The sequence below is a fragment of the Protopterus annectens genome, chromosome 2.part2, assembly GCF_019279795.1.
Source record: "Protopterus annectens isolate FY-2018-M chromosome 2.part2, PAN1.0, whole genome shotgun sequence".
Classification (NCBI taxonomy): domain Eukaryota; kingdom Metazoa; phylum Chordata; order Ceratodontiformes; family Protopteridae; genus Protopterus; species Protopterus annectens.
Genome location: NC_056730.1, coordinates 898,184,632 through 898,328,810, shown reverse-complemented (window position 1 = coordinate 898,328,810; position 144,179 = coordinate 898,184,632).

The following is a 144,179-nucleotide window of genomic DNA, read 5'->3' as shown; positions in this document are numbered from 1 at the left end:
CATGCTAAATTATTATATGCTGAGCCACCAAAAAAGTCTTTGCTGAAGCTGCAAAGGATTAGTAGGCACAACACCCAGTATGAATTAAGGACTGCAACACCAGTTAGTGACAACACTGCCAGGGAATCACCAGGAGACAGCACATCCTAGTTCCATTACACCAAAGCAATCATCAAACACAAATAGAAATGTACTAGTGATTGGTGGCTCCATAATTAGGCACACAGATGCTACACTCAGGAGGCTAGACAAAAGCAGGGTAACAGTGAGCTGTTTCTCAGGGGTCAAGATTGCCAACATTACAAAGTCTGTTAGGGTCCTTAAATCAGACAAATACATTGCAGAATGGTGGTGGCCATGTTGCAGTAAATGACCTTGTGCTGGCAGACCCCTAAGATATATGCACAGAAACATGAATGAGCTCTCCATGCAAGTCATAAATGCAGGAAAGAGACTAGTACTGAGTAGAAACCTTCCATCACCAAAAATGATGCTGAGGTTTAAAGAGAAAATTACTTGCTGTAGCAACTGGCTAAACATCTGCTATCATTCTAGGGATATCTGGTATGTGTCAGCATTGGAATGAAATACATGGTAACCATACTTGCCTCACCAAAGATAGTTTGCACCTCTCACTCCAAGGCTTTCCAATACTGGTGAAAGTTTTGCTGCCCCCATTGTGCCTTTTTTTAGACGTGGCCCTGCTGATGGAGCTCTTACCTTAACTTCCAAAACAAATCAACCAATGGACCATATGATGTTGGCTCTACTTAATACTAGAAGTCTAAACAGGAAACTGGCAGGTCTTGAGGCCCTCTTGTATTTGGAGCACTTCCATGTATGTACTGTTATAGGCACCTGGTTTAAGTGCCCAGAGAGTTCTCCTCAGTACCTGCATTTTGTGCTTACCAATCATTTAAACCTGATGGAAACTGTGGTGGTATATCCATATTTGTTAGAGACCACATAACTTTGAGAAAGATACCTAGAAAACCTCAAGTGGAGCTTATAGAGATTCAAATCATGCTCATTAAGATTAGCTACCAGATCAAAGAGTGCTACGGTACCCTCATCCATCTCAGCAGAAAATCACACATTTTTAAATATTCTTTATGAACTCTCCATAAGTAGGCAAACTGTTACCCTTGGTGATTTTAACTACCCAGTGAGTAACTGGGGGACCTACACCACCAATGTAGGAAATGTACAACAATTCTTAGATTTTATAATCAATAACTCCCTGGATGAGATTGTTAATGAACCTAGTAGAAAACAAAGTATACTTGATCTGGTCATAACAAACTTAATATCTGTATGTACCGTTCCCAAGGTATCTCCGTAACTGGCCAAGCCAGACCACAAGCCAGTGACCTTCTCTATCAAAGCCCCCAAACTGACAGAAACAAATATTGCAGAATTCAAGGAGTTTAAATGTACAGACCCCCTACAGTTTTATAATGAAGTCTCTAAATCCAGGTGTAACTATATTATCCATAGTGTTGATACTGCAAAGAGTTATGCAGAAAATATTACTTGTAACTGGACAAATGTAATACATTGGCAATCCTAACGAAATTCAGACAAATGGGGAGGTTTAAAAGCAAACCAGCATGTTGGTCTTCAAGCACTAATAAACTATGTAATAAAAATAATATCCTACAACTATGTAGCAGAATAAATGACCACCAAATAAAAAAAAAATGTAGACAGCTAGATAAGACACTAGAAAAGGACAAAAGAAAAACAAAAGCTTCCCATTAACTCAGACTAGCCACAAAAGCCAAAAGCAACCACAGATTCTTCTTTAGTTAGGTCCTAAAAATAAGTAGCACTCACTATTGCTCCAATATTATTAATAATGGTACCAACTACTCTGATCCAGTGGATATTGCTAACTTGCTGACAAATACATTTAGTGTCAACCTCATCCCACAAGCATCTTTTCTAAATCCACTTATTCCTGATGGAACCAAGTGACCAATCATCACAAAAGAGCATATATTGAAGGTACTCTCCAAAACAAAGAAAACCTCAACATACCAGGTTGCCTAATTAATAGCACTAAGCAAGCATTGTCAGACCTGTTCCTCAAACTCTTCAGCCTGAGCCTAACAACTGGCTTTGCCTATGGAAGTAGAACACAGCTATTGTAATGCCACTCTGCAAGAGTGACCCCACCTTGGATGCTAGGAATTACGGACCCATCAGCTTAATCAGTCTTATATGCAAAGCCATGGAATGTATCATAACTGACCTTATAAACTATGGTATAAAAAAAATATCAGACGCAACCTGTCTAATGAATCTTGTGAACTTCTTCAAGAGGGTTAGTCAGGCTGTAGACTGTAAACAAACTGTTCACATGGTGTACTTTGACCTCCACAAGGCACTCAATAGCATATCACATGCAAATATAAGAAACAAGATGAAGGAACTCCAAAATGACCTATATGTAGTTAAGATGGCTAGTCATCTGTTTAGTGACAGGGCTCACACTGTATAAGTAGGGTGAGCATCCTCTGAGAGCATGAAGGTGACCAGTGGAGTTCCACAGCAATCTGTGTTGGGACCTCTGCTGTTCAGTATCTACTCTTCTGATCTCCACTTATCTAATGAGGATCTCTGGTTAACAAAACTTGTGAATGGTTGTAAACTAAGAGTTGTCATCATGTCCCCCATCTGATATACCAGCACTCCAACAGGAGCTTGAACTTGCTAATAGCTGGTGTACTAAAAATTGTCTCAAGCTCACTGCCAGCACATGTACCATTGTAGCATTTGGTAAGCACCCGTTAGTTTTAGTTTATACCATTGATAACATACCACTTCAAAATGAAAATGTAGTGAGAGACTTGACTACTTATGATGGTCAAAAATAAGGGAGCTGTCCACGTGCTGCAAACGTGGTTACAAAATCTTTTTACCATGCACAGCTCTTAGCAAAAGATATTTCTTCTAAATCAAAAGATGCCTTTAACTCCTTCTACTCAGCACAGATTAGACCCATTATTAAGTACAATGCTCACTCTGGGATGTACCATACTAACCATATTAAGCAATTGGAAAGACCCCAGAGGTTTGAAACTAAAATGATCAGGGTCTTAAAAGACCTGAACTAATAAGAAAGACTGGAGACTATGACTATATACTTAGTTTAATTTAGAGGCCTTAGGGATGATTTATGACTTGCTTATAAGGCTATAAGTGATCCAGTTCTCCAAGAATTCGTATACCTCAGTAAATGAAACAACCCAACTAATACTAGGGCCAGTGATCTAAATATATTTCAACAAATAAATAAGACAAGGAGGAGGGATAGATTTGTTCCACAGGACCTATTCTTTCTCTGGAACAAACTCCCTCTTCAAGTTAAGCAGCATCACGCACTGTCTTTAAAAAAGAGCTGGACAACTGGATGAGCACTCATAAATTCGCTCTTGGTATGATTGTCTTGGATGTCCTTGAGAAGGGTGGCAAGGCCTTAGGGCGGGTACTGGCAAGGTGGAAATAACCTAGTGGCTCATTTGCCTTGTAACTCCTGTGATCATTTAGGTGGTGGTGGTCTACTATGGCATGTTCATAGGTTCACAGGTTCATAGGTAGGTACTAGACTATCGGCCCTGGGGCCTATATAAGCCTAGCCAAATAGGTTCCCTGGCTTTCGCCACGCAAGAAAATAATTTTCCTGTGCCCCTATCAAGCAGTGCCGCAGAAGTGATCCCCGGGGTGTTGAAAATTTGAGCTCACAGTGTTAGGTTTTGTAGACTTAAGAGAACTTGCTTAAAATGACATTTAAGAAAAATATACACATTTTCATAGTTTACAGGCTTTTTAGCAGAGCCTGCTTGTTTACAGTTTCCCTGGTAACAGTCTATTTTCTGGATTATGTATTTTGTAATTTCTTATGTGTATGTGTGTGTGTGTGTGTGTGTGTGTGTGTGTGTGTGTGTGTGTGTGTGTGTGTGTGTGTGTGTGTGTGTGTGTGTGTGTGTGTGTGCATGTGTGTGTGTGTGTGTTAAAAGTATATGGATGTTGACTGGCATCTTCTTCCACTACAAGTCAGAGTTAGTGGTGAGAGACAAAAGAAATTACTGCATTCAGATCTGGAAGGTTGTGAGAGAGAAAGTATCTGTGACTGAATGGGGGACTTGGTGGGCTGGACTAGCTTTTCCCCTGTGTGGAGCACATTTGATATTCATTAGTACTTTACCTTTATTATTTATTCACTTGTAATTTTTAACATGGAAAGTCAAACAGGCATAACCCATTTCAGTAAAGGTTAATGGAAAAAAAGCTCAAAGAACTAAAAGCCATAAATATTTTGAGCCGGGATTCATAGAGCAGCACATCAATATAATAAAGATCTAGTAACATAAGGCAGAATACATAGTAGTGCTAAAGATGACATGCATAATGAAGTAGGGCTATGTAGTGTGAGTAGGCAGATAGTCGTACTTCAGGGAATTAGACAAAGCAGAGGGGACACTTCAGAAATGAAGAATATAAATGTAACCCAGAGTCTACAGAAAAGGGTAATGTGGCCCAATGTGTGAAACTCATGAGAATATGAATGAGGAAAACAAGAGATAGTGAAAGCTGCCACCTGTATGGGCAGGCTGCTGCTGCATGTATAGATAGGTTGCTGCCGCATGTATAGACAGGCTGCTGCTGCATGTATAGACAGGCTGCTGCCGCATGTATAGACAGGCTGCTGCTGCATGTATAGACAGGCTGCTGCTGCATGCTCCTAAGGATGAACAGCATAATAGGTATTAAAGAATTATGGATGAGTATCCTGTAAGCATGATACCTTATTTGTTCATTACAAGGGATAGAAATGGTAGTACAGCAAAGCAAGGGAAGGGGTATAGCAAAGAGAGGAACATGCAACAGAAATGCTCTAAGGTAAAGCAGAGGGGAAGGCAATACATTTTATGTGAGGAAAGGACCTCATTTTATATATAATGGTAGAGAAGGGAAGACAAGAGGGGGAAATGACTAATGGGGAGGAATGCCAGGTAAGGACAGGCAGTGGGAATACGCAGACACACATGAAAGATCCCAGCCAAATAGGATTAGATGTGGGTACACAAGGAGGGAGGAGACATCAGAGACATAAGCATAGACAAAGAGAAGACACATGGCTGGCAAAAGGATGGGGCATTTGCAGCCAGCCAACTGCAGAACAAAACAGGGACACTTGGACCCAATAGGTGGTGTTCTAGGAACTAGGCGGCTGGTGGCATGGACCACACCTATCTCTGGTGGCTTGATGTCATTCAGTGAGTCTGATACTCTCCACATGAAGTATCACTATATGATGACCCAACAGGTTCATTAGTAGTTGCCTTGTCTACAAGCTCCAGTACCAGCACAGTCAGGGCTGGTAATTGGTGAGGGCTAAATGCCTGGGACAGGCCAAAGCTATCCCCAGATGAGGCATTCTCTCCATGCTCATCAGCCTCATCTATAACCTCAATTAGGGTGTCCACTGGCCTTAAGTAATGTGTCTGCAGCACAGGTGGGCCATGGTTTCAAGATAGGAAGTTTAATATTATTATGGGGACTCAGATGTGGTACTACAGATATAATTCTGGAGAAGACATAGGATGGCACTAATCTCACTGTGCCTGTAATCTCTGCTGCTTCCTGTGGCAGCTGGCAGCATTGTTATTCCACTTTGCCTGTGCTGAAAGACAAAGGGGATACTCGAGCATTCACATATCACAAACAGATGTGGCTAAGATGCAGATGACAGTGCAAAATTATATATCCATAAATCCTGATATGGGTCTCATAACCAATATGCAAAGAAGCAACAAGCAGTCAGGTTTATATGGTGTAGGAGTTCTGTAAGCATTAACACAGGTATGTACAAAGGAGCAGAGGCATCTAGACTAATGCTGCAACATGCACTAAAGCTGAAGCATCTGCACTAATGCACACAGGTACAATGCTGCAGAAGCATGAAATAGTGCCCACAATGCCAGGCCCATAGCCCAATGCCATGCCCCATAAAACAACAGTGCTACAACACAACAGCTGCCACCTACACTACATGTGACATACAGACTATCACCTACAGCAGACAACAAGAATATCTTGAGATCTGTAAGAGTAAATAAAAGCAAGACATAAAGAAGACACAACTTACAAACATTAAAAAACATTTATTAAATGCAGTACTATGCACAGCACACATGAAAATACTTACTTTGCCATTCAGCATATTCTTGCTTGACCACTGCTTCCAACACCCAAAGATCTTCAGGATGCTAGTGATGCAGGTCACCATACCAATGGCTGCACTGCTCACTGGTACACTGGATGCTAGTTTCCCTGGACATCAGGTTTGCCAGGTCATGCCAGGCTTCCACATTGCTAAAAGTTCCTGCCTAGGGTCCCATCAGCTGCTGTATGAACTGGCTGTGGAGAAAATTGAGCATAATTTTGCTCTCGTTCTCACACCAGGCAGGTGCTCTTCTTTAGGCAGTAACAATGACATACATCTCCATGAATACCTAGCAAATCAAGATAAAAGGCTGAGACCGATGCCCTGCATAAGGCTCTGAATCACATGAAGCACTTCCTAGGTGCTCATGGTTGTGAAAAATGTAACAATGACAGCTCTAGTATGCAGAAGCACACATGCATTGCATGCTGCTGACATACAGCATAATATATCTATGCTTTATATCACTGTTATGTTCCTGTAAAACATAGTGACTCATAGGCAAAGGCATAATCTAATCTCATTAGTGTGCAAACAGTGCAAACTAGTACTTATTAGTGATTATTACAACCAATATGCCATTTAAATGCCAAAATATATAGCAAAGAAAAGTGAGAGACTCATGAGCAGATTGAATCAGTGGTCTAGTAGTACAGAATTAGTAGTTCATGGAAGAGATTTCACAGGAGGTACACACTGTTCTACATTACTGCAGTAAGGGATATATTAAGTGTCACCCACGTGAATATCTTCCTATTGAATGCCATCTGTAATACTAAAGTAATGTAGTCTTCATTATTGATCCCTATGGTATTCACTTACAGCTGTACTCTATTTCAAGGATGCACCTGTTCACCTACAACCCTAGCAGGGATGACAACCCACTAACACAGGGCAGCCACTACCTTCCCATCCAGACTGCCCTGAGCTGGGTTACACCACTATGGTATTATGTGTGCCAGTGCTGGACAGCAGACAGTGTTAAACTGAATAGATGGCTGACATCCATACAATTCCTGAATGTGGTGTCTCCACATTCTACAAATTGCAGCCCCTGCCATAAGTAATACTGCAGGGAACATCCACACATTTTACTGAGACCATTGCATCCTGTGCTACTTATGTGCTTAGGTGCAAGGAGCGGCCTTAGGTCAACTGGTGCCCTAGGCAAAAGGGCTGCATGGCGCCCCCCACACCACTTGGTGCCCCCTTCCTGGTCTACCTATATCAAATAAATACTGGAAAAGCACCCCTGCTAGAGTGGTGCCCTAGGCGGCCACCTAGTTGGCCTATGCCTAAGGCCAGCTACACACACACACACAGACACACACACACACACACACTCACACACACACACACACACACAGACACACACACACACACACACTCACACACCATCAAGGGCACCCATATATAAGACAGCATGCACTGGAAAATTGTGCAGTACATTTCAAAGTCATTTCCCTGAACAGGCCCACATTTAACTCTACATACCATAGTACACACAGGGAGAATGTGTCTAGAACATATGTAGCCCCCACCATGTAACCTTTCCTAACTAACCTGGCAATGTCCTATTGTGTAGCCTGCTGTCACTGTAGCATTGCTACCATGGAACTCCCATACATAACAAATACTACGTTGTCCTGTTTCCATATGTAATATGCAGATAAAAACAAAACCAGAGCCCCAGACAAAGGATATGGCTCACAGCTATAAAACAAAATATCCAGGTAGAAAAGCTGAGCCAATCCACCGCGGCTGTAGCAAACACACCTTTATTACAAAAAGTACTGGAAATAAGTAAGTCTGATGACGCGGTCAGTGTGATCATGAAAGCGCTTATTTCCAGTACTTTTTCTAATAAAGGTGTGTTTGCTACAGCCGCGGTGGTTTGGCTCAGCTTTTCTACCTGGACTGTTCCCATATGTGTATGCATATCCTCTAAAGGCAGAGGATGGCAGAGAAGGAACAAATACAGCTCTGAAAAGAATGAAGTACTCTAACAGGCACAGTGACACATGAGCAGATGAAAGGGGTTCACACTAGTTTCTACGAGACTGTGTGTGGGGAAAGTGGTACACAATGTCAGTGTTATAGGTAGGAGGAACTGCACCACACATCAGTGTTGGAGACATGTAAATGACTTGATATAATGTGGCTCAAAGAATGTACTCATAATGGAAAGGACAGAGACAAGGGGTGGCCTTCCTTCAAGTTCAACAATTCATACTTGACATCCATGCATGGTTATTATGAGAGGACATGTGTTACAGTAGGAGGTATGGGAGGTGTGGACACAGCTTCTGGGAGTGGACATATATCATATCTCTCTCATGGTGACCAGCCAGGTTAGTACACATATGGCAGTAAGCATATGGCAACTGATCACACTAATGCCAGGGACATTACACTGTGCCCTGACTAAGTGTTTATAGGTACATTGGGCCAACAGACTTAGGGGACTGCCAGCACAAGTTGATGTTTCAAGTTTACCTTTCGATAGTCAGACATTATTACTATGCCCACCACGGGGCATGTGGGCTTGTCGGGCAAACATTATCACACAGTATTCTTATGTGGCCTGTATTCACATTGCATATCATTGCTGCAGTGACAGCTGTACAGGATGGGCAGGAAAAACAGGCCAAGTTCAATCCCCTGCCAGAGTCTGACAATGAAGCCAACATGCAAATTGACTCAAAATCTTATTACACATTCTTGGCTTCTTACTGAGTGGGCCTAGATACACTTCCTCAGGGACTCTGTAGCCTCCCCATGCTCACCCTATGAATGGTACAGGATGAAGTACTGACAACGCAGTAAGAGATGGCCTTCATTGTAACTTATGATGGACAAGCAGTGGACCAGCGCACCGCTTTTGATATACACATGTCCACTGTATAGCTGGGTAGCACTGCATCACATTGTTGTTCACTGCTACAGATGGCCCTTAATTTTTGGCAACAGCATATGTGTAGGGCTGTAATATGGATTCAATTTGCAGATATTCATGCATAAATAGAGATGGCTGGTATTGTGCATAGCCTCTGGGAGACTATGTAGTCTGAGGCAATTCTATAATTGGCTGTGTGCACTCAGTAATGGGATTATTAGCCAGTATTGCCATTTGTGACCAGTATTTCAGTGTGGCCCATGTTTCTGGGCATTTTGTACCCCTGGTTACTGAATTAGATATGAGTAATGAGGCCTGCATTCTGCAACATATCCACATCACTGGCACAATGGCTGACTCTGGTGTAAGGTGGCTTGGAGTGGGATGAGCCCTGTGAGACCCACACATACATGTTCAGTTCCATCACATACCTATCCTGGGAGGCAGCTGGGGCTGCCAGGGTTATACTGCAGAGTTCTGTAGCTCCTCTTTCACAGGCTCCCCATCACAGTTACATTGCTGCATGGTTCCATAGTGGCACCCTCCCTACTCAATTGGGGAAGTCATATTTGATATAAATACCTCCCCTCCCTGCAACCCCCACCAAATATGAAAAGACTGTTACATACTTTACATATGTAGAGATAACTTGGACATTCAGCTTTCCTGATATTATCAACCTTTCAATTATGTGAAGGGGGCTATATGTTTTAATTTAATTGATACATTTTCCACTCTTCTAACTTCTTATTTTCAATTTTTTTGTGCTGGATTAAGGGACACATTTAGCAGTCACATTTGAATTGTTCATTGTTTGTTACAGGAAGTTTTGATTGTATCAACAACCAAGTTTGCGATATATAGGGGATTAACAAGATGGATTTTTCTAAACTATTGGAGGGCCTCCCTGCAGACAGGGATGATTTGGAAATTTTTGGGTTGAGACAACTGGGTTTAGATAATGCTACTATGGGTGTTACAGACCCTGACAGCATTTGTGACACACACTTTTCAGAAACTCACCCTGAGATCCAATATTTGGCACCTGAAACTTTTTAAGACCTACAAATTCAAAGACATTACCCCACATGGACTAAGGGTTCGCATTCAACCTTTATTGAGCCAGGTGGATAAGTTATCACAAGATTGGGTTCAGGCCCAGCACAAGGTATCTATGGCTTTTGTAGATGCTTTTATTTCGTATTATGAGAGAACTATTGATCAATGTATTGGGGAAGTCAGACATAATTGTGATGAGGTCAAATGTTATGAAGGGGAACCTTTTTTATCAAACATCTTAATTCATTGGCCAAAGATTTATTGGTTTTAGAACAGCAATTAAAAAAGAAAAAGATGCAGAAGTTTAATCATGATGTCTCAGATTATGATAGAGGGAAACCTTTTGTTATACAAAAGAATGCCAGATTCCAGGATCAAAGATACAATAAACAAGTCAGTAAAAGGAAAAGACCCAGGTCAATATTGAGGAATAAGGGGAATGGTCATAGCGGTACCTCAGGAGACGAATCTTCGTCTGCTACTGATGTAGAATTGACTTCCACCCAGGAGTCACCTATTGCTAAGAGAAGGCCCAGTACTGACCCTTTAGGAGGAAGAGGCACAGAGGGGGTAGAAAACATAGAACAAGTAGACAGTATTCAACAACTTCTGGACATGATTCTACCCCACTAAATGTTATCAATAATGTGCACAATATATCTACTCAGGCTTTGTCTGATATTGAAATAAACCTACTCAACAAGGGTCTAAATTTTGTCCCAGGTTTTTTTGTCAATGGAGATGTATTTGTTAATGATGTTAGCAAATTTTGTAGAGTATTGAATGTGAAATTATTTTTTTCAGGTAATGACCAGGCTCAAAGATCTACTGGTTTCCACGTTTGTAAATCCAATTTCATGCCACCCATAGATAAACATGTTTTGATATTTAAAGATTGTGTTCTCAAAGATTTACATTTTAATAAAAATGTATACAGTAACATCAAACACAATCTTACCAAACAGGAACAACAGGCTCTGACCAAACTTAGAAACCACCATGACTTGGTAATTTTACCAGCAGATAAAGGGGGGTGGTTGTTGTCATGGATTGGTCCATGTATCTAGCTGAGGCAGAAAGACACCTTTCCAATGGCCAATTTTATATGCACATGCCACTGGATCCAACTTTCAGATTTTAAAAAAGAGATTGATCAATTTTTAAAACTGGCCCAGGAGGAAGGTATCATTAGTCAAAAAGTGGGGTTTCAACTTACTGTACCTGACCCATAATCCCAATACTTATATTTACTGTCCAAGATTCATAAACATCCAACCCAACCACCAGGGAGACCAATTGTGTCGGGCAGGGGGTCTCTTACAGAACCTCTATCGGCCTTTTGACTAAATATTTACAACCACTACTACCTATGGTGAGAGCAAGGATTAAAGATACTACACAGTTTCTTCAGATCATCAGTGATACTCAGTTGGATCCTGGTTGGTTGATGTGTACATTGGACGTCACTGCTTTATATATCAACATTCCCCATTGGGCTGGTCTAGTAGCCATTCATTTTTGGTTGGAGAGAGCTGATATATACACTCCCGTGTTTAACACCTTATTTATTTGTCTTACTGAACATGTTTTAACAAAGAATGTTTTCTATTTTTATAGGAAATGCTATTGGCAAGTTAGAGGGACTGCTATGGGGGCCTCTTTTTTCCCCCATTTATGCTGATTTGTTTATGCGGTACATTGAAGAACAACCTATTGATGATGCCAGCCACAACATATTTTTGGATGAATTGGATATTTGGCGGCGGTACTTGGATGATTGTTGGATGGTGTGGAGAGGTGATGTGATATATGTACAAGAATTCATACAATATTTAAATGACAACAAGTGGGGTATTCACTTTACATTGAATTGGGATTACAATAGAATTACCTATCCGGATGTGAGTGTCATCCGGGAGAGTGATCACATGCTTAGAATAGAGGTATTCCGTAAATTTCCACAAATTAATACCCTGCTTCATGCAACAAGTCATCATCCTCGACACATCATCTGCAACATCCCCAAGTCCCAGTTTTTTGCGGATTAAATGCATCTGCTCCACTAAGCATGCATTTTCATTACAACAACAGGATCTAGTTAATAGGTTTCTCAGTAGGGGCTATAATGCTTATAGCATAAATAAGGCTTGTTCATTTGCCTCAGAACAATCTAGATTGAATCTTTTGGAGTATCAACATACCCCTAATAATTTGGATAGACATCTAGCTCAACCCATACGCCTGGTCACCTCTTTTGGACACAACATCAACACTTTTAGACAGATTATTGACAGCCATTGGGGACATATTGTTGGCCAATGAACAATTATCTGAACTATTATCCTCTCAATGTTTATTTTCATATCTCAGAGGTCCCACACTCAACTCTCATTTTACCCTTTATAAACATTTGTCCCCCTCCAGTACACAGCAGCTCACATTATTTGGTGACAAATTGGTGGGTAGTGTTTCCTGTGGTCACTGTTCTGCATGTGCATATGTTTCAAAGACTAAAGAATTCACCAGCAGCAATACCTTTAAGATATATCAGATCCGGTCTTTTGGAAATTGTAGCAGTGACTGGGTCATATATTTAGCAACCTGTTTTTGTTCCACCTTTTATGTGGAACAAACATCTCGGCCACTGAGGTTTCATATAAGTGAACAGCTCAGTGACATTAGAAACAAAAGAATGTCCAATTCATTATTTAAGCATACAATGACCCATACCACTGCCCGATTTAATTTCACTATTATAGATAAAATTCAGGGCAATAAGATGTGTAAAGCAGGATGGCACACCATTTTGAATAAAAAAGAATCAAGTTGGATTGTTAGGCTGGGTGCTTTGTTTAGGCCTGGCCTTAATGAGCTTAGTTAAATTTGGTATGACCCAATAGGAAGATGACTCTTATTATGTGTTTTACTATTTAAATGAATAATTACTTTTGTGTGTTACAGCACTGAAGAAGGCATTACTATTGGTGAAACCGGTTTGCTCTTATTTTTGGAGTTGCCACAATAAAGGATTGAATATTCTTCTAAACTCCTTGGTGCTGAACAATTTTTGTGTTTATGTTTCAGTTGGTTTAGTCCGTGCACCTTGTCGTACTTGAGTGTCTTTTGTGTTTCTTTGTAAGACTGTTACAAAGGCATACTACAGTGTTCCCAGAAATGTGGGAAGACTGTTACAAAGGCATACTACATTGCTCCCCAAATGTGGAAGACTGTTACAAAGGCATACTGCAGTGTTCCCAGAAATGTGGGAAGACTTTTACAAAGGCATACTGCAGTGCTCCCCCAGATATGGTCAGATAACAGAACCGAGATTTCAGCAGACCAAACATACTCTCGGCTATATTTTTGGCTTATGGGAGGATGTTATTCAGCTGATTGATCATATTTTGTAAGTTCCATATTGACATCATCAGACACGTCTCCAGGGGTTGTACTGTATCAGTCATGCGCATAGTTTGTATGTAGCTTTGGATATATGGCTGCACCAGTGTTCTTACACTTATCTACATGGTGGTCTTGTGGGATGTCTATATGCAGCTTTCTGTATTGTCCCTGGAGTGAACTAATTGGTACTTTTGAAGTATGAGGGAATGCAATTGTTTTATGACTTCCAGCATCTGCCAAAGATTTGAGCAAAAGCCCTAGCCTGTATATTTTTACAGGTAGATGCTGCACTTATCTACTAGGTGGCCCTGTGGGATGTCTCCATGCAGCTTTCCGTATTGTCCCTGGAGTGAACTAATTGCCACTTTTGAAGCATGAGAGAATACAATTGTTTTATGATGTCCAGCATCTGCCAAAGATCTGAGCAAAAGCCCTTGTCTGTATATTTTTACAGGTAGATGCTAAATACTGTCAGCTTCAGCAATGGGGGTTTTACCTGTGAACTAGAAGTCAGATGACAAGAAATTATTTCATTCTACAAGATATCCCAGCAGTAATATTTTAGATATTAATTTGAGAAGTCTCTTAGTGAGACAGAGCATTGTGCATTCTGTCTTGGACCTGACAACAAGAAGAAGGGTACCAGGGCCACTCCTCACTCTGCTGCTCTGATGCTCTCCATCTCTCACTCCTGCTCCTCTCTCTCCATTTGCCCTGGCAGAGGCTGGTGGGACTGAGCCTGCGACTCCTGGGGGGGAGGGCAAGGGGGGGGTGAGAGGAGGAAGGTGGCATCCATAACCCCTCACCTCCCAGCAGTGGAGGGAGGGGGTCCAGTCAGCACGGCGGGAGGTGCGGGCACTCCTCCGCCACTCCTGAAGGGATGGTCATGGAGGGGGCGCCTGGCCCAGTGGTGCGGTCTACTACGAGCCCCGGAGGTGACTGACTCCCTGTGTAGGAAGGGGAGGGAGAGGGTGTTGTCCCAGCGGGGGGAAGCAGGCCCTCCCCTCTGGCCGCACAGGGCCATCCCCAGGGGGTCACACACTGGGGGTGTATTAGTATTAATATTGCACAATATTTTGCATTAGTATTAATATTACACAGTAAGACTGGACACCCATTGTTAAGGCCCTTAAAGTATCTGATAAGAGTGACTGGTGGCACTGGAAACTACCTTATAGTCTGGGTAGAAGGGGACATAGCTAGTAAACTTGTGCCAGCCTTTCCCAGGTGTGTGTGTGTGTGTGTGTGTGTGTGTGTGTGTGTGTGTGTGTGTGTGTGTGTATTAAACCTCAAAGAGTGTATGTGTCAGCTGCTTGGGCAGGGACATGAAGCACTGGTTGGACAGAGAGGGTGCTGGAGGTCTTGGCTTGGTCACTCAACTGAGATCTCAACTCTATAGCTGTGCCAGTGGGGAGTCTTATTAGGGATCTGGAGAAAGAGGGAGAAACCAGCCCTGGACTGACTGTGGTTTCTGTGTGCTCTTAAGGAAAATTACACTTGATACAGACAGCTGCATCTGGAAATACTGTGCGTGTACTTGTCATCCTCTCAGTGAACGTTCCCCCCACTGTTGCCAGTGGTGATGATAGAGGCTCCTTGATTACTGGTCCAGTGGAGGTTGTCACAACATTAATACATATAAAATATACATCTAATTCCCTATTAAAGTCTGACAAAATGCCTGCTGTAATGATCTGCAAAACTGAACAAACCCTCCTCCTAGAAAGAAATGACCATCCCATTAAAAATCAGTACAAATCCAAAGAATGGAAGAGAATACCATCCAGAAAGGCCTGACCAGATGAAACCAATCTGCAAAAATCTGTACAGTTGAGAGATATGCCATGATGAAATTTTATATGTCACACAAACAAGACCCATGTGTATTGCATTATTTTTTCTTTTAATTTCTGTTTTGTGCAGTAACTGCCTAAGCTGTCTACTGAATGGGGCTTTATATAGTTTCTGTAGAATTTTATGAGTGGTCCATCATCTTGGTCGTTTTCTTCTGTTTTCTTGATGTAATGTTTAGCTGTTTTTAATAGTGCTAGGTAATTTTGTAGTATTATTTTAGTTGTATCGGGTTATAATTAAGTATATTTATTTTGTAGTTCTGTTTTTAGTTAGTTGAGTTATTTAGTTTAGCTGTTGACACAGTTGTCAAGTTTGCTAATAATGCTGCTTTCTGATTGGCTGGTTGTAGTTGCAATAGTCTTTTATTTTTTATCATTTTAAAAATATTATTTTAATAAATAGCACTGCACTAGTATCTTTTTTGACTGCAGTCTTAGCACTTTCTGATTTAATGTATAAATATCTGTTTCATGCTGTAGTCACAAAGGGACTTTTCAGTTTTTATTTTGCTGTCTCTTTCATCTAATACCCACTACTTAATTATATATATGCAATAGTTTTCATTTTACTTCATAGCTGGGATTAATGTAAAAATATCACCAACAGTTCTATTTGGGCAAAGCAGCAGTGCCTAATAGTGTTACAGTGATGTTATGTGATTCAAAGACCTGATAAAGCTGCAATATGCAGCATTATTACCAGTTCGTATCATGTCTCTGAATCAAACTCCCACAGTTACAGGTAACAGTGCTAGTGTTTCTCCTACAAGCCCCATGCAATGCAGCTGCACAGGCACATACAAACATTACAAACATCCACAACCAGAGACACATGCATGCAGACATACCTATAGACAATCATACACACACACACACACACACACACACACACACACACACACACACACACACACACACACACACACACACACACACACACACACACACACACACACACACACACACACACACACACACACACACACACACACACACACACACACAGACACACACACACACACTGGTGCTTTACCCTGCTCATATCACAGGAATGAACATAAGTATGGTGTCAAAAGTGTACACATTCATCACTTTACTCTTCAAATAGTGCTATTCTTTGAATCATTCTACTATATTATTCAAATTTCAGCAATAAATTCCAAGAAAGTGCATGTGGTTAATTAGCAACAAAGGAAGTTGATGCCAATACCAATGCTATTGGCGAGAGACCGTAATAGTGCAAAAGAATGGAGCCGTCTTACTACTGTAGAGATGCAGTGGTTTATGAATCAATCTGGCATAATATTGTAAGGAATCCAACTACAAACTGTGTTATGTGTGTATGAATCTCAGCCCAAATTTCTTATTATCCTTGTCCCTCTGCTGTCACTCATCCTTTAGACAATTCATTTTTGTATATGTGTATACAGTTGTTACTGCTCATTAGCCATTAATACACTCATTTTTTTTTTCTTTTTTTAACCTTTTTGCACACATGAAGCCCTGTTCTGTTAATCTGATGTAACACTGTTTTTGTATTACATCTTTATTACCTTGTCTTGTAATCTTGTACTTTGCATCCCAGGTTGTGCCTCCAGCTGGACATACTTGATGCTAAACTCTGTAAACTCTGAGAAACAAACAAAAAACAAATAAACGCTGCAGTGGTTGCCAGAAAAATCCTCCCAGTGTCAGTATTCTTTATTCAGCTATAGTACCATGCTTGGAGTAACAAATAAAACTGCAGTGGTGATCCCTATGATAGACAGAATTAATTTATGTGTGCAACTTTTTTTCTATTTATTTGATAAGCACATAAATTCACTGTACACAAGTTTCCATTTTCAAGGGTGACCTAGAAACGCTGTAGCTCTCAACTGTTCAGACTTTTGCAGAATGTCCAGATTTATGCTTCATATTTTTATTTTGTTCCTCATAAAATTTTGGTTTTCTGGCAAATCACTAAGGACTGAAATCAGTAAATAATTAGACATTAGAGTTGCAGACTTCATATTCTTCAGAAAATGCACAGAGATGTAAAACTGGCTGTCCTTTCAACTTTTTAAGTGTATAAAAGCAGTATTTATAGTCTGTCCATATTTTTGGGCCTTTGCCTCCCCCCCCCCCACACTCATTATTTTTGGCTTTGTCCAGATTCTGTGAGCTAAGAGATTGAGGTGCAGTGTGTGGTTAAGTCATTTGCTCATAGTCACACAGTAGGCAAATGGAGGTTGAGGCAATCAAAATTTGGGCTACAGAAAGTAACTCATTAACAGATTATTGTCTTAATCCTTTGTGCTAATTACCACAGTAACTTTTCATAATAGTGGGTTTGAGAGCAGAGAAATCACTGCTGAGGTATGGGCTCCTAGTGGTGACAACTCATGCCATCCCTCAGAACATTGTTTCTCTTCTGGTGGTTAGCACAGAGGACTGAGGCTATGAGTTGCTAAAGAGCTGCTTCCTATAGTCCAGGGTTTGATTCTCACTGTGGGAGTCTAAACAAGTAATTTAACCAAACAGTGCTCTGGACTGAATGTGGAAACTGTGCTATGTTCCTCCATGGTCTCCTGCATGGCATGCTTGGTATCTACCCATTATCATAAGTATTTCACTGACATTCCCCTTAACTATTCAGCGTCTAACAGTGCAAACCCTTACAGACTTAGACAAAGGGCACAGGGGACTAAGTGCCCCAAGAAAGGGTTGGGGTGCACATCTTTTCTACCAAAAGAAATCAAAGGTATGGCGTAAGCATCTCCTTATACTACATATCACTCGGGGAGGAGTAGCATTCTTAGAGACATCTGAGGAAGGCCTTATATGTCAGTCTGGAAGTCAGATGACCTGCCTTCTGGCAAATCTGTGGAGGAATATAAATGCAACAGTGATCTACACAAACATCTACTGTTATGGCAAGCTGCACACACACACACACACACACACACACACACACACACACACACACACACACACACACACACCTATACACCTATACATTTACTTATACTACCATGCTGTCAGGAGTTTATTACCTTTTTTCCTGTTTGCTCTCATGTTTTTATACATGAAGCAGTAAACATATATTGTACTAACAGCTCTCTTATATCCCTGTCAAATATGCATGCAATACATTTATTTGTTTGCCCAAAGCCAAAGAAGGGTTACCTTTGTGGATAATTTTCAGCAAAACCTGTGTCACCTGACTTAAATTATACAGTTCCATCTTGAAAGTATAATTATAATTAATGGGAATACTTGATGTGATACATAAACTGATGTTTGTGCCTTGCAACTGAAGAATACCACTAAAAAATAGGAGAACTGTTGTATGAGCTCCACCAAAGCATGCAGTGAGTAGGAAGAGGAGAATTACACAAACCAGATGTTTTATTTATTTATTTAAAAATTGTTAACTGACTACAGTAGAGCACTGCTCACTGGTGACCAATTTCAGTGTCAGCCTGTTAAAATCCATATTAATTGTTACTCAGCTAGGTATTATCAAACATTTTAATATATTTAATATATACGCTTCTACATTTAATATACTAGGCTTGTTTTAAAAAAAATACATAAATCTAAATATATTTACACATACACATTACTAAATAAAGCAGACCACTATTTGATGTAAAGCTTTGAAACTGTTCCAGCCTTGCAGTTCACAGTATTAAAAGATCAGAAATAAAATGGGGGAATCTGCATATTGCAGCTGAGAATGGCATGGTCAGTGGTTCAGTGGATAAATAGAGAACACACTGTGTTACAGACAGGGCTGCCAAACTATATCTAATGTATGCTGATGAGAAAGAAGTTTTCACAGCCATAGCAAGTTCTTTGACTGTTTACTCATACTGTCTGACTTAAACTGGTTCCTTCCTTGCTCAGGCACTCACTCTAAAGCTAATGATCCATCCTGTGGGCAGATTGTGTAAACATCTGACTCTCACATCTCTGCCGCATTCTTGACCAGTGCTGGGGCCCAACTGTATAAACTAAGCAGCTTGCAGAGGACAATCTCAGTTACTTGTCAGTTCATGCATGCAAGCAAAATTGTTTCTCAGATCTTAGTTGTTCAAATAAATCATCTTTTGTAAAGTTGCAACAGTTACGTAAACATTATTAACAGGGACATCTGTTGCTGTGAGTAATATGATAGGCAAGTCTATCTACTGTATCATGAGTTACAGTCATCTGCAACACATATGATGTGGCAATACAGTTAAAGCCATTCAACACCTCATTAAGTACTGTTGGTGCCATTACACACTAGTATGACAAAAGTGGGTTGTCTGATTTCTTCTCCCCTTCTTCTATGAAAGTAATTCCCAATGTCCTGTTTCATGCTGCAAAGCAAGTGCAATGCTAGCATGTAACAGCTGCCTGCCCACACGTCAAGATGAATAATGATGCATTTATGAGGGCAAAATCTAATTCCTGGACATTACATCTATGACTCATACATCAGGCTTACAGGATACTCTGTTTAGTAACAGCTTAAGGTGTATGTACTTGCTTCAGAACTTACTCAGGAATTTAAACATAATTGTTAATTTACCAAACTGTAAATGTCATTATTGCTTAAATGCCTACAATTACTAATCCTTGTGTCATGTGAACATTGGCTTTGCACATTTCTTGCTACATTAAATGTTCTAGCAGTTTGTAAATATCACCCTTGTGCACTTTTTCACCTTAAATGTAACATTTTGCATTTGTTTCAAATGTACCCTTTATATTGGTTTCATAAATAGAAGTGGATTGTGGCTAAAATGTGTCCTTTTATGATTAGCTCACTACCTAATTATCAAACAAACACATATATACATACATGCATACATGCATATATAAATAAATAGCTGAAATGTGTCCTTTTATGATTAGCCCATGACAAAATCATCAAACAATTTTTTTTATTTATTATTTATTTTACATTTGTTGGCCGGGCTAGTCCAAATGGATACATGTCCATTTTCAGTGGAGGCCCGGGGAGAAAAGCTCCACATTCCAGAAAAAAGATCATAATAAGATAAGTATGTTGCTAAGATTTAACAAATTTAACTAGTAAATACATTTTAGCTAAGAGAATACTAGTATATACATTTTAGCGTAAGAGTAAGGAAAAAGTCTTCTAAGCTAACATATCATGTATGGATATACATACAACCAAAAATAGTAGGTAAGTAAAATTGAGCACTATTTGAACTTTCAGATGGTTTTACATACAATGGTGTTAGTAGAAAAGGAATAGCTAGATTGTGTGAGTGAGAAGAAAAGGGTCAGGAGACAGTGGAGGACGTTAGTCTGGGTTTGCACAGGGGCATAGTCATTGTGATTTAAGGTATGGTTAAATATTTAATAAAATAATAAAAATAATAAATTATAATAAATATTTAATCAAATAAACATACATACGTACATATATACATGAATGCATAAATAAATTAAATAAAATAATTAAATGTTGTCCTTATTTTACCAAGGCAACTCCCCCTCACCAAACAAACCTTCTACAAGACTGCTTTCATTGAAGGGAGATCACAAGCACATAGCAGCTATATTGTTTGGCAGACAATATGTTAGAAGCCTACATAGTTTTTAGTGACAGCATTCCCAAGCAAAAGCCAGATAAGGCTGTGTTCTTTCATATCCAGCCACTGGACACATGGGGGCATGTTACTCTGCCTGCATTTTGTCAAGCCTGTTGACTAGTTGGAAGATATGAGCTGGAGGAAGAAATTTTCCAGAACCCTTCCCCCACCTTATACCATTCAGTAACATGAGACTTTCACACAGCTTATTAGGAGATGGTACAACTGACAGTGAGCACAGATGTCAGTGAAGGAGGGGATAAGGCAATGCCTCCTAGAAAACTGCTAGGCAGTTAGATGAGCTGGGCTATTGCATATCCCTGGAGATATTATTGGCCTGAGTCCTTACATCAGATTAGATGTTTTAGTTGTTTGTACTTCTGGGTATCAAAGAACACATAGTATGATGGAGCCTAAGACCTGCAGACTCTCATTCAAACACAGTATATATGTGCACAGGTGTACAGGAGCTCTTGTCACAGAAGTAGCCTACCTCCATCATTCATTGGTGTAAATCCTAGTAGAAAAACTAGGTATAATTAGTTTTTATTTTTATTTTTGGAACCACTTCCCACTGTCCATATAGCTATGCCCTACCAATTGCTCTACAGCCCCTTTTACTCCCTGATGGAAGAGAGCTGTAGCACATTCTTTCCTCTGGGTTGAAATTTGACTGTGCCAAGAGTGACAGCCATCAATCAATTTCTAGGGACCGGACTTTCATAGTTAAGTATAATATCCCCTACACATGCCATATGCATTTTAGTGCAATGGTCTGGTATAGTGTATGTACACAAGTCATGTCATCCTCAGTCTTAACAAGGAATTCTACCAAGTAGTGTGTGCCCAGGGACATGTCCCCATCCCCTCCCCCTGAAGAGAGGCATGATGTTTTAGACACACCATTCCTCTCCTTTACTGTGCCATCTCAAACAGATGCCCAAGACAGCAGCTGAACTAATGCTGCCTGGGATGTAGTCAGGGCTTTGTCCCACTGTGCCAACAGGGAGGCTTGTTGCAGCTATTTAGTGAGGAAAATATTATTTTGCTTCAGTCATGTCCTTCAAATCCTTAATTGTTGGAACACACTCAAGTAATTGCAATAGCAAGTACTGCTATTGTTACTGTAGTTTGTGCAGAATTTTTAGGTTTGCATTGCATGGTTACTGTTGTTACAGAATGAGAGGGTGGGAGAGGGTGTGAGGAAGAGGAGAGTGAAGGGGACCTTTATTTTTGTTGGCTGCTTCGAATAGCTTCTGTAACAGAATCTGGAGAGGGAACAATGTTTCTGTTCAATGGTGTTTGCTCTTTTTCTGTGGTTGTGCAATCATGGAGTTATTGTATTTAAATAAGGGAGGAGTGGGGTGAAGACCCAACATTGGGTGACATGAGGGGGACCATCTCCCTAAAAAAATGTTTTTATTTGTTTTGTCTGCTTTTTGGTAGTAGCAGATTTCTCTGTTTACATAGTTATTCCCTATCTAGGGTCTCTAAGAATGAGTGAGATTGTTTTGTTCAGTCTTTGTAGTGAGGCAAACACCATGATTTCTTAGGATTGTATTATTTTGTATCCAATGTCATAAGCTGGTAAAGCTGTATTTTATTTTGTAAGATAAATATAGAATTGTCTGTGTTAAGGAAGAGAATGTCATCTGAGTATATTGAAATGTTCAGATCATGTTTTAGGTCATTAACAAAAATGTAAACCAGAAAGTGTCCCTTCACTGTACCTTGGGGTATCCCATAGTCTATTGTGCCAGTTTATGACATAATTTCATCAATACAAACTTGGAAATTTCTTTTTTGTAAAGTAGTTTTTTTTATCCACTGGATAGTGTCAAGGCTAAAAGCAACATTTTAGTGTTTAGACAAAAGAATAGAGTGATTAACCATTTCAAAGGTCCAGGTCATATTCACAGACACCAGCTGTAAACTTAGCATTATTCATGTTATTATAAATTGTGTTAGTTATCAAACAAAGTGCTGTAATGTACTGTAATGGTACTAAGTTTTTCATGAAGTCCATGTTGTGACAGAGTGAAGACCATATTTATTTATTTATTTATAAAATCAAAAATGTCTTTATATATTAGCATCTTAAAGAGTTTTGTTATGAGTCAAAGGCAGAAAATCAGTCTGAAGTACTCCTGGGAGGAAGGTGAGGAAATATTGCCTAACAGTACAATAGCTGAGTACCTGAAGGTGCCTGTGTTAACTCCTTCAATTAGAGATAAATTGACTATGTTGACTAGTGGACTGTCTGCAAAAGATGCTGACAGTTTTGGCTGTGTTGGGTATATTTTGGAGAATATGGTACCTGATGATGTCTTATCAAGCCTTTCTAGTAATTTGCAAACATTTATGACTACTTGTGCAGTGACGAACTAAGGTGGTACATTATTCCACTGGAGTTTGATGGAGTTGAAGAGGTTATTATTCATTGAAATTTGACAGAGGTTGTACTGTGAAAAAGTTAATGTTGGATCATGGGTAGTAAAAGTTATCTGGCTATAAATTTTAGCAATACTTATGGGAATTTTTTATATTTATTGAATTATATAATAATCTGTGCTGTGAAACTTTCAATTACCATTTGTAACAAATCTTCCAAGCTCTGCATTGTAAATAATTGCTTGAATATCGTATATCCAAACTTTGCTACTGATAGGTTTCTGTTGATTATAGTACTGTGGTTAACATCTATAGCTGTATTACTGTTGTCATGTTGATAACTGCTTTTAACTTCTTTGATATTCCTGTATGTAAATTCTGCTGCAAAGGTTTTGTAAAATTTATACCACATATATGGTACTAATATTTATTGCCTTCTGTTTAGAGTCTTGATCATGGCAGCAAAAGGTGTTTTAACCTGCCCACCCACTTAGTTCCAAAAAAAATAAAAGTAAATAAATAAAAATAAAGTAAAATAAGTGAATGAATTAATGAAAGAACAAATGTAAGTCCATGGCTCCTGGACTTGATTGGCTTGGATTCATTATGTTATCATGGATCCTGTCTGACTAGTAAAAATGCAGGTATTCGCTGTATGTTAACAAATGCAGGTAGCCCCTGTATGATAACTTTGACTTGTCTGTAGCTGTAAGGTGCATGTTCAGCCTCATTAGGATCTCTCTGACCATTAGGTGTATTCAAAGAGTTTGACTATTTGCCACTTTCTCAGCAGAGCAACATGCATCTTCAGCATCAGTTCCCTCATCAGTCATACAACTAAAATTCTGACCACTATGTGGTAGGTGATGAGTCCCCACATAATTTCATTTATGAAACGAGAGAGTATTCTGGCAATGAGAAAATTATAGATGTGATATCCCACCAAATTGTAAATGGTATATATGAAACACCCTTCCAACCCTAGAATGCATGAGCTGAGTGTGCAGGTTGAACAGCTGTGCTAAGGTCAGGTGGCACGATGCCAGGGTAATCCTATGGGATAGGCTTGTAAAGGCTCCAGGGCCATTAGCCTAGTACACAGATATGAACCTATGAACCTATGATTAACACCTTAGTGTGCACCATCAGTTTGTGATCCCAGTTCTATATAGAGCACAGTATATACCAGAGAAGCAGGAAAAATATCAGTCAGGGAGCCATTGTGGGGCCTATCGTCAACTCTCAAACCTAACATGTCAGCAAGTAATGATGCTTTTGTGTAAAGGCATGCATATCACTAGCTTTGCAGCTCTCTGAATAGTACATGCTCAAGTCGTAAGTAACCAACCCATCGTAACTGCAATAATGGTATAACAGGGCTTACAGTATTATAGGTTCATTATGACAAATTTCTGTAGCTATTTTAGGAAACTTGGCATGATTCTCTTCTCCTTTTGCCATGTAATGTCACTTGTTACTTATGTTATTTGAAATTTGTTGCAAAAAAGGCAGATTAACTAGATAAGAGAGGAAATGGAAGGCAATGTAGCCGGCAGAAAATGTCCATCTACTCCCCCCCCCCCCCGCACACATTCCTGCACAGTAGAGTAATATGAGCATTACTTTCAAAACCACTTAGTCCTTTAGAAGGGTAACAATGCTGATGTCATAAAAAAGATGACAGAAGTGGAATGAATTTAAATGTAATATGGTAACTGTTTAATTGTGGTATAACAGTATATATCTGCGCGTGTTTACAAGAGAATAATGCAATGAGTTTATAAGTAGCATCTCAAGCAGGGCACAGGGAAACGACATGCACAGTGTACTGAGATAATGAGTTCCTACCATTTCACCACTGGCATGGTGATGCTGCCTCACTTAACTTAACACTAACTGTTTTACCCTCCTCTACTTGAGTAAACCCCTAACAACTTTTCTTCCTGGAGTTGAAATAATACATTCCTTTACACATACACCCTTAAACAACACTTCTCATCTTGTTCTTTTTCTAAATGGCCCCATCCCCTGCTCCACCCCTCTAATGCATCTCCTGTGTACCTACGTTATAAATCTTCTGTATACACCAGTTTGGAACAGACACCCTAAATAGAACCAACCAATCCTACACCATGCTCTCTCAGTCACATGGTATTGCCACTTTTTCTTCTTCTTTTGGCTTTTCCCAGTTAGGGGGTCGCCACAGCGGATCACCTGTCCACTCATGACTGGCAGTGGAGTTTTACAGTGTCAAGTTGCCAGCCCGGTGCCCAACCTTCCAGTGAAGATACACACATGCACACACTCACACCTAGGGCCAATTTAGAGTATCCAATCCACCTACAGCATGTCTTTGGGAGGAAACCGGAGCACCCGGAGAAAACCCATGCGACCACAGGAAGGACATACAGACTCCACACAGAAGGCACCCCAGCCGAGAATCGAACCAGAGAACCTCTTGCTGTGAGGCGGCAACGCTAACCGCTGCACCACCATGGCTGACATCACATGGTATTGCCACTAGTCTCCTACAATTACTGATATCTTCCTTCTATATAATTTTATAACTTACTTCATTATATCTCTTGAGCTTTTTACAAACCTAAACAATACTAAAATCTCCCTTTGTACATAATTTTATAGCTTACTTCATTACGTATCTTGAACTCTTTACAAACCTTTCTTCACTGAAATGTAAGAACACTAAACTACTTTACAGCAATGTTTTCCCTTCTGCAGTATCAATCCATTTACTTCCTGCAAGATTTTACAGCTGGAACAACTGTATGATTTATAATTGTTGATGTAAATACTTTAAAGTATATATCTGTCTTGTAATTATGTTTGATGTTTCATGAGAAATGTAACTGTTGTTTTTCTGAGAACTGCTGGAAATTCACTTGTTGATATAAATGTACTGTGGTGGAGCATTTCTCCCTGGGCCTCCAATGAAAATGGGCTCTGGCTAGTCGGACTTTCCTGGTCAACTGAGACAAATTAAATAAATAAATAAATAAATAAATAAACAAATAAATGTTAAAACAACTTATATCCCAGAGAAAACTGAAGATGTTTTTGGAAAGCAATAATTCTGTTTGCAGTTAGGTTTACCAGTGGTTGTGAGAGGACATGAAGGAAGATTCACGTGGTCATCATTAAGTTTGAGAGGAAGATTCACATGGTTGTCATTAAGTTTGAGAGGAAGATTCACATGGTCGTCATTAAGTTTGAGAGGAAGATTCACATGGTTGTCATTACTTTTGAGAGGAAGATTCACATGGTCGTCATTAAGTCTGAGAGGAAGATTCACGTGGGTGTCAAGTCTGAGAGGAATATTCATGTGGCTGTCATTAAGTTTGAGAGGAAGATTCACATGGTAGTCATTAAGTCTGAGAGGAAGATTCACATAGTAGTCATTAAGTTTGAGAGGAAGATTCACGTGGTTGTCATTAAGTTTGAGAGGGAGATTCACATGGTCGTCATTACGTTTGAGAGGAAGATTCACATGGTCGTCATTAGGTTTGAGAGGAAGATTCACATGGTTGTCATTAAGTTTGAGAGGAAGATTCACGTGGTTGTCATTAAGTTTGAGAGGAAGATTCACGTGGTTGTCATTAAGTTTGAGAGGGAGATTCACATGGTCATCATAACATTTGAGAGGAAGATTCACATGGTCGTCATTAGGTTTGAGAGGAAGATTCACATAGTCGTCATTAAGTTTGAGGGGAAGATTCACATGGTAGTCATTAAGTTTCAGAGGAGGATTCACATGGTCACCATTAAGTATGAGAGGAAGAGTCACATGGTAGTTATTAAGTTTGAGAGGAAAATTCACATGGTCATCATTACATTTGAGAGGAAGATTCACATGGTTGTCATTAAATTTGAGAGGAGGATTCACATGGTCATCATTAAGTTTGAGAGGAAAATTCACATGGTTGTCATTAAGTCAAAGAGGAAGATTCACATGGTTGTCAAGTTTGAGAGGAAGATTCACATCGTTATCATTAAGTGTGACAGGAAGATTCATGTGGTTGTCATTAAGTCTGAGAGGACGATTCACATGATTGTCATTATGTTTAAGAGGAAGATTCACATGGTTATCATTAAGTTTGAGAGGAAGATTCACATGGTCGTCATTGTGTTTGAGTTGCTGCTCACCTCATCTTCTACTGATGCTGTTCCAGCTCCATTATTTAGAGGTGACCATGTTTGTTTTTCAGATTTGTGGTTGCTTGTGCACCCCCTTTGTCTTGTAATCATTATTACAGATTTCTAACATCTAACTAGATGACTTTGCACACCCATTGACATTGCTATTATTGTGTTTTGCACCATCTGTGATGCAGGTGAAATGACACTATGATATCAATGTCCCAAACAGGAAAATCATAATGCAGAATTGCTTTGGTACATACCTCTCAACCTGTTAGAGCAAGAAATCCAGACAAAGCCTAAAATAATGGGAGAACAAAGGTCCAAAAATAGGAACAAATTTTAAATATTGCTCTCATAAACTTAGAAAGTTGCTGGAATAACAGGTTTTGTGTTATCATGCTTTTTATGAAGGATATAAAATCTGAAACTCAAGTGTGTGTCATTATTTAGTGACTTCAATTCTCAATGATTTACCAGAAAACGACAAATTTTATGAGGAGCAGACCAAAACGATTAGGCAATAGTCTGGACATTCTGCGAAAATCTGGACAGTTGTGAGGTATGCTTCGGTATGGTTCTATGAAGTGATGCTGTATGCATCAGTGATGCTCTAACGTTTAATGCTGGTATTAAACATGCTTTATACATTTCTCCTGTAATTTTGGAGAGAAGATTCCCCAACAAATTTTACAAACTGACCTTACACTTGTGTTATAGTAATAATCGCCACAAAGAAGGGAAGCATGCATCTGAGAATGAGTTGTTAATAAACAGCTATTATTACTCTTGTGGTGTTTTATATTATCTTTCAATTTAATTTCTCCAAATCTTTTGGGTTTCTAATGCCATGCTGGTAATGGGCCCCATTCCTAAGTCAAAATATGATTAAAATTCCTGAAATTAGTATTGTTTCAGTCTTTGATGTCAACTAGAAGTGCTCTTTGCAGCACCTGCAATGTGCCCAGTAATGACTCCTTCTGCAATTCATGCCTATATTGGTAACATATCTAAATATGATTGTAGATACTTTTTTGTAAGACCCATTGCCCCTACTACTATTGGGACTGTCTGGGTATCTTTCTACCACATTGTTCTCATTTCTGCCTACAAATCCTGATATTTTATGACTTTGTGTCTCTCTGTACACAAGACCTTGTAGTCACTGGGTGTGGCAATTTCAATGATCAGTGCTACTTTTGTCTTCTTTTCATGGACCACTATATCCAGTTTCCTAGCATCTATCTTGTGAACTGTTGGCAGTGGATAACCCCATGTGATGTAAACTTCATTTTCTATATTCATGGCTCATGTTTCCAGTATTTTTCAGCTACTTCAGTATTATGTTCGAACAATCCCTAGTGCAAGCCTTGCTACATTATTATGCCTTTCAGTATATAATCCTTTTATGTCATGACCAGCAACAAGGTGTGCAACCGTTTCCCATTCTGTTTTACAAAACCTACATATTTCTGTTAACACATGTTCAATGGACTTTGTAAACCAATGTGTATGTAGTCCACTATCTTGGGCTGCCGTATTAATCTTTCATCTTTTAGTTTGAATTCACCTCTCCTTAATCGTTCCTGTGTTCGATCCTGATCAACATGAGGTTGTTCCTGGAGTTTTCTATACTTGCAACTATATTTATGCATTTTCCACATTTCTTGCCTTCTCATTTGATCCTTCACCTTATATTCTTTCTTTTGTTTCTTGGGGCATTCAGTTCCTGCCTGATTTTTATCTCCTTCTCGCTTGATTTCCATTCCCACTTGATGTAGATATGCTTCTACTAGACTAAGCAGGGAAGTCATCTAAGATTTAATCTCCTCATGTTTTAAAACTTTCACTATGTTTGGATGTTGTGAGGTCAGCAGATATGTATGCAGTCCCAATATTGCAGATCTATGCATGTAATCAATTTCAAGGAGGCCCATACCTCCCTCGGAACGGGAATATATAATCTTGATATGCACTGATTTGTATAAATCATTTGATGAGCATGAAGCATCCTTCTTGTTTTCCTGTCTAATATATACAGTACCTTTTTGGGCCAGTTAGTCACTCCAAAACTGTAAGTTAGGACAGGAAGATCAAAATGGTTTATAGCTTGAACTTTGTTCCTAGATGCCAGTGCTGTTTTTTAGGATAAATGTCAATCTAAAATATTCCTTACTGAGTTTTATTTGCATGTGTCCATGTTTTATTGTTGATCCTTCATCAAGTCCCAAATATTTATGCACTCCCTCTTGCTCAAGTTCTTTTATTTATTTATTTAACTTTTGTTTACTGGGAAAGTCTAACTTGGAATGAGCCAATTTTCAGCAGAGGCCCAGGGAGAAATGCTCCAAATGCATGTCTTTGTAACATAGGAGGAAATCAGAGCACATGGAGGAAACCCACACAAACACAGGGAGGACATGCAGACTCCACACAGAAGGCACCCCAGATGACAATTGAACCAGAGAACCTCTTGCTGTGAGGTGACAACTCAAACTGCTGCACAACTGCGCCATCTCAAACTGATGTTTTCTTAATGCTGCAGCTTTCATGCTTTAAACGTTGCTTTTGCACATTTATCAAAACCAAATGATATTCTTATATCATTTGAAAATGTTTTGACTACTTGCAGTTGTGCTTTCAGTATCTCATCTGATGAGCTATACAGTTTTAAATCATCTACAAAGAGAAGATGAGAAATCTTTTCACTTTTTGTTTTCTGGGAGCCAGATTAGAGCCATGACCTAATCTGTTAAATTGACATCTTAATGGGTTAAGGGCAAGGTAAAACAGCAGCGGTGACAGAAAGTGACTCTGGAATATCCGCCTTTAAATGTTTATTCCTGGAATAATAATTTGTCCTTTATCATGGTTTAACTGCAGAGTGGTTTGCCACTGTTTCATGGTTTCTATACTGTAGTTTATCCATATAGGGTGTATCGTATACATTTTTAAGCAGTCTTTTATCCATGAATGTGGGATACTGTCACATGCTTTTTTTGTAGTCTCTCCATGCCATACTTTGATTCTTCCCCTTTTTAGCACAGGAAGAACTACATTATGTTCATTCAATCCACTCTTGAATTCTGTGATTATTTTTGGTTCTTTTGGTGCCTGGCTCTGTGGCGTTGAGGATAAAACCCTGACTATGACCCAGATGAGCTGGCTTTGACTCTTAGCTTGACAACTATAAGACCCAGGCTGAGGCAAATGGGAGTAGTGGTTGATGCTAACTTACCCATCCTGGGGGAGGAAGAAGACATGGGTTTGGTCAGGTGATTACCATTATGCAAGCAACAAAACAACCAGGATTAGGGATGTGAAATTACTCATCCCAAGCCAGTGATGACAGCCCTCAAGAAAATGTGCATGGCAAAAAAGCAATGGAAATGAAAGTTCAAAATGACTATATTCAAAATATTGAATATTGTAACAGAGGTAGAAGAACTGGAAGCGGGATCTTTAGAAAGGGGTGGCAGGAAATTACATAGAAAAAATGGAAACTGTGGGAACAATACATGTAGCATAATGTTTAGAGGAGGAGTGAGATTTAAGGGAAGGCAGGAACTGAGCCATTTTGTATGTATATATTATTCCCCACTTGCTCACACTCCCTCACCCAATCTCTCCTCTCTTTCATCATATTATTATAACTCTACTAAGATTACACGTGAAACTCTCTTTGCCACCTTGGCAGTATGTACAATGTGTTAAAAAAATCTATCTGTAAATATGCACTACTGCTTTTATATATTTCACTGTTTGTTTTAACTGACATGTATTTTGTGTGTGTGTATATTTTAATTTTTATTCCAAATTTTCAATGTTAACTGTAGATTTGTACACCATGTCCAGCATTACAAAAATTGATTTCATTGTCATCATTTTATATTGTTGTCATGGAGCTTTTCTCCCCGGGACTCCATTGAAAACGGGCTCTTCTCGGCCCAGTGGACTATCCCGGTAAACAAACTGTAAATAAATAAGTGAATAAATAAATAAAATGCTGATGATAGTTATACAAAAATCATATATGTATGTTTCTAACCATGAACATTAATATGGTTTGTTTTCTTATATATAAAGGTGCATTTACCTGTGTCTTAGGTGATAATTCAATAAAAGTGTTAAAAAAGTACTAGACGTTACAGATCATTTTAGTGTGGAATAAAGGAACATGGATATTTTCAGACTCAAATTGAGGATAAATGATGATAATCATAATGAGGTATGCTTGATAGACATGGGTTTCAAATTAGCATAGTTAGTATACTTGGTGAGATAGTGAGGAAGGGATTGCCACACCTTTGTAGCAAGTACAGAGAAACCAGAGTCAGAGTTATGTTGTTTAGTAGATGAGGGCTGGACAGGAGGGCCTACTGTACCCTGCCTTTTGAGGTTGTAACTTAGAGTGGTAGAGATAAGCGTCGTTGCAAGTGGAGAAAGGGCATCTTGTTGCAGTATTCTGCAGATTGTCTGGCAGTTAATATGGAGGATTAGTTGCATAGGCAACTACAAAACAGTTTTTCCAAGCTATGTTTATGGTCTACTAACAATAAGCACCTAAGTAACACTACAAAAATTAACATAATGCTTTTTACCTCTCTCCAAAAAGTATCAAGATTATCACAGATCCTTCTTAAAGACACACAAGGCAACATTAAAGAGTATTGTTACCGAGTACAAATATCTTGGCATTACTCTAGACCCCTCTCTAACTTTCAGTATTCACATAGATAAAAATCACTAACAAAGTTCTGTCGCAACTCACTCTTTTGTACAAGATTTCACACCTACCATCTTCAATAGCTAGGACTACTATAGCTAAGAATGCACTGCTCCCCAAACTTGAAGACGACTTGCCCCTGGTGACTTTATGTGCATCTTACAATGCCCAAAAACTACAACTTACTGAAAATAAGATCTTCAGATTTACAGTACTAGCAGATTCTCACACTCATCTTTGTGAACTCATTAAAGGATTTACTTAATTGGCTACATACAGATGATACGGCATCTCTTCTTTTTAGCTCTTTCTATTCAAAGTCATAAAAGAATGATACTGCCTACCTCTAAGAGCTAAACTCCTTTTTAGGGAACAACTTTATCTCTTAAGATGTAGCCAGGACAACACTATCCTACTAATACAACCGTGATTCAAAACTGCAATAGAGGAAGCCATCAAAGCCTAGACTGAGAGGTTCCAACACACCTCTCACCCACTGGCCATTCCAAAGTGCGACCTCTTTTCCTGACCATATACATTTACACAACAAAATGGATGTACAATTTCCCACAGTTTCTCCAGTCAGCTTGCTTGACATGGGCATCCTGAGACAGTGTAGTAACTGCCTCATGTTCACCGTGTAAGAGATGAAACTATATTAAGAACCTTGAATCCATGCTCTCTCACACACCAGTCAGTACATATGACAATGAGTGGGTCATCAGCATGCACACCTCACCACCTACTCTACCCAAACCCACATCCCACATACCTAAATATGTGGAGGTCCTCACCAGAAACATACCTAAACACCAGAGACCTCCCAAACACAAACACAAACATGCTACACATAATCATTCCTCTGCAGAACACAATACACATAATAGCTCACATACCAGTGTCTCACCTGTCAAGCCCTTAAGACAAAACACAAAGCCAAACATATCAGTCATAGGTGATTCCATCATGAGACACACAGATGTCCCTGTCACCAGGCTGGATAAGGAGAAGGTCATGGTCGGCTGTCTGTCAGGTGCCAGGATCTTCCATATCACACATGCACTCAAGTCTCTCAACAACAGGTACTGTTATGACTCTGTCATAGTCCATTTTGGTGTGAATGATTTGAAACGTACCTCTCTGGACTATATGAATGGAGATATGATTGAGCTCTCAGACTATGTGCATCAGGTTGGTATGTCCCTAGCCTTCAGAAGCATTTTACCTTCACCTAGGATAATACCTCAATACAAATAGAAAATTATTGACTTCAATAATTGGCTTAGTTTCTAGTGTCATTCGAAGGAGATACAGTATCTGTCAGCCTGGGATGACATCATCAACAGACCTCGATACTTTGCCAGAGATGGTCTTCATCTGTCATCCCTGGGATTCCACCAACTGGCTAAGGCTCTTGCTACCCCCATAGTGCCTTTTTTAGACAATGTCTCAAGGACAAAATTCCTGATATAGGAACTCCATCTAAGAACAACCTCAAGGTTTTGCTGCTAAACGCTATGAGTATTAACATGAAACTGCATTCACTGGAAGCAGTCCTCACCTTGGAAGACATAGACATTTGTGCATTCACGGGGACCTGGTTCAAGGGTGTGGAGAGCACCCCAGCCATATTGGGCTACACTTCCTTCCACACATTCAGACCACAAACTGAAGGCATGAAAACTAAAGGAGGTAGTGTATCAATATTCATTAAAGATAAATACACCTCCAGATTGGTTAGACAGCATGATTCCATGGAGATAGTTCAGGTGCAGTTAACTGTTGGTAGGACACCTATTTAAGTCATTGCCAGCTACATGACCCCCTCCATGAATCAGGACACCCAGTCTGCCTATTTGGATCTACTTGAGTCTATCAGGATACATCTGAACACCATGGTTTTGGGTTACTTCAACTACCCATCCATTGACTGGAGAAATTACTCATGTGGAAACTCACTTGCCCAAAGGTTCCTCAACTTCATTACCTCCAATGACCTGGACCAGCAAGTTGACACACCCATAAGGAGTGCTGGCATCCTGGATCTGGTGCTTACCAATATGGGGGACCACTGTATCATCCCCATTATGAGGTCTTTCCTGGTATGATCTGACCACAAATCAGTCTCATTCGAAGTTACTATCACACCTGACCCCCCCCCCCCCTGTAGCACAAACTAACTAAAAAACTTCTCCAAAACAGATTGTAACCTCTTACAGGATGGAACTAAAAACAGGCAAAAAGACAAACTATAAATCCAAAAAAACAAGGACAAGAGCCACGAAACAGCACTCGATAAAAATAAAAGTCTTTTAATCCAATTAAGCGCTTTTCGTTTGTTGCAATAGACAAACTTCCTCAGATAAATACAACCACAAATGCAAGTACTTTATATACACCAAGTCAATTAACCATTCAATTATTCAATAAAAATATTTATAAAGGTATTCATTTCAAACACAACGAAGTTAGTTGAAAAAATGACTAACTTCATTTAAAATCAGTGACAAGCACCGCTACACTAACTGACATAAACAATAATTATAATAAGGTCATGAAAATAAAAATAAAAATAAAAAAACTTTTCCTTTTACAATAAAATTAAATAATTAGAGCCATTCTCAAACTATAATTCTTAGTTTTTCACTCATACGATACTGTAGGCAAACACTGTAGTGACTGAACTTGTACCTGTTAGTATAATATGAGATGTATTATCTAGTGAGACTCTTAAGCTTGAGGACACTACTGATTGAACAGCCTTCATTCAAACCAGGCACATTATAAGCGTTTAACCTGATCTGCCAACTCAACTCCAGTTCTTCTAACTTTAAAGGAATCGGACCACCCCTAGGGTTCTGAGAGACTTGGTCAGTCACTATAAATTTTAACCTATGGTCTGGATACAGTGAAATATGTTTAGCTAAAGCATTCTCAAGCTTTTGTTTTCTGACAGCGTAAATATGTTTTAAATATGTAAATATGTTTTTATTGAATAATTAAATGGTTAATTGACTTGGTGTATATAAAGTACTTGCATTTGTGGTTGTATTTATCTGAGGAAGTTTGTCTATTGCGACAAACGAAAAGCACTTAATTGGATTAAAAGACTTTTATTTTTATCGGGTGCTGTTTCGTGGCTCTTGTCCTTGTTTTTTGGATTTATAATCTCTTACAGGATGGTATAAATAGCTTCACTGCACCTCCTCCCTCAGATGGAACTGGCAACTATTCCAAGTTCTACACAAATGCTTTATGCAAACACTTGAACAACTGCATTGACATGGCCGTACCTGATAGGACCAAGACAATCTCCTCAAAGAAGAGCAAACCTGTCTGGTGGACAACTGCGATTAACTAGCTTTACAATAACAGGAAGAAATTGCTGTGAAAACACTCCCTCCTCAGTTTAAACAAGCAAATAAGACTTTGTGAAGTCCTCCAATGCTAACTATGAATTCATATTACTTCCTTAACTAAGGACAACCATAAGGTATTCTTTAGTTACATCCCTAACCTAAAAGGAAAGGCTCAGATTTGTGCTGAACTGGTAGTTAATGATACTACATATTCTGACCCTGTGGACATTGCTAACCTGTTAGCTGACAGGTTCTGTGAAATCTTCACTCCCCCTTCCCCACCACACTTATCCCACAACATCCCTACTACCTGTCCTCTACCCTGTGTCTCTAAAGAGCAGGTCATGAACGCCCTCTCTAAGGTAAAAAACACAGCATCCATGGGACCTGATAACCATTGGGTACTGTTTTCAGTCATAGTCTAAACACTGGATTTATCCCAGCTGAATGGAAAAAGGCCATCATTATCCCCTTGCACAAAGGTGATGCTTACACTGATCCCAGGATCTATAGACCTATTAGCCTGACTAGCCTTATCTGCAAGGCCGTGGAAAGAATCACCATGGACCTTATCAACAAAGACATCGGTAACATCCAAACACTTACCCTACTCAATTTGGATTTGTCAAAGGGAGATCATGCCTATTAAACCTGGTGGACTTCTATGAGACAGTCACCAAGGCCCTTGATGAGGGGAAGTCTGTGTACACAGCCTACCTAGACTTAGCCAAAGCTTTTGACACTATCCCCTACTCAGGCATAATTGACAAACTCACCCAGCTAGATATCAACCTGTATATCATTAGATGGGTTGCTAACTGGCCCACTGATAGAACCCATATAGTCAAAATAGGGAAATCCACATCCAACAGTAGATCTGCAACCAGTGGTGTTCCACAAGGATCAGTCCTGGCACCTCTAGTGTTTGGAATCTATTTCTCCGAAGTGCAAGTTAAAACTACAAGTCTGTGGCTGACAAAGTTTGCTGATGACTACAAACTGGGAACGGTCATAGAATCTCCAAATGATGTCAACATCCTACAAGAGGGTCTTATACAAACAAATGACTGGTACTAAAATCATGGCCTTAAACTCAATTAAAAAAATGTATTATCATCCCTTTCAGTAAGAGTGATGCTCCTGCTAACTACCACATCAATAACAACATCCTTTGTATGCACTCAGTGGTGAGAGACCTGGGCACACATGTTGAGAGCAACCTTACCTACAGAGGTGCAATAGAGAGCATCCTCACCTGCAACTTCACAGTGTGGTTTGGAAGCTGCACAGTTACAGAAAGGAAGACACTACAAAGAGTGCTGAGGGTTGCAGAGAATGTAACAAGTTGCAGTTTTCCATCGATACAACATCTTTATTCTGCAAGAAGCATCCAAAAGGCCACCAAAATAATACAGGACACCATGCATCCTGCACATGGACTGTTTAACTATCTGGCATCAGGCGGCAGGAGATATTGCAGTATCCACTGCAGGACTACAAGATTCAGTAACAGTTTCTACCCTACAGTGATTAGACTTCTGAATTCAGACACTAGTCCCAGGGGTCTGGACACATAATAAGTCAATTTTTATTTATTTGTGCAATATATACTTACATATATTCCAAGTAAGTGCAATATTTAGTTATTATATCCATAGCCAGTGTTATTTAACTCACCCAAGTGCAATATGAGACAAATAACTTGGGTATTTCAATCTGTAGTGTGTTTTGTATTACTTTAAATAGGCTAGTTAATTTAACTCAGGGGAGGGTAGTCTTTTTGTATATGAGTGTTGGTAAATGTCTCTGCTCTTTCTTGCATGTATTGGGGTAGTGTTGTATTTGTTAGTTATGTTTATTCCTCTACTTGTATGTCTTGTTTCACTTTCCTTTGTAATCTCAAGAATTGAGCCGATGAATGAAATTTAGTTTAGGCTACACGTGTAGTTCTAAATGACAATAAAATTTACTTTTACTTTGACTGCTCAAAGATAATATCTGCCTTGCTTGTAAGACAATCTTTGACCCTGCTTTATTGGAAATGTTGCATATCCATAAGTCAAATGGTACATGGGTTACTCACTCTAATGGCCTCAACCTGGTATGTGACATCAATAGAACCTGCTGGAGGGACAGATTTGTCTCCCAGAGGTTACCGCACCTTTGGAATAGATTTCAGCATTATATCACCTAACTGGCCTCTTCAAATGCAATCTGGACAACTGGATAGGTAACCTTAAGTTCACCCCAGGGGTTCCACCTATGTACTTCTTGGACAAGGGTGATAGGTGCTGATCGTGGAAATAAGGGTAAAATTTGGCTAGGTTTGTAAGGGCTCTAGGGTCAGTAGCCTAGTAACCTCCTACGATCCTAGATACATTGGACCTGCTACCTGGAACCACCTACCTGAAGAAATCATATTACTAACGGTGCTACAAGAATTTAAAATATCATTACACAAGCAACTTTCCATTCAAATAAAGGCTTCCTTCTGAAATGTCAGCACTTGGAATGCTGCATGCCAGCAAGCCATAAAAAAAAGACAAAAAAATCCTGCAGACGAGCAAATCTCAAAGATTGCTCTTCTCCTTTAAACTTGCTTTTTGCGGGGGAGGGGGGCAAATCTGTCTGCACTCCCTGATGGGGGAGAAAGCCCCCCATATTCACAGGCTTATATATACCAAGACCAAGATCACCATACCTTGGAAAAAGCTAAATATTTTGAGAAATGGCCATCTCAGACTTAGCATATGTCAGTCCGCTTTTCAGACATTCATTCTCCATGTTTCTGGACTTACTCTAGCCTGTCCCAACATTTCAAATAATTATCTAAAATAAATGTATTTGTTTTAAAGAAAACAACTAACCTTCCACTAGTACCATATTCCAGAAGTGCCCGTGTAGCAAATTACTCCACAAGTAGCACTATATAGCTTTTGTATGTTGTCCTGTGTGTATTCTTCTCCTGAAACATAAGGGTTTAAATATACTTTTTACATAGTTGTTCTATTTGTTTTTATTTCTTCTGATGGTACATTAGTGTATACACACAATGTAACCATTTTCAAATTGTACTACATGACTACTTTCTAATTGTTTCATTATCTAGTTATATACTGTAATTTTCATTGTATGGTCAAATTCTCTGTTGCTTGTATCATGGCTGAAAATGGTCAGTAGACCTGCCACCTACCCAGTCAACAAACATAAATAAATAAATACCTACATACCTACGTCCCTACATGCAGACACACATACACATACACATAAACCCATTTCCTTCGGGTCTTCTGTCCTAATGACTTCTAAATATGTTAACACTAGTTCCTATTTTGTCATTATTTTTCACGTACATGGCTGAGGATTAAGCTTGTGCATTAGCTTATTAATTAATTTATTTTTACATATTTGTTGACCAGGTAAGCCCACTGGACAAATTGTCCCTTTTCAGAGCTAACCTTGGAGCACTGTCTGGTTAAGTGCCTTGCTCATAATTTCACAGTAGGCAAATAAAGGTGGAATGAATTGAACCCTGTACCATGGGCACAGGAAGCAGCTCATTAACAGCTCAGACCTTTAGTCCTCTGTGCTGCTTGTTCATATATTCATAGATTCGTAGATTCATAGACGGTTACTAGGCTAATGACCCAAGGGGCCTTTCTAGGCCTAGCCAAGTTTTCACAAAAGAATAATGATGTCCTGCATCCAAATAGAACTTTGAGGGTCAGGCATTTATAAGCTACCTCTGTCCATAAGGGACATGGGTGCCAGGCCTGGTGTAAATTTCCTATTCCACATCCACTGGTCTAGGTTGTGCTTAAACTGGGTAATAGATGAACTCAGCTACAGATGGATGAGATGCGTATTCCATAGGAGTGGCAGTCTCTGGGACACACATCTGTCTCTCCAGCATGTTCTGTTTATGTCACAGACAAAATTCAGGTCCCTAGACCTTGTATTTCTTGTACTCTTTGACTTATGAATATGTAGGAGATTCATAAGTGTGGGGTTTGTTGATGCCTTGTAAGCCAGGCATAGATCACCCCTCAGTAATCTGTAGGAGGCTGAGTAGAGGGAAAGGGCTTTAAGATGCTCTACATAAGACAGGTTTGTTATGCCTTGTGTACTTTTTGTAAGGAACCTTTGATCCCTCTAGTTGCTGGATATGCCTGGTCAGGTACATACCAAACAGAGCATTTTGCTCTATGATTGGTCTAATAAGGGCAGTGTACAGTGGGACAATGACCTCTTTGGACCTAGATGCCATGCCCTCAGTTATAAGTGGTGCAAAATAAAAGGATTTCCTAACCACTATTGCCATGTGGTGGTCGAAGGTAAGGCTACTGTCTAAGTGCATACCCATATCCCTGACCACTGGGTCAACTCTTAGGGGTGTATTATTAGCATGGTAATTAGCTGGGATGACTGATTTCTCAAAGGCTACAATTATGCATTTCTTAGCATTGAGTTTAAAACCATGGCTTTGGCACCATTTATTAGTCAGAGATAGACCGTCTTAAAGAATGCTAGTGACTGCAGGGGAATTGATGATAACCCCCAGCCTGTAATCATCTGCAAACTTAGTCAGTCATAAACCTTCAGCATTTGCTTCCATTTCAGAGAAATAGATGCCAAAAAGGAGCAGGCCAAAAACCAAACCCTGGGGGAATTTGCTAGTGACTGGCATCTTGGTGGAGGTGGCCATATTTTGACTTCCTGGGTTCTGTGAGCCAGTTGGCTATCTAGTAGGTGGACATATTTTGACTTCCTGGGTTCTATCAGTGAGCCAGTTGGCTATCTAGTAGGTGATAAAAGGGTTTATAGCTAAATTAGTGAGCTTGTCAATAATGTCTGAGTGGAGTATTGTGTCAAAGGCCTTGGCCAGGTCGAGGTAAACTGTGTGAACAGTCTTACCTTCATCCAATGCTTTGATGATCCTCTCAAAAAATCCACCAGATTTTTTTTGTCATACTAGTACTACTGCTAGTACTGCTACTAATACTAACTATAACTCCATGTAGGTCCCGTGACCTAGTTCATTACAGGATCACCTCCTCACCGCTTTGCCATAGTGCTATTTAGAGAATAAGAATGCATTTAGTATTTTACATCTTTTTTGCTGATATTGACAAAAGCTGTAACAGTCTTGTCAAATTATATAAAGCAAAATAATATTAATTAGTCAGAACACTTAACATTGTAGTTATAACAAGTGTGACACTAGTTCAGTCTGGTGCTGCAGATATAACAAGAATTGTGCAGCAATGCACTCTATTATACATTCATACTAAAGCAATTAAGTAAAATACAGTAGGCTGATGACTGCTGTTAAAACTCTTGATAGCATAATAGCAGAGTCATAGCACTGTGATGGAATTTAAATGACACACAAAAATTATAAATGCTGTAAAAGACCTTTGTTGTTTTGATAAGCATTGATGAAAGAGTCGTGCATAATGGTAAACTGAAGAGAAAGGAGAATTTACTGGCCTAAAGAATTTCTCTCATGTTTCCCAGGCTTGTGATTGCAATTATTTGTGCTTTAGCTGTTGTTCAGTCAATTGGTCAATGTATGTTCCTTTTTAAGCACACTGAATTATTTGTCAATGGAATAAAATGGGAAGAAGTACATATCCTCTATTCATTACATCAAAACCTAGGGATGTGTCCACATTCCCATCAGCCTAGTAATCAGCTCAGCTCAGCAGAGTAATTAGATTAGCATCAGTCAGTGTTTGTAATCAGTGGGGTACTTTTGGAAGTACACTTGAGAAAAGAAAAAGAATATAACTTGTTTCAAAGAGTGCATCTAATCCTAGGCTTTACAGTGTAAGTCTAAGAAGATTTAAGTGCTTGTTTCAAGGACTTCATTGATTTGGCATAGATCTTACTAAGTCCTGTTTCTGTTTTCTAATGAGAAGTGAAAAGCTCACCGAAGTGGCTTTATATTTTACAAAACAGTTTGAAGAAGATGGAAATGCAGCAAATTAAATTGTTGTTATCACACATAAATAACTAGTACAGTCATAATTCCTAACAAAATGGATGCATTCTATAACAAGGTTCAGAAAATACATTATCACTGTTCCGGATGGTATCTACAGCTCCCCAAAAGAGTTTGGGGTGAACTGATTTGTCATTAAGGAATAGAGGCTGAGAAGCAATCCCATCTATCGCAGATATGAGAAAAAAAAAACATGACATCTTGAAACAACTGCCCAAAACATGAGCATGCTGTCTGTTAAAACGGGTATATTTCAGAATAACACAGAGAAATGAAAATGATCAAAAAAGCCAAGAAGTTAAAACAAAACGTTTCAAGCTTTCAGACTTCATAAGTCCAAAATAGAGAAAAAGGAAGTAACAACATGCACCTCTCTTAGGATTCTTTGTTATTAACTGGAATATAGACAATATATAGACTAATGATTTTTTGTTTAGCAATATTCCAGCAGGAACAGAGACCTGACAATGCACTGCTAGTCAACACTCAGTAACAAATCATGTACACTTAAAAATGTTCACATGGAAACATCTGTGCTGGTTATGTAACCAACCATTGCATATGAACATAACAGCAAGTGTCAGTACTATGACAAAATCAAAAGATTTATCTGTTCCCTGATCTACCCCCTTCCTCCTGTGCATGCATGCATGCACACTTTGGCAAATCCTCTCCTGCTGGGTGACATGCATGCTAATAAAGTAAAGTCCCCACTATGCCTTCTTCTGCAGTGCATGTGTGCACTCTTCTGCAAAGGCTCCCTTGCTGGCTGACATGTACACCCAGAAAAGGAAGTCCCCACCATGCCTTTTTTTTCCCAGTACACGTGTCCACACTTCTGGTTGTGCTTTCCAGGTGGCTGACATTCACACTCACAAAGCGAAGTCCACACTATACCGTTTTCCTCCAGTACATGTGCACACACTTCTACATGTTCTCCTCTGCTGGCTGACATGCATACTCAGAAAGTGAAGTCCTCTCCATGCCATCTTCTTCCAGTGCATGTGGGCACACTTCTGCACATGCTTCTCTGATGATGGACATGTAAACTCATAAAGATAAGTGCCCACTATGTTTTCTTCCTACACCGCATATGTCCATACTTCTGTGCATGCTGTCATGGTGGTGGACATTCACCCTCACAAAGCGAGGACCCTGCTGCATTTTCTTTCTTCAATGCATTTGTGCACACTTATGCACATGCTTCCTGGAAAGCTACAGTATCAAAGCAACTTTGCAGTGCCAAATACACAATCCTGACCTATAGACAAGTTTTTCTCTCAACTCAGTGTGAGACTCAGTTTTGCAGCAAATTGGACTCACCCCTACCCTGTGGGTTAGCCAACAGTGGCTGCTCACTCATACCCTACCCTACACTCCAGTGTGCAGGCCACTAAATCAAGCCCAGGTCTTGACAGTCATACTCATGGCTTTATCCTTTTAAATTATACATCTGACTAGTGTAAGTGAGTATGAGAACTTTGAACAGAAAGAAGATTTTTTATCCGCAAACATGTTTATTTTTAGAAGTTCTATAGTTTTGGATTAGATGTTAAACAAAGATTCCATCAGCATGACCTGATGGTTTGTTAAAGATCCCATGACTGTTACTGAGTAGTCCAGCATATCTTCTAACTTATCCTGAGTACAGTCCACATGTCAGGGACTGACGGTGACATGCATTGATGTCTGACATCCATGAGAAGCTGTGCAACCGTGGGTATACACACCTCAGATGCAATACACATCTCCTGCTGCTACTGCAGACACAGGTGGGGGATTGCTGGTATTCAGAGCTTGCAGACCCCTCTTCTAGTGGGGATGGTAAACAACCAGACTGTAGAGCCTTAGATTCATCTTTAGAAAGGCTACACCTTAACACTCAAATCTTAGTGAATGTCTACCCAGGTTGGAGACAGCAATGTCCACTGTGTCATCAGACTGTAACTCGGGTAACTGTGTCTGATCAGACTGTAAGACCTAAATCTATGGATATTGATTTTAGTTGGAAGATATTGATGTAAGTTATTTATAATTAGTTAATTGGTTGTTGACTAATTGGCAACTGGTGAAGGTACACAAGTTTCATATTTTTTAATGGTTGTTACACCCTTGAAAGTCTGCCTGGCTGAGACAGTGAGTGAATAAAGATTGCTGCTTTTACTTTGTTGTTATTATTATTATTGCTTGCAGCTTGTAATGTTAACTCCTGATTAAGGATGCACATCCTTATGAAGGCAGACAAAAACAGTTTATCTTCTCAAAGCCACCTATGGTCCTGAAGGTACTGCTATTCTTCCTAATACTGTTGCCCAGAAATGCATAGCTGTTGAAATCTGCATGACGTAGCATATGATGGCACTCATCTAAACAATACAATTTTATATCTATTTGCATGATGCATTGGCAGACCTGGTCAGGTTACATGAATGAACGTCTGTGAATCATTTTGTTTTGCTAGCATGCTTTTGTGACATAAAGCACTGATTGTTGCCTGTGCCTCCCAAAGGCTCATGGCAGCAAGCACATGCTGGAGGTCTGTGTGGGTGTTGGCATTATGCTACTTCATAGTGACATGTTCCACTACCCCTGATTCAGAAATCGCAATGAAGGCATATTATATAGGCTACAATGTTAGTGATACTATCTTCTAAGGAGATTCAAAATACTACAACAGCTTCTGGTAGTGCCTGCCAGACAGCACCTGCATGCTGCATGAAGGAGAGCATTGTTCTGGTCTTTCTCCTTCATGGCTTTTAGGGTGTATGTATTGATCCTATGTGATGATGCCTTCAGGAAAGTAAATGACCAGTGTAATCTAGCTGAGATGTTGACATTAGCTACTGGTATTAACTGGATGGGGAACAATGTAGACATTAATACGATGATCTGGAGCACTGCAGCCCTGAGGATTTCCATACCTGAGCAGCAAAGGTTAGGCGACATTGACCAAGATGTTATTAAAAGTGGAGAGCACTGTATTTTTTCCATTGTATTTCTTTTTTACCCTGATTTATGTTTAGGATTGTTCTTGCTAATGGCAAGTATTTGTCAAGATCAATTTAGGAGTTGTGTAATCTACTGTTTGGAGCTTCAATGTCATGTGGATGTAGTTGTGGAAATGAATGACATATACCACCTCTATTTAATAAGGCTTTCTGAAGGGGTTTGTTATGGGCTGGGGTTACACTGTACCATGTCACAGTGCCTGCACATTCCCTTCTGTGTACCCATGTGACACTTTTATGGATAAGTGTATTAGCATATGCATGGGGACACACAGTCGCTTACTGCCAGCAACTAATAGGACATATGTCTGCGACTTTGACTCATATCTGTTGTTCTGACTTCCTTCCTTACATCTGCCACAGTTGTCTGATATGCCCTTTCTTTTTCAGCACAAACAGCATGATAGCAATTGTGTCAACTCGGGGCAGGTAAGTCTAGCATCCAGTCTTAGTTCTTCTCACAAATGCTAACCTGTCTTTTAAGTACATTCAGTCCATTGTCAGGGTAGATTCTCTTATGGCAAATTTCCTATGGTTTCTCCTCAACAGCAATGTGCCCCTTCTGGGACTGTTGATGAGGAGTATAAAGGAGATGAGGCCTGGAGTGCTTCATCAATTGCAGTTGAAGCAAGTGATGGACGATGCAAGGAGAGGTATAAGGCCTACATGGAAAGCCTTCTGGAGTGAATAGCAGATTCACTTTCCTGGCGCTACTCTTCACTCCTAACACTGGACCAACAGGGGAGGGTGTGGTGAGTACTACTAGCCACCTTAATGCATCACTTAGGGATGGATCACAACAGGGCAGCAAATGTCATGCTGCTGTTTGCACTCTACCCTACCCTACCCTATTCCCAGCCTAGTGTGCTCGCTTCCTTTAGTATCACACCCTGTGCTCTGTCCAACTCTTCCCCTCATCATTTGTCTGCTGTCTTTTTGCCTTGGTGAATGCCATGTCTCCCTATTCTAGTGTGTGCACATCAATGCACAGGCTTGTGTAGACATGCAGCATATCGCTCTGAAGCCCCCTCTGTCTTTTTACTGTAGCAATATGATGAATATGATGATACAAGGAACTGTATAACACAACTGTATATTCAGAAGGTTTGGCAGCCTGGGATTTCAAATGTGTATTCATAGCAAGTCGTTACATTCAACATATTTTAACATTACAGTATATTATGGTATATATAATATCTGCAGTACAGTAGTTAAGAGATATGTGCATTCACAAATCATATATTAGAATTTGTAGACTTTGTAGAAACAAATACAAATATTTGTAACTGATAGGAAACACAAAGCAATGTAATTCTAGCATTGGATAATAGCTACATCTTGTAGTAGTATTAAGCTGAGAAGTTAAGACATGTACAGTACAAATCGACAATATTTGCAACTCAAAACTAGCACTTTTTGGCATTATGGCAAATAGTACATGCAGTAATTACACTTTAAGTTTTACTTTGAATAAACCAGACAACTTAAGGCTCAAAGAAGGATTGCTTCATATTTCATTCCTTGATTTTGGGAAAGTGTAGCTATTTGCCTGGAAAATGCCTACATGAATACAACAGTAGATTACTGAGAACAAAAAAGCTTTTCCTTTTGTTTTAATTACAGTTTAAGTGGCAAAGGCCCATTGAACTTAAGCTAGCCATCTGGAGTCTTAGCCAGTTGTTCTTTGTTGCAGCCTCACAATTACAGTATTTATAGTTGCAAGAAGGAACATAAGCTGATACATGAAGCTAGAATATGTGAAGACAATACCCTTGTATACTACCTATATCAAATGTAGTGACTAGCACATAAACTCTTTGACAGCAGCAATAATTTATGGCTGGTCACTATTGCCCGTAAGCTCACGGTTAGCACATACCTGAGATTATGGTGGTTTAAAGGTATGCAGATAAGAAATGAGGATGTCTGTAATAAAAGCCAGGGGCTTTCCTTCAGGTGTTATGTAATAGTGGTCCAAAACTGAATTAAAATTTCTGCTGTTTTAACTCATGGTGGCAAATGGGCCAGTTTTAAGGCAAAAGGTGGTGAAGGTTTATCATTTCTGCTGTGGATATTTGGATCTTGGTTTTGGTTTTACACTGCATTTCCTCACTGACTTGAGTATTCTGGTTACACAGTACCTTAACTAACACACCACAGTACTGCACATAGTAATGTTTACATATTAAAGAATACAGCAGTCGGTCAACTTGCTTGATGTCAGTTTAGTAGCTTGCCTTTTCAGTTATAAGACTGTGGCGGTCTTTCAAGTGCTATTATCATGTCTTGCTAAATCCTCCAAGTCTCAACAACAAAGTTAGTGATTTAGAAGTGTTTCTGTGCTTGGAGGACATTGGTACCCCTATCATTACTAAAACACTGTTTATAGACCTAACATGCATACCACACAGTAAAAGGGTATGCCTCCTTTCTTTGTCATATATTTGATAGCAGAGATGTTAGCAACGTTTTTTAAAGAATACCTAAAAGTCAGAACCCAGGAAATTAACTCAAGACCAGAAATTACTGTTCTAAAAATTAATATTTGTAGTATGAGTATATTATTATTTGAATATACCGTAACCAGCCATGTCCTTTACACAGCGAGATTATTTCTTGACTCAACTCTTAGGTTTAAACATCAATGACAATGCAATCCTTATGGAAGATTATAATCACCCAGACAATGTCTATATAAACTATTCAACATCAAATAAATATGCAGGGGCGGTCCATTTTATCAATATCAGTCTAGTTATGTACAACAGCTCATTGAAATTGCTCCCTACCTACAAAGTGATTTGATTCAGAAATTAGTCTATTTAAGTAAGGGGGTATATAGGAAAAAGCCCCCTTCCAAAAATCCTTGGGTCATTCTACTTTCCAAAGACTATTATAATTGCTCCCAACTTAATGGACCAAACCCGAATGCATATATTTATTAATTACTAATATTAATTAAAATAGGGTGGGGCAAATAGTATGGAATACAACTAGACATGACAATATTTTAGATATCATACTAACAAATGACCTTTCTGGTCTCATGGGTTTATAGATAAGTACTAGACTGGCTGTCCTTGCAGGTCGTGTTAAGCCTAGCCAATTTCCCTTCAAAGGTGAGAATCAAACCCTGTACCTTGTCTATGTGAAGTAAATACTTTAACCATTATGCCAACTCCCAACAAACATAAGTTCATAAATTAGTACAAAGCTAGCTGTACTTATTGGCCATTCCAATTCTAGCCAATTACCCAATGTGGAAATCAAACCCTGCACCTTGTGCCTATAAGGTGAGCACCTTAACCACTATGCCAAACTCCCACCCTTACAGACTGCTATCCTCAATGACCCAAGTATGTTGGCTCAAGATGAATTTAATGAGATGTATAATATTTTACAATTATGTACTTGCTTTGTTATTCTTTTTTCATGCATTATGTTGTTTCTATTTTTATGACTCTGTTTCATTTATTATTGTAACTCTGGAGCTTTTATTCACTGTCCTCCACTGAAAAAGGGTACATTGTCCCATTATCCAGGCACTCTGATAAGATCAAAATATACAGGCAATTTAAAAAAAAAACTCAGTGAAGCTACACAATCACGAAAGTATACAACAGGAAAAAAAGAGGTATAATTACCAGAGTCAGAAAAGTAAGTCTAGATTAACTAAAGTACAGAAACTACTTACTTTTATTATTAAATATTTCATATTTAGTTCTGGTCTCATTTTAGTCTCATAGATTTAAATCAGTAGTGGTAGTCTTTAAACAGAACAACAAACTGAAAGTAAACAATTTGAATGTAACATTATCAATAATCAATGAAGTGATCACTCAGCCAAATGATATAATGTGCTTTCAGAAAAAAAAAGTGCAAATTTCATCATAAGCAAAAAAAATCTATCAGAATGCTACAGTGACAAGGGAAACTAGCCCTTCTATAACTACAAGCATGCTAACTTTTGCCACAATTAACAATTAAAAACTCAGGTTCCATAGGACCAGATAATGACTATTATTGCTTCCTACAGGAACTCAAGTAAAAACAAATTAAATCTCAATCAGTCTAGTTAAATAAAATGTTAGGATATGGATTTGTCCCTGACCTATAGCCAGAGGCTGTAGTGCTACAAAGGGGAGGGGGCTTAAATCAGACAGACAAAATTTTAGACCCTTCCACCTGAGCAGTATTCTGTGAAAAAATCATGGAGAGAGTCATAATGAAGTGCATCCAGAATGACAAAAGGAACCTGTTTCTATTACATATGGAACAGTATGGGTTTGTTGTTTGCCTTTTGAATCTTGTGACATTCTTTGAAGAGGAAGCAACAGCATTTGATGAATGGCTAATAGTACACACTGCTTACCTTGGCCTAGCTATGACATTCAGCACCATCCCACAAAAGAGAAAAATTGCCAAATGAATATTATTAAATAATTATTCATATGTAATTTGGTGGCTAACCTATAAGACACAACAATGGTTAACAGTGGTGTTCTGTAAGTCACCATACTGAGGTCACTTCTATTTGGACTATAGGTCTCAGATTTGAGAGTGGGAATGGATTTTTGTCAACCAAATATTCTGATAACTGCAAAGTGAATAACATGATTACTTTAATAAAAGTTGCTGAAGTTCTCTATTTACACACTTGGTGCAATATTTATTACTTTATCTTTAATGTCATGAGATTTGGCAAAAAGGACATACGTTTGTTTGTGTCTTTCGGCTTTTCCCAGTTAGGGGTCGCCACAGCGGAACTCCGGTCTGCTAATGATTGGCAGTCGATTTTTACGTACTGGCTTGCCAGGCCTGAACCACAAGGACATAAGTTAAGGTTTAAAAAATAAATGGTCATATCATAAAAATGACATCATTATCAAAGATCTAGGAGCAATGGTAGACAATGGTTTAAACTTTAACCACTGTGTAACTGCCAAAGTTTGGAAAGCATATTATGTAGCTTATCCAATTTTGAATGACTTATCAAATAATTCCAGTGAAGATAAAGTACCATTTTATACATTACTGATTTGACACATTATTGAATATAATACTGCATTTTGCAGCTTTCGAACTAGCCTTATGGAAAAAAAAACTTTAAAAAGTACAATGACTCCTTACTGGAAAAATGATAGGGTTAGAAAACTTGAACTATTCAGAAAGGCGTCAGGAGCTGTCATTATGTTCAATATGTTATAGGTTATTTAAATGTGACCTTTGTCTGGTCTATAAAAGTAATACCCAATCCACTTTTATTTAAAAATGTATGCCTAGAATGCATCACTAAGGGAGCAATACTAAATCAGGGAACCTAAAAAAATAAATTAATAATAATAATAATAATAATAATAATAATAATAATAATAATAATAATAATAATACAAAAATATGACAGATACAGTATACAACACTTTCTGGGATGTACAAAATAAAAACATGGGGTCATGGCAGTCAAGCTGCTTAAAGGCCAGTAGGTTATAAGTTTGTCAAGTAAACCTGTGAGACCTTTTCCACTAGGGACCCATTTGGGTATGCTATACATCATTCTGCAGGAGCTTTGTTATGTCTCTCATGAATGTGACATAACACATTCTGTTTTGGTGGTATTAACTACCATGTGTCTGTTCTGCAAACATTCCATTATTTCCATTAGATCACTTTGCACATCATCTTTCATAACAGTACTGGTGGCTGGTTGGCATCAGATAGCCATGGAATTAGCACAGAACAGGGTGCTTAGGTTAAGATTTACTAAAGCTGATATATAAATAGGATTCCTAGGAAGATTCATGCGATTCATAGGATTTTCTAGGCTATTTATTCTAATGACAATGTGTTAAAGTGCATTTAAAATATACATAAATAACATGAATTATCTTTTAGTCTTGAGTCAAGAATAACTCTTCAGGATGTGCAAAGCATTTTTTTTATTTAAATCCACATACATCAGCACTGGGAGACTATTTTCACAGCAGTTGGCAAATCAGTCTCACCAAACAGTATAAATACACAGGTTTTATTTTATTTTCTTATCAGTATTATGCATGCAGAATACTGATGTGGACAAATAGGATCTCTGCAGACTTCCATGCTTCTCACTTAGTGCTGCACGTGAACACTTAACAATCATGTTTTTAGTACCAATAATGTTTTAGAAAAACACAAGCCAGCTACACCCCACCCCCATATGTACTGGTACGGGTGGCTCCATCCCAGCATGGGAAGGTCAGAGCTTACATACAGTGTGTTCTTTCTTTATAACATCTCTTAACTTCTTCAGCACTTTTTTTACCTTCAGTCATCTGTCAATACACTTGCAGCTTGATATTAGAATGCATTTGTGAAACACTCAGAATTACAATAAGAATTTGTGGTTTGCATAACTATATATCTATACTACATATCATTTTTAACACGAGCAAATATTAAATAACTCATCAAACATATTTGTGAAAAAACTGTAAGTTAATTAGCATTATGTGTAAAATAATCATGAGAGATGCATTTGTTTCTCTAACAAATGTAAGCCTGACCAATAACCATCTGCAGGCTTTAACTTCATTCTCAAGGATGGAAAGACCAGTACGTCCTGAGGAAAATCTGAAAATATCTATTCAGTCATCTAAGTTTAGTCTGAAAGAAGATAATGAATCACATTACTTAACCTGCAGAGGAATGGGTGGTAAATCTCTTTCCCTCTCCTTTGTGCTCTGTTTATCCACTGAAGATTTGGGTCACTGGTTCTAGTATTAGCTGAACTGTTTGACTTACTGAGATATAGGAGGTCAAGGACTGCAGATCTCTAATGTCAAAGTAAGCGAAGCATGGGTCACCCCTCAGAAATATATAAGGCACAGAGTACAAGGGGAGAGCTCCAGTCCCTCCTAATAACTAAGTTTCTTAAGACCAGAGATCTTTTTAGTTAACAATGCCTGGAGCTTTTCAAATCTGTTGATATGTAAAGTGAGGCACCTATTGAAGGGAGCACTGTACACTGTAATAGGTCTCATCAGTGCTGTATATGGAGAAGAATAACATATTTTGTTCTAGAAGAAACACTTATGGCTATAAATTGTTCTTAAGTGGAATAATTTCCTGACTGCCCAAGTAACCAGGTCCCTGACTATTCTTTTTTTACTAGGTAAAGTGTTATCTATACTGTATGTGGTGGGTAATTGCTGTTTTCCAAAAGAAGCAATACTGCATTTTGTAATGTTTAATTTAATTCCATTATCTGTACATCTAGTATTAATTAGGGTAAACTCTTTCTGAAGGGCACACATATCTCAGTGAAGTTTGACAATTACACCCACTTTACAGTCATCTGCAAATTTGATTGGTCTGAGGTCCATTATCAGTTTTGAGATCAGAGAAGTAGATGCCAAACAAGAAAGGACCCAATACAGAGCCATGAAGGGCACCACTGGTTATTTTGGCACTGTTAAAAAGAGGCATCTGCCATGCAAACTACATGGATTCTGTCTTTCAGACAATTGGATATCCATCTTACCACATAAGGATATAACATTAAGGCTGATAGTTTCCTTACAATTTTTGCAGGAGGCATGGTAACAAATGCTTTAACCAGATAGAGATAAGCTTTGTGAACAGAATAACCACTGTTGACAACTTGTGTAACCCTCTCTTAGAAGTTGACAAGATTTAACAGGCATGGTCTCCCATTGACAAAGCTAAATTATCACTGATAATTAATGTTATAAAAATTAAACAAAGCGAGGGGCCATTAATATGCTTTAAGACTCTTATGAAGTTGTGCATGGCTTAAAAAGGGCATCATACATAGAAGATCTTTCGATAAACTGACAGAAAATAAGACATTAATTAAGCTAAAGTGATTAAGCATATCAATGGCTTATGTTAGGTCTACAAATATATAGTTTGTAAGGAGTGCATGACTGAAGATAGTATTCATGCTATGTCTTCTAATATGAAATCTTGATTCTGATTGCTCACATCTCTTGTCCTTATTTCAGTAAGCTAGAAAATTACCTGTTACCAAAAAAGCAATTGGACAGCTCAAGACATTTTTTCCATGAGGCCCATCAGTTCACTGTAGTCTTGCAAATCACCTTTTTCACAGTTGCAAAAGTAATTATTGAGACTGTACTGCATGGAATGAAGATGTACAGGGTAGCCAATGAAATGACATCTCTTAGTAGGCCTATTGTGGGCACCTGTCAATAGTCTGAGAATTGTAATAGAGATCCTCAGAATGGCAAGAATTTACATGAGAATAGGAATAATGTACACTGACTCTAGGGTTGTGGTGTCTCAGAGTATTCCCTGTCTCCATGGTGCAGTGATCTCAGACTTAATATGCATAAGAAGCAAGGCTGTAGGGGACATTCCCAAAGTTGGAGGTGCAGGGGCAGTTTAAAAATGTAACAGTCAGTTCAGAATTCCCTGTATTTTTGTCAGTACAAAAAATTAAATTTTTGAAGCATTGGGGCTCACACTATAAGTTTTGCATTTTTGATACAGATCATCTCAGTATGATATGTGTATCTCTGCATTATCTGAAACCATGTTCTTAACTAGTATTTTATTTTTGTCTAAGAAGTCCTGAATTTGTGCTACTACCATTTAAGCAATCTGGTTAGGGCTAGTAAGATTAAAGTTTTTCTGCAGTGATCTGGAATAGGGGTGATTTTCTTTTTGTGGCAGATGTGTATTCATTGATTCCTCAAATCATAAAGTGAAGATGCTTTATGTAACAGATCGTATGAAAATATGCACAGCTTTAAGATGAAGTTTGCAGCAATTCCACTATGTGATCCTGAGATGCAAGACCTGGAAACACAAAGTCACTGCAAAAGTAGTTCATATTACATGAGCTCAAGTACAGCGTGCATTATATCACACGTGCTGACGTTTAGTACAGCGTGCATTATATCACACGTGCTGACGTTTAGTACAGCGTGCATTATATCACACGTGCTGACGTTTAGTACAGCGTGCATTATATCACACGCTGACGTTTAGTACAGCGTGCATTATATCACACGCGTGCTGACGTTTAGTACAGCGTACATTATATCACACGTGCTGACGTTTAGTACAGCGTACATTATATCACACGTGCTGACGTTTAGTACAGCGTACATTATATCACACGTGCTGACGTTTAGTACAGCGTGCATTATATCACACGTGCTGACGTTTAGTACAGCGTGCATTATATCACACGTGCTGACGTTTAGTACAGCGTGCATTATATCACACGTGCTGACGTTTAGTACAGCGTGCATTATATCACACGTGCTGACGTTTAGTACAGCGTGCATTATATCACACGTGCTGACGTTTAGTACAGCGTGCATTATATCACACGTGCTGACGTTTAGTACAGCGTGCATTATATCACACGTGCTGACGTTTAGTACAGCGTGCATTATATCACACGTGCTGACGTTTAGTACAGCGTGCATTATATCACACGTGCTGACGTTTAGTACAGCGTGCATTATATCACACGTGCTGACGTTTAGTACAGCGTGCATTATATCACACGTGCTGACGTTTGTGAAAAGTGTAAGGACATGTGAAAGTAAAAATCTTTTTTTTTTCAAAGGAGAAGCCTCTCTATCTCCAATGTGGGTAACCCCATCACCCCAAAGGACATTGTTATTATTCTCACTTAGAGAAACTACTGCAAAGGAACATAGTGGAATCAAAGATATCCAAAAACAGAATTCAGCAGATGAAAAGATGCCCAATGTTGAGAGTAAAAACACTTTAATACCAAACAACAAATAAAAACAGGTAAGCGCTTTCACGATTGCTCGCTTCTTCAGACCTTAAAAAACAGTATGAAAAAACAGGCCTTTAAATATATAATGGATTCACTTCATAATCTCGAAAGACTGAAATCTCGAATTTCAGTTTTTCAAGACCATGAAATCGAAACCACACAACACTGAAAGCCCAAAATTGCAAAATTTAAAACACTGAGCACACAGCACACACCAGACCACACATATATCACAACACCCACATCACAAAATAAACAAACAAAACAACACACATCCACAAACATACATCACAAATAAGCAGGGGGGGGCTAGCCTGCCATGTGGGGGGGGGGCTGTGCCCCTCACACCCCTCTACTTTATATACTAACTCCAAGATTGCACAAACAGCAAACAAAAGCAAACTCACACACACACATTCTACAGTCCCTCACACACGCACACACACACACACACACACACACACACACACACACACACACACACACACACACACACACACACACACACACACACACACACATCACCACACTCACCTACACTCAAACTCCCACCCAAAACCCTTAGAAAACACTCACTTACCTGACATTACACATAAATCCACACATGGCACCACACACCATCTATATATAACCCTGGACATAACGTAGTGTAAAGCCATAACTGCGAATTCGAGATATTCGAATTTATGACTATGCACTTTCGCTATTTCAAAACTTCGACTTTATAGTCTCAAGGTTTTAGTGATATAAAAAAAATGAGACCACAATAAATTATTTCAAAATTTTTCCCACCTTTAATGTGACCTATAACCTGTACAATTCAATTGAAAAACAAACAAATCTGTTAGGGGAAAAAAATATAAAAAATAAAAAACATACAATATGGTGGTTGCATAAGTGTGTACACCCTTAAACTAATACTTTGTTGTGCGCACACACCCTTAAACTAATACTTTGTTGAAGCACCTTTTGATTTAATTACAGCATTCAATCTTTTTGGGAAGGAGTCTATCAGCATGGCACATCTTGACTTGGCAATATTTGCTCACTCTTCCTTGCAAAAGTGCTCCAAATCTAACAGATTGTGAGGGCATCTCTTGTTCACAGCCCTCTTCAGGTCGCCCCACAGATTTTCTATTGGATTTAGGTCTGGGCTCTGGCTGGGCCATTCAAAAACTTTAATTTTCTTCTGGTGAAGCCATTATTTTGTTGATTTGGATGTATGCTTGGGGTCATTGTCATGTTGAAAGATGACATTCCTCTTCATCTTCAGCTTTCTAGCAGATGCCTGAAGGTTTTGGGCCAGAAATGACTGGTATTTGGACCTGTTCATAATTTCTTCCACCTTGACTAAAGCCCCAGTTCCAGCTGAAGAAAAGCAACTCCAAAGCATGATATTGCCACCACCATGCTTCACTGTGGGGATGGTGTTCTTTTGGTGATGCGAAGTGTTGTTTTTGCGCCAAATGTACCTTTTGGAATTGTGTCCAAAAAGTTCTACCTTAGTCTCTTCAGACCATAACACATTTTCCCACATGGTTTTGAAAGACTTGATGTATTGTTTTGCAAATTTTAGCCGGGCCTGGATGTTTTTCTGTGCAAGAAAAGGCTTCCGTCTTGCAACCCTGCCCCATAGTCCAGACATATGGAGAATATGGAAGATTATTGTCACATGTAGTACACAACCAGTACTTACCAGAAATTCTTGCAGCTCCTTCAGTGTTGCTGTAGGTCTCCTGGCAGCCTCCCTGACCAGTTTTTGTCTTGCCTTTTCATCAGTTTTGGAGGGATGTCCAGTTCTTTGCAACATCACTGTTGTCCCATATTTTCTCCAGTTTTTTATGACTGTCCTCACCATGTTCCATGGTATATCCAATCCACTGGAAATTTGTTTGTACACTTCTCCTGATTGATGCCTTTCAACAATGTGATCCCTTTGGTGCTTTGTAAGCTCTCTGTGAGCCATAGCTTTTGCTGTAGCAAGAAACTGAGTAAATGTCAGGAAAATCCTACTAGGACAGCTGAACTTTATTTGGGGTTAATCAGAGTCTCTTTAGTTGATGGCAGGTATGTACCTAAGAAGACTGAATGCTGTAATTAAATCAAAAGGTGCTTCAACAAAGTATTAGTTTAAGGGTGTGCACACATAACAAAGTATTAGTTTAAGGGTGTGCACAGTTATACAACCAGCATATTGTACATTTTTTTATTTTTTATATTTTTTCCCACTAATAGATTTGTTTGTTTTTTAATTGAATTGTACATGCTATAGGTCACATTAAAGTGGGAAAAGTTTTGAAATGATTTATTGTGGTCTCATATTTTATATCAGAAAAACCTGGCATTTTAACTGGGGTGTGTAAACTTTTTATATCCACTGTGTATATATACGGATTCACTTCAGAAGATCGAAATACTGAAATCTCGAATTTCAGTATCTCGTGCCCAAGAAGCCGAATCCACATAACAATGAAAACTAAAAACCGTGAAATTCAAAACCTTGAATACCGGAGGTTTTGACTTTCGCGGTTTTACTACACACACACACACACACACACACACACACACACACACACACACACACACACACACACACACACACACACACACCATTCTCCACACAAACACACATAATCACTTACCTACATGAAAGCAGGGGGGCAAGCCTGTACTGTGGTTATGTATTCAGGTAAGTGTGTGTGTGTGTGTGTGTGTGTGTGTGTGTGTGTGTGTGTGTGTGTGTTAAGGGTTTTGTGTAGGGGCTGTGGTGTGTGTCACTGTGTTTTGTTGCTGTGATGTTTGTGTGTGAGGAGAATGTAGCTTGTGTGGTGGTGTTTTGGGTGTGTTTGTATGTAGTGCGACCTCGGAGTGAGAATATTTAAGTAGGGGGGTGTGGGGAGCACAGCCCCCCACATGGGGGGTGCACGGGGGCTTGCCCCCCTTCTTTCATGTAGTAGAGAGGTTATGTGTGTGTGTGGGGAGAATGGTGTGTGTGTGTATGTGTGTGTGTGTGTGTGTGTGTGTGGGCAGTAGTACCGCAAAATTCAAAATCTCTGGTGTGTAAGATTTTGAATTTCACGATTCTGAGTTTTCGTGGTTTTGTGGATTCGACTTCTTGGGCTCAAGATACTGAAATTAGTTTATTTCAGTATTTTCGAGCTTCTGAAGTGAATATTTATATATATATATATATATATATATATATATATATATATATATATATATATATATATATATATATATATATATATATATATATATATAGTTCCCCTTCACAAGATCGAATGGATGGAAGCTCGAAATTCATAATCTCGAGACCAGAATCTCGAACTTCCATTCACTTGAAATTGTGAATGGGAGCCTTAGGTTTAAAAAAATAAAGTTAACTTACCTTATTTCAGGGGGCCAGGTCCCCCTGTACCCTAGCAGTTTAAATGTGAATGTTCCGTGACGCACTATAGTGGAGGAATGGAAAATCTTCCGTTTTGCGCTTACGCATATAGCGCAGAATGGGAGATTTCCCTTTCCTTCACTATAGTGCGATCTTGGAGTAGGTATATTTAAGTAGGGGGGTGTGGGGGTGCAGCCCCCCTGCGAAAACATTTGAAAGGTGTTAATTTTGTTTTTGTCCCTTTCATATGTTCGAGTTTCTCTAAATTCCAGATTCTGGTTTCGAGTTTATGACTTTCGAGTTTAGAGAAATTCGATCATATGAAGGGGGACCACACACACACACACACACACACACACATATATATATACATATATATATATATATATATATATATATATATATATATATATATATATATATATATATATATATATATATATATATATATTTATATATATATATATATATAAAAAAATATATTCCAAGCCCCTTGCTGATAATCTAGACTATGCCTTCCATATAATGGACCCGTTATTTCCCCAGGACGAGAACCCTATAGCCCATTCATTCTTTTGGAGGAGTGGGAGCCATCATCCATTCATTAAGAGATGAGGGTTTTGTGTTAAGCCATAGCCCCCCCCCGTGCATGCATTCTCAATAGTTTCCAAAGCACTGACATGTAAACCAGTCTTTGAAATGCATGATTACACCTCTGCAACTAGCATAGTCACTTATTGCTGCCCTCTTTGTAAACAAGCAACTCCATGTGATGTCCCAGACTTCACCAGTAATTCCATCATAAAATGTGTTTTAACCACATACCTCATCCTCCCTATAAAGAGTCAAGGAGGTTAAGCCTTGCTATCCCCCCCCCCCCCAAATGTCAGACCCAACAGGTAACTGAGTTACTAACAAACTTGGGGCAAGTGGTTTGTAGCCAGGGCTTTATCCCTTTATGCCTGTGGAGCTGCCAGAATTGGTGAAGCAGTTATGGTACTAGCCAGATTTTTTGCAAACCATAAGGAAGTAGCATATTCCCAGTTTTCTCCCTTCTTTGTCCCTTTAATCACATTCAATGTATAGGAATTATCCCTTGTCTGATCATGATAAAATAGATGAACATCTGTGGGTTCTGTTTAAGTAGCTTTATTATGTAGAAACACATCAGGATTCAGGCTTAATAACTTTAACATAGATAAACTTATAAACAAACTATCACACTCATGCATGTTCGCCCTCTGGCTGCACTCTTAAAATGGCACTGAAGCTTGCACATCTTTGCTATTTATGTGCATGTGCTGTCCTGGAAAGACCTCTTAAAGGTACATCACACACACACTATTCAACATCCTCCCTCTTTGAGAAATGAGTTGTGCAATATTGACGACATTATTTGACAGGCAATTGATACAAAAAAATTCTTTGTCTTGCAATTATACAGAACTAAATACATATAGACAAATATGTCCAGGTTGCTGTGTATTTCACACTAAGTCTGGAAATATGACCAAATTGTGTGACATAGAAATTAGAACTAGGTCTAGCAACTGGGACTGTCTCTGCTGAATGTTCAACTTTGGGGACATCAGGAACATCATCAGGAATGAAAGTAGAAGTTAAGACACGTTCTGCAACAGGAACATTGTCTGGATTGCTGTGAGATCTAGAGTCTGTATCACGGGAACAATGTTGCCATATCAATTCTGATACAGGAAGAAGATGTCTGCGATTTGTCCTGTACTTCACACCCTCAGATTCTACAAAGTAGGATCTCGGCTTGGCACATATACCTGTTACTTGACCAATCTGGTCGAAACCTTTCACGGTTTGTAAACTCACTGTCTCTCCTTCTTGCAATGGATGAAGAAATCTGCTCAATTTATCATAGCTTGACTTCTGGAAAGAATGTTTTCTGAATAGTTGGGCTTTGATTGTTCTGTTGTTCTTAGCTTTAGGCCTCAATAAACTAGAATTGATAGGCAGTGTGTTCTGGTTTGCCTAGCTAGAAGTCTCCAAGGAGGAGAGACAAGTATATCATCACAGGGTGTGTTTCTGAGACTGAGTAAATTCAAAACAACATCGGTATTATCACACTTTGACTTCTCTAGTAATTGCTTTGCAATCTGTACTGCATGTTCAGCTAGTCCATTTGACTGTGGCCATTCTGGACTACTAGTAACATGTACGAAGTCCCATTCTTTTGCAAATTTCTGAAACAACTGACTGGCAAATTGGGTACCATTGTCAGAAATAACTTTGCGTGGACTATCATGGACTCAGAAATCACATTTCAATTTGGTGATAGCAGTGGACATTAGGTTAGGTAATAAATCGATCTAAAACCAGTTCGAATAAGAGTCTACCAACGCTACATAATGCTGGTTGTTCCACTCAAATATATCAGTGGCTACTGCTGACCAAAGTAGTTCAGGAACTTGACTTAGCTGAAGTGGTTCTTTTTGCAAATGCGGTTTAGTACTATTGCATACTGAACAAGAAGAAAGTACTTTATCAATGTATTTTGCTAGAGAAGGTCAAAATACTAGTCATCTCACCCTTCTTTTGGCAGATTTGGAACCTGGGTGACCACAGTGCAAAATGTGGATGTATTCACATTGTAAGGAATAGGAACAACAATTTTAGGACCTTTGAAAATAATGCCATCTTCCATCAGCATCTCATCTCTGTAAGGAAAATAAGTTTGCACTTCAGTTGGTATACTAGATTACTTTGATGGCCATCCAACATGAATGTAGTGGTTGAGCTTTTGCAAAACTGTATCAGTCTTTGTATGATCTCTTCTCATCAAGTCTTGTGATAAAAAGATTACATACTTCCATGACATCAAAGTCAAACTTCTCTGCATTAAGCTGTTCCATTGTATTTCTGGGTGATCTAGATAAGGTATCAGACAGATAAAGAAGTTTGTCTTTTGTATAGTCCATTTTGAAGTTGTACTTTTGCAATTTGAGCATCATTCTTTGTAATCTTACTGGAGCTGAATGCATAGGCTTCTATAAAATAGTGACTAGAGGTTGGTGATCAGTTTCAGTCTGAATAGCTCAACCATAAATATAATCATGGAACTTTGAACATGCAAATTCTATTGCCAAAAGTTCTTTCTCAATTTGAGCATATTGAAATTTCAGTTTGGGTAAGAGTTCTAGATGCATAGGCTACTGGTCTGCCTTCTTCAAGAATAACTGTGCCAAGACCAAAGTTTGAAGCTTCACAAGAAAGAGTAACTGGTTTATTGACATCACAGTATCTTAATGTAGGTGGGGTGGCAATTTTCTGCTTAAGGTCTTCAAATGCTCTCTGATGCTGTTCCAACCAGGATCATGTAACATTTTTGTGTGTTAGCTCTCTCAAAGGTGCTGTCAACTCACCGAGGTCTGGTATAAACTTGCCTAAATAGTTGACCATATCAAGAAAACATTGTAGAGCTTGAACATTATCTGGTGCTGCTTGCATCATCTTGGCTGCTTGCTTGAACAGGTCTGGTCGCAAGCCAGTGCTAGTAAGTAAATGACCTACATATGTAACTTCTGGTAGTCTGAATTTACACTTCAGAGGATTGAGCTTCAAGTTCACTTCACATGCTCTGTCTAGAACTTTCCTAGGTTTTTTTTTATGCTCTGCTTCACCATTGCCTCCAACCAATAAATCATCTACTGTTATGGCACAAGGATAACCTGAAAAATTTGCTCCATTGCATGTTGAAAGACTTCACTTGCAGAATTTATTCCAAATGGCATCATGAGGAATCTATATCTTCCAAATGGGGAACTGAATGTAGTCAGTAGTGAAGATTTGTGATCAAACATCACATGAAAGCACTACTGAGCCTTCAGTTTATATTTCTTCATCTCCATAAGCAACAAGTCTTGCACAACTGGCCACATTAAGTTGCTCACCAGCTATCACCTTAGCAAATGTGTCTGCTAACATAACATTACACTTTGAACCAGTGTCTACTTTGAGCTCAGTGGATTTACCATTGATCTGGACAGTGCAAAATACTTTGTTCTTTGCCAACAAATCTACCATATCAACCTTTTCACCAATTACTGATACACCATCTATGCAGAAAGTAGGATGGCCACTTTCAATATGATCAACTTGTTTTTTAAGTGGCCCTTCTTTATAACTGTGTGAGGTTTACTTGATTTGCAAAACTTTTGAAAATGGTTCCATTTTTTTATACTTGTGGCATTGCTCACCAAATGCTAGGCACTTTTCTCTTTTAGACTCATGACTGGCACCACAATTGTGACAGTTAACAATAAAGCTTGATTTGGGTTGTGCTGACTCACCCTTGTACTGCACTGAGCATGCCCTTTTCACTTAACTAATCTTAGAACTTGTTGGAAAAATACAGGTCTTACCTGCCATACCCGCAGGGGTTACAGCTGCCATGTGCTTAGGCCTGCTTCTGCTAGCCACGTGTTGCACGTTGTCTACATTTGCTCTGGAGCCTGCTAAAACCACCATGCTCTTACCACTTGCAAGCATACTTGTGTGCCTTTCTGTGACTTCATGGATGTGACAAATTTCAATTGCCTTGCTCAGCATTAAAACCCTATCATGAAGCAAAATCTTTCTCGCTGTAGCACTGTTAATACCACACATAAGCCCATCCTTTATTAACTCATCTTTTAAGTCACCAGATCTCCACATTTTAGCTTTATTTCTCAGGTCAGTAACATAAGCTGCAAAAGTTTCTTCTGGCTTTTGATCTCTTATGTAAAACAAATGCCTCTCTAATGTAACATTTGTCTGGGGGTTGCACATTTCCCAGAATTTGTGTTTCAAACACATGGGGTCTTTCCTTGATTCAGCCTGTACAACAATATGATGTTTTTTTTTTCTCCTTCAAACACTGCTGGTGCATATACAAATGAATGCTCTCCTTTAATGGCCTCTGACCCAGCTAGGTTTAGCAAAATGAATGTCCTGGTGCATGCATCTTTGTCAGAATAAGCTGCTTGTATAAAAATATTGTACTCTTGCTCAGATATTCTCCAGTTCTCTGCAATATTCTGATCAAATACAAGTGGACCTTGTCTGCAAAATGCTTCTGCCATATTAATACATACCAGTGAAGGTTTTTGCAAGTATGCATGAACACACACACACATATATTTATGCCAGTACTTGTAACTATGCCCAATAGCACAAAAAGCCTCTGAATAACTGAAATTTGCAAAATAAGTCTCCCAGGCACAAGAATACTCTTTAAATCACTGTACTGTAAGAAATCGCCTCTTATCAGTATAAGAAACATTTCAAAATAACTGCAATGTGCGAATAAACTGGGCAGAAGGAACTCAAAGTAAAAACATTTCAAAATAACTGCACTTTGCAAATAAACAGTAAACAGCATATTGAAACTCCCCAAAATGGCTGTACTTTACTAAATAACTCTGTACTGTGCAAGAAACACTCTGTAATGGTGGCACACTGTGAACAGACACACCCAGCACAAGAAACTTTTCAAAATGGCTGTATTTTGACTGTACTTTACAAAATAGTTGCACTTTGCACACAAATAAACTCTTCAGAATAAATGCACAATAGTAAACACATACTGTAAGCACTTTTACACACTTTGAGATAATACAATAACTATAGTTATGCCCTGAATAGCTTCAATCAATACAAAATAGTAGTTTATGCCAAAACACAGTAATTTGCCAAAACACATGCAGTTGCCTTGCTTTATTTATGCTTAATGTGCCCTTTTTTGCCTTTTATTATATTTGTTTTGCTCGTTTAATATTTTTTCATGCCCATTATACTTTTCTTGTGCTCCTTTTACTCTCAGCATTCTCGTTTTGCAATTCTGAGGTAATTTCAAACCCCTTATGTGCTTTTCTGATAATCGTTTTATCAAATATCTTAATTTCAAACATTTCATTTAATTAATAAACTTTTTGTGCCTCTCGCATGCTTAATGTGTTCTGTGCTCTTGTAATGCTCCATTTTTATCTTTTTTAATAAATAAATTGCTCGTGCAAGGTTTCATTACCTTTAGTTCATTTCTGGCCCTTTTTTGTACTCAGTTCACTTAGTTTACCTTCACTGTTAACTCTGCACATTGTAGCTGTGAAAGCAGTCTTTGGAATCCCAGTTCTGATACCATGTCACTCTCCTGGTCAGGATAAAACAGACAAACATCTCTGGGCTCTGTTCAAGCAGCTTTATTATGCACAAACACATCAGGATTGGGGTCTATATTAGAAAGTCGAATGTTGAAAAGAGCGAATGGTCTTACATCGACCCCTAATAACCAAAACCACAGAATGTCGAATGGCCGGAACAGTGATTTTTTTCCCTGGCCATTGCCAGGACTTTGCCGTTTCCTCCACTGTGGTGTGATCTCAAAGTTGATATATTTAAGTAGGGATGTGGGGGGTACAGCAGGTGAATTCTCACACTTTACTTTGTGGATTTCTTTTTTTCTGATCAGAGATTTTTTTCCCTGGGAAAAATAAATCGTTGTTCTGTATGTTCGATATTGTGTGGTTTCGGTCTTTAGGTGTCAATGAAGGGTGTTCACTCTTTTCAACATTTAACTTCCTAATATAGGCCCCAGGATTGAAGCTTAATAACTTTAACTTAGATAAACTTATTAACAAACTAGCTATCACACTCATACATGCTCACTCTCTGGCTGGACTCTCAGAATGGCACTGAAGCTATCATGTGCTTGCTATTTATATGCATGTGCTGTCCTGGAAATGCTTCTTAAAGGTACAACACACACACACACACACACACACACACACACACACACACACACACACACACACACACACACACACACACACACACACTATTCTACAAAAATGTTGATGTAACATGACTGAATTGTATGCAGTCTTCCTCAATACCCACAATACATGAATGATGAGAGGTTGGCCATCAGTCTAGGTGGTTAATTTTTTTTGATCTGTGCATCTCATGTTTAAGAGATACATGAAAGTGTTTCACACAGATTTAGGGCTTAATCCTAGTGACTGGTAATTGTGGTATAGGTGATCCAAACCTTAATGGATTGGTTTCAGCATTGTTACATCTGAGAAGCAAGACCATGGAGATTACCAAGATTAGATTTAGTAGCTGTTTTGTTAGCTGTAAGACATGTATGGGATTATAGTAAGAAATGGAGCAGGACTTCAGAAGTTACAAGCTAAAAAACAGCAAAACCACAAAATGAAGTAAAAGCTACAAAAGCTCAATGGCTTACAAACCCTGGTCTGTTCAGAGTTACAAGATGCAAAACTCCAAAATATGCTGTATAATAAATAGGACCGTTAAAAATGTTTTTAATAAAAATTGTATAAAATAAGATAAGTGCTTTCATTTTGTTTCACAACAAAACTTCATCAGATAAATCCAAGGAAGAAGTGACAAGAATTTATGTAAGAAATCACTCCTAAGCAGCCAGTCAGAGTGCCAAAATTGAGGCAGAGCCCCCTTAAAGGCAGAGTTGCATTATCTTCTTAAAGACTTTAATTTTAACAGACTGGAAATGTAAATACATTCATTAATGCCTGGCCAAACATCAGTTTGAAACACCAACTGCCAAAATACTTCTCTTCTTTCTGGAAATAAGTATCATGGGCCTTCTTTAGCCCCTTGGTGGATCTGCCTGACAACCACAAAATAAAAATAATGATCATAGAATTGTATTACATGTTTAGCCAGGGCATTCATTATTTAACTTTTCATCTATCATAATGATGTTCATACATTCTTTCTTTTAAGACATGTTTATGCTTTCCAATATAAAAAGATTGACATACCTGACAAAGAGCAGTTTAAACCAAATCTTTACTGTTACAATCATATTTTCCTCTAACCTGAACATGTTTTTTTATCAAAAAAGAGTCACCCACTTGGATCCACTTACAGAAAGAGCATTGCCCACGTTTGTTCATTCTACAGACATTACTAGTTACATTCTAATTAAGTATTGTACCTTCCAACATCTTATTTAAGTTCTTCCCTCTTCTGAAAACCAACAAAGGGAGTTCTGAAAGTAGTTGTAGAAGTTCCCTGTTTTCTTTAAATACATCCCAATTCTTCTTAAGTATCCATCGTATAGAATGGTGTTCTTGGTTAAAGTCAGTAATAAAGGTGCTCCCCAGATCACCAGTTCCATTGTTGTCTTCTTTGCCAGTTTTAGTGACAACAACACCATTGTCATTGAGTATCAGGATGTACTAATTCCTTTTCCTTTTCACAACCACTTCATCCTTAATGTCAGATAAAAACTCTTTTGGATAACCCCTTGGCAAATACATGTTTTCCAAAGTAGCACACTCTTCCCAGAAGTGTTGCTCCAGGGTGACCATTTTTCTGGCCCTCACAAATTGTCCCTTTACTACTGATTTCTTTTGAGCAAGGGGATGGACACTCAAAAATGGAGAAAGGAGTTGGAGTAAGCTGGCTTTTAATAAATCCTTGAAACATAACAGCTATTATTCAAATCCTTGGACAAAAAAAATTCATATAAGGAATATTGATCTTATCTTTATTTATTGTGAATTTCAAAAACTCCATACTAAAGTTCATGTAGTTCATAAATTTCATCAGCTTCTCTTTAGTATCCTGCCAGATGATAAACTGATCATCCATGTATCTGGTGTAAAAATCTCACAGACTTATGAAAGGGGTAATTAAATATGAAAGCTTGTTCCCGTTTAGCCATTACAATATTGGTATAAACAGAGCCACAATTTGCTGTCATGGCCACAGCTTGGTTTTGATTATACAATTGTCCCTCATAAAAAATATAATTATTGATAAGGACAGTTTCAACAAATCTTCCAGAAGACTGGTCTGATTGTTATTCAAGCCTTTATTTTCAAAAAAACTCATGGAACCAGTTTAATCCCACCTCATGTGGTATCACCGTATATAAATCAACCATTTCAACAGTGACCAGTAGGTCAGTCTGCATGTAGGTGGTGTTATTATTTTTTTTTAAGAACTCCCAGGAGTCTTTACAGACTTATGGTTCAGTCTTGAGTATGTCTTTTAATTTATAATCCACAAGCTTAGCATATGCCTGGGTGATAGATCCTGGACTGTCCACAATAGGATGCATAGGAGGGTTGTTAAGGTCCTTGCGAATTTTGTGGATCCCAAAAATTGTAGGTGTCACAGGATCGATATTGTATAAGAGAGTAAATGTCTATGGTAAATGACTTTCCTTTCTGTTCTCTGAATGACTGCTGATGATCTATTCCACTTTATTGAAAGGGTATGCATAAGGGAGCAATGGTCTCTAAGTGTCTGAGTTTCTACTTAGGTCTCACATAATTAGAGGAGATGTCCATGAGGATTTGATCTATAAGTAAATCATCTCTTGCAGAGCATCAGATGATTAACATCAATGAATGCTTATTGGACAAAGGTTTTTAATATGCTAGTGTTTGATATGTAAATGGAGACATAGCCAGTTTAGACCAATGTCCTCAAGGAAAAGTTATCTACTTTTTTCCCATTAATAATATGCATTCCAAAGTACCAGTAATCACAGTTACTGGGAATAGAGATGGACTGGATTCAGATACAGCAATTTGGTCTTTCTCTTTTGTCCTTTGACTTAAGTAGGTCTCGACTATCACTCCACTGAGGTCAGTATTAGATGTTGAATTAAGAAGGACATATCATGTACCTACCTACATACATATATATGTTCCAGGCCTCTTGTTGATAATCCAGACTATCCCATCCATATAATGGATCCATTATTTCCCTAGTGTGAAAGCCCCATGACCCGCTCATTCCTTTGGAGGAGTGGGAGCCACCATCCATTCATTAAGGGATGAAGGATGAGGGTTTTGTGTTAAGCCGTAACCCCATGCATACATTCTCAGTAGTGTCCAAGGGGTTGGCATGTCAATGGGTCTTTGAAATGCATGATTATGCCTCTGCAACTAACATGGTCATTTGTCCCTGCCCTCCTTGTAAACAAGTAACTCCATTTGATTTCCCAGACTTCACCAGTAATTCCATCATAAAATGTGTTTTAACTGCATACCCCATCCTCCCTATAAAGAGAGTCAAGGAAGTTAAGCCTTGCTATTCCTCCCCACCCCAATGCCAGACCCAACAGGTAACTGACTTACTAACAAACTTGGAGCAAATGGGTTGTAGCCTGGGCTTTATTCCTTTATGCGTGTGGAGCTGCCAGAACTAGTGAAGCAGTTATGGTGCTCTTCAAATTTTTTGGAAGCCATGAGGAAGTACATATTCCCAGTGTTCTTCCTTCTTTGTCCCTTTAATCATATTCGATGAACAGAAATGTTGATGTAATATGATGGAAATGTATGCAGTCTTCTGCAATACCCACAATATGCGAATGAAGAGAGGTTGGCCATCAGTCTAGGTGGTCCATTTTTTTGATCTATGCATCTCATATTTAAGAGATACATGAAAGTGTTTCACACAGATTTAGGGTTTAACCCTTGTGGCTGGTAATTGTGGTATAGATGATCCAAACCTTAATGGACTGAATATTGATTGATTTCAGCATTGTTACATCTGAGAAGCAAGACCGTGGAGATTATCAAGATTAGATTTAGTAGCGGTTTGTTAGTTGTAAGACATGTATGAGATTGTATTAAGAAATTGAGCAGGTCTTCAGAAGGTACCCTAGTATCTTCTTCTGTCTAACACTAGTTGTATAAACCAAGTGTACATTTTGATCTGAGTATATAGTATGTTTAAAATAAACTTTCATTTCATTAGGATTTTTATGTTTTTTTATGGATTCTGTGCCTGTAAGTAAATGATTGGTATATTAATGGAGGATTCTTCATGTATTTTCAGTTTGGAGTGGATGAAGCCTAAGGCAGTGAAGCAGCACAATCTACAAAGTAGGACTGGCCATAATGGAGTTTTAAATATGACAGATGCAAGCATAAGCTATGACTGAAAAAATGATAAGAAAAGAAGGAAAATAATTAGAATATGAGATGAGTAAAAAGATCCAGTAAGATTTAAGAGTGTATTTTACAGCTGGTCAACGGATGGGGCTGATGTGATGTCATTGATATAAATGTGTCTAGCTAGATAAAATGACACCCTAAGTGAAGGGTTCCACGATGCCCCCCCCTCCATTGTGCACTGCTACCCCTGTGCACATCCCCTCAGTGCCCTTTCTTCCACCATCCTGGCCTCCTCCACACCATCCATGTTACTTTTTCCTTTCTTTTCTCATATTTTGTTTTACTCATCAGCTTTTTCCTGCATCCTTTCAAAACAACTTAACTGGCCAAGACTACTCTGTAATAATTATGGAGAAAGTAATTGAAATAAGGCAAGTTATTCAGATAGCCATTAGAACCTCAGAAGTCATTGGTTTCTAGATAATCTGAGGGGTATTTTCAACTTTTTTTAACAACCTTTTCTTCCAATGATGGCCTTAACAAAAGTCATGAGTAAGGAAAGAAATTTAGTCTTAAATGTTTGAATTTGCTTTATTGTACATCCCTTCAGCACACCTTAACTAGCCATAACTGAACTGCAATAACCATAGGAGAAATAAACAAAGTAAGCTCAGGGACTGGAGACCATTAGGCTCCCATGAGCTGTGGAGGTATAGATGCTCTGAGGTGCATTTTAGAGCTTTTTTTCCAACCTTTTGCTCTAGTGACAATCTGAACAGAAGTCATGAGTAAAGACAGAAATTCAATCTTACATTTTTTTTCCAAAGAAAAAATAAGTTGTGGACAAGGTTTAATGTTCAAAGCAGACAAAACAGCAATTTACAATAAACTGAGAAGTCAAATGCTTGTGAGGATACACAAATCATAGCTGGGAAAAATGCTTGCCTTCCTACCCGGTACAAAAAAATAGATGCCCTCTGTATATCCCTCTGGTATAAGATTGGGATAAAAGGCAGAAATGTCAGTAGTCATATACTTATAGTGGCTGCTGTATACATATCTGTATATATATATGTATATATAATATATATATATATATATATATATATATATATATATATATATATATATATATATATGTCTGTGTGTGTGTGTGTGTGTGTGTGTGTGTGTGTGTGTGTATATATATATATATCGATTTATAGCATATAGACTGCAACAAAACTGAAACAAAAACAAATACAGCATGGTAAGATATTTCAGACCATTGCTGACAGGCAAGTATAAACAGCATGCCTCCTTAACACTACCCCCAAAAGAGAGCCACCTATAAATGCACCTGATGTTTGATTGTGAGGAAAGTAAAGAAAACATTGATGATAGTAATGTATTCCAGCTTATTGCTCCTAGACAGTATACAGCTCTTTGTCTAGCTATAGTGACCTTCTAAGCTCAACTCTGAGGTTTGTGTGGAAAGTTAAAGAAATAATGACCACACTGTCCCCAGCCTCCACAGAAGATATAGCATCCTTCTATGTACACCTGGGATGTTTGTGAGGAAAGTTAAATAATTACACACATTGTCATCAGAATCCACATAAGCTATAGCAGCCTTCTGTCCACACCTCTGAGATTTGATTGTGAGGAAAATTTAAAAAAATATGGACTGTCATCATCAGCACCCCACACAAACTACTGTGACTTTCTGTGCACACATTTGAGCAGGGCTGGTTTTAGACTCTGTGGGGTCCAGGGCAGAGGCTGCTACTAAGCCTCTGTCAAAAATCCACTTATACATCTTAGGTTGTGTGGGTTGTCAAGCCCCAAGAAGCTCTTGGGTCTTGGGTCTGGATGTTCAATGATGCATTTTTTGCATTTTCCTCTGACTACTACCCAGAAGAATTAAGATCCGAACAATACTGTCCAAGTCTTCAGATAAAAATTGTGATATGTTTTTAGAGATGCACACACACACACACACACACACACACACACACACACACACACACACACACACACACGCACGCACCTGACACTGCCCCTTACATGCCAAATCTATCACAATAAACACAAACATACATACACTCTGCACACTTACCTACAGACAAATTGGAGTAACATCAATTCACCTATGGCATATCTTTGGGATGTTGGAGAAAGCCAGAATATATAGATAAACCCAGCATAGACAGGAAAGGCATGCAGAAATGCACAGCCAAGAGCTCAACTAGATCCAAGTGATGTGAAATGACAGTGCCACTCACTGTGCCACAGTCCATCCATTTATCCATCCATAACCAATTTTACATATTTTCACACATGGGGTTGAGGTATTATATCAACAGTGACAATCATCTAGATCCAATGTTCACACAGCCAGGTGGCTACCCCTGCCACTGTTGATCTTCCATCTCTCTCTCACACACACACACACACACACACACACACACACACACACACACACACACACACACACACACACACACACACACTCACACTCTCTCTCTCATCTATGGCCAATTTAGAATGTCCAGTCCACCTACTGCATCTCTTTGGAGTGTGGGAGTAAACCAAAACACCCGGAGAAAACCCACACAAGCACAGGGAAAACATGCAGAATCTGCATAGAAGGCACTTTAGCCAATAATTGAATCAGGGAACCTCTTGCTGTGAGGCAACAATGCTACCTATTGTACTACTATTCCACCCAGAGTGAATAACTGCTTTTGTACACATTCTGGTCCTAGTAGACCACCAGTGATGCCAATTATCTTGTGCAATGCTATTTGTGATAGAAAGTGAAAGAAATTATGGCCAACACGTTACCCTTAAATACACTGCACCTCCCTCACCCCACATATACATACACATGCATAAACCAATATCATTGCTAGTTTTACCTGATTTCAGCAAATGCAATACATTACTTCTGCCATGTTGGATCAGTGAATGCTGTTTAATAGTGATCAAATAACAGCAGGAGCAAGTAAGGTTCACTCAAAAACAGCTACTGCACACTTCAATTGCAGACACTTTTCTGACTTTGTACACCTCAGATGTCTGACTGCTGTAAAAATAATAATTATGGTCACAAAAATGTACTTCATGTTTAAAGAAACGGGCAGTAATCACAGAAAAATATTTATCTTACTTACACCAGTCCTGCAAAGCCAGATTAGTGATTGTTTAAACTGAGCAAATGGCAACCAGGTCAGTTACTTTCATCCACAGACAGACTGTCTCCTACCCAGCAGTTATAACCACTTCTATGTACACTTCAGTGTCTGATTGTGGTAAAATTGATGACAGTGCAATAGATTTCAGTTTTGTTCCACAAAAGTAGCAGCCACATGTTAAAGTATTCCAAGTTGCTCCAACCAACCAAATCACAAAATTCCTTGAAAGCCAGAATAATGAGCAAACTGCAGGTCATCATTTTCTTCCACAGACCCTGAAATTATAGTTACTTAGTTTGTGTACATTTCTGATATACAAGTATCATAAAAAAATAAAATAAAATAAAGAACACAGTAATATGTTCAAATAGTCTTAACACAAGAATCAGGGTCTTAAATATTGCTTATAAATGAAGATGGATGGCTATATATACATACATATATATATACACACACACACACACACACACACACACACACACACACACACACACACACACACACAGCGCGAGAGAGTTGTTGAAACAGCAGGCTATCCTTTTTCAGAAGGAAATGAAGTCTGAAACTAAAATAACTGTCATTATTTACTGATTACAATCCTCAATTATTTACCAAAACACCACACATTTTACAAGGAGCAGACCAAAAATAAAACAAAATCCAAGACATTCTTAGAAGTCTGGGACATTTTCCAGCTTACTTCATACAAATATACATTATCTAAGACACCCAGGGGCATAACTTCTTAACTCAAGGAATAGGGACAAATATAAAAATAATGGTGGAAAAAGACCCAGATCAGAGAACATGTTTAAATATTACTCTAATTCATTCAGAAAGTTAATAGAGTAACAGTTTTACATCAACACATTTTCTGAGAAAGAATGAAACACCAATGTACAACATTACCAGCTACAGAATCAAAAATTTTATGAGAAACTAAGACTTGAGTGCTGTAGCACTCCATGTAGGGTATAAACTATAACAACTGCTACCAAGTACATTTACCAGCATTTCTGTCTTGGACTACCGAAAACTGTAACAGAGTGCTGAATACTTGCCTCAGATATATAGAAAGTGTTACGAAATGTACCACTCTGTGCATGGTCATCAACTATGTACAAATGTGTAGATACATCATGTTAGTTATACCTCCTACTGTTGCTGTAATGCTGTGATAAATTGTTGAAGAAACACAATGCCAATGATGACTGATGTTTGGTAATATTTATGTACTGTTATAAATCAACAAAGTTTTGCACAGAACACATATACACACATGTAAGTGTTCACAGTATAACTGAAACAGGTAAGATGATATATGCTAATGTTAAGCAGTAATGAACAGATGACAGCATATTGGCCACAATGCTGCAATAATAACAGCAACATTAACAAGAAATGAAATACATGTGCACCACCACAAGAATTAAATGCAGTATGCACAGCAAATCCTACTATGTTTCTGTCTGTCAGCAGAAGCATCATGCTAAATACTGCAGTGCATACAGAATGTCCCAATAACAACACAGTAAAACAGGAAAAATATGAGGTGATACATACAAGGTCACAGTAAAGTGGAAAGCATAGAAGTATTTCTTTATCAAATGCAGCAGAAATATGCATATCACTCATGAATGCAAATACCATGCAGGTGTCTTATTCAGTGAACCAAACATATTTCACTGTAACACAAAGGTGACATGATGCATTTTATTGGACCAATGTAAGCTTTTCAGCTACTTCTGTTACATTTGATTAACAGAACACATTTATTAGAAATTAAAGAAATTAATATCTTGTCATCATGAGTTAATAAGTTACTACTGTTAGATTCAGTGCTTTAATACTTATTTGTGTTAGTTAGCAAGTTCAAGTAGCCGTACAGCTTATATTGAGCCAAAAAAATAGAAGGTATCACCTTTGGTTTGCAGTGTTGCTTGTTATTGGGCCAGCATGCCTTTTCTTCATTTTGTTTCTGTCAAACAGTCATGGCTGTGAATACCCATTACAAGCTGCAGCTGTTAGGGTTGCCACCTTTTCAGATGTCCAAAGTAAGACACAGGGACTGTGGTCACATATGTGATATCACAGTGAGTGTGGCCAATATTTACTGTAATAAGTGTGAGAGAAATAACTGAACTGAGCTGGTGTAAAAGCCATGGAGTGCTAATGCTCTGTGGTGCATTTTACTTTGATAGCCTGTGCAAAAATCATGACTAATGAAAGAAATTATTTCACAGGAGAAATAAAATATGTGCACAATTTAATATTCAGGGTACAGACAGTTTCCAATATAGTGAGACGACAAACACTTGAGAGAATACATGACTCACTGCTAGATACAGTAAAGCATAGAGAATGAGTAAGCTGTATCATGTAGGGGCCACAAATGTCATCTCCAACAGACGTTAGTACAAAGTTGTGCCATCTGTAATGTATACCATAACAATACAAAGGGAGAGATGATTTCACACCCAGCACCAGAAAGTTAGCACATGCCTGACAAGTACGAGTCATCCCTAAAGATATGAACCTTAATGAGCAGCAGCCAGTAAACTAAGTATATCAAAAGTCAACAGAAAACACACAAGGGACATAAAAACATATTAAGCTGCCATCTGAGTATAAGCTGTTTGTGTTTCTGAAATGGATGTAAAGGTTTATCTGTTTTCTGTTGAGCTTTGACTTGCTAATAAAGTGAATTTATTGATATCTATATTTTGAGAAAAATAAACTATTTATGATCAAATACCTGGTTCTAATCATTTATGTCAGACCATTATTACATTGCCAAGGCTATTCTGTTCTGAAATCATCTGCAGCAGGTGATGAGATGACATGTCAATCATATCTTTCAATCTCTGAGCTTTAAAAATCATAGCACTGGCCTTTAAAATCATAGAAGGGGGTTAGCAAGAGGAGCACTTTCTCAGCTTTCACAGAAGATGGTCTGTGTATACTAGACCCTCTATAGTTAAAATAATTAATCTTTGCATAGGCTTGGTTGATGTATTTCATGAATTATGTACCCATAAACCAGTTTGACTTAATGAGGAGCATAATAATTCTCATAGGAGCAAGACTACATCTGAGGGTCAAAATCATAGTGGTATACCTAGATCGTAACAGTTGTGAGGTATGCTGCAAATGTTCATGATATTCTGCTCTTATCATAGCGCTCAGCTGCACCAAATTACTAGTTTACTGGAAAATATATCACTGAGGATTACAGTCACTGCGGATTACAGTCAGCAATGCCTTAACATTTTCATAGTTATTATTTTTTTAGAATATGCACATTGATTCAAAACCTGTTGTTCCTGCCTTATTTGTAGATAAATCACTGAGGAGAACAGTCAGTCAGTAATGCCAGGTATTATAGTGTCATACTTCTTTTTCTTTGGAAAATGCATGTTGATGAAAAACCTGCTGTTCTTACCTTTCTTATCTGTCTCCCATTCTTCTATCTCTCATACTTCCTCTTTCCCACATGCTATCTATCATACTATATTTCTATCCAACTCAGTATCTCTCTTCCACTCTCTCACGCACTCTTTCTCTCTTATTATTCTTTAGAAAATGGACATTTCCGATACTAATGTCCTATTGGAGAATGATCATTCTTCAGCAGGGTATTAATGTAGAAGTAATGCCTGCTCAAAAACAAGTCTGACTCTTCACTGCAGTGTATTAAAGCACCATGAAACTCTGACTGTAAAAAACAAACACTTGTCATTTTTTTTTTGCTTGCTAAATGCGGTTTGTTGTTTAGCAAGACTTAAATAAACATCTTCTATTACAATGCATTGCACTTTCATTACTGCATACTCCTGTTTAAAGGGAACCATAAAAATATTTGCACTTCCCCTTAATTCTGCCAATTTTTTACATTGTGAAAGCAAAACACTGTATCTACACGAAAAACAAGCATGTATCCAAAAAAATCAAAAAGGAACCCATTTCTCCACTGCTCTAATATCATCTTAAGTTAAAAGGTGTATCTATAAGAAAAACAAGCATGTATCCAAAAAATCAAAAAATAACCTATTTCTCTAATGCTCTAATATCCTCTTAAGTTAGCATATCTAGGACCATAAATATCATCGGAATCCACAACTTATAAGTTTAAAGTAACATGAAGATAAAATTATGTCAGATATTAAAAACGTACTAATGTTAATCATTCACGGCTCATAAATTACACATAGTGAAATACAATTCAGAGGACTTCTATAAAGCAGCAATATAAGTTTTCTATGCAATTAGTATCTAAACTAAGGACAAAACCAATTCAAACAATCTAAAGAAATATACACTGCACTGTTTGTGCTGCATTTATCTGCCTTACTGTGCCTCTTAAATCATAGTTTGTTTTTGTTTTCACTATTCGCATAGCTTTTCTTGCTGTTTGTACTGTTTAAAAAGTAATTGTTGCTACTTTTCACTGTTTGCAAGGCATCTGTTCTTGTTTGTTCTATTTTCCCGCTAAGCAGTGTTTTAAATAACGGACTTGTTTGGTGTTTTTCTGCTGTTTAAAACATTGTTTAGTGTCTCACTGCTGTTTTTCTGCAATTTAAAACATTTTTTAGTCTTTCCCACCTAAATTAGTGTAGCTAGTAGCTGTAGCATAGCTCAGGTACAGATTTTCTGCATCTGGGTCTGTTTTAGTGGCTGTTGTTATTCTGAGTAAATTTTCAAGCCATCTTTGATTGAAAAGGGCTCTTCTGCACCCTTGTGAGAAAAGTGTGCTGAATGGAACCTATCTGGTGAAGGATGATTGGTCTAGGGCTTGGAATAAACACCTTCATTGGTTCTTTTGAGTTTTTTAAGTTTTTTTTTTTAAAGTTTTTAGCTCAAACAGATGCATCACTACATCATTGTCAGACCCTCATTAGTTAAATCTGACCACAAACTAGTCGGCTTTGAAATGGCACTAATACCAGCACTCACAAAGGGCAAAGTCAGACTAAAAACTTCACCATGGCAAACTGTACCCTCCTAGAGGAAGGTATAAATACATTCCAAGCCCCACCCCCAGCTGTAAGTGGTAACTACACCAAATCCTACACTAAAGCCCTGTACAATCACTTGTATAAGTGTAAAGACTCAGTTGTTCCAGAGAGAATAAAAGCCAGAGCCCCAAGTATAAACAAGCCACCCTGGTAGACATCCAGCATTAACATACTTTGCAACAAATGCAAAAGGCTGCTGTCTAAGAAAATTAAGGCGAGCCCTAACAAAGGAAAAGCACCCTCCTCAGCCTCAACAGGGAAATAAGACAACATGTCAAATCCTCTAAGGGTAACTTTGAGAAAAACTTAGCAATCATAGCCAAGGATAACCATAAGGCCTTTTACAGCTACATACATAGCTTAAAAGGTAGGACCCAAGCATGTGCCGAAGTAGTGACTAACGGTATCACACACACATATCCTGCAGAGATAGCAAACCTGCTGGCGGACAGATTTAGTGAAAATTTCACTCACTTATCCCCTTCAAACTTATCACAAACCTTTCCCCCAACTCTGCTCCACCCTACATATCTGAACAGCAGGTCATTAAAGCCCTGTCTAAGGCAAAAGCACAGCCTGTATGGGACCAGACGGCATCCCAGGCTGTCTTCTAGACAAACTAAAACATGTACTAGCATCACCATTAAGTACGCTATTTAATCACAGCCTAACCACAGGCTTTGTTCCTGTGGAATGTAGAACAGCAACAGTTATTCCCCTCTACAAAGATGGCTTAGCAACAGACTCAGGGAATTATAGGCCAATGAGTCTGACCAGCCTCATTTGTAAAGCCATGGAAAGTATCATCATGGATCTCATAAATAAAGACATAGGCAACCTCCAAACCCTGAATCCAACCTAATTTGGCTTCATCAAGGGCAGATCCTGCCTCTTAAACCCGATGAATTTCATTGAAAATGTGACCAGGGCTATTGGGTAGGGCAAATCTGTGCACACAGCATACCGAGACTATTAAAGGCCTTTGACACAATCCCACACTCAGGCATTACTGATCAACTTAACAAACTGAATGTAAACCCCCTTTGTTGTAAGATGGGTTGCCAACTGGCTCATAAACTGGTCACACACTATAAAAATGGGTGACTCCACATCAACCAGCAGAACTGTCACCAGTGGGTGCCACAAGGATCAGTGCTGGGCCCTCTACTGTTTGGTATATACTTGCAAAAAACGAAAAAAGCCAGCAAGTGTTGGCAAATGCCACAAATAAACCAGATAGTTTATTCACATAGGGAGAACAAATCCCACTATGTCTAGAATGTTTGAAAAAACAATCACAAAGACATCTTCAGTGAAATACAAGCAATAAGAAGTCAAAGCAACAATGCAATAGTATATATAGGATACACCAAACATAAAAGCCAATCAGAAACCTGCATTCAAAATTGGTCATTGAGACCAGGTGAAAACAAAGCTCCAAGTTTGACAATCCATTTGGTCACCAAATAGATGACTAGTATTTGAGACCCTAGTACAAAAGAACAATGTCAATGCACCCCACAATGGGTTTGCCTATCAGAGACACCTGTTCTTATAATGACTAAATTTGGAACCAATAGTCTGTCCTCTTCTAAATGAAAATGAACATCTATCTGGAAGAAAAGAGTTTAGTTTGTTTTGTGATCAGCCTTAAGCAAATTCCAATGTCTATGTATAATATTAATGAAGCCCTGTGTGGGCTGTGTGTTAGAATTGTTATTCTTGTCCCTGTATGACAATAAGTCCTCTCTATTTGTGTTGGATGCCCATCTTTTGGCTGCATGTACAATTCCTGGACGATAGCCCCTCTGGATGAATCTGTGAGTCAGATCTTCACGAGCCTCAAAAAAAGACTGTTGGTTAGAACAAATTCTTCTGGCTCTAAGAAACTGAGATTTGGGTATATTCTGGATGATATGTTGTGGGTGGAAGCTGGTAGCATGTAAAACAGAGTTAAATTGAAATTTCCTGAACATCCTAGTTGACAAAGTATTGTCCTCATTTCTACTGATTTCAACATCCAGAAATACTATCCTAGATGTATGATAAGTCAGCTTAAATTCAATACCCCATATATTGTTATTAAGATATTCAAGAAACTCCATAAGGTAATGTTCATCAGCTTTCCACACCAACCAACAATCATCCAGATATACATCACATTAGTCACCTCAGAGGTTGATGATGATCCATGTCTGTCTAAACCAAACACAGATAAATCATCCACATCAGATGATAAACCTTGTATTATAGGTGACAATGCCATGTTTAGAACCACAAAACCAGATGCAACCAAACCAGATGAGGCACAATGTGATGTATTTTTTACCAGATTGAGCAAAAGTATGAAGACAGTGAGGACTAATGTATGGCATTTACGTCTTTTTAAAGCATACCAACAGAAACACATTACTCCACGGGGCCTTAGGGTAAAGGTACAACCACTTGTCTCCAATATATTTCTTCCAGATAGATGTTCATTTTCATTTAGAAGAGGACAGACTATTGGTTCCAAATTTAGTCATTATAAGGACTCCTATGCTTCCACTCAGGTGTCTCTGATAGGCAAACCCATTGTGGGGTGCATTCCGTGTGGACATTGTTCTTTTTGTACTAGGGTCTCAAATACTAGGGAATTTAGTAGTAAAAATACCTCAGAGGTCTTTGACATCAAATTTAGTGGGTCATCTATTTGGTGACCTGTAACTGTTCTGCATTTTATGTTGGACAGACATCTGGATTGTCAAACTTGGAGCTTTGTTTTCACCTGGTCTCAATGACCAATTTTGAATGCAGGTTTCTGATTGGCTTTTATGTTTGGTGTATCCTATATATACTATTGCATTGTTGCTTTGACTTCTTATTGCTTGTATTTCACTGAAGAAGGCTCTGAGGGTTTGATGTCTTTGTGATTGTTTTCAAACATTCTAGACATAGTGGGATTTGTTCTCCTATGTGAATAAACTATCTGGTTTATTTGTGGCATTTGCCAACACTTGCTGGCTTTTTGCATTTATTGGTTCATCTGTTTTCGTGTTTGGTATATACTTCTCAGAAGTTCAGATCAAAACTAAGGAATGACTGCAAACTGGGTACAATTATTGAATCCCCAAATGATGTCAGTATACTTCAGAAGGGTCTTACACAGACCAACGACTGATGTCTTAGTCACGGTCACAAACTGAATGCAAAGAAATGCATCATAATTTCTTTCAGTAAAAACAATGTCCCTTCACACTATCAAATCACCAACAATGTCCTATGTATCTACAAAGTGGTAAGAGATCTGTGACCCAAGTAGACTGGTCACCATGTGTCTATTGTACTTATGCTCCTCCTGCAACATCAGGCCTAATAACACCCCTGAGCGGGCATTAATTACACATGAACACACACCCTGTTGGGCATTATTGCTTGCATATTCCACTGTGTGTCTTATTCTGTCTTTCACATTCTCTCCACAATCCCTTGCCAAAATTGACTACTTCTGAAGAAGGATGGTGTAGTCTTGCAACAGATGATCCTGGTCTGGTAAGCAAAAAAAAAAAAACAGTATAAGTAAGTTAAATCTTTAGTTTCCCTCCACCCCCATCCTTTTCTGATCACTGGCAGTAGCTGTTATACTGACAGTGCCCTTCCTTTAATATAACGGCAGCAGCAAGCAACCATGCTACCTCTTCACTGTTGTGATTTTTGTGTCATACTTTTGCCTAGTCCCTTTTAAAATTCTTGGTTTTCTGGTATATCAGTGATCAGTTAATAATACCAGTCAGACATTAAAAGTTCAGAAAATGCATGTTGATGCAAAACCTGCTGCCTTATTAACTTCCTATGTGAATTATAGTAATATTTAAACATTGTCTCTAATGTTGTGTCTTTAATTGTCCCTCATTATTTTCTGTTTTTGTCCCTGATTCTAGTGAAGAAGTAGAGAGCTATGGAATCAAGCACAAATCTTGTGCTGCATTTAGGTGGCACCAGCTGAAACATTCAGTTTTTTTAAATAATGTTTTCTGATTAGAAATGGCATTCAGTTATCTATAGGCTGAAATCAGTGGCTAATATAATGATTATAGTCTCATAGGTTCATATGATATTACTAGGCAAAAAGCTTAACAGCCCTTACAAGCCTAGCCAATATAATCCAATTTTACCCAATATATGGTCCCTAGGAGCAAGAGGATGTATGGATTTGTGCCTATGCCTTGAGTATCATACAGATTGCCTCTATCCATAAGGGACATAGGCTCTACCTCAGGTATGAGTTTGTGATTCCACATCCATTGATCTAAATTGTATTTGAAGAGGGCCAGGAAAGGCTGCTGCTTAACAGGGTCATAGGTGTGTACTAGGTTAATGGCCCTGGAGCTTTTATTAGCCTAGCCTATAGAAGTGCCCTGGCACCGTGCCACCCGCCGTTAATTCCCAGTGCCTCTATCAAGTAGATCCACTGGAGTAATCCCCGGGGTGAACTTTTTATTACCCATCTACTCATCAAGATTTCCCTTGAAGAGGGGCAGCGAGGTGCACTGCTTGACATATATGGGAAGTCTGTTCCACAGCAAGGGCAGTCTCTGGGTGAGGAACCTGTCCCTCCAGCAAGTTCTGTTGATTGTGGTAATGAAGTTGAGGTCTCTGGAGCTTGTGGTGTGGACGGATTGGGATTTCTTTAGATGTAGCATTTCTAACAGAGCTGGGTCAGACATGGTTTTATAAGTCAAGCAGAGATTGCCTCTAAGTAGGCGATATGAGACAAAGAATTGGTGGAGTCTTTTGAGTCTGTCTATGTAGGACATATGTTTAATGCCTAGGATCCTCTTCATAAGGTACTTCTGTGGCCTCTCCAGCTGTTGCAGGTGTCTAGTGAGGTACATGCCAAATGGGGCATTATACTCGATGATTGGGCTAATGAGGGAAGAGTAGAGAGAAACAATGACCTCTTTCTTCCTGGATGCAAAACCCTTGGTAATGAGATGTGCCACACAGAAGGACTTTCTGACCATAATGGCAATGTGGTGGTCAAAGGAGAGGTTGCTGTCAACCTGTGTCCCCAGATCTCTTATAATGCCTTCAGTGTTCAGTGGAATCCCATCGATGTGGTAGTTAGTGGGAACTGAGTTTTTACCAATGGGGATGATGACACTTTTTTTGGCGTTAAGCTTAAGGCCATGGTTTTGACACCAATCATTGGTCTCAGTGAGGCCTTTCTGTAGGATGTCTGCATCACTTGGGGAGTTAATAATGGCTCCCAGCTTGCAGTCATCTGTGAACTTGGTCAGCCAGAGTTCCTTTGTGTTGGCCTGGACTTCTGAGAAGTAGATGCCGAGCAGGAGAGGACCGAGGACCGATTCCTGTGGAACTCCACTCATGACTAGTCAGCAGTCTGACTTGGAGTTTGCTACTTTCACACTGTGTGTTCTATCTGTGAGCCAATTTGCAACCCACCTAGTGATATAGGGGTTGATGCCTAGTTTGGTGAGTTTATCAATAATTCCCAAGTAAGGATTGGTATCAAAGGCCTTGCCCAGATCGAGGTAGGCTGCATGCACTGCCTTAACTTCATCCACAGCCCTGATGACTGACTCAAAGAAGTCAACCAAGTTGAGAAGGCATGATTTCCGTTTCACAAAGCCAAACTGCATGGAGTCCAGAGTTTGGAGATTTCTGATATATTTGTTAATCAGGTCCATGATGATGTGCTCCATAGCTTTACATATCAGATTCATCAGGTTAATGGGGCGATAATTCCCAGGGTCTGTAGTCACTCCCCATTTATGGAGAGGTATGACTGTAGCAGTGCACCATTTGGTAGGGATAAAGATTCGGCAGTCATGCAGCTATTTTCCATTGGCATGGGTGCTGTGAAGTTACCCACCTCTGCTTTTGGAGTCCAAAGTCAGCTTTCGTGAAGTTTTTCAAGGTGGTTACCTTTGCGGGGGGTGTGGGTGAGATGTGGATTTCCATGGTGATTAGGTTATGGTCGGATCTGACCAGGGAGGGATTGACTATTGGTGTAGAGCTACAGTCATCCATGTTAGTAATAACCAGGTCAAGGATGTTGCTTCCTCTAGTGGGGATCAGAATGTGCTGGTCCAGGGCATTGGAATTGATGAATTGCAGGAAGCGTTGGGCCAATGTATTGGTGCTTGAGTAGTTTTCCCAGTTGATGGAGATGTAGTTGAAGTCTCCTAGTATGAGAGTGCTGGGTTGGACCTTGATAGATTCCAGGGTGCTTAGGAATGTGGAGTGGGAGCCTAGGGATATGGTTGGGGACCTGCATCGCAGTCTTACCCAATGTTAGTTGTACCTGAAGTATCTCAGATACATTATGCTGGGCTACTAATCTGGAGGTGTGCATATCCTTAATGAATATGGAGACACTATCGCCTTTGGAGCTTCGGTCCATGTTTCAGGGTTGAAAGGTGTGGAATGAGTTATAGCCTGGTAGCACAGGGGTGATTTCTGCCTCTTTAAACCAGGTCTCCATTACAGCACAAATGTTGATGTTCTCCATTTTGGGGAGTGCTTCGAGCGAGTGCATCTTGAGATTTAGACTTTTAGCATTGAGCAGCATGACCCTAAAATTGCATTTATTTATAGCTGTTATGGTGGTAATTTGGTCTTTGGAACACCGCCTTAAATGCAAAGGTGCTTCAACAAAGTATTAATTTAAGGGTGCGCACACTTATGCAACCAGCTTATTGTACATTTTTTTATTTTTTATATTTTTCCCCTAACAGATTTGTTTTTCAATTGAATTGTACAGGTTATAGGTCACATTAAAGGTGGGAAAAGTTTTGAAAGAATATATTGTGGTCTCATTTTTTTATATCACAAAACCCTGGCATTTTAACAGGAGTGTGTAAACTTTTTATATCCACTGTAACTGTTTAAACTGTGCAACTGTTTTTTAGGCTTAGTGAATTCAGTCCTTACCTCTGTTCTGATCTTGTATCCCACTCACCCAACTGTTCTTGTGGTATTAAAGCTTGGTGGCTTTTGAGTTGCCCGCCAATACTATAAATTTGATATTGGACACTACCTCCAGTCTCATTACATCAGCTCATTCTACTGAGTACAGTGAGATCAGTTGTGAAGGCCCACCCCTTTAGCTTCTTAACATTGAATTATCTTCTGTCTCCTCACTTTCCACTGAAAAAAATATTGTGGCTCTTCCTAGTTAATTTTGCTGCTTGAGCTGAATTGTTCAACTGCATTTAGTTTACCACTTTTATTACTGTTTGTCGGTAGCCTTATTAAAATTGATGACAGTATTCTACTAAATTGCTGCTTTATTTGAACTGTTTTTTACTGTTGTGATTGTGAGCTTATTTATCACATTTGCACTGTCTTAAAGCAATTTAGTGATTAATTGCATTTCATTACTGTTTAACTGTATTCTATTGCTATTTACTGCAATTCATTACTGTTTAATTGCATTTTACTGCATTTCATTAGTTTAACTGTATTTTTTCATACTGTGAGTTCTATTTTTGTCTGTAAGTAGTTAAGTTGTGCTTTTTTGTGAGTTTTGCTGTGTTCTTAACCCTTAAATTGAGTAGCATAGTCTGAATACAGAATTGCTGCATCCAGAGCTGCAGCTGCACTGTTTTTAACACTTTGTGAGGTATTCTAAACACAATTTTTCCCTTAGTAGCACTTGTGTGATCACCATAGTACTATTCTTAGTCCTTCCACCCTTTACCCTCTTAGCTCTCTCTGTACATGGACAACCCTGTACTACTACCACCTAGGAACACAATTTATGAGAGATGAAATTACATTAAGAACCTAGAGTTAATGCTCTCTCCATCACAAGTCAGTATATCTGGCACTGAGAAGGTTGTTAAGACAGACACCACACCTCAAACACCACCCACACCAACACAACACATAACCACATATGCGGAGGTCCTCAACAAAAACATACCCAAACAAAAGAGGCCTCTGAGGCAAAAACACATGCAAACTCCACTGCCCACAACACCACACACCACACATAGTCCACACAGCTGTGTCTCACAGCCACAAAAGCCTAAACATAAACCCAACATATTAGTCATAGGAGACTCCATGGTGAGAAACACAGATGTGCCACTCACCAGGCTGGATAAGGAGAAAGTCACGGTTAGTTGTTTATCAGGTGCCAGAATCAGCCGTATCATCCATGAACTGAAGTCTCTCAACAACAGGTACTGTTATGACTCTATCATAGTCCATGTTGGCATGAATGACTTGAGACCTACTACCTGAACTATATGAAGAGAGACATGATCGAGCTCCCTGAATATGAGTCCCAGGAAGGTATGTTCCTAGCCTTAAGCAGCATTGTACAGTCAACCAGAATGTTGCCTCAATACAAACAGAAAATGATTGACTTTAACAATTGTCTTAGTTTCTGATGTCATTCCAAGTTGATCTAGTACCTGACAGCCTGGGAAGACATGATTGACAAACCACAATGCTTTGCCAGAGATGGCCTGCATCTGTCTCCCTTGAGCTTCAGTTTCCTGGCAAAGCCTCTTGCCTCCCCCAGAGTGGCTTTTTAGGCAATGCCATGAGGTCAGAACTACCAACATAAAGATGTTATCAAAACGCAAATTAATGGTCATGCTGCTAAATGCTAGGATTCTAAACGTGAAACTGCATTCATTGCAAGCATTCTTAACCCTGGAAGATGCTGACATTTGTGCAGTCACAGAAACCTGGTTCAAAGCTGTAGAAAGCACCCCAGCCATACCAGGTTACTCATCCTATCATGCATTCAGACCCCAAACCGTGGGCAGCAAAGCAAAAGGAAGTGGAGTTGCAATATATATAAAAGACATACACATCCCCAGGCAGGTCAAACAGTATGATGCACAGGAAACACTCCAGATGCAGTTAACCACTGACAAGACACCTATTCAAATCATAGATAGCTTCAGGCCCCTAACTTTGACTCAAGATGCCTACTTCACCTATCTGGACCTCTTTGAATCTATCAAGATTCAACCCTTTACCCTGATCCTGGGCAACTTTAACTATCCAACCATAGATTGGAAGAACTGCTCATGCCAAAACACAAATGCCCAGAGATTCCTTTAATTTCATCCATGCAAATGCCTTGGACCAGCTGGTTGACACCCCCATAAGAGGTAAAAATATCTTGGACTTACTATTAACCAAAATGAGTAACCACTGCAGCATCCCTACAGTGCCATCCTCCCTGGAAAGATCCGACCACAAAGCGGTCATGTTCAAAGTCACCATCTCCCCCGACCCCCCCCCCCCCCAGCTGGGGTCAGACAAAAAAAATCTTCTCCAAAGCCAATTACAACCTCCTGAGGGAAGGTATAAACAGCTTCATAGCCCCTCCCCTCCATAGGAACTGGCATATATGTCCAAACCTACACCAAAGTACTATACCAGCATTTATATAGCTGCATGGAATCATGAATACCTGACAAAATCATCCTCCTCAAGGGAGAGTTAACCTGTCTGATAGACATCTGCAATAAATAAACTCTATAATAAAGGCAAAAAAAATTGCTGTGCAGGACCAAGAAGGAGCAGGTGCCTAATTAGAAGCAATCTCTTCTTAGCCTGAACAAGCAAATAAGAGCACTAGTGAAATCCTCCAAAGCAAACTTCAAGTCCAAACTGGCCACATCTACTAAAAACAATTATAAGGCCTTCTTCACATATGTCTGCAATCTCAAAGAAAGCATCCAGATCTGCTCAGAACTGGTGGTCAAGCACACCACATACACAAACACCGCAGATATAGCCAACCTGCTGGCAGACAGGTGCAGTGAAAACTTCACCCCTCTGCCCCCCCATCAGTAAATCAGGACATCCCCAGAACCTGCCCCCCTCTTCCTATCTCTAGGGAGCAAGTCATCACTGCCCTCTCAAAGGTAAAAAATACAGCCTCTGTGGGACCTGATAACATCCCAGGCTGCATACTACGTGAACTCAGGCAGGAACTCCCAGCACCATTAGGCACCCTATTCAACCAAAGCCTCAGTACCAGCTTCATCCAGCCGAGTGGAGGACAGTCACTGTCATCTCTTTCCAAAAAGGTGGAGCGTCCCCTGATCCAGGAAATTATAGAACCATCAGCCTAACTAGTCTGATCTACAAGGCCATGGGGTGGATTATCATGGACCTCATTAACAAGGACATTTGCAACCTCCAGACACTCTATCCCACACAGTTTGGTTTCATCAAGGGGAAGTCATGCCAGTTAAATTTGGTTGACTTCTTTGAGACAGTAACCAAAGCCATGGACGAGGGGAAGATGGTGCACACCCCCTAACTTGACCTGGCCAAAGCTTTCAATACTATTCCCCACTCAGGTATAATTGATAATCTCTCTCAACAAGGCATCAATCCATATTTTGATAGATTGCTAGCAAATTGGCTCACTGATAGAGCCCACATAGTCAAAATAGGGGAAGCCACTTCAAGCAGTAGACCCATAATGAGTGTTGTACCCCAGGGATCAGTCTTGGAGCCTTTGTTATTTGGGATATACTTTTCTGAGGTGCAGGCCAAAACCAGTGGGCTATGGCTGACCAAGTTTGCAGATGACTGCAAGCTGGGCACTGTCATCAATATCCCTAGTGATGTGGTCTTCCTCCAAGAGGATCTCACCCAAACAAATGACTGGTGACAGAAACATGGCCTCAAACTGAATGCCAAAAATGCATCATCATCCCCTTTGGGACGAATGATGTCCCCACAAGTTACCACATTAATAACAAGATCCTAAGCATGCAATCAGTTGTGAGAGACCTGAGCACCCAGGTTTATAGCAAACTGACTTTTGACCACCATATTGCCTCCATTGTATGGAAAGCTTTCTACATGGCCCACCTCATTAGTAAGGGTATCTCATCCAGGGACAAGGTGGTCATAATATCTCTGCGCTCTTCCCTTATAAGACCCATTATTGAGTACAATGCTCCTTTCAGCATGTACCTCACAAAGCACTTACAGCAGCTGGAGAGACCACAGAACTTCCTCACCAAGAGAATCCAGGGCCTCAGAACACCTCAACAACCCTTTTAAGCCATCTGTGTATATGCAGACCTCCACTCTAATACACCACTCACTCAGAGGTGAACCTGGTCTGACTTGTCAGTAGAATGAGCCCAAACTCTTAGTTTGGGCTTGCTTCCTCTGTCATGGTAATAGCTAAACTATTGAGCTAATAGCCTCTATTCCTTCAGGCCTCATTATAGCATTAGTAACTACAACAAGAGCCTGACTAAGAAAATATACCACTACCCTTCTCAATGTCCTCAATCCTCTTCATTTGGTTTTATATGCCTTCATATAGAAAATTTTCCTTTGGAGTTCATATTCCAAGCATTTCTTCTGATTGCCACCAACCACATAGAGAAAAGCCATTCTTAAATTATCCAAAAATCACTCCACACAGTGTGAGTCCAATATCAGAAGTTCTTAGGAAGCACAGAACACTCTCCCACCAGAGACCAGAACACTTCCAGAAGCTGTCAGAAGGTCAGCACTTGCACCACTGTCATGCCAGACCACCAAGCCTCTATACCACACCAAAGCATCTTTCTCTCCAAGTACACAAACCAACTCAGAACCTTGACTCCAACAACACAATACTATCAATCTCTCACAACGGTAATCATCCAAAATGCACCCCTCTACAGGCAAGCAGAACTGCAGCCAACAACCTCAACACTCCTAAACGGTGTGCAGCACACAAAGCCTCTAAAATCTGCCAGGAGATAACACCTTAGTGGCAATAGACTCACCCAATAAGGCACTGATTCTATCATGCAGCAGTTGAGCCTCCAAGGCAGACACAATGCTGCCACAGAATACAAACAATCAGGACTCCATGCCACTCAGTCATGACAAATGTGGGTAATGATATGACTCTGGAGGCTCCCAAAAGGTACACAATGCCAGAGATCCATATGAGCCCAGGAATGACCCTACCATCCACATGACCTATAGCATTGAATAATGTGAAAGACCATCCCAGACTAATTGACTGAGCAGCATCCGCCCATCACATTAGCGATGACCATGGGTCAAAGCAAAAAATGACTGATTCAACAATTTCTGGGATGTCATGGTGTCATTCCTGACAACCTCCATCAGTTCAGCTGAGATGGCCTACATGGCTCACCTGCTTAGCAGCCATGGCTATGGTGACTTTGCTGAGCCTCGAATGCTAGCTTAGGTACTTCATACCTGACCATGCAGAAAATGAATTGAGAACAGACACTGCTTAAGTCACGGGCCACCAACTCAAAGCTTTTATTCTGCATGCCTGGCCCACACATACTGACATCCCAAAATGCCTCAGCTCAGAAGCACTCATGGAAACACAGACCTCTCATCAGCCAGCTTCATCAGACCTGGACACCTGGCGCTAATCATTCACAACCAACAGGCTATAATTCATAAGCTGGAAACAAAGAATGTGGTGCGTCACATTCATATTCACAAAACATTTACCCAAGCCATAGCAGGTCTCAAGCTGGTGTAAATGAGAACATCTCAGGTGATACACTCAATAGGGTAAATCAGGTAATACAACTAGCCAACTGCAGGTCCCGAACTGGCTTCAAGACCCAACTATGCCTCAGACCCCTCACCAACAAATTCAAATAAACAACCTAACTCTTTCCATACTCATAAAATGAACAACATCCCTACAGGAATACCAGAAAACTACTATGTACTCTCTTCACATGCACTGCTCATGCTCAAATACACACTCCACATGCCTCTGGTAGGTCCATATTCAATGCTCTGGACTAGCTCTCCAAATATGCTCCATCAACAACTAACATCTGTGATCCTGGGTATTTACACTGAAATATCCTCATTGCAATCCACACCCCTCAACCTCTCAACCATAGATCAATACACCCTCCCCTCACCTTACCTCTCTAAAAAACTAACTCACAAGGTAGCACACTTGAAAACACCAGAAAGTAACTAATCACTCACATGACACCCAAAACAACTCATATTGCATACACATGGCAGCAATTTAAATGGTCATGTTGCATACACCAATGCAAAATGCTCTGATTCTGATGCACCCCTCAAAAAAAAAAAGGAAATCAATGAAAAAGTCCAAAGCTATAAACCAACTCTAACAAAGAAGAAGGTCCCTCCTCATGGTGACAAACCAAGGAAGAAATAGAAAAAAAAAAACTCCAAATCAGCCCAAACAAACAAAACAAAATAAGAAAAACAAGTCCAAAAACCGCAAAAAAAAAAAGAAAAAAGCTTAAACTAAACAAAAAAATTATAAACAAAAGGAGAAGAACTTTAGCAGATACAAAAATACAAAAGATGCTTACTCTTCTCTATGAAGCAAACAATTTCACAATTCCACAAAAGGTTAAAAAAAAGAATATTAATCAAATAAAATTGAAAATTTAATAAAAAAAGGAATCCTTGTAAATAAAATTTGAATAATTGAAACTGAATGTTAAAATATATATATATAATTATATGTATATATATATATATATATATATATATATATATATATATATATATATATATATATATATATATATATATATATATATATATATATATATATATATATATATATATATATATATATATATATATATATATATATATATATATATATAAATATACACACACATTAATATATATACAAAAGTAATATATATATATAAATAATATAATATAAAAAATAATTATAATACAAACACAATAAAAATAAAATGTTGAATCCATCCTTCAAATAAATAAATATTGATATATTTCATCTAACTCCTTAATTTCAATAGCTTTTTAACTTTATATTTTTTACTTTCAAGAATAATAATTCTCTTATTTATATATTCTTAATTCACTTTGCACCCCTCAGGTCACCTTCTACCAAATTCTTATAATCAATGAAGAATGAAATATTTATTTTTATTTATCTAAAATTAAGTTGAACATAAATTTTTTGGCCCATTTTTTTCAGCCATTTAGTCAAGCTTATATATTCATACAACCCACTGATCACCTATCCCTTCCTTTCTTCATAAAAAAACAATCCAGCCACGTCATCCAGAACACTGTATATCAACCCGTTTTACACAATTCTCAATACTATGGGAACCTTAAAGATATGTTGTGTGTGGGGGCATCCTGGAGGGACCCTCCAACAATTACAAAGATAAAATTACAGTGACCACACTTGCACATTCCCTTATTACAGCTGGTACAGTGTTTGTCCTTGTATTGGTTAGTGTTTATTTTTATAGAATTCCTAGTGCATATAATATAGTTGGGTTTTATTAATGTTGTAATTGTTGCGATACACAAAGTTGGGCTTCATCCTTCCAAAACCCTAAACACATATATATATATATACTAATATTCCTAAAGGTATTCATATCCTTTCACAATAGGCGACAATCTTTAGTCTTTGTCCAGACATATCCCCAGTCTGTACCTTTGTGAAATTCAAAACCCATTTTGTTATTAAGGAAAAGTTTTTCTGTTATTTTTTGGATTCTGGAGTTCCTTAAAGTAAACAGTCTTTAGAAGCTCATCAAATTTGTCAAGTCAAAATTAAACAAGTCCCCTTTCAAACAATATATCTATTATTTCTTTTTCATCCAAAATCTCTATATGTCTTTTCTTTTATGATGTTTTTTACAGGTAAAACGGATGGTTGCTTTTCTTATTTTCAGTTAAAAAAAAAAAGTGTTAATTTAATATGCCTTCAAACCAGTTAAAAAGTTCTTTCTTCTTATATCTTCTGTGACAACAGTTTTGTTGGGATCTCAATCTCAAACAGACATCCAGGAAGTTAATTACTCAATCACTTGTGACTTTGATAAAATTCAAATTATCACATGTGATTGATCTCAGCAATAAATTCAAATGCCTCCAAACTGCCTCCAAATTAAAAAAGAGTTTTCACAATTTTTAGACAAATAGTGTATTTTTTTTATTTTTACATACAATGACACAAAGTGCCATCCCCAAAAGCCATTACTGTTACCCTGCATATCCTGTTATCGGGCTACCCTATCGCTATTTAAATTCATTGTTTTTTAATATTCATTAAAAACAGAAAATTTATTATTACAACCAAAATCAACAAATTACACAACAAATTAATATTGTTGTATCCCAAAATGTTGTTTGTACAAAAATAATTGTACTGCTTCCACTGTTGCTGGATGTGGAATGCTACTGAATATAACATACACATCTCTACTATTACTTGTCAATCAAATACAAATCCAAAATATCTTGAAAAAAAAAAAAAAATCCCAAAAAATCCCAAGAATCTTTTTTGTTCAATTTATGTATTATTGTATCAAAAGTCAAAAGTATATATTAATGGCCCCACCGTCACAGGTTTGAGAGAGACTAAGGGTAGTATGGAAGAGGGTTTCACGGGTTTTTTATGGATTCTCTCGGATTCCAATAAATACACTTACTCTGGTTTTCTAATAAAACAAAATTATACACATTCAAATCAATTTCTGATTCATCATATAAAAATAATAAAATGAATGCATATTTGTGTAGCTGCTGTGTATCCTGAGTTATTAATTCCATATTATTCTATAACATTATTTGAAAGTACTGTTTTTTGTTTGTATTGATCAACATTCATGACTATTATATTATATTATCCTTTTCTTACTCGTCAGTTGTATAAAAAATTCCAGCTATATATTTTTTTTTACGTTCAGTGGCCGATAAATTATCAACCCACTTCCTACTGTTCTAGTGTCATTGTATAAAAAGTACAAAATACACTATTTTTCTAGGTTTGTGGATGACTTGTTTTTTATTTTGGAGGCAAGTCATACTGAGGCAGATAATTTTATTGCTGAGATCAATCACATGTCCAAGTATATCAGGTTGTTAAGGGTGGATGTGGATTGAGTATTAACTTCTTGGATGTCTGTTTGAGATGGGACCATAAAAACAACTGGTTTGACAGTAGAATATATAGGAAAGAAACTTTTACTAATGGGTACTTGCATTATAGAAGCAACCATCCATTTTTTGTTAAGAAAAACATCCCCAAAGGGCAGTACATACGTGCAAGTCGTATGACAACAAACAAAATAGATCTTTTGGATGAATTTGAAATTATAACTGATATGTTTTTGGCAAGGGGCTATGATGTTGATTGTTTAAACTTGACAAAGCAAGATATTCTAAATAAAAGGAACTCCTTTTATCCGCCTGTCCTCAGAAATTATTTATGAATAACAAGGTGGGTTTTGATGGGGGGAATGTTAAAACAGAGACAGTATTCAGTCTGGATATGACTGTAGATTGTCGCCTCAGTAGGAATATTGTTAAAAATAAATGGAAGATTTTGGAAGGCAATAGTGACCTTTTAGAGGTAGTAGGGATGAAGCCCAACTTTGTGTATCGCAACAATTATAACATTAAAAATTTGTTGGAGAAGGATGGCACTAGGAATTCCCATAGCCTTCAACACTTAACCAATAAAAAGGGAATGTGCAAGTGTGGTCACTGTAATTTGTGTAGGTACGTGTTGGAGGGTCCCTACATTATGCTTGCCCACACACAACATATCTTTAAGGTTCCAGGGTATTGTACCTGTAGAACCAGAGGGGTGATCTACATCAGTTTACATAGTGGATGTGATGCATTTTATGAAGGGATGACCACACTAAGTTTGTTGGAACGTATGAGGGAATACATCTACTACATCAGGGTTAAAGATGAAAAACGTGGCTTGTATAAACATTCTGTTGAATGTAATAAATACAAAAAATTCTTATTTTCTATATTAGAAGTGGTAGAAGGTGACCTGGGTGGTGATTATACAAACTACCTAGAACAGAGGGAAACATTATGGCAAGTGAAGTTGGAAGCTGACAAAAAGCCAGGTTTGAAGGAAAGTATTAATATAAAGTGTTTCTTGAAATATAGAAAATTGAAAGTTAGAAAGGATTGATTCAACATTTGTATTTTATTGTTTATATTTATTTATTTATTTATATAAAGTATTTTAAATGACTTTTTGTGAAATGCACACATTTATATATATATATATATATATATATATATATATATATATATATATATATATATATACACATTCCGCTTTTTAACTTAATTACTTAGGTTGGATTTAACTGATAAATTATTTATTCAATTATTTATTTAACTATTCAATTGTTTTTTATTTAATTGATTAATTGGTTAGCCTATATATAGGAAGAGAGATTTTGTGTGATTTTGTATTCTGAAGAAGTAATTTCTGCCGAAAGCGTGGAATAAAGTTTTGTGTACGCGAAAGTTCTTTTCCGGCTTTTATTGATCATCAGCAACCTTTGCCTGTTTTAAAAGGTTGAAATCCCTCATCAAATCCTCTAAAGCTAGCTATGAAAACAGAATTGCAGCAGATAGTAAAGACAACCATAAGACCTTTTATAGTTATGTAAAGAATCTCCATGGCAATACCCAGATTTGCTCTGAGCTGCTGCACAATGGTACCTCCTATACTGAGCCAACAGATATTGCCAATATATTGGCAGACAGATTCAGTACTAACTTTATCCCTCTCTCCCCCCTCAAAGGAACCATCACAATATGAGTAGATTGACAGGCATCCAGTATTACTGCTGCAAAGATTAAAACAGCACTGTTCAAGGCCAAGAATACAGCTTCTATGGGACCTGACAATATCCCTTGCTGTGTTCTACATGAACTACAGAGTGAACTGGCACCTCACCTGTGTGCCCTGTTCAATCACAGCCTCATCTCAGGCTTTGTCCCTACCGAATGGTGCACTGCTACAGTCAACCCTCTCCACAAAGGAGGTGCGACTACAGATCCTGGGAATTATCGCCCGATTAGCCTGACAAGTCTGATATGCAAAGCTATGGAGCACATCATCATGGACCTAACAACCAAGGATATAGGGAATTTCCAAACTCTGGATCCTACACAGTTTGGTTTTGTGAAAGGTAGATCATGCCTGCTCAACTTGGTCGACTTCTCTGAGTCAGTCACCAGAGCTGTAGATGAAGGCAAGGTGGTTCATACAGCCTACCTTAATCTGGCCAAGGCCTTTGATACCATTCCCCACTCAGGAATCATAGAACAACTCACTAAGCTAGGCATCAACCCCTATATCACTAGGTTGGTTGCAAACTGGCTCACAGATAGAACCCACAGTGTGAAAGTAGCTGACTCCAAGTCAGACTGCCAACCAGTCACAAGTGGAGTCCCACAGGGTTTGGTCCTGGGTCCTCTCCTGTTTGGTATCTACTTCTCTGAAGTCCAGGCCAACACAAAGGGACTCTGGCTGACAACGTTTGCAGATGATTGCAAGCTGGGAGCTATTATTAACTCCCAAGTGATGTTGACATCCTACAGAAAGGACTCAATGAGACCAACGACTGGTGTCAGAACCATGGCCTTAAGCTCAATGCCAAAAAACGTGCCGTCATCCCCCTTGGGAAAAACCCAGTTCCCTTGACTTACCACATTGATGGTAGTCCACTGAACACAGAAGGTGTTATAAGAGATCTGGGAACACAGGTTGACAGCAACTTCTCTTTTGACCACCACGTTGCCACTGGACAGAAAGTCCTTCTATGTGGCACATCTCATTACTAAGGGTTTTGCATCCAGGAAAAAAAGAGATTATTGTCTCCCTCTACTCTTTCCTCATTAGGCCAGCCATCAAGTACAGTGCCCCATTTGGCATGTACCTCACTAGACACCTGCAACAACTGGAGACGCCACAAAAGTACCTCACAAAGAGGATCCTAGGCCTTAAACACTTGTCCTATATGGACAGATTCAAAAAACTCCAACTATTCTCTGTCTCATATCGCCTACTTAAAGGCGATCTCTGCTTGACTTACAAAGCCATGTCTGACCCATCTCTGTTAGAAATGCTACATCTAAAGAAATCCCAATCCCTCCAAACCACATACTCCAGAGACCTCAACCTCATTACCACAATCAACAGAACATGCTGGAGGGACAGGTTCATAACCCAGAGACTGCCCATGCTATAGAATAGACTTCCCATAAATGTCAAGCAGAGCACCTCACTGGCCCTCTTCAAGAGAAATCTTGATGAGTGGATGGGAAATAGAAAATATACCCCAGGATCACTCCAGTGACTGTACTCCACAGAGGCACTAGAAACTAAGGTTGAGTGGCACGATGCCAGGGTAATCCTGTGAGCTAGGCTTGTAAAGGCTCCAGGGTCATTAGCCTAGTATACACCTATGAGCCTATTGGTTCATAGGTGTTTACTGGGATAATGACCACAAGGGCCTTTTTTAGGCTACCCATGCATCCCAAATCTCTGACAAGTTCTTACACCCTTGATAAGTGTAAGCATGAGCCTGGGAAATGAACTATTTACAAGTTACCTGTATCCATTGTAGACGTAGGTGCCAAATCAAGGATGAATTTCCGGTTTCCTATCCAATTGTCCAAATTGCACTTGCATTCGGTTAGGGAGGAACTCGCTTCATGTGGATGGCGAGCCTGTTCCATAGACAAGATAGTCTTTGGGATACATACCTATCTCTCCAGCATGTCCTATTTAAATCACAGGCAAGTCTTAAGTCTTTAGAACAGGTAATTCTGGTGTTGTTTGTTTTGTGGATATGCAGGAGGTCCATCAGAGTGGGGTCTGACATAGATTTCCCCTCAAAATCCTGTAGGAGACAGAATACAGGGATAGGGCCTTGAGGAGATTTGCATAGGATCATAGGAAACTAAGATCATATGATCATAGGATGTTATTAGGCTATTTGCCCTGAGTCCCTTATAAGCCTAGCCAAGAGTTTAGCCCCTATTTAGACAAATCAGCACCCGATGCCCCTGTCCAGCATGGACAGAGGTAGAATCCCAGGGATATATTTTCTGTTTCCCTGCCAGTTATCCAGGTTGCACTTAAAAAGGAGTAAAGAGGTACTCTGCTTGATGTGGAGAGGGAGTCGATTCCATAAATGGGGGAGTCTTTGGGACACAAATCTGTCCTGCCAACAAGTCTTGATCATGTCACAGACCAGTTTGAGGCCACGCATGTGGATTACTTGAGTGGAGCTTAACTTGCGGATATGCAGCAATTCCATCAAGGTGGGGTCTGTGATCTCCTTGTATGCCAGCCAGAAGTCACCTCTGAGGCGTCTGTATGAAATTGAGTAGAGGGATAGGGCTTTTAGCCTATCTGTGTAGGGTAGATGTTTGAGGCCCTGGATTCTCCTGGTGAGGAACCTCTGAGGTCTCTCCAGCTGCTGAATGTGCTTTGTGAGGTACAATCCGAAAGGGGCATTGTACTCAATAATGGGCCTAATAAGGGAAGAATATAGGGATGTTATGACCTCCTTGTCCCTGGATGAGATACCCTTATTTATGAGGCTTTCTGTACAATGGAAGCAACATGGTGGTCAAAAGTCAGATTGCTATCAACCTGGGTGCCCAAATCTCTCACAACTGATTGTGTGCTTAGGACGTTGTTATTAATCTGATAATTTGTGGGGATGTCACTCTCCCCAAAGTGGATGATGATTCATTATTTGGTAATCATCTTGAGGCCATGTTTTTGGCACCAGTCATTTGTCTGAGTGAGAGCCTCTTGGAAGATGTCCATATCACTAGGGGAATTGACGACAGCACCCAACTTGTAGTCATTTGCAAACTTGGTCAGCCATAGCCCACTGGTTTTGGCCTGCACCTCAGAAAAGTATATCCCAAATGACAGAGGCCCCAAGACCGAACCCTGGGGTATGCCACTTGTTGCAGGTCTACTGCTTGAGGTGGCTTCCCTATTTTGACTAGGTGGACAGTTAATGGACATTTTACTTACTCCCTATATTCTTTTAGTGAAGAACATCTGTGGATGTAACAATTGTTTGATATGCCTGGTTAGGTACATACAAAAGGTGGCATTGTACTCAATGATAGGTCTGATGAATGCCAAAATACAGTGGAACAATGACTTCCTCGGAGTTAGATGCCACATCTTTGTTTATAAGTTGGCAACATGGAATTATTTCCTTACCACTGTAGACATGTGATGGTCAAAGGCTAGATTACTATCTCTTTGTGTCCCTACGTCCTTGATTACTGGACTCTAAGGGGTGTGTTGTCAATATTTACCAGGGGTGGATGACTTCCCAAAGATACTATTATGTATTTCTTGGCATTTAGTTTTAGTCCATGGCTCTGACACCAGTTGTTTGTCTATGTCAGCCCCTCCTGGAGAACATTTGTGTCAGTGTGAGATTCAATGACAGCTCCTAATTTGAAATCATCTGCAGATTTAGTCAGCCAGAGACCACTGACATTGGCCTTGACTTTTGAGAAGTAAATGCCAAAAAGGAGCAGTCCAAAGATGACCCTGAGGGAATCCACTTGTGACTGGCCTCTCTGGAGTGGTGGCTCCTTCTCCTCTGTCACATTTTTTTTCCCTAGTCAGATTTCTTACTGCACAATATGTTGGCAATCAATAATATTTTGTGGTACTTTGTTTAGGAATTTGTCTCCCTTGCTCTTACAACATTTGTCTATTACATCTGAATGTTTCTTATTGAGGAAAAACCCTCATAGCAAGGTATCTATTGTGCTCTTTTTTAAATTGTACTTATTTATGTTATACTCCTATTGGAGTCATAAAGCTGTTTAGGCTATAAAGAGTCACAGTCTAATACCATTTACAGCTTCATTCTTTCTCTCATCTAAGGCCAAACATCCAATTGCCCTTTTATTTAGTTCAGAATGTAATTTGTACCTCCAAAATTAGGCACAATTTAAATGCCTGATAATATGCACAAAATAAAGCAATTACTATATAGAGTGGAGATCCATGTCATAGATTTCTGAGTTAGACACTGTTAAGAAGAGTCAGACAAAATATCTGTTGATTAAAACTTTGCATGAATCAAAACAGTTCACTTGATGCTAAATGGCTATTGCTACTTAAGGATATTTATGCGGGGATGAGGTATACATTTCAAAATATGTATTTAAATGAACATATTTCAATGGCTATTTTGGTATGTTCAGGCCCAGAATTCATAAAATTTACTGCCAGACTGTTTCTAAAAGAAGACATATGTAAGACTAGAAATGAACAGTTTTACTGGCAAGACCAGACACAGTGACTTGTTTGATATGTTTTGCCATTTGCAATTAACAAATAAGCTGAGATTTTCCATGGCAGGAAATATGATACTCTGTCTGATTAGAAGGAGGTATGTAGGGGAAGAATGTCTGAGAAAGGATCAAAAACTTAACATTCCATTTTTAAAAAATGTATCTATTTGCTTACATCTCACCAAACACTTTTTATGGAATGTATACCACATATGTAAAAATACCCGCGGTGGTGGTGCTGCAGTAGCATTGTTGCCTCACAGTAAGATGCTGTCTGGTTCGATTCTCAGCTAGAGCGTCTTCTGCGTGTAGACATGCATGAATGGGCATACCTTCGTTGAAGGTTGTGCATCAGGGCTGGTAACTCAGCACATAAAAATCAATTACCAATCATTAGCGGACCGGAGTTCCGCTGTGGTGACCCCTAACCGGGAAAAGCCGAAAGACACAACATACTACATATGTAAAAAAAAAAATCTATAAAAGTCATTGCAAACCTGTCACTTACACTCTTAATGAAAATTCCAAATTTAGTACTTCTTCTCACTGCTTCAAAAAAAATCTGTGGTACCCCTCAAAGTCTCAGAAAAAAACAGTATGCTACCTCTACTGGGTCAAAAACAAACCTAGAAGAAACTTTGTAGCATGGGGGGTGTGATGTTCACTTCCTGAATTATGTTATGCACCTAGTTCACGTAATAGAAATCGAACTGTAAAACATGTGCTAAAAATAATCAAATAGAAAATAATAGGTAGCCCAGAGTTGGGTTAAAAATGGAATATCCTCTAGTGAAACACACAAAGGTACGCACACATATGTGGAGTGCCATCATTTCTGCATTCATCCATCCAATGTTCGAGGGTATCCCTCTTCCTCATCCTGAGGTCTCAGTAGTGATTGTCAGTGCAGGGAATACAGATTACATTGGACAAATCCCAGGCCAAACTATTCCATGCATCCATTTTGTAATTTGATCCATGATAGTGCTCCTGCAACAGCTGGGGACCATAATCATTCACTACGAGTCCAACAAACACTTTGGAGTCCTGCACACCCTGCCTTTGAGAATGATATCTCATACCTTCACCCTGCATGCCAGCCATCTGTATTGTGAATGAACACCAATGTACAGTGTTTTTTCCCTCCAATTACAGTTATAACAAATACTGAGAAGGTGGAACATTGCAATCTGCAACATTTGAAATTGTTGCGCGCTGCCTGCCATCACACAAACACAGGCAACTTGTTTGCATGAAGCTAATTACACACAATATGTGAAATAATACAGATATCATTACAAAAACTGCCTCATCCATCATGGCAGTAATTATTATTATTGGAAATACTAGGTCAACTACTAACATTTATCATGTGAAGTTGCCCACCATTAAAAAGGACAGGATTCTGCTGTATTGCAACCCTAAACCTTAGCTATAGCAGTCCTACACTCAAAGTTGCTCCCACATCAAGAATGAAGATACACGTCTAGGATTCATTGCATTGCATTGCTAGCTATTACAAGGACACATTACAAAAAACAAGGCTGCATTACTTGTACTCAAACCCAAGACCATCTGAACTTAAAAGTGACACAACTCCTTGTACTACAGGAGAAGTTGCATAGGCTGTGGTTACATTTGTATTTACTGTAAGATTCATACAGGCTGAATATAAGAGCATGAAGTGATAGCATGCAGAAAAATAAATCAGTTTATGATATATATAGTCTAATTTGTTAGTACACAGGGAATATGCCTACATGGTGTGCAATCCAGATCAACGTGCAATGTAGATTCAGAGGAATGCATGGCTGCCTTAAAGCTGTTGTTCTCGCATACACCACTGTAGCAAGCAGTAACGGTCATTCAGCACACAAGCAACTTCAACAGGGAATGTACATTTATTTTGAAATAGTACATGTTAGATGTACACATAGTTAAATGTTCAACTTGGAATATAATTCACTTATTCCTTACACAGGCTGTTATGATTCTTGTTTTCAAATATAAAACACTGTCTTAACATGTTGTGTTCCTCGGTCAGTCAGCAATCATCTGACCAGTACTGTGGTACCAAGCTTGTGTTAAAACAGTTCTATAGTATTGCCTTTACAATGTTTAAGAGTATTCAGTGGGAATATTTTATGCAGTCACCAAATAAGTAAAGCCATGTTGGCTAGCATGAAAAAGCACTGACTGTTATTTTGTGGTTAGGGATCAAATGCATCAACCCCTATGTGAGCCTGTGAGATATCTCCCAGAGCACATATCCATAGCTGGCCTTAGGCATAGGCCAACTAGGTGGCCACCTAGGGTGCCACTGTAGTAGAGGCACTTTTACAGTATTTATTTGGTGTCGGTAGACCAGGATGGGGGCACCTGGTGGTGTGGTGGGGGTGCTGTGGAGCCCTTTTGCCTAGGGCACTAGTTGACCTAAGGCCGCTCCTGCACACATCTTTAACATTTGTGAGAAGGGTCACATATGGGATTCATATTAACTGGCAGGTTTGCTAGCACACATGTGATAGGAGATGTACATGCTACTCAATATGACTTGGCAGTAGACCCTACCCTGTGTACCCTTTCTTGTTGCCATATGTACATGACTCAAATGTAAAGCACACATTAATTTAGGAGAATGCAATACAGGATACAATTGTAGCATTCTTCTGAAAATATACTCAAAACTGATGTTTACATGTGCCATGTTGTAGCATAGCATGCAGTGGTGTTTTGAAGATTGTGGATAGTGATGCCTGTAACACAGCAAGCATGCCCCCTGCTACTCTGTGAAATGACCCAGTGACTAGGAATAGCATTTAACCACACACCTTACTCCCCACTGGGATGGTTTCCTGCACTTGAATCTGTCTGTGAGTCAATGTTGAGAGAGGTCGCTCAGTTCCTCCAGTGTCTATGTGTCCTAGAAATGTTTCATCTTCTGTGTGTATGGATATTGCCAGCAGTAGCAGTGTCTTCAGCCTGTATTACAGACAAATGCATTCAAAAAGCAGCAGATAATAACAATCTAGTTGTGCCTACTTTCTATCTGTACTCAAGTATTTTCTCAATCCACAAAAAACAGGAAATGGAGACATCATGAATGCTTTCATATCTTGTGGACTAGCTCCACAGGATTGGTTGATTAGCATGCAGTTCAGCTGTGTATGCTGTAATTAGCATGTCTGATGCACAGAGTAGGACACATGCAATCAATTATTGATGTGATCCATTATAAGAAGGCAAATGAGTAGCTGGGTAAACTGATGTGAATGAGAGTTAGTACATAATTGTAAGTCATATACACATTTCTTCGGATTCACTTATAGCTCATCAGAAGAGTAGTTCACTCCATCAGGTATGTATTCATCTTGTAACCTAAATAATGCATATGCTGGAAAGTAGATAACAATAAATGTGAAGAAAACCTGTATGCATTTCTTAGAAACATATTCATTACATGGCCTTCTTTACCAGTATTGTGAGAGGTACAGAGAATGTAGGGTTGGCATAAAGTATAATGTTGTGTGCTAATTATGTACACATGTTCCATGAAAATATCCTTTGTTAGTACTGTTAACATTTCCCCGCTGTTTGCTTAACAACATTGTTCCTGACCTTGGTCTTTATTTTGTTTTGGGGGGTGGGGAGAGAGATGAAGTCCTGCTATGGAACAAACAAGAGTGGACTGTTATGTTAGGTGGGGGACATAGTCTGTTATCTGTTAGGGCACAATAAATAATATTTTGCTCTTGTTACTCTATTAATTTTATAAACACCCTTGTTATTTACTGCACAGTGTTGAATCCTAACAGTTTAATCCACTTTTGAGCACTGGGAGCCTTCCTTTAATGCATTATCTGTATAAATAGTTTTACTTATGTGATCCTTATATGTGTTATTATTTTGTCTTTTAGTAAACTATATGCCACCAAGATGGAGACCACCATTCTCTGAAGCCAAAAATGAGCTGATTATAGATGCAGTCAGACAACACCATGAGGTCCTGCTGTCAAGAGGTAAGAATGGCTGAACGTGCGGAACTCTGTGATGACCTTGTCCGAAATAGCAACAGGGTGTGCTAACAGAGTCGCACATATGAGCAGGAGAGTCACAGAGATACTGACATGATACACACAGCCAGGAGGCATGCAGCTGAAGAGGCACATGATTGTGTGATCACTGGTGGTGGGCCTGCAGCTGAGGAACCCCTCAGTGCCACAGAAGAATGCAGCTCATGTAAGCTCCCAGCAGTCAAACAGCCAATATGTCCTTGATGTGGGTGCCACTCCTGCTACTCAACAGAATTGTCCAGGAAGGCTGTGTTAGATCATCAGCAGAATAAAGTTGCAGTCATTTTGTAATACTGTATATATTTTTTAATGTGTGGCAGGTTGCTTTTTTGGTGGGGTGTAATTAAGATAGCTGCAGTATTCAGGTCCTTTAACTGCCATAAAGGGATTCCTGACACACATTTCCACACAGGACAGCTCCCACTAATCCTTGAGCCAATATGTTCCGGATGTGGGTGCCACTCCCACATCACATGTGGGGCTGCCAGGTATGCTTTGTTACATCATCATTAAAATACTGCTGCATTCTGTCATAAGTACATATAGTTGTGTCAAGCTGTTTGTGTGTTGGTTTGGGGTATTTCAGATAGATGCAATTTTATGCTCATTTAAAGGATTTTAGCCACATTCTTGATAACATTTATTTGAGCGTACATATAGATGACTAAATGTATTAACACCTGTTTTACAGTTAAATGTGTGTTGCTGTTGCCATTATGTCTTCCTTTAATTTTCCCAGGTCCATCAAGGATTCAACGTGCAAGGGCTGCATCACTTCATAAGTGGACTATGTTTTGTTTGTAATGTATATGTATATATAGATATTGCCACATATCTGCTATACTTTCCTCTTAGGCCTGCTGTATGTATTTCAGTACTGTTTGTATACCTGTCCACTGCACAGAGTTTTGTTGAATGTCAAGGTGTGGTAATCATCTTTTGGGCCTGTATTTAAGATCATAGTAATTGACTGGCAGATTACTGACACGTCATTAATGATTGCAAACATTAAATAATATGATATAGATCTAGCAATAAAACTGCATACCCTTCAGATGTATCATGGTGAAGCAAAACCATTTATTGTATCAGCTGTACATGTTTGTAGGAGCATATTATGTCACATTTGTGCATATTCTTTAGCCTTTGTACAACCACTATTTATGGCTTTGTCTACATTTATTAATGTAAGTGGTTGATAGGTTTAAATATCTGTAATAGTGATGGCAGTGTAAATTGCAACATACTAGTGCAGGCATTGATGTTATCCTGTTTTTCTTTTTGTCACAAGTGAACATGGATGTAGTTCTGTGTCCCCTGTGCCACCTGATGTCAGTGTCTCATAATCTGATGTTGATGGTGGGCAACGTGAGGCATAGTCAGAGGTTGCAGAGGCTGAATCTGACACAGAAGTTGACATCCAGCACCCACACTCAGGATCCCCAAACAGAGCCAGTATGCCTACATATACCCAGTTCACTGAGGCCACATATATTGGACAGTTGGAGGGAGAGGAAATAGACCAGGGAAGTGTGGCTATGACTTCAGTACCTGTCGATGCTGTCTGTAGAGAAACTGTTGATGAAGTGCCACACAGGTAGATTGATAGGGGTGCTCATCAGAAGCCTGTTGTCCCTCCACCACCTGGTACAGGTGTCTCTTCATGTGTCACTCAATGTATGTTTAGGGATATAATGAAGGTACAGGCATGTTCAAAATGTTATTCCAGAAGAATGCTCAGGGTTCTAGATGCAGCACAGTCTGACATCTGTAACTGCTTCCACCATATTGTTGATGCACTGCATCCATGAGGGAGCTTAGAGCATCTGTCATGGAATGCACATTGTGCTGGAACATCTGCTGGGAAGGGAACATCAACATCATGAGTGGTAGTCAGCAACTACATCTGCTTAGAACCTACGGGACCATGCCCAATCAACCTCCCTTAGTGGCAGTACATCTGCTGTTCCATGTGAGGGTGTGCTGTCCACACCCAGATGTAGCAGGCCATGGGGTCATGGTTCTGGCCATTCCTGTGAAGGGATGATGTCTAGCAGGCATCAGTCACCCTCAGGTAGTAGCATACCATCTGACCTTGGGGATGGAGGTGCCAGTGCAACTCCTGGTGGAGCCAGTTCTAGTTGTTAGGGACAAAGACAACAAACTGTCAGATGTACCATGCATGGCTCACAGCTGTCCAACATGCAGACATGTAGGGCTAGCACTGAGCTTGGCTGTACACACACACACACACACACACACACACACACACACACACACACACACACACACACACACACACACACACACACACACACACACCAATGTCACACTGAGAGCACCTACTGACACACATGCTACCTTTACATGTTCCCTGTTGCCTGCTGCCCTTACTCAGTCACACACACACACACTCACTCACTAACCCTTTGTGTCAGCCTAGACTTCTAGCACCCCCTCAAACCACCATGTTCAAGTGATGACTGTGCCACATCCCTGTCATCTATCTTTTGGCTTCAGGGATACTAAAGCTACATGTCTGATGTACAGGGTGATTACCTACATTTAATATGTTTTTTTATATCTGGGTTATTTTTCAATAAGCAGGAGCATTTGTTAACAGAGTGTATGGTTATTCATGTTTGTGCAGCTGTCATAACACCCATGGCTTTGTCAGCAGTCATTAGTGGCACAAAGATGTTTTGCCACACATCCTCTGCTTTTTTTTTTGGCCTTTTGATAAGTATATGGCAAACAAGAGGGGAGACAGCACTGACATATCTGTAACCACACAGGTGACAGGTCTGCTGTTTGAGGTGACGTCTCCCACTTTGACTGAGTATTGCTGGTCTGGGATCTGATTTGCAAATCACCTGTTAACAGAAGGTATGATAGTCACCTTGGTTAGTTTCTCACTGAGAGCAAATGGATTGCATTGAAGGGCAGATGGGATGAATGCACAGCCTTGTATATGTCTCTGCTCAAAGTCTTGATTTCCCAAGAGTTTTGCAGGAGCAAGCTACCCATGAGAACAGCTAACTGGGACAGATCTACATTTTGGAGTTCACCTATGTTCCTTGAGCTGTATGCAGATTGTTTCCATTGCCTTAAAGTGTATGTTGAATATACGTATGGGACTATAACTCCAGTTGGATGTTGCCTGTCATCCATTGTGTGGGTGGGAAATGGTTGCTGTATTCCATTCAGTGTGGACAACAGCAATGCTCTGACCATGGTTGAATATGGTGCCTAGTAGAGTAGCTCACTGTTGCAGCACATGATGAACACAGCCTGGAATGTCATCTGGTCCCATGGAGACTGTGCTCCTAGTCTTGGAGAGAGCAGTGATAACTTGGTCTTTGTAGGTACCACAGTATGGAGGTGATGATGCACACATGTAGTAAACTTGGTGTTGGGAGGGAGGGATACTTTTCACCACCTGTGCCTGCTAACAGGTTTGGAATTTACAGTGGGTCAGTGTGTGCAATACCATCCATAATTAGGTCAAAATACATCTGAGTGATATATATACATCAGTTTTCAGATGTAAATAAAGACAGGCTTATGGTTATTCTTGGATATGTGTCTTGAATTATTAGCATAAATGCTATATGAGGGTTTTTCATGGTGTCTTGTTTGTTGGGGTACACTGAGGGGTGTGACTCTCCAGAACTGTTTTGTACATGTTATATTTGTAAACAGCAGCTTCTGTCACTTACTGTAGAATGTAATAATGACAGACATACACCAATATGGATTGTATTTCCCGGCTGATCTGTCTTTGCGTATATCAGGCATGGCTGTCTGTATACATTTGTGTAGATGTATAGACAGGGCATCAGGACATAAATTACTACAGCTGTCAATGTCCTTTGTGGAAGCCTGAGCTTGGGCATTGATTATACCATCCCTTGGGAGGATGTAGTTACCTTGAATTATGTTTTTAAACCTGAGTCCCCTTCTGCACATACTGTTTTATGGATGGATTAATAGGGCAGGCACTACACATGTGCCATTGCATTGTTCACTCATATTGTCAAGGAACAGGTCTGACTTAATACAGACCCTTGTGGGGTGGTACACTCTTCCATGGCATTTTAGTTTATAAAATCCACTTATGTTTGTGCAAGTGAGTTTGTCCTCCTATAATTATCCATGTGAGGCATTATATGCACTGTGTAAAAAAATCATATCATCTAGTCTTGCAGAGGAAACAGAGGAAATCTGACAGGTGAGGATGTGAGGTTTAAACCTGCTATAGGCATAGAGAATGCTAAAAGGAGGGGTATATGTTATCTGAGTGGTATTTTCAGGGGAGTACCTGATGGTCTGTACATTTGGAGGTCCTTCTTAAGGTGGATCTGTAGTTCTGTAATTGATCGGTAAGTGTTTTAATTGCTGCTTGTTAAGTAACAGAAGGTATGACAGCTAGTTAGAGCTGTTGAGGACCTCCTTTGCTACAGGGAAATATCTGATTGTATTGGAAAATAAGTATATTGTCATTTCTGTGGCAAGAGGATGGAGAAGCAATAGACATGGATGTTTATGTAAACACAAAAGGAATGGAAAAAATATGCCATTTTCAAGGCAGTGCTGGAGACACACTCCTATGAATCTTTATGGAAACAGACACACACACCAAGTTGACTGCAGTGAGATTATAACCCATACCTATTTAAGTTTACAGACTACAGAACACAATACTTAATGCATACACCACAGCACAAACCGGTTTTCAACATGACTGAATGTGAACGTATAGTAGATTACATCATCAATGGATGTAGGGAACACTAGTTTGGAAGTCCTGCACAGGCACATCACTCCTTAGTGAAATCTGAAGCTAGTACACTTACAGTAGTATACTGTTTAGAAGCCATAGCTGTGTAACAGAACAAGTCTCTTATTGAGCATATTCGGATGGTTGCCTTCGGCAGTGCAAGCCTGTGAGCAAAACTACATGGCCATGTCCGTGAGGAAGCACACAAGATTTTATATTACACCTTTTTGTGTTAGATGTATGTGTTGTAGAATTAAGGAGATCCCATGGTTGTACTGATTGTTGTTGAGGCTGGTTGTGAGGAAACACATGGTTGTTTATTAACTGTCTGTACAAAACGTTATACTGTGCCCTCAGTTTGCAATGTTTCCACATCTGGGAAATATACAGTAGAACAGTAAGAACACAGTTCTATGTATGTGATGTAGTAGTTAGCATACCTCTTAACCTGTTAAAACAAGAAATCTGCGCAAAGCCATCATTAATATGGTCAATGTTGAAATATTACCCTTAAAAACCTACAATGTTGATGGAATAACATGCTTTGCATTAGCATGCATTTTTTGAAGGGTATGACATCCACAAATGAAATGTGTGTCATTATTGTCTGATTTGATTCTTAATGATTTAGCAATAATTTTGTATAAAAGAACATTTTATAGGGAACAGACTACAACTATTATGTAAAAATATGGACATTCTACATAAATCTGGACACTTGAGAGGTATGATAGTTAGGCATAGTGAAGACACAATGATTACTGCACTAAGTGTACATGCGTTTCAGTCTTCTACCTGTTTGCATGTTGGTAAGCAGTGTGCAAACACAAGGTGCATTGCTAACATCCAACCTTCCTATTATGTAATGTATAAGTGTTACTGCAGCCGACTCCTCTCAGTTCTCCAGGCCGTGATTTCACAATTGCTATGGGCAATATACAGTATCACATTTGGATGTCAAACAAGACTCAGATCTGAATATTTCCTTTTTCTGCGGTTTTGTGCTTCATGCAAAGTATTTAAGCATTATTAAAACTGTTGTCAGCACGTGACGCATTGTGCAAATGTGTAGTAAAATATACAGATTAAAACATTATGGGACACATAGTCACTGTCTGTGAAAAACACAAACTAGAGCAAAAACTCCTCCAAAAGTTCAACTTACACCTGGATTTGAACCCTAAACACCATTACAGCCTCATCAAGCAGGATGGCTGCCTTAGTCCTTTTGGCCATAGAAGCTGCTTTCAAAACTGCAGCCACTCCTCACACAGCCACCTTCATAAAGACTGTACAGTGCTAATGTACAAACCATGCACTGTATATTGTACAAGTACTTATATTACTTATATTTGGACACAGACCAGTTAGTAGATACAACTCCTGTCATAAATATGATTATAACTATACATCTCTCTGTCTTACAATCCTGTTTTTGTGGGTGGGGGAAAAACACATTTACTGTTAGTATATAAAGTAGCCTGAATCAGAAACTGCAATGGACTGGACTCACTTCCTAACTTCTCTTTTGCATGATGTAACAGTATTCGGCTGTGGTTGGACTGTGTGAGTGTTTCGTGCCTGATACATAAAAGTACATATGGTAACATTGTAGTAATATAAGTGTGTGTACTCACATATTAACTTAAGTTATCTACAAAAGCACCACTATATATTTGCATACTGTAACAAGGTAAGAAATATAGAAGGATATACACTACAGTCTAGGTTCAGGCTTTACCTTGCAAATGTATTGGTTGACACAGCATTAGTTCAGGTATGACTCTGTCTGATGCAAGCAGTACACAACCAATACATGAATAGATAAAGGTTGTGTGAGTTGCCTGGCATCAATTTTAGTATATGTATGTGAGTATGTGGAAGGTGGTAGACCCTAGGTAGTCAGTGAATGTGCTATTTGGTGTCTCTTAGCTAAACTAAGGGCATACTGAGAACGTCTACATCTACCTACAGAGACAGCAGATGGGGGTTCCTTGTTCCAAGTCCTGTGACTGTGGCTGTGGTGACCTAGACATTGGTGGGGGAATGTGTGCCTGTTTCCTTTAGTGATCCCACTGCAGCTGTTTCCACAGGATCAGATTGTGCAGCATAGGACATATTGTGAATATTTGTGTACATGTGAGTGGAGTATACTGCAAGGCTCCACCGGATATATCTAGGCACCGGAACCGTGACTTCAGAAGTCAAAACACACACTCTATGATGTTCCTAGTTTGGGCATGTGCTTCATTATGGCATTCTTCCATGGTTGTGTATGCATTTCTGATGGGTGTCATCATCCACAGTTCCAGGGCATAGCCAGCATCCCCCAGTAAATGGCCCTGTGGGATGGCCCCCCTACCAAACATCTGGTACATCTGTGATGTGTGCCAGATATGATTGTCGTGATAACTGCCAGGGTTGCCACACAGACATTCAAGATTATCTCCTGGGCATTGCACATTACTTGACAGTTGATGGGGTGGTATCCCTTGTAGTTAATGTAGATTCTACCCTGCTCACCAGGTGGTGTCTTGATGTGTGCATAAATGCAATCTATGACACCCAGTACTTCAGGGTAGTACACTACATGATAGAAGTGTTGCATATTGGTAGTCCTCTCCTCAGCAGTAAGGGGAAAATGTATGTGCTCACTAGCATGTATCAGCATAGCATCCATGAAGTGGTGGAGTATCCTGGATGCTGATGCCTGTGACACCCCATTATATCCCCAGTTGGTCTTTGAAAAGTACCTGTAGCTAATATTCTAAGGGCTACACATACCTTAGTTTCCAATGGGACGATTTTCCCTTGGTTGGCTCTGGCTCTGAGTTGAGGTCAGTAGAACTCACATAGTACTTGTAATGTATCCCTGTCCACGCTGTACACTCTACATTCTCCAGATCATGTAGCAACTGGTAGGTTACCCTGGGTCTGAACACTCTTCTCCTAATTGACCTAGGCCTATTGTCATCAGCACCAGCAGCATTCGCTTAAGCCTTGAGCACATACAGACATAGAATAACTGCACCAGCCCCTAGTATTTTGTCAGTAAAAATTTCCAAGTCTCTACTCTAATGTTGTTGAAGTATCAAGGGAATATTAGAATGTAAGCTGTATGCATACTTTATACATTTCTTGATTAGGAACACCATCTGGCATTGGCAACTTTAAAAGACATTCACCTGCTTAGCATGTAATTACCAGGATTTACAGCTCCTGCTGTGGTGTGCAGTATTACTCTCTGTGCACCGACATGCAGCAGAGCACAGCTATGCATATTGACAGCAACTTATGTAAAATATTTTATAATATCATCCCTATTGTCATGATATGTACAGAATACCATAAGTACAGATAATAGCACTTCATTTCTATGACTTACAATGTCAGCACAGTATGATTAAAAGTTGACATACCCTGTACTTGAACCCAAGACTATCTGCACCCTAGTCCAATAGATAACAATTGGTGTCACAGCAGTATGCAACCAAAGTTCCCTAACTAGAGGGGATTACTAGAGTGCAGCCTCGCTTACCGGGTTTGTACAATGCACAGCGAGGCTCATCACTCTTGATTGAATACATTCAGTTTCTGTTTTTGGAAGTCTAGCTCATGCCTGGGGTCTGCTCATGGAAACTTGGATTTCAGAAAAATTACCGTTTGCATGAAGTGGTGCACTGTGTACCCACGTGAAAAGACCCCATGAAATCAGAACAATGTTACCTGACACACCCACTTGATGTCATCAACATTCATGGAAAGCATAAACACCATGACACCATGTAGGGGCTTACACAGAGTGAGCAGTCCTACACGGTCCCTGCTTTTTGTGATTCAACAAACCCACTACTTTGGTACATCATTTATGTAATAACCATGCTGACAGCCTGGAAACTACATAGATAGTAGCCATGTAAGCTGGGAAAAAGCACGGGAGCACTGAGTTAAAGAACATTGCAGGGTATTACTGTACCTGTTGTGGCACTACCTAATACTGATCTTTTAAATGATGTTTTTAAATCATTTTCAAGAATTTTGCGAGTAGCGGCACATTGCACAAATTTGTGCTAATATTAAAATTATAATATTTATAGTGAGGTGACACACATCACTGATTCTTTTGGACATGCTCAACCATTACACACGTGTTTTTACCTATTTATGGACATTCTGTCCATATTTCTGGATTTCTACATGCCCTTGTTTCTATGTAGGCTCCTGTATGGGGGAAATTTTCACATACACTTCCAACATGGACAAGGAGCCTACATGGTTATGTGTAGGGTTGTTGGATCGCTCCTCCATGTTGGTTTGCTTCATTAACATAAAATTGAGCTACCTATGCAGAAAATTGCATCCCAACTTTCCATTGATGTATGTGAATGTGCATGATTGAGCGCCACTACATGGACTTTACTGAATTTAAAATTCGGTGCAACCGTGTTCCTGTCGAACATGGTAAAAAATACCATGTAAGCTTTATTGAATTTGCACCTATATCTCAACCTGACATTTTGTTTCATATTCACAAATCTTTGCTCTTTATTCATACTGATTGATGTTCTTCAATCTGATTTTAATGACTGTATTTAGAGTGCTCAATATTCAAGCTGTTATTTTTGCATCTTAATTTTATCCTGTGTCAGTCTGCTGCAGTGATCATACCCCTTATGGAAATTCATCTTCATAATGTGCATATACCTTATTATTATTTTGTATAAATATATGCATGCTAATCTTTAATTGCATATATTAATTCATCTCTGTGTAATCTCATTTATCTTTCAAGGAACTCTTCTCCCAGGGTTTCCACTGATAAAGACTAATTCTGCCCAGTCAGACTTTCCTGGTACACGAATTTCAATAAATGGATAAATTCATCATACAGATACTACCCACTTGGAACTAGCAAAAGCTGCCATAGCGAAACAACTACCCTGTTAAAATGGTGTCACTTTACGAATAGAATGGTAGTCAGTGAGCTATGCATACAGTGTCATTTCTGAATTGTGGGCAGCATAATATGTAGCTGCAAAGTAGCATGACGTTCGGACACACATAAACCACCAGCATAATCTCACAACCATGGCATGTCGGAGATGAAAATAGGAAGCTGCACTTCATATTACAGAAAATAGCATAGCAGAAAAACAAGGTAATTCATAGATACTCACACATTCTGGACTGATATACCAACAAGTTGCACAAAGACATATACATGTGGATTGCTTTAAGATTTGCTGCCATGTCATATGCTAAGTTGGTTATGTCACCCACTATTTCTTCTCTCATCAGTAACTCTAGATTTTTGCTCTTTTTGTGAAACTTGAGCCTCTTCTTTTCTGTAATTGTGATTATGCAAAGCAAGCCCTCTTCACCTACTTTTATAATAAATCCACAAGATTTTACATTTTCAGTAACTTTGGATCTCTGTCAGTGTTTAACTACCTGTCTCTCTTTTTGTAGTCCTGTTCTGTCCCACTATTCTACAACTGACTTACCCTGTTTCCTTCTTCACTGCAGTCCCCCTTTTTTGCTTTTCCTTCTTTGACAACTGCTGCTTGTCATAAACACCTAGCCTGTGTTATATCACTTTGAGTTTAATCTTGTTTATAATTTCAGCTATAGTACAGATCCAGATACTTAATACAGTTTGTCCTTATGCCTTATTGCTTGCCACCCTTTTATAGTGGCAATCGCATTACAGTTGATAAACCTTTTCATTCCATTCTAGTAAATTTGTATGCTGATATGACTTTATCTAACCTCTCCTTATGAGACCACTTGCGCCAACCTATTTATGGTGGATATAATTCTCTCACTTTACATTTATTCTGAGAATGCTGCAACTGCTGATACAAATTTGTTTTCAGGTTACCTCCTCATATTATTGCACTGCCACCCTATTTATCTTCAGCTGATTTACTCTTATGTTGTACAGACAAACAGACAAACATACACACACACCATACCTCTCAACCTCTTAGAGCAAGAAGTCTAAACAAAGCCATAAATAAAAGTAGGACAAAGGCCCAAAAAGAGGGACAATTTTTAAATATTGCTCTTACAAACTTAGAAAGTTGATAGAATAACAGGTTTCTGAAGGGAATGAAGTCTGAAACCCAAAGGTCTGTCATTATTTTCTAAATTCAGTCTTTAATGATTTGCCACTAAATTGCCAGAAAACCATGATTTTATGAAAAATAGACCAAAAATATTAGGCAAAAATCTGGACATTCTGCAAAAATCTGTACAGCTGAGAGGTATGTATTCACACACACACACACACACACACACACACACACACACACACACACACACACACACACACACACACACACACACACACACACACACACACACACTTAAAAACAAAATAATAATAAATATATATATATATATATATATATATATATATATATATATATATATATATACATATATATATATATATATGTGTGTATGGTACTTACCTACCGGTTACTTTATATTGAATCTGTAATCACTATACTTCAAATATTGTTAGCACTCATACAGTGTCTACTGTCCTTGTTAATTTTTTTCTCAATAATATGTTTTATTTGCAGCTTTACTCCTCAGGTAGCCACTGAAAGGAGGCCTGCATGACCCTGTTGAACCTTCACTCTAACCAAATGAAAATAAAAAAATAAACACATAAATAAATAAGATACACATATTTTGGAGGATACTTTGGATATCTTGACAGCAATGTTATGGACAATGATAACACTTTGCTAACTACAGATATCTCTGAGGAGGTGCACAGTAATCTGCAAGTGAGTGGTAAGCTATGTGTGTCTGCCTTACTAAGGATGTCCACCCTTGATGTTCAGTTTATGTAAGACTAGAATTATGCATAGCATATCTGTATTTGTTAAGTGTGCATAGATTGCACTGGTGACAGGGTCGCCTGTGATATGAGGGCAGCCTGTCCCTGTACATGCCTGTCAGTCTTTATGGGGAGATTACGCCTTCTGTAATCTATATGATGGCCTACAGTACTGGGTACTGCATTCCTTTGCCTACTCATGTGTATCCCTCACTGTTGTAAGACAGAGCTGTGCCATCAATGTTTTCCTAGGTATCCCCTAATGTTGACAGCAGGGCTGACTACCTTACTCTATAAATTCCTAGATCATAACAAAAAGCAGATGCTGCCAATAATAAAAGGGCCCAAGTACAGTCAGATGACATGGTGGTACTGTCTGTCTGTCTCCATCCTGGGTGGAAAGCCACCCACAGAACAGAACAGAATGGTGATGTGGCTTCACTCAAAGATGAAATTGAGGCTATACAGTCTGACAACTCTCCATCCCCAGAAGGGGAGGGGTCTAATGGGTCATAGCATCAGCAACTTTACACCCCTGTAGCTGCAGCAGCAGACATGTACATTGCATCTGATGTTGGTATTTTGCAGCCTCACAGGAATGCCCATTGCCATCCCCTGTTACATCTAGCCTCTGACATGTCAGTGATACTCTGGATCAGTCATCAGATGTGACAAGCTATTATCTGGGCACAAACTGCTGCTAACAATTCCAACATAGAGCTGAGTTGTAATGGATTTGGTTATCTGCCAGGACTGCTAGCTGCTCCATGAGAGCACAGATTGCAAGAACAGTATAGTGGCTGGTCTCATGTGTTCTACGGGAGGACATAGCACATACTGATTTCTTCTCCTTCTCAATGTGCAGGACTGCCAGTGCCACATTCATGTCCTGCTGTTGCACTGTTGTCTGAGGTTAGGTTAGGGTGCATAGCAGGATTGGTTATATAAATGGGTTACCACAGAGTACACAGTCCTCAAATATGACTGAAAGCATATGTTACTCTGATGCACCTCATTAATGGCTGCAGGGACACATAGCCTTTGGCAGGATAGGTCACCAGTGGACTCCATCCAGTTTACAGTTCTTATTGCACACCATTCCTGCCTGGTCAATCTCAAGACATAGTACAACAAGCCAGCAGATTTGAGCTAGGTCATGGTCAATAATCACAACTCACCGCATTATAGAAGAAAAGTATCTATGAAATTGAACACTCATCTTCTGGAGACCCCAGTCCTTGCCTTCTGTGCCATGCTTCCCCCATCCAATATTTGTGTGTGTGTGTTCAGAGCATACAGATTTTATTGTGTCCCTACCCATCTGTGCACACGAGAAAGACTGTGACCTAACCATCAGTGCTCAAGAGAAAGACTGTGACCCACTGTACCCTCCATTCTGTGAGGTAGATGTTATAATGTCTGATGTACAGTGTGACCAGAACAAGCACTTGTCAATGTAGCCTAATACTAACCCAGCATGCATCATGTTTGTTCTGTGTGGCACTGCACTCTCACTTTGTGCTCATCAGGGTCTGTAGTATTCATAGTATCATAAGTAATACAGTGTTATTAGACCAGAGGCTATGTATGTCTTTCTAATAAACACTCTTAGGCTTTGCCAGCCTTTTTGAGGAGGTCAAGGCCTGTAAGGCTCAGAGTGTATTTTAAGGTACCCATCCAATTGTCTAAGCTATGTTTGATGGCAGACAGGGAACTGCACTACTTGCATGCAAGGGGAGTCTGTTACAGAGCAAGAAGAAGTGCTGGGTGATGAACCTATAATTCCATTTTTTTGGGGGGGGGGTCACTACCATCCTGGCCCCCACTGCATCACATCCACTTCAAGTCTACCAAGCATTCTCCTACCCCCTAGAATTCTAGTATTGCTAGGGCTGGTTATGTACCTTAAGAGTGCCCCGAGGGCTTGGATGTCTGTGCTTTCATCTGGTGAAATTTGTTTTTATGATATGCCCTAACCTTCCCTTTCCATGCCTCCCATGCCCATTGGTCACATCTAAGGGCAACTCCTCTCTTTGGACCATATTCACCAATGAGCACTTTCCCCTCAAGATGGACACATCCATCCCTCCTAGCCACTTAGCCAGTTTCCCAAGCCGCTAATTGAATCCAGGTTGGCTGGGCTGTATTTAGGGCTTTATCCCCGTATGTCACAAGAATGGCTTATTTCCATTTTGGTTTATTTATTCCCTGATGTTAATTAAGAACTCCTGCTCTAGTACGGGCTGTACTGTTTTTTGAGAAAAAGAAGAACTCAAAGAATGGGATCCCTGAGGGCATGGAAAATAATGCATACGTCTCTCCAGTTCTCAAGAGTCTACATGACACTGAGTATAAGGAAAGTGACTCCAACCTTTCTTGATAGCTAACATTTTTGAGGTCTGAGATTCTTTTTGTTTGGAACCTCTGCAGTATTTCAACAATGTTGATATGTGTAGTGAGATGCATGCCAAAGGGTGCATTATATTCTATACTGGGTTTAACCAGAGCAAAGTACAAGGGAAGAATAACTTCTGTGGTTTTGGAAGAGATACCCTTAGTGATAAATTATGATATATAGAAGGGATCTTGACTGTGATAGCTACATGGTGATCAAAAGAGAAGCAGCCATCTACCCTGGTGCTCAGGTCTCTGATCACAGACTCAATGGACAGTGGGGAATCATCGGTGCAGTAGGTAGTAGCCATTTATTGTTTTCTGAAGGAAATAATACTGTATTTCATAGCATTTAGTTTGTGTCCTTCCTCGTTGTACCAAGTATAAGTATGTGCTAGTCCCACTTGAAGAGAAGTCTGTGTCATCTGTTGATTGAATAACTACATCCAACTTGCAATCTTCATTGAACTTAGTACTGAGATTACAGAAATAAATGGCGAAAAGGAAGGTGTCCAATATGGCCCCCTGGGGAATACCACCGGTCACATTTTTCTTAACTGAGGAGTCATCATATCACCAACCCTGACAACATGTATTCTGTTTTTGAGCCAGTCTGCTATCCATCTTACCACATAGGGATCTCTTTAAGGCTATTAGCTTGTTTGATTTCCCATCAGGTGGTATACTATCAGATGCTTTTTCTAGCTCCAGATAGGCACCATGAACAGTCTGTCCATTGTCCATGGCCTGAGTGACCTTTTCAAAGCAATTTACAAGACTGAAAAGATATGACCTGCCCTTAAAAATTCAAATTGTTTCAGGATGAGCATGATTACATTCTTAATGTCCTGGTTTATGAGATCCCATTAGCCTTCCTTCTGTGGTTTTGCAGAGAAGACAAGGAAGGATAATGGGTCTGTTATCTTTTGTCTCAGTAGCAGGACAACCCTTATGAAAGGACATCACCAACACAGTGTGCCACTGATCATCAAGATCACAGCCTGTGGTGATGTTTAGATTAAACAACTTAATGAGGCAATCATCAAAGGCCTGGTCATCACTGCTTATTAGGCAAACAGGAATATTGTCAGGACCAATTAAAAAATATTTTTGGTCTTGTAGAGGACTTTAAAGCTATGGCCTTAGAGATAGAGGGAAAAGTGACTCCAGCATATTTGTGGGTGGGGGTGGGGGGTGGGGGTGAAGGGGTGGATGATAGCTTTGAGTGAGACATTTAAAGCAAACATATTAGCCAGATATTTTGGCAATGTCATTAGGATTTGAATACCGGGTGCCATTATAGATCCAATCCGATGTTACTTTCTTCTTCTTTCTCTTTCCTCTTTCTCCTAAGTAAGAGTGCCAGGTTTCTAATGTTCTCTTGCTCTATGTAAGAGAGGAAAAGAAAAAAAGGTATGCTCCATGCCTTAATGTTTACATGAGGTCTATTAGCATTAAAAAAGAAAAAAAAAACAGATCTGCCGATTATGCCCTCTGACACCTTCCTTCCAGGGTGGCTGCCCCCTTTCCTCCACTCCAGCTATGCTTCTGGTTTCAAGTATAAGTACTCCAGTCTATGGAAGGGTAGTTGAAGTCACCAAGGATTAGAGATCCATCTCTAATAGGGCTGTTTTCTAGGAATGCCAGGAACTTATCATCCTCATGTGGTGCCATGGAAGAGAACCAGTAACAAACTCTAAGCTGAAGAGCCAACTTACCTAGTGTAACCTGGAGTTCAGTGACCTCACTTCAGGGGTCATTGGGTATCACTTTGGAAGAGATGAAATCCCTGACAAAAACTGAGACATCATCACCATTTCTTGTGGGCTTGAGGAAGTGATATTCACAGAACTCAGGTGGGATTGGGCTGAGGGCTTGTTCTCATTGAATTTGAAACATGATGTCATCATTATTGCATCACTCATTCCAGATGCAGAAGTGGTTCCAGATTGGGCAGTTTACTATTAAAACTCATGCCATTGAGAAAGGCCAGCTTCATGTTGCCTAGTTTTTGATTTGATTTATGGGCTAGGTTGGGGTGTTCATTAAATGAACTCTGCCTAAAAAGCCACAATAGGGATTACAAAGGCTTTGGTCAGTATGCAGAAGCCATTGAATGAGAGGTGTAGGCTATTATGAGGAAAGTAATTTGGATTGTCAGTCATCTTATTCCATGAAGACATTGCCACAGACCTGACCTGCCATGTACCGTGCCCATTATTGTCTGGGGGGATGTTGTGCAGCTTTACTACCCCGCTGTCATTGGAGAATGGAATTGATACCACTTCCCTCCTGTTCTTGTGTGTATATGGTCTGACTATACAAGTGTCATGGGCTTCCCAGCCTGTTTCCACAAGAGCATATTATATAGTATGTAACATGCTATGAACATCATTCAGGCTGTGACAGAGTCATACTAAACTGGCCTGAGTCATGTCAAGGCAGCAGAAATGGGCTTTCAGCAGACCATGCACACACATTTTGTGATATTGCAGAGTACAGGAGCTGTTGATGAGCTGTTCCCTGTGGTCCAGTGGTGCAAGGTTTGATTCTGTCAGCTTCCATTGCCTAATTGTGTGACTCTAACAAAATCATTTAACCAGATCAACTCGTTGGATGAGTCTGAAAAAGGTCCACGGAGATTAGTGCTCTACCCTGGAAAACAAACACTAATAAATAAAAGAAATAAATCTGTGTATGCATGCGTGTGTGTGTGTGTGTGTGTGTATGTGTGTGTGTGTGTGTGTGTGTGTGTGTGTGTGTGTGTGCGTGTGTGTGTGTGTGTGTGTGTGTGTTCAGCATTATACTAGAGTTTGCTTATACTCTGTGGGCTCCATACTGATGTCATTAGCCAGGGCTCTAACAGGTATCAAGCATCTAAGCATCTAAGTCCAAGGAAGTCATTGTTCCACTGTATTCAGCATTCATCAGACCTATCATTGAGTACTATTCCCCCTTTGGTATATATATATAACCAGGCATATCCAACAACTGAAATGTCCACAGAGATTCCTCACTAAAAGAATACAGGGGATAAGTAATATGTCCTATGCAGACCACCTCAAGGCCCTATCCCTGTATTCTGTCTCCTACAGGCTTTTGAGGGGAGATCTATGCCTGGCATACAGGGCATTGTCAGACCCCACTCTGATGGACCTCTTGCATATCCACAAAACAAACAGTACCAGAATTACCTGTTCTAAAGAATTATACCTTTCCTGTGATATAAATTGGACCTGCTGGAGAGATAGGTATGTATCCCAGAGACTACCTTGTCTATGGAACAGGGTCCCCATCCATGTGAAGCAGAGTTCCTCCTTTATCCAATTGAAGTGCAGCTTGGCCAATTGGATGGGAAGCCAGAGATTCATCCCTGGTTTGGCACCTGTGTCTCTGATGCAGACAGGTAACCTGTAAATGGTTCATCTTCCAGGCCCATGCTTACATTTATCAAAGGTATCAGGGCTCATCGGAGATTTGGGATGCATGGCTGGGCTTGGAAGGGCCCCATGTGGTTGTTAGCCTAATAAATACCTATGAACCCATGAACCTGCAACTTTGTATCAGGATATGGAGGGTTTACTACATTTGGACATACTATATAAGCAGCCAAATGCATTAAAGGAAACCACAGTGTCCGCACTTAGAGATTAGATCAACCTGTGGAATGCCATCTTGCAGGATGCATCAGTATAGCATCAGTATAACTGACATGCCTACCATACATGTAAACTATCTGGGAGCCATGCAGGTATATTGGTTATAATGCTGTGTGAGTCAAACACTTCCTGACAGTTTATGATTTGCTAGACTTTACTATTCATAGACCTTTGTGACTGTGGGCCAGGTGGAGCCTTTATTGCTACACGTGTGCAGTCTATGGCATCCAGTACATCAGGTAGTTGGGCAACTCCACAAATGCTTCTCTTAGTAGTGGCTTCCTTCTGTGGTGTTGTAGGAAACCATGTATACTCATCCTCATTTAGAAGCATTATGTCAAGGAACTTATTCAGTATTCTAGAGGCAGAGGCCTGAGAAATACTCAGCATGTCTGCTATTGGTCACTGAAATGCCTTTGTAACTGAAATAGAAAGAGGTACACATACGTGGTCTCCACAGGTAAAGGAAATTTGTGCATTCCTATAGATTCTGAATGTAGGTGACACATGACAAGTAAACCTCATACAATGTCCTTCTTAACTCAGAACCAATTACTGATCTCTTGGTCAATAAAGTTGCGGTATGTTAGCATGATAACAAAATGTAACTGTGTTTAAAAAGGAATTCAGGAAGTTATATTTAGATAGACAGTAACATGTTACTTGGAGAAGGTAAAGATAAGAGGAGGAAAAAGAGAAGGGGAGAAGAGAGAGCAAGAAATGAGGTGAGTTGTGAAGCAATGTGACAGAAGTAATAATGGGAGGGTTAAAGACAGGAGGAAAAATTGGAGAGGCTAGAAAAGATGTAAGGCAACATATAGTAGAGAGAAATACATAAGCAGGTATGAACAGAAACTAGTACATGGGTGATAGATTAGAACTGCAAACAGAGGGTGGAATAGACTTAACACAGAATACTCAGCAAGGATTAATGCAAGAGCAGAGAATTGGATAGGAATTCCTTTAGAGTGTGTTTAAAGGTGGGAAGGTTAAAGTTAGATCTCATGTGTGGTAAGGAATTCTAACTCTTTGCAACAGAATGGGAGTACAGACTTTCTCCAAATTATTAATTGGGTTTATACACAGGCTGACAGATGAGATCAGACAGGAGTCCCCATGGACTATGATGTTTGCAGATGACATTGTGATCTGTAGTGAGAGTAGGGAACAGGTGGAGGAGACCCTGGAGAGATGGAGATATGCTCTAGAGAGAAGAGGAATGAAGGTCAGTAGGACTAAGACAGAATATATGTGTGTGAATGAGAGGGAGGATAGAGGAATGGTGAGGATGCAAGGAGTAGAGGTGGCGAAGGTGGATGAGTTTAAATACTTGGGATCAATAGTTCAGAGTAATGGTGAGTGTGGTAGGGAGGTGAAAAAGAGAGTACAGGCAGGATGGAGTGGGTGGAGAAGAGTGTCAGGAGTGATTTGTGACAGACGAGTACCAGTAAGAGTGAAAGGGAAGGTCTATAAGAGGGTAGTGAGACCAGCTATGTTATATGGGTTGGAGACAATGGCATTGACAAAAAGGCAGGAGTTAGAGCTGGATGTGGCAGAGTTAAAGATGTTAAGATTTGCACTAGGTGTGACGAGGGTCGACAGGATTAGGAATAGGTATATTAGAGGGTCAGCCCAGGTTGTAAGGTTTGGAGACAAAGCCAGAGAGGCAAGATTATGTTGGTTTGGACATGTGCTGAGGAGGGATGCTGAGTATATTTGGGAAAAAGATGCTAAGGGTGAAGCTACCAGGTAACAGGAAAAGAGGAAGGCCTAAGATAAGGTTTATGGATGTGGTGAGAGAGGACATGCAAGTGGTTGGTGTGACAGAACAAGATGCAGAGGACAGGAAGAAATGGAAAGAGATGATCCGCTGTGGTGACCCCTAACGGGAACAGCCAAAAGAAGATGATGATGATGATGGCAATGACACGAGTTATCTTTTGACTAGAGTGACCTTTTGCAGTGATAGGATTTGTGGATGGGGGTGAGAGCAGGGCAGACTACTAGTTTATGAATGATGTTATTTGTTGTTACCAGTTGAAGGTAAGTTAGCTGCTGTGGATGTTCAAACCACTTAAGTGATTGAAGAGGGATGCAGTGATGGGTAAGGTATGAAGCACTAGTTGCAAACTTGGTGATTTTATTGTAACACATATGTGTGGTTTGAAGGTCAGTGAGGACTGAAGTTCCATATAAGAGAGAGGTTAAAAGGTAGGTAGGCAAGGGTCTTTTTTGTTGAGCTATTTAGGAAATATTTATATTTGTAGAGCATACCTAGTTTCAGATTGTTTTGTATTATTGCAGATGTGGAGATCAAATCTGAGATTGTTGTTTATAGTCATACCTAATAATTTTGTATGTGTGACATACAGGCAGTGTAAATAATAAATTAAACAATCTGCCATGTTTATTTTTCCTTAAAACATCATGGGTCTAAGTAAGGCATCCCAGCTTAGACATGTCATTCTTAAAGGTCTATAGCAAACAAAGTGCCCATGTATGATGACTGAGCCCAATAAGTCAAGGTTTGGAATGTCTGTCCAAAACTTAAACATCATTTCTGATTCCAGTGAGCTGTGATACCCATCACTCAGTGATATTGTTATTAACTTCTTGGTAAAGTTTTGTGTATAGCACTACTATGCAACTGGCACTGTCTATGGATAGTAATATAGTAATTTGTTGAACAGTGTTCCTTTAAACTGGGAGGGGGGTGCAGTAATGAATAATATAACACGTGTAGTTCTTTTGCATCAGTGTTCTTTTCTGTTCTCGTTTCAAGAAATCTATATCTCAAAACACAGTATCAGGTACCATAATTATACACTTGCAGACTGATCTGTTTTAATATGTTGCTGGTTGAAATAAGGATTCTTTGTACTAGTTTTTGTGGTATCTTTAGTTCTTCTTGAGATAGGTATACCCAAGATGTATTGTGTTTTCTTACTTGACAGAAATAAATGCTAGTTGAAAGCATGGCATTTCTGCAGCATTCTACTATGTGCCACTGATGTTGCTGTTAGAAATAGCAGCTAAATACATGGAATCCTGATCCTATGCTACATTTGCCCAAAATGAATTATACTGAATAAAAGGAAAAACACTCAGTGACTAATAACTGTAATGCATTTTTTTATAGTTTTATGTGCTGAATTTCAATTTGCTGTAAGCACAGATACACAGTTCAAAAGCCTAGAAGTCAACTAGGTGGGCCAAATGGTTCTTGTACGTCAACACAGATGTTTCTATAAATAAGAGCTACATTTGTTTTGCTTTGGGTTTTTTTTTCTGCATTTGATGGTTCGCTAGCTTCACTTGTTCCATTTATATCAGCCATTAGAAAGTGGCTTATAAATAAAATGACTTGTTCAAAATCATATTTCAAACCTAAAGAGGTTGTGGGAATCAAATATAGGCCTGCTAGATGTGTCAAACTCATTCATCTAATGAGTTTGCTAAACTGCCTGCCTCTATCTTTTTGATGGATATACTTCAGCGTCTCCGGTCTTATCTCACTTCCAGCTGTTTGAAACAGATAAAAAAAAGTTTTCTTTCAATCAATGTCATCCTTAAATTCTTGTCCGTCCAGCAGTCCCAGCCATTTAGCTCAAGATTTTTTTAACAGCAAATAGCAGAGTTTACTCTGCAGCAAAGTGTCCTACTCAAACGTCCTTATTTGCCTCACACTACCATGGTGATTTAACAATGTGGCATCTGTTACTCCCAAGTTCACAGTGATGTTTGGTTGAAAAAAATGCCCACAAATGAATATAAACATCAAACATGGCTGTGAAAAATAAATATTAATGATTTTGCAGCTCACTGTGTTGTTAGTTTTTTCACTCTAAAGGATTAGGAAGTTTTAAGTGTTAACAAATGATCAAAGGCACCACACTTTCATCCACGATGCCTATTCTGTTTAAACTCATCAGCATGTGCTAAAATGTCAGGCATAAACTATACTGTAACACTTTTAACTTATTAAGCTATGATGCACTTTAAGGTGAGAGGAAATGAAAAATCACTCAGCTTAGAGGCCACATCAAATAGCAGTGTCATGTCCTGTTCTTTTGAGTTGGACAAGCTCATCTATTTCTTCTGTAGTGGCTGGAAATTTGGGGTTTCAGCTGGAAATGAACCTCTGTTTTATGATTGACTGGCTTCACAGTACTTGTCGTTATTTTATCATTCATTTGAAGCAGGAAATGAGAAAACTGATCATTATCCATTTGAAACAAGCAAGCAGGGATCTGCCAGTACAGCTTGTGATGCAGAGGATTATCAAGCAGAAAGCTTGGATCACTAACTAGCTGCATGCCTCGGGTTCATGGGAATAACCTTGTAACACCAGTCATTGCTCTCTGCTTATTATCTATATTCTGATTCTGTAGAATGAATCCCATGTAAAATTATGTTACTAAACTCATTAATCTTCATATGGAGTTATACATCTTTAAACTGACAGCTGCGTAGTGAGTTATAACCAAATTATGACATTTATGTGCAAATGCATAAATAAGAATCTCAGTACTGTATGGCCTTTTACTTATCACAAGAGTTCTCTATCACGCTCAGTATAGCAGTGAGAATAAATTATTATGAACCAGCTCATTTGGCACAGAAGGATAACAGATCCAGGCAATACCAGTTCTATTAACAGTTTAGGTACATGCTAGTGCTGGTGCAAATGAAAAGAGGAATGGTGTGGCTTTACCTGCATTTCTCTTTCTCTGGGAGCTGGGGGATGTGATATACTGGTGTTCATGGTGCTTCTGTAACTCCATTGGAGAATAGTTCTCAAAATGGCAGCCACCTAGGTGTACTGGTGGATTTAGAAGTGTTGCTGCCTTAGATGGCTGTGCTCCTAGAATGTTTTCTGTGACATGCAATAGACCATATAAAATATAAGCCAGCACATAGAGGGCTATGGTCATCACTAAAGAATCAAACCTCCTGCTATACGCAGCAATGGTGGCATCTCAGCATTTAAAAAAGCTTTCAGTGATACTTACTTTGCCAAGTAAGATTGATGCTAGCAACACCAGCTGTTGGGATTACAAGCCCCAGAGATTATATGCCGGTGAGAATGTTTGAGAGTTGGAGGAGAATGTCACTTTGTCTCAGGTTGTGCACATCTCCAACCCATAGACAGGGATCCAGAGTTGCAAAAATAAAACAAAGAAATAAATAATAGACTGAAGCTCTGTAGTCTGCAGTAAAACTCAATATATCTACACCACAGCTGCCTGCATGTTGTACAGGTATATAACAAATTTATTCAATAAAGCTGGCCAAATAAAATAAATCATCTGTAAATTTAGTTGCAAATGTCTCTGTATCTTTGGTGTGATCCGAAGGTTCATTGCTGCTTTGACAATGAAACTCTCTATAAACTTGCAGTTTCACATAAATGGTAACTTATGATGCTGTGAGCAGTTTTTGGAACTTATGTTTCCCTGCACCAAATGTTCTTATTTCTTGTAGTCATGCATTCATTGAGCAGTGTAACGTAACTCAGTTCCACTCTGCTACCAGTAAAAGCACGCTGTTTACTTCTCCTTTATCCCATCGGGCATCTTCAGTAAACCGCCTTCCTATTCCCTCCCTGTCAGTAAACCGCCTTCCCTATTCCCTCCCTGTCAGTAAACTGCCTTCCCTATTCCCTCCCTGTCAGTAAACCACCTTCCCTATTCCCTCCCTGTGACATTTATTCTTTTCACTAACTGCTCACTCAGCACAGGCCACTTCTGCTGAATGACTACTTGCCAGAAGGTGACTGAGCACCCCAAGCTCTGATTAATGTATATTATTTGTTTCCTGCTGTTCCTATAGCAGCAATGATCTTGTTAGCTGTTTGCTGGTCAGTGACTTAGGCTTTCACCTGATGCCCCATGTTACCCACAACCCATTGACTGCCACCTGAATTGCAAATAAACCTAGGAAAAATACACACACACACACATATATGTATAATGCATACACACACACACACACACACACACACACACACACACACACACACACAAACACAAACACACGTATATATATATATATATATATATATATATATATATATATATATATATATATGTGTGTGTGTGTGTGTGTGTGTGTCTTTGTGTGTTTGTGTGTGGAATTACATTCTTTGGTCATCAGATCAGCAACGTCAATGGCAAGTAGGTCAACCAAAAAGATAAATGTGGACAAGCAACTGGATATGTGCGAGGAAACACTTCACTACATGTAAACAAAAAAAACAAATAATTTTGTTTTTAGTAGAGGGGAAAACTCCCCTTGCACCCCCACACCCCCTGCTAATTATATAAACTAACTCCAAGATTGCGCAGTCTCTGGGGAAAGGGAATATTCCCCTACTCAGGGATTGTTAATCTAGCCAAATGTAGTTAATTAAACAGATGTTGACTACCTAGCATTTCGACCCAATACCTGATTACAATATATACAGATAGATAGATATACATATATTCACTTGACATTCCTGGCTGCCTGGTTCATGTGCATGTGTGCTTCATAAATAAAAACTTTATAGTTCACTATTTTGTCCCCTAGTTCAAGCTATGCAGACAAGCTATAAATCACCCAGGTATCCTTATTTCTTTTAATTTAAATTAGTAAGTTTCTGTTTTGTGACCCAAAATATGGTGAACACTAGGATTCACAGTTCACTGCTTAGAAATAAAACGACCCTAGTGTTAGATAAGGATATTATGATCAACCCGATATGCACATTTCCCAACCTACTAAATAAGCAACTAGCCCTTTATATTTCTGCTGTCATGTGTTTATAGGTTCATAGGTGTTTGCTAGGCTATTGACCCAAAGGTATTTATAAGCCTATCCATGTGTACCCAATATAATGCTAGAGAAATCCAATATAAAGGATCTTGCCTGGACTAGAGATCTTAGTTAGCAATGACTGCCCATATCTAGGAGGGTCATAGGTGAAATACCTGGCAAGAATTTACAGTTTCCCATCCAGTCATCCAGGCTATGCTTAAACAGAGTCATAGAGGGGCTAAGTTTAACGTGAATTGGTAGCCTATTCCTGAGAATCAACAACCTCTGAGAGACATATATGTATGCCCAGCAGGTTGTATTTGTGTCACAGGCTAGGTTAAGGTCCCTGGTGCAGGTGACCCTTGTCCCATTTCACTTACAAATGTGCAGCATTTCCATTAGGTTTGGATCTGAGATTGCTTTGTAGGCCAGACACAAATCTCCTCTAAGTAGTTTATATGCTACTGAATACAGTGACAGTGACTTCATTCTGTCAATGTATGACATGTGCTGGAGACTCTTAATTTTCTTGGTTAGAAATCTCTGAGGTCTCTTAAAGTTGCTGCAGGTGCCTGGTAAGGTATATGCCAAAGGGAGCATTGTACTCAGTTATTGGCTTGATGACAGTCAAGTGCAAGGAAGTTATGACCTCTTTTGCTCTTGAGGCAATGCCTTTGTTAATGAGGTGTGCAATGTCAAATGCCTTCCTTACGATAGTAGACACATCATTTTTACTAAATGGGGTGATAATGCATTTTTTTGTATTGAGTTTGAGTCCATGGCTTTGGCAACAATCACTGGTTTTTGTAAGTTCCTCTTCTCTTGAAGTATATTGACATTGTCTGGGGATTTAATGATTACACCTAATTTGCAGTCATCAGCGAACCTAGTCAGCCACAGCCCCTCTGTTTTGGCCTGAACTATGAGACGTATATTCCAAACAACAGGGTGTCTGGCACTGACCCCTGTGGAACTCCACTGCTGACGGGTCTGCTGGTTGAGGTAAAGTCCCCAGCTTTGACTGAGTGTGATCTATTGGTAAGCCACTTAGCAACCCACCTGGCAACATAAGGGTTGATATACAACTGGAGAGTTTATCAATGATGCCTGAATGTGGGATTGTGTCTAAGGCCTTGGCTAAGTCAAGGTAGGCTGTATGTACAGACTTGCCTTCATCTATGGCTTTGGTGACATTTTCAAAGAAGTCCATCAGTTTTAACAAGCATGACCTGCCTCTGACAAAAAACAGACTGTGTCATATCAAGGGTCTGGAGATCACCAATATCATTTATAAGGTCCATGATGACTCATTCCATAGCCTTACAGATAATGCTGGTTAAGCTTATGGGTCTATAGTTCACTGGATCTGTTGCTGTACCTCCTTTATGAAGGGAGATGACAGCTGCTGTTTTCCATTCAGCAGAGACAAAAGCAGTACTCAGGCTTTGGTTGAAGAGAGTACCTAATGGAGTTGCGAACTCATGTTTTAGACCATTTAAAATGCAACCTGGGATGTCATCCAGTCCCACAGAGTCTGTGTTTTTGGCCTTAGAGAGAGTATTGATGACTTGCTCTTTGGAGATGCAAGGTGGGGGAGATGTAGAGGGAATGCTTTGCGGAATGTTAGCTGGGGACAGGGGGTTCAAATTTTAACCAAACCTGTCAGCTAATAGGTTAGCTGTTTTCACAGGATCAGTGTATGTGATGCCATCCACAGCTAGTTTAGCACATGTCTGGGTCCTACCTTTTAAGTTATGGATATAAATGAAGAATGCCTTATGGTTATCCTTAACTATGGTTGCTAAATTTTTTCAAAGTTTCCCTTAGAGAATTTTACAAGTTGTTTTATTTGTTTGTTCGAATGGAGGAGGGTGTTCTTCCAGTGCTGGGCCTCTCTTTTTTATTCTTAGAAAGCACCTTCTTGCTAGATGTCCACCAGGGAGGCTTGTTTTTTTCTTGAGGTTCTTGTTTTGATCCTATCAGGTACAGCTGTGTCAATACATTTGTATAAGTGTTTGTATGGGGCATTTGTGTATACCTTAGTATAGTTGTCAGTGCCATCTGTGGAGCTTGGAAGTTATTTATGTCATCCCTTGGGGGGTATAATTAGCTTTGGTGAAATTTTTAGCTTGATTTCACCTAAGAGGGTACAGGTGTTATAGCTACTCCAATGTGACTGATTTGTGATCAGATTTAACCAGTGATGGTCCTATACTTGTGGTGGTGCAATGGTCATCCATGTTGGTGAGGACCATGTCAAGAATATCTGCGGACCTTGTGGGGATGCATACTATTTGTTCCAGGGCATTAGTGTTAACAATGTCCAGGAGCCTTTGTGGGGGCATGTTGGTACTCATGTAAGTTTCCCAGTCAAATTCAGTGATTAGTACTAGGCTAACTGCCCTTGTTGGCTATTTAGAGCCTAGCCAATTTTCCCATGTGAGGACAAAACCCTGCACCTTGTGTTTATAAGGTATACAACCTAACCATTATGCCAACCTTCCAACTCCCACTATTTTAACTATCCTTCAGTGGAGGGATAGTTAAAATTGGCCATGACTAGAGTGTTTGGTTGTAATTTGATTGACCCAAGTAGGTGCAAATAAGCAGTGTGGGTACCTTGGTTCATTGAAGGAGGCCTATAGCTAACCATGACTTGAAACGGGTCTTACCCAGAGTTAGTTGAAGTTGGAGTAACTTCATGGAGTTTTCTGTCTAACCAGTCTAGACGTATATTTATCTTTGATGACTCCTCCCTCTTTGATTCTCACATGATCATTTTGCAGTCTGAAAATGTGGAAGGCATTGTAGCCTTACAATGCCAGCATAATCTCTGTGGCTCTGAACCAAGTTTCTGTGACAGCACAGACATCAACATCCTCCAGGGAGAGGAGTGCTTTCAGAGAGTGCAGTTTCAGATTTAAACTCCAACCATTTAGCAGTATAACCCTTAATTTATTTGTGAGTGATATTTTCATGTTCCTGAGATCTTGCCTAAAAAGGCTCTATGGGGAAGGCAAGTACGTTAGCCAGTAACAGAAAGCCTAGAGGTGACAGGTGAAGACCATCTCTGGCAAAGCAGCGTGGTCTACCAACCTTATCATCTCAGGCTGATAGTAACTGGATCCCCTTAAAATGACACCAGAAACTAAGCCAGTTGTTGAAGTCAATCATTTTTTGTTTATATTGTGGTATCATCCTAGGTGAGGGTAGAATGCTGCTCAAGGCTAGGGACATATCTGCCTGGGACACATATTCAGAGAGCTCAATCATGTCTGTCTTCATATAGTCCAGTGAGGTACATCTCAAATCATTCACACCAACATGAACTATGACGGAGTCATAAAGGTACTTGTTGATGAGAGACTTGAGAGCATGTGTGATCTGACATATCCTGGCACCCGATAGACAGCTGACCATAACCTTCTCCTTGTCCTGCCTAGTGAATGGGACATCTGTGTGTCTCACAATGGAATCAACTATGACTAAAAAGTTTGGTGTAGAGGTGCTTTGTCTTAGGGGCTTAATTGGTGAAACACTGGTGCTTGTGTTTTTATGTCTTGAGTGCTGTAGGTGCTATTTTAGGTGTAGCATGTTTGTGTTTGGAAGGTCTGTGGTGTTTAGGTAGGTTTATAGTGAGTACCTAGACATATAATGGTTTATGTGTTGAGAGCATGGTTTATGTAAAAGGTGTAGAATGTAGGCTGACAACCTGTTCAATGTTACTATTCTGTGCATGAAAGAACAAGCATTCCAGATTCTTAGTTTAGATGCATCTTTCACGAATTGTACTTGGGTGATTTAGGAGTAGAGGGTTGTCGGTATACATGAGGCAGTTGTATATGTGTGTGTGTGTGTGTGTGTGTGTGTGTGTGTGTGTGTGTGTGTGTGTGTGTGTGTGTGTGTGTGTGTGTGTGTGTGTGTGTTTCCCTTGTATTCTTGAATTTTCCCACTGATTGTGATTCCAATGCCTCCCTGTGAAGATATAGGTTCATAGGTTCATAGGTTAGTACTAAGCTAACTGCCCTTGTGAGCCATTTTAAGCCTAGCCACTTATCCCTCGTGAGACTCAAACCCTGCACCTTGTGTTTGTAAGGTAAACACCTTAACCATTAGACCACCCTCCCAACCCTATGTGAAGGCTGCTAGCCTAGCTGGATAGAATGTTGTAGATAATTCTGTCATTTGTAAATATTAATATAAGGCACAAGCTTGTTCTCTTAAATGTGAAAAGAATGTATTGGATGTTGAACTGCAAAAATGTAACAGCAGTGCACTCTGCTGTAAGAAAGCTGATAAGTCAAGCATTTTATCACTGTTTTTGATCTCAGGGCTCAGAGCTGTGGTGACTGAACCAGCAGATTCTTTCTTTTGTTTTGAGACTAGAGTTAATTGGTAGAATTTGCATATATAATGTCTTTTATTGCTGTAGCTTCCTGACCAGATGCGAGATCAAAAGGGCTGCTAAACTTTTGAGTTTCTGTTAGCCTGGGAACAAGAGAAAAAAATGATGTAATCTGAAATGAGTCAGTAGTACTGTGTTATCAATTTAAAGACGGAGAGAGAGAGCAAGAGAGAGACTCAGACCATTTTGCATTTGTCTTCAGAACATCCAACATCACCAGCACTGCCTTGCTCTGTATGTAAATTTATTTTAGAACTATGATTGCTCTTAGATATGGCTAGGACATAAGAAGATTAGACTAGTTGTTTTCTGTATTAATGTCAGAACTTTTCTACTGTATTATTCTAAGCATTTCTCTGTGATCTCTGAACTCTTGACTAGCACTATGTAGCAAGATGTATTGTCTTGTGTTTTTATTTATTATTAAATATTTTTGAAACTTTCAACTGTTCAAAAACAGTGATAAAATGCTTGACTTATCAGCTTTCTTACAGCAGAGTGCACTGTTGTTACATTTTTGCAGTTCAACATCCAGTACAGTCTTTTCACATTTAAGAGAACAAGACTGTGGTTTATATTAATATTTACAAATGATAGAATTATCTACAAAATTCTATCTAGCTAAACTGGCAGCCTTCACATATCTTCACACTCCCCAGTTAAGAGTCTTCCTCAGTCTTTGCTTTTCTGTTGCTTGCTGACCATTATCTATCTCCCATCTACCAGATGTCCAGAAAGAGTCCATCACCTGGTAGTAATCAAACCTTGTTATGATAGCCCAAACCTTCCATTGCTCAGTGACACCCTAGATGAATGGCTATTCACAGTTCCAGCCTGTGGACACATGTATGCATGCTTCCTCATATCCCTGCTACAGCTCATACACACTGCTTGGAGGGAGATCAATCTAATTCCTTTGTACTGCTCTACTGCCACACCCAGCTTACGGTGGGCATTTGTATTGTTATCGTGGAAGGAGATGTTTCCTTATCCACAATGGAAGATCCAACATCAGCCACTCACTTCCACCTTCCATCATCAGCTTGCCCAACACCAAAGGCAATAGTTATTCCCAGGTTACCTGGGCCACACTGAGGGCTTTATCCCTCTATGCTTCAGACCCAGATTACACCCTATAACTCTGTGTCTAAAATATTCTCTTACATTGCCCTGAACTATCTATCCATATTCTTGATATCAGACTCCCTTGTTCTTGCAGATGTCTCTGTCAGAACCATGGTATGCTGTTGCATACTAGTGTTGCAAATTGTCCTTTTATCTGAGTTACATCAATTAATCTGAACCATATGCAGGGGCTAGTGTGCATGAACAGACATCTATGCACATCCATCTAAAAGTCACCTTTTTGAAGATTTTAATTAACAGTAATGTAGCATGAAACTTCTTTTTAGCTCTCAAATATCTGTATTCAGCATTTGCTATGTAAATGCATGTTAGGTCAGATATGGCATACTTGTAATCAATATTAACAGTAAAATGTAAGCAAATATCAACATTTTCAGGCAAACATCTTGTAAGGAAAGCAGAGAAAATAAAAAAAAATGGTAGTACATTTAGGCAAAATACTTCACACTGTCAAGTATAAAAGGTGATGGTATGAGTACTATAGAAGATCTCAGTAAGAGGAAGGGGACATTACATAATGCTTACTATAAGAAAAAAACATTTAATGACACTGGGTAAATTAATTATGCTAACCAAAATTTAGATGTGATTCCAAAATGATTTGCAATTGGGACAGCATGTTACTCCAAACAGCTAATTGGTGTCTGTCTCCAAATTTGGCTTCCATGACTCCTTATGACATATAGGCTAAGGATGAGTTGCAGAGGTCTACTCCAGATTCCAGTAACTAATCAGATTTGCTACACTGTAGTAATTTGAAATTATCTGTTAGCTATTGTTTGCTAGTGCAAAATTTCAAAAGTGTTGGAGTTAGAAATTGTATTCAGTGGGGTATTCAATGGGCTATTGTGGAGTAGAAGCAGATCCACATATATGATGATGATGGTACTGCAGGCATTACATTGTGGAAAGGCCACATTTCCACAGAATTGTACTACAGTTAGTATGTTGTCATTATATGTCCATGTGTAGTAATGTTTTTGTTGTTGTTGTTAGCCAACACCTTCATATATAAGGAGCAACTCAGATCAACATTTTTTTTAAAGAACTATGGCTTATTGTTGCAGCCCCACAGTATGCCAACATTGTAGTGTCATGCCTAAGGCTGCATGTGTGATGACAGTTTTGCCTGACTTGCATGCAGTTTTACAGCTGACCTACAGGTGGTGTTGTGGGAACATCTGACTTTGGAGAACCTCAGTAATTGGCAGATTGGATAGTGTTTGACTTACAGAAAGGATAGGTGATGAGATTAATTTAAGGAGAAAGCAAGAGGTTATCTGGTTCAATTCTCAGCTGAGCTGCCTACTGTGCAGAGTTTGCATGTCCTCCCTGTGGTCGTGTGGGTTTCCTCCAGATGCTCTGGTTTCCTCCCACATTCGAAAGATGTGCAGTAGGTGGACCGGATACTCTAAATTGGCCATAGGTGAGAATATGTGTGCAAGTGAGTGGTACGAATGAACTACCATGGCAGGGCTAGCCACCTGGTGGTGTAAACCTTGGCCCAAGATGATTGTCACTGCAGAAGTGACACTCCAACCCATGTGCAAAATGGGAAAAAGGGGTGAAGGATGGATGGATTCATTTAAGTAGAATATTTTTTTAATAGAATTATATTTTAGCATCTCATTGGTTCTAAATGGCATAGTAATCATTCGGTACATTGCTGACACTGGCATATTTGTGGGGATTCTAAGGAGTACTCTGATATGTTCAAGCTCTATATAACATTGTAGGATTTCAGAAGCCCTCTTGCAATGCTATCCTGCATCTTTTGAAATCTGGCCTTTAGAGTATAGATGAATTATTCCTGTCACTGTCTGAGTGATTGCGAAGGAAGATTTAGACACTATACATCAAGCATGCATGATTTACTGTCACTTCTCTAGTTTACGGAGTAGTCAGTAAATCATTGCCTGTTGACTTATACTGATCTTCTGAGCTATTAACCTATTTATTATAGGCTCAGAAGACATTTACAGTTAGTATAAGAACTTACAAGCTGTATTCTATTCTCATGCAGTGAGAGACACTGAAAGCTTCCTATTCTAAGCATGCAGTGTCCTGTGTTACGGATTGGGTTTTGCTTTCATAATGTAGGTGTAGAATGTGACCTGTGGCTGTCCTCTTGCCTATTTATTTATCTTGTTTTATTTATTTGTTATACTTTGTAAACAGAATTAGCTCAACAGGGTTGAGGAAGTTATATTGAAGTCTTTGAAAAAAAAAAACTCCAAGGTTAAATGTTAGCATTGTAAAATATATTAACAGAATGACAACAAATGCAGAATGACAAAGCACTTTTTAAACCATGAGCTATAATAGTATCACTGCCAGCACTATAGTGGGAAAATATATGGAAAACTAATTATGCCTTAATGACTTTAGAAAATGAAATAAATGCATTTTAATAGCTATAACAATACTGTTAGCTTTGGACCATTTGCATGTTTGTTTAAAAGATAGTTGGCAGCACGTTTTCCTGAACAGTGTTTGGTCCCAGAGAACTTGTTTAGTAGTGTAAATAGTTTCCCAAAAGATGATTAGTTGTGATTCAGTATAAGTTATATGTTTCAAAGATAAGAACATAAAACTGAGGGATCCTTTTAACACTCCTTAGCTGAGTGTGACATTGTATTTGGATTTTCATAATGATTTTGCAGACCGTTCAGAAAAATTATTAGCAGTATGCAGATTTAGTCAACCACATGATTGATAGGTTAATGCATATTTATGATTATTGATCTAAACTATGCATTAATTCCAATGATATAGAAGGCTTTCCAAATTCAGTTCCATACTGTGAACAAGATAGCCAGGGAACGCACATTTAGGCTCTGTAGATAGATAGATATAAACAGTCCATACTTATCAAGCCAGGAGGAGTGGTCTGCCATAAATATAAGGAAGACTGTTATTCTTAGAATTGCCAGATAAAGTTTTTGGTAGGTTGCTAGAGTGACAGTAGATAAATGGATGCATTTTAGCAGTTGTGTAGGGTGGAATAGAATAATGCACGAGGCTGTGAATACATTAGGGAGAGGGATTTAGTGAGAGGGATAAGCTGAGAAGGGAAGGGATCTCAGAACAGCAGTATGTGAAAGAGGGAAATGGACATATGAGAGGTGGCAGAATAGTTATCACAAGAAAGTAATTAGTGTCTGTGGATCCATTGTTGGGTTGGGTGGCCGAATATGACAGACCTGGGAATAAACTGTTATTTAATCCACCCGAATGATATATCTAACGTTCACATTTTTTTCATAGTACTCTTTGCCCTTGTACCTCCAACCTTCAGTCTTCCTCTGCTGCTCTGTCATCCATTCATTTCCTATCATCTCTGGGTTAATTGCTCCCTGCATCACCAAGTGGGAAGATCTCTGTCTTCAGTGGAAATTTGTATATTGTTGTGTCACTGTTAGGCCCCCAGTGGCTCGGGGTAAGAGTTGAGCAGTGGGGCCATCATCCAGGTAACCACAGAGGATACTTTAAGTTTTCCCTAGACTACATTCTGATGTCTCAATTAGCCTGAAGTTTGCATGCTCCTACAGCGCCACCCAAGGCACAAATGTGTCACAGTGCACCTCTTGAATGCAACTGCTGTGCTATGCACTGGCTGGTGTACACAGACATCTCAGCTCAATTGCAGTCTAGTCTTGCAGTGAGATAAACTGCCACACTACCCACAATTCTCCCTGCCCTAGCTCAATAATATGGGACAAAGCAAAACAATAAATAAATAAATAATGGAAAAAGGGCTCCCAAATCAGGGACATATTTTAACTATTGCTTTTATATACAAAGAAAGTTGCTAGAGTAACATGTTTTACATTAGCATGCATTTTCTGAAAGATATAAAGTCTGGCAACTCAGATATCTCATTATTTAATAACTGCAGTTCTCAACAGCAAACCACAAATTTTATGACAAACACACCAAAAATATGAGTTAAAGTCAGGGACATGCATAAAAAAATTAGAGACAGTTGCGAGCTATTTCCCTACACCCAGTATGGGTGTGCTGGCTTTAGCTGCTCACCCCTACCCACTCCCACTTTCATCTCCAAACCTCAGGATACTGACTGACCCTGGGTCAACTGTGTCACAGCCAGTTCATTATCATTCTCTGCTGCAGAGATGGCCACATGTTTAGCATCTGGTACCAGTGCTGAAGTGCCCAAAAGTGACTGACAGAAGGCAGATCACTACAGCAGGTATAAGGGAAATGAGTAGAGTGTTCAGTGGATAATCCCCAAAAGATCTAAGCTCACTATATAATGTCTGATGAGGTGTGTGATTTCATCTTCCTGATTACAGAATTCCTTATAGAGACATCTGGGCTGATGGCAGAGTAAAAGAAAGCTTAGATTTTAGTGGCAACCAATCCCACACTGATACAGATGTACAGAGATGGGGCATGGGGGATAGCTCTATTGCATACCTAACAGTTCTGACAAAAGCAACAAGTTTGTCTACTGTTGCTATATTAGTACTGGTGAGAATAATTCTAAGAACTACAGGTTAGTTAAGAAGAAGTTTGCCTTTCGTTTCTGCATGTATGTACATGGTTACTCCATAAAACCACTAGATACTTGTTGACTTTCCTAACAATATTTTGAATATGTTTCAGGGATGCATGGCCTGATCTGCTATACCAGCCATACATTTACCTGGGATACTGTTTCTATGGCTCCCATGAAAAAGATGTAATATTGATGACAGAAGCCCTGTCATCTGACAATGTTTTATTAGCAGATGGAGTTAACTAAGATTTTGCTTTATTACAACAAATCTGCTTGGATTTAGAGCAGTACTCACAGAAGGCTCCTCACCTCTTCTCATATGAATGTCTTCTAAATAAAAATGTATTCTCAGCTGTAAATATCTTTTTCAGTGAACAAGAATTCTCTTTGGATATTAGTGTTTATAAAAATCATTTACTTAAAAGAACTTAAAACAATTGCAAATGTGACTAAGATAACAAAAACACAAAAACATGACATTAACAATATTTTAGTATCACGATGCAAGCCATTCAAGATTTTACTGTCAAAACTAAATCTCTTAAAATAATTACAACAGCATAACATGAAGAGCTTAAAACTTTAGTAACCCAACATCAGACTAAGAAAGAAGAAATGTAGTCTTGGATATTAGCAGTAGAGCTCAAGAAGAATTATAGATTGATTTCCTGATTTCTTTTCTGAAAAAAACTTGATGGCAAAGAGAATAGATAACAAAGGAATAATAGAAGAATATAGATATTAAAGGAAGGGTGGGGTAATTCTAATATTACAAACGTCTTGATTAAATGGATACCCCAAACTTTAAAGTAAGGTTTACCTTATGAGTTAGGAATATCAGCTAGATCCCTTCTTCCTGTTTCAGTAAGTATTCTAAAAGCCCATATCTATTCTTGTAATTGTTTATTCTGCTAGTATAAACATATGGCACTGATTTTAATTTCTGATTCACATTCATGGCAAATACCAGGCTTGAAAATAGGTATTCAAGTCAGCTATTAAAATAAAAATAAATAGCTAGATTAATAATAATTATCATCGTCATCTTCATAGTCATCATCTTCATCATCTTCATCATCATCATCATGATAATGAACCGGCTACGACATAAAGAACACAAAATCTAACTTGTATTCCTTGCAAAGTTCAAGGTTTTGTTGTGATTAGGAATTTATATATTTAGCTGGATAGCTGTTATTTTCCATTAGCCTTACACACCTCAAACATTTCTGTTTATGGCTAATGATATAAATGTCATTCAAAATAATTTACAAATGCAATATAGGCACATCTGTTTTTATGATTGGGAGTTGAGTCAAGCAAATTAAACGTGCCTTTAATTATTCTTGCTAATGTAATATAGTAACAGTACTTTGCTGTTCAGACAAGAAGTTTAGAAATTATTTCTGACAGCCTTAATTGTGATATCCTCTGTGGGCTTCGTGGATATTTCAGTAACTGTTCCTTTCATTCCACTAAGTGGTATGCCTCCTGATTTCAAATTTAATTCCTATTGCTTGATCAGAAAAGACCTGACCCATCTTATTCTTTAAGATAATAATGTTAAGTGCAACTACTCAAAACTACTGTTTCATGTGTACACTGAATTGAGAGGTATTAAGGGAGGTCATAATGTTCTTGCATTACTTTTCAATCATAAGTGGTTGCTATGAAATTATAGGAAGGCAGGAGATTACTAGGCTATCAACCCAGAGGTCATTTTATGTGTAGCCATTCATCCCAATGTAATACCATAGAAATGCTAGTCAATACCCAAGACTGCATTTATTGATGACTGCCCATGCACAGGAAGGTTGTGGGGACTATCCCTGGTAAGAATTTATGATGCCCCATCCACTCATCCAGGTTCCTCTTGAACAGTGTCATAGAGGTGCTCTGTTTCACATGAATTGGTAGCCTGTTCTAAAGATGCAGCAGTCACTGGGAGATAAATCTGTCCCTCCAGCATGTCCTATTTAAGTCACAGACCATATTTAGGTCCCTGAAATGGGTATCCCTAGTCCTGTTTGATTTACGGATATGCAGCAAGTTCATTAAGTTTGGGTCTTGGATTGCTCTGTAGGCCAGGTATAACTCTCCTATAAGAAGCCTATATGTTATGGAGTATAGTGACAGGGACTTTAGTCAGTCTGTGTAAGGCACATGCTGGTGCCCCTTGATCTTCTTCTTTGTTAGAAACCGCTGAGGTCTCCCCAATTGCTGCAGGTGCTTTGTATGGTACATGCTGAATGGGTCATTATTCTCAATTGTGGATCAGATAAGTGCCAAGCAAAGAGAGGTTATAACCTTTTTTGCTCTCAAGGCAATCAACTTACTAATGAAGTGTGCTATGTAGAAAGCCTTCCTTACCTCAGTAGACACATGGTGGTCAAAGTTAAGGTCGCAGTCAACTAGTGAGCCCAGGTCCCTTACCACTTCATGGGCACTTAGGGTATTGTTGTTGATTTGATATTGTGAAGGGACATTGTTTGTTCTGATGGGAATTATGATGCATTTTTTTAATTCAGTTCTAGACCATGACTAATGCACCAGTCACTGGTCTGCATGAGATCCTCTTGGAGTATACTGATATAATTTGAGGATTCAGTGATTGCACCTAGTTTTTGCAGTCATCTGCAAACTTGATCAGCCACAACCCCTTAGTTTTGACCTGAACTTCTGAGAAGTAAATACCAAACAGTAGGGGGCCCAGCACTGACCCCTGTGGTACCCTGCTGGTAACAGATCTGCTGGTTGATGTGGAGTCACCCACTTTGATAGCATGTGTCTGGTTTGTGAGCCAGTTGGCAACCCATCTTATAACAAAACAATTTACATTCAATTTGTTAAGTTTATTGATAATGGCTGAATGTGGGATTGTGTCAAAAGCCTTTGCCAAGTTGAGGTATGCTATGTGCATAGATTTTCCCTTGTCAATGGCCCTAGTCACATTTTCAAAGAAATCCACCAGATTTAACAGGCAGGATCTGCCCTTGATGAAGCCAAATTGGGTAGGTTCCAGAGTTTGGAGGTTACCTATGTCTTTATTTATGAGGTCCATAATGATACGTTCCATGGCCTTTCAGATGAGGCTGGTCAGGCTTATGGGTCCGTAGTTCCCTGGGTCTGTTGTTAGGCCACCTTTTTGGAGGGGAATAACTGTTGCTGTTCTCCATTCCACAGGAACAAAGCCTGTGATTAGGTTATATGATTGAAAAGGGTACTTAATGGTGATGCTATTTCATGTTTTAGCCTGTTTAGAAGACAGCCTGGGATATTGTCTGATCCCATAGAGGCTGTGTTTTTTGCCTTGAACAAGGCTTTGAGGAACTGCTCTTCAGATATGTAGGGTGGGGTGGGGGAGTTTGGGGGAAGGTTTGTGGTAAGTTAGGGGGGGATAAGAGAGTGAAAGTTTCACCAAACCTTTCTGCTAGCAGGTTTTCTATCTCTGTGGAGTCACGGTGTGTGTGATACCATTGGTCACTAGTTCTGCACATGCTTGGATCCTACCTTTTAGGCTATGTGCATAGCTGTAAAAGGCCTTATAGTTATCCTTGGCTGTACTTGCTAAGTTTCTCTCAAAGGAGCCCTTTGAAGATTTGACAAGTTGTCTTATTTGCCTGTTGAGGCTGAGGTGGGTGCTTTTACATTGTTGGGGCCTTGCCTTTGTTTTCTTGGACAGCAACTTTTTAAGTTTATTGTAAAGTTTGTTGATGCTGGATGTCTACCATGACAGCTTGTTTTTACTCGGGGTTCTAGCTTTGATTCTATCTGGCATGGCCGAGTTTATGCACTTATGCAAGTGATTATACAAGGTTTTAGTGTAAGCTTCAGCATAGTTTCCACTTCCAGCTTGGGGTGAGGCTTGGAATGCATTTATTCCTTGACCTAGAAGGGTATAGTTGCCTTGGTGAAGTTTTTTAGTCTGTTTCACCCTTTGTGAGTTCTGGTGTTAGTGCCACCTCGAAGGTGACTGATTTGTGGTCAGTTTTAACTAATGAGGGTCCGACAGTTGTGGCAGAGCATCTGTTTAACATATTGGTGAGAACCAGATCTAGAATGTTTGTTCCTCTTGTTGGGGTATGAACAATTTGTTCCAGGGCATTTGAAGTAGCAAAGTCAAGGAACTTTTGCACTAGTGAGTTAGGGCTATAGTGGGTTTCCCACTTGATGGTGGGATAATTTAAATCCCCCATAAACAGTGTGTTCGGTAAAATTTGGATTGTCTCCAGTCTGGTCAGGTAGGCTTTGTGGCCATTGTGACCCATGGAGGGGGATCTATAACTGGCTATAACTTGAATGGGGGTCTTACACACCATAACCTGGACAGTCCAGGGGTTGTCTAGTTCAATTAGATGGGAAGTGAATTTGCCTCTAATAAATTGATACACCCCTCCTTTAGTTTTCATATGTTCTTTTTGCAGCCTAAAGGTGTGGAAGGCATTGTAGCCTTGCAAGGCCAGGGTACTCTCTGAGGGCTTGAATCAGGTTTCTGTGACTGCACAAACATCTACATCTTCTAGTGATAGAAGTGCTTCCAGGGAGCACAGTTTTTGGTTTAAGCTCCTAGCATTTAGCATCATGACTCTTATTTTGTTCTGATTGGCTAAATTTCATATCGTTAACATTTTTGAGACCTTGCCTAAAAAAGGCCCTATAGGGGAGGCAAGACCCTTTGCCAGCATCTGAAAGCCTAGAGGTGCCAGGTTCAAACAGTCTCTAGCAAAGCAGCAAGGTTTGTCAACCATGGCTTCTCAAGCTGACAGGAACTGGATCCCCTTTGAATGACACCAAAAACTAAGCCAATTATTGAAATCAATAATTTTGTTTATACTGTGATATCATTTTAGGTGAGGGTAGTATGCTGTTCAAGACTAGGAATGTACCTGCCTAGGACACATACTCAAAGAGCTCAACCATGTCTCTCTTCATATAGTCCAGTGAGGTACATCTCAGGTCGTTCACACCAACATGAACTATGATAGAGTCATAATATGGTGCTTGTTGCTGAGATACTCGAGTGCATGCATAATTTGATGAATTCTGGGGGTCTATATTATAACATCAAAGTCTAACAACTTCGAATGTTACAATATCGAACCCAGTAGAGCGAACGCTGGAAATAGCGAAGCTGCAGAACACTGAATACTTTCCTAGGGAAAGTATTTGGTGGGCCGTTTCTGCAGTTTCGCTATTTCCTTGACTGTGAAGTGAAGGTTATGGACCGGGCTAAGGTAAGTGTGCAAATGAAGGTGAGTGTGCGATTGGGCGTGGGTTAGGAGAGTTAGGGCGCTGGTCAGGTAAGTGTGCGATTGTGTGGATGTGAGGATTAGGGTGGGGTAGGTGAGTTAGGGTTAGGGCATGGGTCAGGTAAGTGTGCGATTGTGTGGATGTGAGGGTTAGGGTGGGGTAAGTGAGTTAGGGTTAGGGCGCGGATCAGGTAAGTGTGCGATTGTGTGGACACGAGGGTTAGGGTGGGGTAAGTGAGTTAGGGTTAGGGAGCGGGTAAGGTGAGTGTGCGATAATGACGGACTTTAGGATTAGGGTTGAGTTAAGGTAAGTGGATATCTGGCGGTGTATGTATGGTTTAGTGTAGGGTTTTGTGAAGTGTGTGTGGATTATTTATTTTGGTGTGCTTGTGTTGTGTGTATGTTTGTCAGAACAGCAAATTTTTTCCCTGGGAAAAAATTTGCTGTTCTGACTGTTCGGTTTTCTGGTGTTTCACTCTACTGGGTTCGATATTATAACATTCGAAGTTGTAAGACTTCGATGTTATTATATAGACCTGAATTCTGGCACCAGCAGGCAACTGATCATGACTTTCTCTTTGTGCAAACTGGTGAGTGGGACATCCATGTGTCTCACTATTTATTAAGTCTCCAATGACATGAAAATTTGGTTTTATAGTGTTACGTCCTACAGGCTTGGTGGGTGAGACACTGGTATTGCTATGTGTCATGGGTCCTGTGTGGACTGTGTTAGTTGTAGCAGTCTTGTGTTTTGGAGGTCTCTGGTGTTTTGGTAAGTTTTTAAGAGAACCTCCATGTATGTAGATTTTTGTGTTTGATAAGTGCTATGTGTATGAGTAGTGGTACTGTGTACATATGTAGTGGTGCATGAGTTGACAATCTTTTCCGTGTTACTGTTTGGAGTTTGAGAGAGCATGGATTCAAGATTTTTGGTGTAGATACATCTCTGGTACTCTGTACTGGAGTGGGTTATTAATAGAGGGAAATGGTTTAACTATTTCTGCTCTATTAAAATGTTTCTGTATTAATTAAAAGTCTCTGCAGTATGTTTGCTAAAGTCATATTATTATTCTTTCCAGTATATATGCCAAATGATCCTTGAAAGAAAGCTTAACAGGTACGTTAAACAAATAATTTTCCCAATGTACTTTCTGCAGAAATGTGTTTATCTTTTGGGTGTAAAGACTGCCCCCTCCTGGGAT